Source organism: Vanessa cardui, chromosome 6 (assembly GCF_905220365.1).
Source record: "Vanessa cardui chromosome 6, ilVanCard2.1, whole genome shotgun sequence".
Classification (NCBI taxonomy): Eukaryota; Metazoa; Arthropoda; class Insecta; order Lepidoptera; family Nymphalidae; genus Vanessa; species Vanessa cardui.
The window spans coordinates 4546890-4691068 of record NC_061128.1 but is presented as its reverse complement, the minus strand read 5'-3'; the positions used below and the strand labels follow the sequence as shown (position 1 = coordinate 4691068).

Sequence of the window (144179 nt, the reverse complement as noted above, 5' to 3'; positions counted from 1 at the left end):
CAACACAGAAGTGGACACTGGAAGGTGACAAAATGTCAAGGAATAGTATTAAGGCTTATTTTTACAGAGTCACAAACCGCTCTGAGTCGTAAGGCTTATTTTTACAGAGTTACAATCCGCTCTGAGTCGTAAGGCTTATTTTTACAGAGTTACAATCCGCTCTGAGTATTAAGGCTTATTTAAGGAGTTACCAACCGCTCCATAAGGATTTTAGGGTGAGGAAAAGGATTAAAACGATGCCAAACAGATACAACACCATCATAAAGTTGATACTGGACGGTCACCAAACGTGAAGGAATAGTTTTAAGGCTTATTTTTACAGAGTTACAATCCGCTCTGAGTCGTAAGGCTTATTTTTACAGAGTTACAATCCGCTCTGAGTCGTAAGGCTTATTTTGACAGAGTTACAATCCGCTCTGAGTATTTAGGCTTATTTAAGGAGTTACCAACCGCTCCATAAGGATTTTAGGGTGAGGAAAAGGAATAAAGGATGCCAAACAGTTACAACACCATCATAAAGTTGATACTGGACGGTCACCAAACGTGAAGGAATAGTTTTAAGGCTTATTTTTACAGAGTCACAAACCGCTCTGAGTCGTGAGGCTTATTTTGACAGAGTTACAATCCGCTCTGAGTATTTAGGCTTATTTTAGGAGTTACCAACCGCTCCATAAGGATAATAGGGTGAGGAAAAGGGATAAAAGTATGCCTAACAAACACAAACGAAACCTAAAGACACTGTTATCCATACCATAATAAACCAACTGTCAGGACTGATGTTTCACACTAATAAACTCAGCTGTCCGGACGTTCACACTTTGCAATACCTAACGACACTATCATACCCTAATAAACCAACTGTCAGGACTGATGTTTCACTCCTCTCTTCTCTCGGCTGTCCGGACGTTCACACTTTGCAATACCTAACGACACTATCATACCTTAATAAACCAACTGTCAGGACTGATGTTTCATACCAATAAACTCAGCTGTCCGGACGTTCACACTTTGCAATACCTAACGACACTATCATACCTTAATAAACCAACTGTCAGGACTGATGTTTCAAACCAATAAACTCAGCTGTCCGGACGTTCTGAAGACAAGCAATATTAACGTTGCTTAATGGGTGCCGTATCACCCGTATCGATCGAATGTGTTATAACATCCGTTCGACCTAAGCCCTTCCTTTCGAAGGAAACCTCCTCAAACTTCCCAAACACCTCCTTCGCAATTACGCTTTGCGAAGAAGATAAATCCTCAAGGGGATGTAAGAACTTCACTCCCGAAACTACATTCGTTTCGGATGAATCAAAGCTTACATCAAAAAATAAGTTTGGTGCTAAACCAAACCTACACCAAAAATTAACCCCAAAAATTAAGGGTGTTGTCACACTAGGGACAACATAAAATTTGATTACTTTAGTTCTAGACTTCAGCGTAATCGGTAAAAATAAATAACCTGACACACGGGATCGTGCATCATTAGCCGTAGCTATATAAGAAATATCAGATGTGTCATACATCTGGACACCCTGACCAACAAAATATTGACCTAAATTAGACCCTAAGATAAGATATAGATGAACCGGAATCCAATAAAACACAAAACTGTTCATCAAAAATAGAAACCGACAAATAAGGACGAATGTCATCCGGAGGACGCTGCATAGCCGCTACACTATGAGTAAAGAAAAGTGAGATTCGTTTTAAATACTTCCGCCAATCGTCAGGATCAAAGTTAGCGGAACGACTTGACGGAAGGCTTATCCGTTTTATGGATCAGCTGATTTACAATTAAGACAGGACTTAACGGTGACGCCCCTAGTACCACAACGAAAACAGACAATATCCTTAGACTTACAAGTACCCAAATCATGTCCATCAACCCTACAACGAAAACAAAACAAACCAGGTTTACTCTTGCCGCGAATCATCTCGACTTTAAAAGATTTACTATATTTGAAACCTAAATCAGGAGCTAAAGTATCAGCATCAATCTTTGGTGGATCCCTAAATTCTTTTACTTGTTTAAAAGTAAATTCTAAAATTTTACATTAAATTCTTCCTTTTTATAAAATAAATTAACAACCACTTCAATCCTACTAAATCGATGGAAAAGGTGATGTGCTATAGCTCTTAACCGGTTAAAACTTATAAATTGAGGCTTAGATGAAAAGGTGAGTAAGACTTCATCCAGTTTAGAATCAATAATTTCAAACTCGCTGGCTGGATCCAAAGATGTTTCTAAAATCTCATCAGCAGGAATTGAATTCACTAAGTCCCGAATCTGAATCCTCAACTCTTCAACTGAACCTTTAGGTTTAGCATCCCTTATCTCAACTTCATAAATAAGTTCATCCTTCCTAAGTAAGTGATAAGCTATAGGCCTTTCCATGATGTAAAAAAAAAAATATTTCCCAAAAAAAAAAATATTCTAAGTGTAAGCTATGAATGTGAAAACTGGTTTTATATAGATATAAAACAAAATTAAAAAACTATTTAAAAAAAAGTTCAGTAAAAAAAAATTGTATTGAACCAGTATAAAAATTTGCAGAACCCTAAAAGTTGTAATACTAAAGAACCACACAAACAATATGAATAAGGTTCAAAAACAAATAACTTTGAATCAAAGTTCAGATAAAACTAAATGTGCAAAAGTCCAAAGTGCAAGTAAAATTAATTGTCATATTAAATGCTGATAATAAAAAGTTTAGTCGAGCTGGCTTCACAATATAATAATTTGTAAGTCACTTAATACTAAACCTGTTTAAATTATAATTTCATCAATAATTTAAATTAATCCTCTTAAAGTAATAATTATTATATAATTAAAGTAATATCAAAGTATGATAATTTACTTAAAATTTACTACCAATGCAACATGAAATGTTGTAAAGTTAATTTGAAACACATAATAAAGGACATAATTATTAAAATAGTACTTGTAAAATCTTTATAATAGTTTTTATACAATAACAATATTAAACATTGATTTTCAAATGCCTTATTTCAATATAGCAAATACAGACATACTGACTATCCCAAGTCACGCCCCTAACGTTGTGGTGCCACTGTTACCTTTCAGGTGGTGTGGGTGTAAAGAAACAATATTAGGTTATAAAATTTTTAATGCACAGTAACATAATATTATAAACAACCAATTACTTAATTTACTAGTTACTTATGTTACTTCTTATAATGACTATTATATAAAATTATGCCAGCTAGACTCAGCGTGGGTCACTTGGGATAAAAGGCAAGCTTGAAAATTCAATGTAATTCAATGTAATTCAATGCAATTTATTATAAGGTTGAAAATTAGGCGCCACTGACGATTAAATTAGTTGATGTGGTTTGAAAGAATACACCGTTCGCCAGACCGGTGTAAACAAAATTTATAATATAATTAAAAGGGGGTACATCACCAAAGTTTCCAGCCACATGTGGATACCGACAACGGCTTAGGGAACAGGCCTGCCGTCCTTGGAGTTGCACCAGCCGCTATCTGGGCACACTCAACCAGGAACCTGCAGCCGTTCACTCTTAATATTTCCATTCAAGAAGTCCACGTGGTGGGTAAATCCGATTAAAAAAAAAAACCTCCTGTAATACGAAATATACAGGTTCAATAAGATAAGCAAATAAGCAAATGATAAATACCTTTAACAAGAGATGTAAGCACGAATTTACCTTCTGGAGGTTCAAAGTCCTGCTTACTCAAATTGACGAACTCAACTCCGGAGAACCACTTCAAAGGGTCACTGGAAACCACAATTTACACATGACTACGACTTTTTGAATTGTAAACCAATGCATTTAATCAAAAACAAGAATTAAAGACTTACAATTTCTTACGAGTCGGTAAACATGATATAAAGTTCTGTCAAACTTCAAAACTTCATTGTTAATATAAATTCTGAAAAGATAACTGCTATTAAAGCACTGAATACTAAACAACCACAAATTAAGAAACTCAATTATTAAGACAACTCACCGATATATTCAGTATATCGAATTAGAAGTTCGGATTCGGTGTGAAGCCGATATTTGCAAAATTCAAAAAGAACGAAATCGAAAGTTCACGAACCTTTGAAAGGTTAGCGAGTGTGACCAGTATCACTACCAAAATACCCTTAATGAAAAAGGAATTATATCCATAATAAAATTAAGGAAATAATTATGGAATAATTATTAAAATTAAGAAAAGCCAAATATGAGGCAAAGTAAATTTATCATAACTAGACTCCGACACCTACATCGAAGAACTACCCTTTAAACTGGAAGACAGCTATTAAATTAATCTGAAACGATGTGAAATGACCTCTAATAAAATTCAACAAACGAATTAGATGATTAAAATCTTATTTTAATAATTGTTTTAATGCACCTTTAAAATAAATGTAATTTATTTTATTAATTAAAATTTTAGAAAATGCCAAGTCGAAACGTTATACTAGCAACACCGACATAAATTAAGTGGGAAATGGGTCAATGGCACGGAATTTAGCGAATTGACACTTTTTTGACGTTTTATATAATTATAAAAAAAAGTTAAAATTATGAAAATAATTTTTAATGTAACAAACCTTGGGAACTAAGATTTTATGTCCATTGTGCCTGTAGTTACACTGGCTCACTCACCCTTCAAACCGGAACACAACAATACTGAGTACTGTTATTTGGCGGTAGAATAACATATGTGTGTTTGGTACCTACCCAGACGGGCTTGCACAAAGCCCTACCACCAAGTAAACTTCTAATAAATATATGTATATAGAATAGACTATAGGAGGGATATGACTAACTTCTGATACATTAATTTAATAATATTACTTTAATATTTTGTCTTGATGACAGCATCGCCCGGAGTGAAAATGTATTAGTAGGAGAAGAACGAGGTATTCACAGTCTCATTAACACTTATGCTATTTAATCTACGAAATAACAGATATTATATTTAGAAAATGAAAAACTCCGTAACGTTCTTTGCTGGCTATACTATAAGAATCAAAATACTTTATTTATATTATTTTGGGACTTTTCGTCAAATCACCACGTTACTTCGAACTGTTATTAAAAAAAAAAAAAAAAAAAACCTGTCAAAAATTAAATTTTTTTATCAAATTAGTAGCGAGTAGAGAAAGCGACAGCATTGCTCTGAGTCAGTAGGATATTCAATTCCTTACCGACTTACAATGAAGGTATCGTGTTTGAACTCATTAGAATGCCCTCAATAAATACGACCTTATTTGGGTCGCGGATCTTTTAAATTCTTTATGAGCGAAATTCCACAGTTCCGTTGAAAATTTCCTTTACGAGTTACGTTAATAATATACATTATGTAGAGATTTCGCGTAAGTGCAAATCAAACGGTTAGGTCATCCATCGAATTACGACTATTATACATTTTATATCTTCTATGAAAGATATACGTTTTTAATGTGAAATGAAATCATTTTAATAAGTTTAAAAATTATCAATAATTGCAAGCAGGTAGCCTGCAATTTACAAAACGCTTGATAAATTAAAAGAACATATACAGTAAACATCACGACATTACGAAATTGTACTTAAATCACAAGATGATATAAAAAAGTAAAACACCCTGTAAATTTCCCACTGCTGAGATAAGGCCTCCTCTTCCATTAAGGAGAGAGTTTGGAACATATTCCACCAAGCTGTTCCAATGCGGGTTGATGCAATGCACATGGGGCAAAGTTTCGATGAAATTAGACACATGCAGGTTTCCTCACGATGTTTTCCTTCACCGCCGAGCACGAGATGAATTGATATCATGATATAATACGATATAATAAAAACATTATTCTAAGCTATTACATTAAGAAAAAAAAAGAAAACTACATTGTAACACGAACTAATTCCTGTTAAAAACGGAAATCATCTTCTAACCTGTTTGATATTACTATTTATTTAGATATAAACATAAAAAAGTACAATAGAAATCAGGGATTATCGACCGGGCTATATCGATCAAAATATTATTATCTTATAATATTAGCCGAAGTAAGACGAAGTTCCTCATTTATTTCGTCCTTGCGTGTATTGGAAAAATTATATGGACAGTAAAGTTTTCATACCCTATTATATTTGGTAGATTACAACATGAGCAGTTTACGAGGGCCGATGTTTATAGAAATCTTCGCTTTCCGGGTAACGTGTGCGAACCTTTTCTTATTATTAATATTTTCCCTCCATGAAAACACTTAGGTTTAAGTGAATACAATAAATGTACGTATTATGTGAACTTAATTTAATCTAGGTGTATGTTATCTTTAATCGTAATCACTACATAGTATAAAACAAAGTCGATATATCTGTCCATATGACCTTTTGTTTGCTTAAATCTTTACTACGCAACAAATTTTGATATAGTTTTTTTTTTATAGATAAAGTGATTCGAGATGAAGTTTTTGTATATAATACATGGACAATATAGGAAAGAAACACTGATTTTTTTTTAAGTTTGTAATGTGATGTCATAAATAAACAAATTCTGTAGTATATTTAGCATCAGTATTGTACCCGTGCAAAGCCGGGGCCGAGTTGCTGGTTATACATAAATTAATAAGTTAAATTAACACTTAAAAGTAGATACTATATAATTATAGCCATATACATCGATGTCAGGGTAACTAAAATGGTAGAAATTATTAATCAATAATTAGGATCTTGAATTGATAAAACATATTTGGTCGTAAAATATAGCTTTATATTCGACAGCCATGTTGTGAATGAATGGCGAAGTTTTTATCGCAAGTACAAATATTGTGAATATTACTTATACTTTGGAAGTATAAATATTGTTCATATTAACACTTAAGTCGAGCAAAGTTGTATCATAAATAAAGTTATAATAATCGGCAACTGTTTATAGAGCAGACCTTTTAGCATATCGGATATGTAAATTTAACCCAACCTGGGTTATCTCCTTCTGTCATTGAAATAGATTTGAAGGCGGGCCCAGTGATTAGAACGCGTGTATTTTAACCGATGATTGCAGATTCAAGGCAAGCCCCACCGAATATTCATGTGCTTAATTTGTAGTTATAATTCATCTCGTGCTCGGCGGTGAAGGAAAACATCGTGAGGAAACTTACATGTGTCTAATTTCATAGAAATTTTGCCGCATGTGTATTACACCAACCCGCAATGGAACAGCGTGGTGGAATATATTCCAAACCTTCTCCTCAAAGGGAGAGGTGGCCTTTGCCTAGAAGTGTTGCTGGGGCAGTGGGGCTGTTGATGGTGTTGTTGTTGTTGTTGTTGAATAAAACATTACAGGTCTAAACCTGCACATGTCGTGCAAGGACCAGTGAGTTTTTGTATTACTTATTTCACTAGCAAATTATTATTTCATTTACAAACTATAACTTTAGTATTTACATGAATACTAGTATTAAATTTATTCACGCTGTTTACAAAATCTAACTTAATTAACACAGAATATCAAACTACCCTACCCTTCCCAATAAAAAAAATTATGCAGTTCGGATTTTAAATTTCCTCGTATTTCGTGTCTGCTGATTTATCACATCTGCTGTGTTTATTCCTTTAATAAGTATGTAAATAACAATAATAATTTGTTTACATCTATTTATTATAAAATAAAATGATAATATACCATTGAATAATTTCTAACTTACGTTCCTTTAGAAATATTATACGAAGCAATATTATGTATTTAATAACAAATTAAGTTAGAATTTCTTCGCTGTCAAGTAGTTTATATAAATATGAAATTTTTATTTTTAAATTATTGTATACAATTATGAATAATTTGATAGTGATACAATAGCACATTTTGTAATTTTAGAGATGATCGGTTTTATCTGGGTAAGGTATACAACAACAACAGCCTGTAATTTTCGCACTGCTGGGCTAAGGTCTCCATTCCCTTAGAGAAAAAGGTTTGGAACATATTCCACCACCCTGTTCCAATGCGAGTTAGTGGAATACAGATGTGGTAGAATATCTATGAAATTAGACACATGCATGTTTCCTGACAATGTTTCCTTCACCGCCAAGCGCGAGATGAAATATAAGCACAAATAGTAAGATATACATTCCGAAATAATAAAATTAAGTTAAATTTATTTGATATATTTTGATGCTGTTGTCTTAACGAACGTTTGCTAACCTCAACTCTACCTCAGTCGTCTGCGCCGTCCGCGGTATCCATTAGCAACTATCAACACAACTTTTTGTTAGCATTTAACTCGGAGTTTGCTCGCACGACTTTCCTATGATTAAGCCTATGTTTGTTTAACACGAGTGATGAGTACAAACTATAATACTTATAATTAATACAATTAGACATTCGTATGGTAAAAACAAAATTGTTAATTTAAACAACATTGTTTAAATTAACCATTGCGACACAAAACATAATACGTGCGTTTAGACCATAAAAGGCAGGTAAGACTCCATAAATTTAACAAGTCTGCGTAGCGAATTTTATTAAGAACATAAAGCGAGCTAATTTTCCTGAATTTCTAATATTACCCAAATGACTTTTTTTATCGTTATAACAAACCTCAACCACAAAATCTTGTACACTAAAGAACACGCCTTCCAAAAATACCTTCTATCTTACAAGCAGTAATAACAAAATTTATGATCACTAAAATTTGTATACCTCTTTATATTTGGTAAGATATTTATGGGGAAATGACACGGACAGTTTACGAAAGAAAGGCTGATGTTTATAAAACATCAGACATCTTGGGATATGCGATATCGGAACCGTAATAAAATCTCTATTTTTATAAAATAAATTACTTTTATCTTTTAACATTTACGAAGGATATTTTAAAAAAAAATTAATATAATTATTTAGAACACTAATATGTTTCTAATATATCTAGAATCATAATAAATATGTGAATATATTATAGCTTTAAAAAACGTCGTATTTTATTTTATTTAACTATATAATAGTTAATCGGACAAGCAAAATATGGATCACCTTACATATAGAATTGATGCTGCTATATAAGCTCAAAACATTCTCCTCAAAAAAAAGAAGAAAAGGCCTTAGCCCAGCAGTGGGAAATTTACAGTCTGTTAATGATGGTGAAAAAAAAATTTATTTTACAGCATCGATCAGAAACATAATCCAGAAACCCACCGAATTATCTATAGTACTAGAGTTTTATGATAAAGACCGATTATCATATTTTGTTTTAATAGCCGAAACGACTGCATTTTACACAAAAACAGATGCCAAAAGACCGATTTCCATAATTTAAACAATGGGAAAAGGTGAACTGCTATAAAAAAATTTATACTTATCTTACCCTCTTAATTTTCAAAACAAGTAAAACTCCATACAAATTTGCATCCTAAGTTTCAACGTTATTATTATTTGGTGAATTATCAAAAAAAAAATGAGAACCTCTTTTTATGATATCTTCACACCAAAATTATCAAAGCAATTTATTTCAAAAATAGAATAGGGACAAAAATAACAAAAAAAAATTATTAATAAAAAAGGTCGTTTCATTTTAATAACTGTTTCTCGATTACCACGACGACCTCTTTTAATGTTATTATCCGCCTCTCTTTCACCTAAAACTCGTCGCTACAATCACAGGTATTATTGTTTATTTACCATATAACAGGAATCTAAAAAATGTTATTCGAAAACCTACTAAAATAAAACCAGCCATCCAATCGACTAATTAAATTTCCTGATAATTTACTGCTTCGTAGTATGAATCTTCTGAAGGTATACAAACGGAATACCTGGGCAGGTGCCAGTCACTTTAAATTTTACATCCAAGCAATAATACCATGTACTGTGAAACCTAGGCAAGTGAGCCAAAGTAATTACAGTCACAAGCGCATTAAGTGTGCCAGGTTTCAGTGGATGTGACACAGATTGTGTTTAACCGTACGTGATTATTTACCCACGTAAATTTACTGCTTACGTCATTTTCATTGTTAATAATTACGGAATCGTGTGGATATTATTATCGGCAGAATTAACACTATAATCATTTAGTCAATAAAATTATTTGTCACAAACTGTAATCAAAGTGAATTTATTAGTGCATTGCCTGCCTATTACAAATAGTACAATTGCATTGTTCACCTGCAGATATCGAAAATATATACATTTAGAGTAAAACTAAATATATTATCATTCAAAAACAGTAAAGTAATAAATCTTAATATTAAAAATTATGTCACTGTGAATTAAATTTTACGATGAAGTCTTTGTCAATCATTAGTTTACAATATAAATGTGTGTCGAAATAAGTAACATTGAAATCAATATAACATTTTTAATTATATTTATTAAGGGTTATTATTCGATGTCACTACACTTATACAAAAGCAAAAAAAGCACCAGCCTATAAATTTCCCACTGCTGGGATAAGGCCTCCTCTTCCATTAAGGAGAGGGTTTGGAACATATTCCACCACGCTGTTCCAATGCGGGTTGGTGAAATGCACATGTGGCAGAATTTCGATGAAATTAGACACATGTAGGTTTCCTCACGATGTTTTCCTTCACCGACGAGCACGAGATGAATTATAAACACAAATTAAGCACATATATATAGTGGTGCTTGCCTGGGTTTGAACCCGCAATCATCGGTTAAGATGCACGCGGCCTCCGGGCCATCTCAGCTCAAGGTTTATTTATATTACAATATGTATATAATGAAATAATTTACATAAATGACAAGGTATACCTAATGAAACGAACACAAATAACATGAAAAGGGAAAATAATAAAAATTAAATTTCCGAAACTTATCGTTCACGATCGACCGCTGATACGAAAAGGGAAAATATATTCAGAAATCTTATGTAAGGTACATGTAACATTAAGTATAAACATTGAAATTACAAAATGCAATTTTCTTAAGCAAATAGTAATAAGCTTATGAGCGGGCAAACTTCTGCAAAGTTTAAGCGTTGCGCCGAATATTAGGAACTAGGAGACACCAACTTAGATAGTTTATGTCAGACATTCGTCTAGAGTACATTTATCTAGCTGCAGCGTACGGAAGTGCTTACTATATGAATGTTAAACTGTATTGCAAACTTGCTAAGCTCGTCTTGCTGATTAAATAAACCCTCCTTAAGATTTTTTACACAATGCTTGTAACTACTTGATATATCTTTTTGTAATACTATTTTATTTATTAGTAATTACTTTTTTTGCAATTGTTAATTATCATATACATACATATACATGGTATATTTATATATACCATGTTTTTTATTATTATTTGCTCCACGCTCAATATTTGGACATTATCTACGAGTGTCTTGTTCGCGAGTCTTTTCAACTTCAGCCTTATGTCGAAATATCGAGCTCCACCAGATAAATAAAAATATATATATCGTATATATGTTAGTAAGTTATATTAGGAGGTAGGGTTTTGTGCAAGCCATCTGGGGTTGCTACCCACTCAGATATTCTGCCGTCAAACGGCAATACTAAGTAGATATTCTTGTGTTCCGGTTTTTAGGACGAGTGACTCGGTGTAATTATATAAACAAGAGATATAACATCTTAGCTGCCAAGAATAGTGGCTCATTAGCGATATAAGGTATTACTTACTGCAGCTAAAGCGTTAATGCATAGACATTATAAGTCTATACATATGGTAAGTGGTCACAATAAAAATGTAGCAGCCCTTAAGTGTTCCAGACTTGGACAATAGCGTATTATTACGTTGAAGGAGAGGATTCCGCTCCATTTCTCGGCTCATTCCGCCACACTACTCTGCGCGTGAATCCGACATGAAGATTCCTTGCATTGTTTTCCTTTACTGGTGAATCGCCCTTTCCTCTGAATACCATCGGATTTGAACCAAAATCTTCCATTAATATCCAAGTGTTCTATTTGATGTTAAAAAAATTTGGAAATAGTATTATTCAATAAACAAGTTAAATAGAATATCATTGATTTGAACATATATTTTTGTTACCGAATTGTATCTACGGAATGGTTTAATTAAAATTCACTCTTTATCTAAACTCTGTTGAAAGTAGAATTACATCTTATTTAATCTATTTTTTACAGACTAACAGAACAAACGTATTCCATTTGTTACTCAACACCGCAAGGCTACGTGTTTTTATGCCAATTAGCTAATAGTGCTAAGGCGGAAATAAAATGTGCAAGTAAAACTTTCGTAATAAATATATTTGAATGTCTTTTTAGTATTGCCTTAAAACAGATCAAATATACTGCAAATGTTATTATTAACGTACATTATAGATCTATACATATTAATATATTTTAAAATTGGCTAATATTTTTATTAGAAAGACAAATAATGAATGGAGAAATAAATTAAAATCATCACAAAACACCCGATAATGTCACTATGTGATATGCAAAATTGGCTGTAAGAAGTATTCTATTTATATTACATACGTATCAAAATGGCGTATCACGATAAGCTGTCAACATTTGTGACGTACTAAATTCTTCCATAATCGCACAGCTACATCTATGAAGTGTAAACCATTCCTTATACTGCAAAAACGCCGCAAACCACCGCACTTAAGATGTGCACTGAGCTCAATTACAGATAATTAGCGCTGTGTAAACTGACTCACTCGACTTTCAAACTGCAATGCAATATTGATACTGACCGAGAAGATGTGAATATACTGAAAAAAGACTACTGAATCAATATACATAAAACTTATACTAGAGATTACAACTCTGAAAACATTTAGATATTTAATATAACATATAATAATAATTGACTTGGTGGTAGGACTTTGTGCAAACCTGGGTATGTATGTACCACCCACTCATCAGATATCCTACTGCTAAACTGCTGTACTCAGTATTGTTGTGTTCGAGTTTGTGGTCTTTTTTATGTTATAAATAACAAAAAAGCAGTGAACTCACCTGATGGAAAGTGATTATCACCGCCCATGGACATCTGCAACACCTGGGATCTTGCAGTTGCTTTGCCGACCTTTAAGAAATGTAAAGGGTGATTGAACCAGTGGAACTTGTAACAGGGGACATAACATGTTAGTTTCCAAAGGTTAGTGGCACATTGACGATGTAAAGACTAAAGAATGGTTTATATTTCCGACAACGCCATCGTCTATAGGCGGTAATGGCCATACCGTAAAAAATACAACATTAGTATTTTTATAAATAGCAGCACTTTCAACTGAAGCTATTGGATGCGATAAGCATGAAATTATTTTTCCTTGTAAATAATATTTGAAAAGAGTAATAATTATTCACACAAACCGACATGGTCGATTAATTACACCGCAAAGCAACGATGCAACCGAACAAAAATGTATCTGTTCAACTGAAACTTGCTAATCACTTCGTTACTATTCGACATTCCAACTAACGAATGCCAGTGAAAAACTAAACAAGGAACTTTTAGTCTGAAATTCTCTCGAAATCAGAGCCGCATTTCTAATGGTCGTTAACAACCTTTGCAATACTGGTTACCTTTTCGTTACGTGTGCGGCCAACTTCACCAGCATGTCGCTATATTTTTTTATGTCACAGTGCATTTTGTAAATACGCTTTGTAAAATTTATGACTTTTATTGTTTAAAAGAACATTGGTAAATATATCTAGCGATGTGAATGTCGAAAGTACAATTATCTTTCAAATAATAACAACAGCCTGCAAATTTCCCACTGTTGGGCAAAGGCCTCCTTTCCCTTTGAGGAAAAGATGTGGAACATATTCTACCCGCTATTCCAATGCAGGTTGGTGGAATACGCATGTTCCAGAATTTCTATGAAATTAGACACATGCAGGTTTCCTTACGTTTTCCTTCACTGCCGAGCACGAGTTAAATTATAAACACATATTAAACACATAAACATTCAGTTGTGCCTGGGTTTGAACCCGCAACTATCGGCTAAAATGCACGCCTACTAACCACTGGTCCATCTCGGCTCTTATAATGTTTCATGATGCTATTAAATTATAAAATCTAACTCTTTATCTTCTCTTGAAACAATATGTGACCGTTTGGACTGTCATTCTTACGCTCTCCAATCATCAAAATGTAGAGACGTCATCACAATTAAATACATTGAAATACATAATAATAAAATAAACAACATGTATTGAAATTGAATAAGATTAGATCAATGTAACAAAATGTCAACCATTGTGACCAGGTTTTCGTATATTCGGCCGAATGTTCGCATATGTTAAACCTCAATTTGATCCAATAAAGCTGCTCATAATATCGTTGACATTATTTATTATCCGCTTTTTAAAGTGTCATTCTTTGAATATAATCGATGGCAATTTTGACATCCCTAAACTGCTTCCTTACCTCTTCCTTACTGTGCATTACCTTATTCAATAAAAAAACCTATAAAACAATTTAATTGAATTCCGAAATATCTTTACTTCCAGTTGCCTCACGTTCGGTCCTTTAAAGACAAACCTTTTGTACATCCCTTCACATGTAACTGAACGGATATGCAATACTAATACTATCTCCATTATTGTATCTATTTAGTAAAGATTACTATTTTGTAACAGTCGTGTCATATTAGCAATGACATCAGCCTGAAATAGGGCGTACCGAGTTTAAAACCATTTATATTTATTAATAGCAAAAACAAATTGATTGCAGCTGATTCTGATGAATTTGTGGTGGTCCTAGAACATCATTTCTTATATTATATAGTCCTCTGATTCTGCCACGGGTTCAAGGACATACCGATGTCTTGTAAAGTCCTCCTTTCTGCCTTGTCTAGACGCAGTAATCTTGTGTGACCAAGACTTAAACACATGAAACAGGGAACGTCCAAATAACGACCGATCACGGACTTCTCCTCGATAAACGATTACTTTACAAGTAATAGACTAAAAAAGCAGTACGTATAAATTTCATTACTATTACCGCTGAACGCTTTGTAATTGCTACGGGTATTATGTGAAAATGCGTAATCCTAATAGAAACTCATATAAAAGCCGTGACGAAAGTTAGTAGGTACCGTTGGACGGTGCGGCCGACCGAGGCACAGCTTGCGAGTTGCAAGCGTTTATTGAGCGGAAAGTCGGACCAGTTCCACGTTCCACGTCCAACTTTACTATTTGCAATTTCGGCTTTATTTCTGCGGTGACAGGTAATAATGTTATTTATTGAATATGCGTTAATTAAAATTATAATTCGAAATTTGAAATAATAACTTACTTATCCATTTACATAAAAAATCATAAATAATAAATACGAAAAATTCCATTTGTAACGTTACATGTCAAAATATATCACACGATAGATCAACTTGATATTACCGAGATATTCAATCGCATATTCAGAGCAAAAGTTACCAAATCGTAAAATGGTCGATTTGGGTATCGTGGCGTGACTTACTGTGCACGCTGATTCATCCGCTCAATAAACTCTAATGTAATTTTCACACATTTCAACATGACAGTATTAAAAACAATTTTTTGAACTTTCATTGCAAAAAAGATTAAAAAATGTCGCGTTGAAAAATTCTGTCTTCGTATTCAGAAAGTATTCGTACAAAAAGCTGTCCAGTTGAAGTGAAGCTGCCAAAAAGTTGTGAAGGAAAGTTGTTAGGTAGCAGCCGAGATGGAACTCTCGAATTACAAACGTTTATTGGGCGAAAGGCTGCAGCCAAACGAGTTCGTCTGTCCAACTTTCTTGTTCCCAGTGTCGACTTTATTCTCGATGACAGATAATGAATTTTATTACATCATACTATATATTAAAAACGCTTTTAGATTTAATTTTTCATAAAAATATATACCATACTGGCTGTGCCCTCGACCTTGTACGCTTTCGAATTCGACAAAAAAAAATATTGTAGCCTAAGTTAACTGCCAGTGAAAGTCCCGTCAAAATCAGTCCAGCCGTTCCAGAGGTTAAATATTTATTGCACAAAAAATCTATACTAATATTATAAATGCAAAAGTAACTTTGTCTGTCTGTTAGTCTGTTACTCTTCAACCACCAAACCAATGAACCGAATGTCCTAAAAGGCTCTGATAAGATTTCCAGAAAATAACTTAGTTTGTCCAAAATGATATGAACTGATAGTGTCATTATTGTTGTGATAAATTGTCATTAATTGCGGAAATCTTACAGCTACTATGATTTTTACAACTAACCAAACCAACAGGATTTGTGTAAATCGCCTCACGAAATTCAACTACGCACAGTAAACCAAATTTTAGAACTTATACTATTTATTCCAGGTATGTTACTTACTTGTATATGTTATTTATATATGACAAACTATATTTACAGCTGTGATATTTAGATTATTACCTCACGTGCGTTTCAAAAGTATTAATATCTTGTAGGAATGAAAATTCCATAAGGAGCAAATTTGAATAAATTACAAGTATATCACAAATTACTTAAATTATATTTAACTTTTAAATAAACCATTCATTACTTTTAAAATCGGTTGTTTTTTTATAAAAGGCAGTAATTATTCAAATGGTATTATGAGCTTTACTATAATTGAACGTTTCGGGTAAAATAACCGTCGCTTCGAAAGACAATGGGTGGGTAATCAAACATTTTGTTCATCAAAGTAAAATACATACGTGATATATTTCGTAAAATATAATTAAACATAGGAAGTCGCGTCAAAGAAAATAGCATGTGTTTCAAAGCTTAAAGTAAGATTTATGTTTGCCATAAATCAATGGGGATCCTATCTTTACCCAATGTTTGTATAATGAATAAATGTTTAAGACTGAAATGTGTTATAAGGTGCTCCGTACACTTTAAATATATTACAGACGAGATAATAAATTCGCAAACTAAAATTGTTGATATCGCGCATCGCTCTGAAGAAAACGACGACATTTATAAACATAGGGACATTTCCGTAAACTACTCGTGTCATAGCCCGGTAAACATTTCATAAATATACACTCATAAGAATTTTAGGGTCCATATATTTTTGGCATAAGTTGCGGCCGATTCGAAGGATTTTTTATTCATATATTGTTGTTGTTATTGTTTACTTTTGAAACTTTTACGTAAAAGATGATTTAGGCTTACGTCCTGCTATTTCTAAATGTGTTTTAATCATTGAGGTAAGTCTTTTACAATTAGTTTGTAACTTAAGGAATTGGTTCTGCTTTTTCGTAAATTATTATTATTATTCATCAATTTTCATCAAAGAAATTACGTAGGGCTGCCGTTGAGGATGCAGAATGAAACCGAACGAATTTAACTTATACGTTTATTTAAGTAATTCAATTTAACAATTAATTATTTCTAATTTATAATACGTGACAGTCTGTTCGATGTCAGAACAAAAAGTGAAGTTCTGTAGTCTGAATTACATATTTATAACGAAATCGGTAAATCACTGAATGGTCCCCACGGTATGATGATTCTTGGTAGCGCTCGATGTTCGGGAGGTCTTGCGAAACAAAGCAGCGACGCTGGCAACAGGTGGTAGCTTCAAGGAATGCATGGTGTGATTCTTTCTCACGGTATGGTAATTCTTGGTAGCGCTCGATGTTCGGGAGGTCTTGCGATTATTTCTTAACAAAGATGTAAATATTTAAAGAAAAATTCAAATGTCGATGGATATTTTTTTTATGGTATAGGTTGGCGGACGAGCATATGGGCCACCTGATGGTAAGTGGTCACCATGGCCTATAGACAATGACGCTGTAAGAAATATTAACTATTCCTTACATCGTTAATATGCCACCAACCTTGTGAACTAAGATATTATGTCCCTTGTGCCTGTAGTTACACTGGCTCACCTTCAGACCGGAACACAACAATACTGAGTACTGTTATTTGGCGGTAGAATAACTAATGAGTGGGTGGTACCTACCAAGTAATATAGAGGAAGGAGACGACCAATGAAACAATGGATGGAATGTGTGAAAGATGTTAAGGCTGGAAAGAATGTTACTTATTAGATGACGTCAGATAAGGAAGTATGGAAGAAGACATGGTGCGCAAACCCTAAGTAAATTGAGGATGATGATAAACGTTGTCATATCTGATACACACTGGGAACTAAACTATTTATTACACCATTATATATATACGTTTCACATTCAAAATTAGCAAACAACAACAGCCTGTAAATTCCCACTGTTGGGCTAAAGGCCTCCTCTCCCTTTAAGGAGAAGGTTGGAACATATTTCACCACGCTGTTCCAATGCCGGTTGGTGGAATACACATGTGGCAGAATTTCTATGAAATTTGTCACATGCAGGTTTCCTCACGATGTTTTCCTTCACCGCTGAGCACGAGATGAATTAAAAAGACAAATTAAGCACATGAATCAGCGGTGCTTGCCTGGGTTTGGACCCGCAATCATCGGTTAAGATGCACGCGTTCTAACCACTGGGCCATCTCTGCTCACAAAATTAGCAAAGTATTAAGTATTATTGATTGTTGAATAACTTTTAAATGGGTATTTCACATACAGGCGGGCTTTACAAAGCCCTCACCATTATCCAAGTACTATGTACAGCTAACTATTAATGGAGAGGACGATACCGCTGTCTATCAAAGGAACGCAGCCAGTCCCAACAAGTGAGATAAGAAATCCATCAAATAATTGTATTAAATGCTTGCATTGTATATTCATTCGGTTTTAATTAAATAAATATGTATCATAAAAAAATATATTTTATCCATATATGTATGTACAATATATTAATATATTAAAAAAATAGGTTACAAAATACCAATAGAAGCTATATTATGTATACAGATTTCTTAGTTATTTATATATAATTTTATTGAATCTCCTTTAAATAGTACTAACTGGTGCAGAATATTTGTTCTACAAACGCTTTGACGAACTAGTAACTAGTGAATGAAACTATTCCCAGTATTAATGATCTAGATTACAATATCCGGACAGCATCGATGCATATACTTTATAAAAGAATCAATATTCAATTGTTTAATTCGATCTTAAATCTAATTAACTTTCCCCAGACCAACAACTATTTTATTTTTAAAGAATTAAAACACAGCACAACATATCTAGGTAGACGCTTTTTTTTTAAATACACGGAGTTTTAACCTCCTTACATTTGCCCTTATAGCGGACTAGTTGACAAAAAAGTTATTTTTGTAGCCTAAATAATTCCTTATTACCTTAGCTACCTACCAGTGAAAGTCTCGTCAAAATCAGTCCAGCCGATCCAGAAATTGGTTAAAACAAACACAGGCGGACAAAAAATATAAAAAAATGCTCTTTTGATATATGAAGCGTGTATACATATATATTTAGTAAAAAGCAGTTATTATGATATTACAAACAGACGTTCCAATTTTATTATTATTAAATGTATAGATGTACGTATGTATCAAAATAGTTGATATCTGTATTAATTTTTGTTTCTATCTTTTGAAGCAATACTTATATGATAATTACTTCTGGCCAATCTTATTTTGATTGATTAATTAACCAATCTCATTGATGACTAACGTGTTTGCTTAAACACAGGTGCAATATCTATTCCATCAAATGATCCTATAAACACTTTGTATTATGACTGAGAATTATTATGACAGAAAGTCTTAATAACATTTTATAGGCCACTAAGCCACAAGACACTAGACCAACTAGGCTGACGATATATGTATACAATCTATAAACACATCGATATATACATGAATGCTAATCACTCGGTCACTTCAGTGTACACTCAATTCAAAGGCATATAATTCAAGTCTTTGTAACACAAATAGTAATAAGCTTAAGGAGTTGCTCAATCGCAAACGACTTGGTTTTAGAGCTGCACTGAATATCACAACAAAGCGACTCCGACTTCAATGTTGTTTTGTTGGACATCCGATTGCGCCGCAAGGTGTTCGAAAATTAATGACAGGAACCTGATTGTATCTCTGCTCTCTGTTCAGGGATTTATCAAAGTAAGATATGATTTGAGAAAATTAAATTTGAAATTTTATCTTTAATTCTTATTATTGATCCCAATGTAGCTAATGCACTTGTGTTATATACAGCACTTGTGTTATTGAAAATCAAAAGTAACGACGATACCACAAACACCTAGACCCAAGACAACAATGAAAACTAATGATGAGCTACATCGACTCAGCCGATATTCGAATCATGAAAACCGGTGTACACACCACTCGACCACGGAGGTAGTCACTAACATAACACAATGTTTGTTTAATCAATAAGCTTGTTCCGAATTTTAAGATTCTAATTTATATTTTTGTTGTATTATTTTCTCACTATTTATTTTAATTTTGTTTAATAATATTTTTGATATGCAAGCTATGGTCTCCTATAATTGAAGGAGCACATAACTTGTGTAACCCTTATACTGTTTTATGTCAATAATGTGTATTGAGTGTGTTGAAGACTCATAAATAGAATAAATTAATAACAAAAACAAAATTATCTTTCAAACTTATTTATTTCTATAGATTTTCTCTTATTAATTATTTTTCTCACGCTCTTTAACTGGCAACTTGGGAAGACATATATTTTATTTCCAAAATAATATACACATTAAAACTCACTTTCAGATTGAACGATTATTGACGATAACTGCAAATTCACACTGACTGCCGAACAGCTCATCAAAATCACGTTACCGTTTCTGAACTAAGAAGTCAGAGGCGGTAGAGATTACGCTTCAACGTTTGGCAAATCTATCAATTTCTCGGATCACTTTGGTCTTAATTCAAAGATGGAAGCCACATTTTGCTATTAAGGTTGTCAACAAATTTTATACGAAGCAGAACGATAAGATCTTCATTTGTTTTTAGTAGCCGATAGTATAATCTGTTTATAAATTATACAATGTATATTTATCCTTCGTGAATCACGTGAAAACTACTGAACTCATACTGATACGTTTAGTAGTTTTGATGAGAATATAAACATTCAACACGGAACGCTGTACGTATATGGTTGTAGGTTGTTTTTAATTTTGATTCCTGTGTTTCTTCCTCTTTTTTAGTTTTAAAGATTAATTAATGCCCAGTGAAGTTAAGATTATCGGCTACTTCAATATTATTCGTGTTTATTAACAGACTATTTACCTAAATTTCAAGCAGTCGTTTCACTACATAACTAGCATCAAGATGTCTTCACTTTTTCACAATTTTTATATATAAGCAAACTATTTTATAACATTTTTTCTTTACATCACATAACAATATCTACAACCATATTGCCAAGAGGTGTAACCTTTGATCGGGAATTCATTTTTATCGGCCGTAACAAATTAAAGTAACTTGTCATCTTTCGCTGATTATACTTACATTTCAATCATCATCATCATCATCATCATCGTCAACAGCCTTTATTCGTCTACTGCTGGACATAGGCCTCTCCAATAGCACGTCACTGTGATCGAACTTCGGCTACTCGCATCAGCCCTTCAAATCATCAAAAGCATGAGTCTCATTTCTCATTCTCAAACTACTTTGTTGACGTCTATAAAAGTAAAGACATTTAATATATATTATAAGGATATTTAAGTTATATCAAATTCTTGATAGCCGCTGATAATAATTTGACGTTTATCCTCGTATATTCAAATTTCCTCGGCAATAAATCATAAAAGAGATAAATTATCATAATAAAATACGCGTACTGTAAATTATTAAATTAAGTTGTAGCCAAGAAAATGTTGAAACGGTTTACATTTCTTATTATTTAAAAAAAAAACAATATGAAATTGTATCTCATCTTTTTAATTTTCCTATTTTATGAAAGTAAATAAAGATCTCAAAAAATTATTATGATGTTCTTTCATCTTATTTCAAACCGAGTACATGCATTACTTAATGACTAGCTGATGCTTGTTCCTTTGTTCGCAAAGACTGATCTTTATAGTCAATAATATTAACAAGAAGCTATAAATATATCTTTATTTTCTTAATATAAATTTATATAGATAAATTTCAGTAGGGCTTTATGTCTGATAAACAACAATATAACAAAGTATTGTTGTGTTCCGATTGGAAGGTTAAGTGAGCTAGAGTTACACTGGCAGGAACAAGGGCCATCCTGCTCCCAAAATTGGTAGCGGATGGATGTTGTGAGGAGTGCTTAATATTTCATACATACCGATGTCTTTGAGTATGTCCTATTTACCAGAGTGCCAAGCAATGAAATAAAAAATTAGAAAGAGTTTGTCCCAAAATTAGTTAAAGGTTTTTTGATTTCGTTCATTTAACCAAAATTGAAATCCTATTTCCATTTACCATAGAAAGTATAAATAAGGCTATTCTCCCGAGGCAGGTCCCTCCATATGACTAGACACACTAGTTACAACCGCCAAACATACTCTACTTCGATGTTAAGCAAACCAGTGTAATTTAAGGTACAGGGAACAAATAGTATATAGAAGCAAAGATTGTATTTCTCAAAACAATGTGCAAAGTTGATTATCATAAGTCACCATGTTTTCGAGTCAGCATAGTACTGGTAATAGAAATAGCCTGTAATTTTCCCACTGCTAGGCTTGAGGAGAACGTTATATGCATATTCCACCACGCTGCTCCAATGCGGTTTGGTGGACTCACATGGTGGAGATTTTCTTCTAAACAAGACACATGCAGGTTTCCTTGCGATGTTTTCCTTCACCGCTGAGCACGTGCTGAAGTATAAATACATATTAATGTGAAAATTCAGTGGTGCTTGCTTGGGTTTTAACCCGCAATCATCGGTTAAAATGCTCGATCCACATCTCGGCTCAATGTTAGCATACCTAAAACATAATAATATTTATAGTTTGAATAAACTGAAACTAAGTGACATAAATTTACCCAGCAATTCATATTAATTCACCAATTCGGAAGCTAACGCGTGTAAACGCCACTTTTAGCCAATACAACTCATGAATGTAACAAGAGCCTCATGAATTTTATTGCGGCTGAAAGTGGAGAAGGGGATGAGATTTCACTAGTCACCATTCATGTTTGTTTTCGATTACCTGACATAAACTCTGAATTCATTTTACAAAATAAAAAACTCATTTTTTATCATGTATGTACGAGTACATTACATATGTATATAAATTATTTGAAAAACAAATACATAGATCAATTCCATTACTTACGAAAAGCTTCTCTTAATAAACAATCATTATGAAATAATTTATGCTTATGAATGTGGGATTATTTTTCTGTTTAGCTTGAAACTACTACACAAGTTTGTATATAGGCATAAAACTTATACCAGATAATAACTATTATAATAATAAGCAGCGTTTCGTAGTTTTAACAACTTTAAATTCAGACTTCATTTGTTTTTCAGTTTCGGGAAAAGTGAGCCAGGGGACTACAGGTACCAGGGAACTAGCATCTTAGGTTGGTAGCGAATTGACGATATAAGTTTTGGTTAATATTCCAAATAACATTAGTATCTATACAAGTAGTTGTTGGTTGTGTTAGTCAGTTAGCCCATTTGCCTTTCAGTCAACTACTCGTATATAGAAATGAGTATTGACGTGACTTGCCTAAATTTCAAGTTTCAAGTTATTTTAATTTTCAAGTTATTTTAATATGTATACTACAACTAGCGTTAGATAGATAGAGAATTTAAAAATCAAATTAAACACCTGATCTGGTATAAGCCAGTTTATAAAACATTTATAGTAGGTCACAAGACTATTTAATTGGTAAAGCTGTCTGAACTGAGAGCCGTCTGAGATTGCAGGATTGAAACATGGCGTCGCTTTGTAATAACAGACGCTTATTGGACTGTGCAATGTCAGTTTTGTCCATTTATCCCGTACCTTCAAGACGGTATGGTGTAAGTGTTATTAACTTCAGAGGCTTATAAATTTACTACAACGCGGACGCTATGAAATATTTGTACGTCTCGTGGTTACTTCTTTAAATGACAGGATTATAAATTTCGTTTGATATACCTTTTTTAAATGCGCCTAATTCTATATTAAGCTTCTATTTTTACTTCATATTATGAGAACCTTGTAATATTAGGGTGTGGATGTGTCGTAAATTTTACTTACGTTACTAATCATGTAAAGGTCAAATATGTTATGAACTCGTTTAATAGTAAGCAGCGAGATTTCAGTTACTTTGGCATCCAATTATTATTACAGGTACAGTTTTATTAAAACAAAATTCTACCGCTGTCTTTTTTTTATGGTATAGGTTGGTGGACGAGCATATGGGCCAACTGATGGTAAGTGGTCACCATCGCCCATAGACAATGACGCTGGAAGAAATATTAACTATTCCTTACATCGCCAATGTGCCACCAACCTTGGGAACTAAGATGTTATGTCCCTTGTGCCTGTAGTTACACTGGCTCACTCACCTTTCAAACCGGAACACAACAATACTGAGTACTGTTATTTGGCGGTAGAATAACTACGTCTACGAAATACTACTTTTTTAATTTCACTCATTTCCAACGCCCTTAAAAATACGAGAGGTTGTAATATTCAAAGCAAACCGCAAATTACAATACAGATCTGCCTTATAAATCTAACGTTTTCATGTTAATAAAAATGATTTAAGTACACATTAAAGCGATCTTTATTCCAAAACGAGCGTATAATTTATAACGCTCATAATTTGATATAATTCTGTCCTGTACTTTGAATCTAGATTCGTAAATTTAAGACCGTGTTTTGTGCATACATATTAAAACTGTTATATTTAACGAATTGAATTTATATTTAATCGAGTTACTCGTAGCTCAAGAGACACACCATATAATAAAGGGATAACACGTAATCTTAACTGATGTCAGAAGTAAGTTCAGATGAAAGTAAGCAAGCACCAAATATTTCTAAGGCCTTAACTAGTGTTTCTAATTGACCTCATCCTGAGTAGTAAGTTATAACATAATAAAAATGTTATTTTAAGTTACTGTCTACTGTCACGGCTTCTGTTAAAAGATGAGAAGATAAGGTCAGTTTAAGAAATGTTAGTTTTGTCTGTAACATACTGGTTTCCTTCAATAAAAATTATAGTCTGTTTAAATTTACAAACTATGAAATTTTTATTTTTCTCAGGAAAATTTATTGGAAAAACGTGAATTATTTTTGATGGCTTTATTTATCTTAAAAATATTTGTTTTTACATCAAAAAACTTATATCAATTATGTTATAACTTATATTTTTTTATTATTAATACAAATACTGTTGTCATTTATCATCTTCAATCTCTATGTAGATAACATATTATAATTTAAGATTTTTTATCATATAATTTACGCAAGTAATTAATTTCGTCGACAGCGTTCCGTCTATTAATTAGATGGAGCGAACCTCCACAAGTGATATAAGTGAAATTCTTCAAAGTTAATTGGTAAGCGCCTTCTCGAGGACCTTAATAACATTAGTTAATGAAACTGTTACGAGGAGGAAAAATTCATTTAAACGATATTATTTTATCACTTAAATTATAGCGGAACCTTATTGCTTCCATTTTCTTTCTTCTTCCTTACATTTATATTATTTTTTTATAGAATTCACTTGAACGTATTGAATAAGAAAATTTCATTACAATTTGATTTTTTTTATACCGATCTTTAATATTACAAACACGTATACTTTATTTTTTTTATAATATAATTCAATTTCAAACACATGTGTGTGTATATCACACTTATTAATGTTTTTGATATTAAGAAAAAAAAATGTATAAAGTTCATTCAAAAATAGAACGTCCGCATATTTTCATGCCAACTTTTATCTATAAAATATTACGTTATATTTATTTACAAACCGTTTTGACCTAAAGTTAAATTTATAAACATTGAACTTAAAAGTAATGTAGTTGTTGTAAAATACTTTAAAAGAAAAAAATAAGTGAATTGTTCGTAGACAACATTCTGAATCTCATTACGAATGCAAAGAAAACTCGTTGCTGTCAAAGTAAAGCGTTGTTAAAGTTCCTAGAAATTAATTTAATCGTTATAAAACCATGAATAAATGAGAGATCAAGATGATATTAAGATTATTATTATAGCAATAAATCGAATACAGTTCCGATTTTTGTAGTCGTTACTCTTGATTTGGTAATCGTCGCCGAGGGACTTCAGTCGATTAAACCGGTACGTTACATAAAATGAAGTAAAATAAAAAATAAAAAAGTGTAGTGGTGTACTTAATTTTATACTATAATTGACTAAAAATTGCTTAAGAGCGTAGGTATATAAAAAAATACTTAATGTTAATTGGATGAAACAATGCATTTATGAGTCAAATAATACGTAATACAACATTTTGTAATACATATCATTAACAACTATAAAATCTTTTTAAAAATCCAAGGTGCGGTAAAACGTAGGAAAGAGTCCAAATACAAAGAAGTTATATTTGAACGTGACTTGTCGTGTGGCCACTCTATGGCACCATATTATTGCATTGTCACCAAAGTTACAAACATATTCCGAATTTCAGCTTAATCCGTACGAACTGGTATAAAATTAAATTGCAAGATTTAACCACATACTAACAATTATGTAACAAGTGAAGTTAAATAAGAGATACAAGCATTTATTAAAATGGTATCCAATTTAATTATAAATAATGCGAGCACCGACCAATGCTTCAAAATTTACGTTGTTTTGGAAAATGCTTCCATTATTGTAATTGTTAGTTTAGTGAAGCGTTATTTGCTAATACCGGTAATTTGATTTTATCAGTAAAGAGAATAATTTAATACATTTAATTTAACTTCGCGTTGTGGTTTGTATTTACATATGAGGTTGTAATGTATTGTTTGATCTTTAAATTCTAAAAATGCTCCTAAAGATTATTTCTCATATATATTCCGAAATAAAAAGATTGAGATTCGAAATTAGAAAATACGCACACTTCATAAAACTCGTATCAGTGTTGGATCAATTTTTAGTCCAAAATTCGCCTCTTTGATCTTCCCATCAGCTCGTGATAGAGACCTTATATCCGTTCCGTTTTATTAATGAAAGTCCAAGGCAAAGGATATTATCCGACATTTTACAAATACAGCAATTTTCACATGTTTAAAATGAGATTTAAATACACTATTTTTTTTCTTTATAATGTTTAATTATTTCTCTATTAAGTTTTGTGAGGTTCTTTAAAATTTCCGAATATATGGAATATCAAAAGTTGTACATATATGTAATACGATTTTATCAAATTTCGTCGACTTAGGCCTTAATGGGTACTAACACTTTGAGGTAATTATATTGCTTTCTCTTATTCTGATCACATTACTTCTAATTGATATCAATTATCCAGTCTGTAGAGCAGCATACTTATTTTATTTGTAGATAAAGAAGACATTTGCAATGTGGAGTAGATTTTTCTACAGATACGCATTCGCGCCATAAGAAATCTTAACATTTAATTACATAACATTAACAGCCTGCAAATTTCCCACTGCAGGGCTAAGGCCTCCTCTTCCTTTGAAGAGAAGGTTTGGAGTATAGGTAGTGGAGATTTCAATAGTGGGTAGATTATATAAAATGAATGCTAGGTCCTAGCCCCACCTAGATTGATTGGTGCTTTTCTTTAATTATTTTAATATAAGAATTAAGCTCTTATATTTTCTTTGTTTCTATAAAGTTGGCACATTTTTGCAACTTGTTTTTATAAAAGCATTGTAATAAACATAAGTAAATTTTAAAAATGTATCCGTCAGAACATGTAATCACTGTCACTCAAATGACTTACAGCAAATAATAAAAATATCTTATCTTTCGATTGATTATGTCGATCGATTGATTCGGTGAATTGAAATTTAATTAAATTATAAAAACTCAGACCTATGACATATATTGAACTATCAAAATTGTATATTATGTTTTATCGTTGATAAAACGTTCACGGAGTTTACAAATTTATGGCGGTATATATGTACTAACTGCAAAAGTTACTCCTGGACGTATTCCGGATGGCAATTGATTTTGATAGCCAATCAAGTATATCAATTCCCTGTCCGTCCTCTGTGACGTCACTCGACACTCAGTTGTCAAACATGCACATGTAACGTATGCTCTAACATCAATTCATTTGTCAAATGAAAACTAGACTAAGAGTTTTTCTAAAAAGTAAAAAGCTGGATGGATTGGAATATAGTTTGAATAAAACCCTCCCCTTTTTAAATATAATTGCAACGCTATGAGGTATGCTATTTATAACTTAATATTCTCCAGGGTGTATATATTCGAAAACCATCACACAACAAAAAATTAAAATTATAAATTATTTTTTACATCACATTTTTCATCCCCATTCGATTTAACGTCAAAAATTCAGGATGTAGTCTAAATACTTTTTTTATTGTACACCATTAGGCATAAAATATAGACTTTTTTTACATAAGTAGGTTATCACCAACGCAGCAAAAATGTACAATATTTCCAAAAATCCCCGTCGATCGAGACTGCTAGCGTAGAAGTCGCGTAGAGGGCGAGAGCCGGAAGCGAGTTCGCCGTGTCCTAGGAGCTTGTGTATACTTGATTCATACAACGCCATTTTTATCTTAAGAGCTTGGACGCAGGTCTAGGAAGCTTACTTTATAATGGCCCTTGCTGTGTTCTACAAGAAAATAATATTTTTCTCATATTAGTAGTTTGAATATGACAAAAATCGCCCCTCAATACATAATTTATATGTATGTTTACTTTTTAATAAGCTTACTGTATGTTGCATCCATTGAAATAGAGTCAATACTGATAGAAGATACTAGCGACCTTTAAACAATAATATGATTTTTATTCTACTAACCTCCTTTAAATTTTTTAAATCATTATTTTATGAAACTGATGTACTAACAAATTTATTTAATGTACTTTATTCGCCACTTCCCGATATAGACAAATAAAATAATAAAAATGGCGAAATAGCTAGAATATAATATAATAATTTAACAATTATTATTAGCGTTTGTCAAAATTATCCCATAATTATATGTTGTGTCTTGCTGACTTTAATAATATTGAGGTTTTCTTTATTCATCATGTTTCATTTATATACTGCAAATTTGATGTTCCTACTAATAACAATGAATTTAATAACACTGAAATTATCCTGACAACGGCTATTATAGCAACATTAGACTTCAATGTCGACGTATCAAATACGTTACACGAGTAGCTTCTCATAACATTGTTAATAGGCGTAGGAAAGTAGCTGACGTGTCAAATGCAATCAGGAAGCTCAAAGTGCTTCTTTAATTAGTTTACGTAGACAGCCGGTGGCGCAAATACCGCACGACTTTAAAGCCATTATACTCATAGCGCCTGCAACTCTTGCTTAAAATATCTTCACGAAATCTCTCATTTGCAGGCACAAACTATGCGAAAATTTTATTAAATTGTCCTCAAAATGCCCTCGTCCTCGTTCCCATGATCCTGTCGCGGCGCAATGTATTGCAATAAATGCGAATATATCAAAGAAAACTTATGATGTATAGAGAAAGACATTTTATTGCTTTCTGTATCGAAGTGGCACGCGCAATTCTTCCTATACAATTCCGTAGAATACGAGATATTTTTTATAAAATATGAATTTATTTTATAACGAGTGGCACGTTTGATATTTATGGGTACAATTTTTGTTATTGTCAAGCGATCATTAAAGGTGACACGGATAATGTGGCCCGTGAGCTGTTCCTCGTATCGTGGCATGAGCTCAAATGGCCTCGAGCAAAGCTTATTATATTAGCAACTAATTTACCGGTTCTGAGGCTTTCATCGTAAACTAATTCAATCGAGCCACATTGATATGTTCTTCCTTAATTAATTATGAAATGCTCCAATTTTGTAAGTCAACCGCTATAATTGTATTACCCTTTGACGAGCTCGGTTAGTATTTCGAAATAAAAAATTTTGTTCATATTTATTAATAAGCGACTTTAGTGCAAATAAAAATGGCGTGGTCGAACTTATAACCTTCATCTTTAAATCAACAGGTTTGATTTAAAGATGAAGGTCAACAGGGCAACAGGGCGCAAACCCAACCCAAATATTTGGGCGTGTGTAATATACAAAAAATATATATATATTATAATTACATTACACTTTTAATCGTTATGGTACAATTTTGAATTAAATGTTAACCACCAGTTTTGAAAGTAGATTCTACCAAGAATTCAATATCGAATACTATGCAATGTCGAACCGCAACCAAGGAAATTCTTCAAAAATAAAAAATCAAATACTAAAACAATGTAACAGTTCTTGGCCAAAACATTTCCTTGTGTTGGATTTAATACATTCATACTAAATTATTAAAAGGAATAATTGTTACTAAAATGAAGTGATAATATTGAATAGATTGTATATTTTTCCTATTAAAGCGACCTCATATGAAATGTTAACATAATATTTTTAAGGAAGGCAGTTAAAGCAAACGATGGAAGCTCAATGTTTTGTTTAATCCGGGATAAAACCTTAATTGGACGGTAGTCGAGATTTACGCGTTTGACCGACCGATAAAATTCTATTAAAGTAAATAAAATAAGCCTCGACCGTGCCTACCTTTTTCAAATGATGTTTCGTTGTAATCCCCCTTTTAACTAAATAATTCTCTATTTTTGTATGAGCTTAACCGTATAAGTAAATAAACAAGTAATTGTCCTTATATGCCACATTATTGCCATACTAGCATCTATTTCTCGCCAACCTGAGAATAATGGTTTGGATCCTATTCCACCACGCAACACTCTCGTATAGTACGACACAACTTAGATGTAGCATCGGCAAAATTCGTAAAACCGATCACACCGAAATAAGAACGCCAACCCAAATTATCAATGTTGATTCTGGCCAGTGAGAGTCATGTTAGAAAAACAAGAAATGTGAGCTGGCAGAAAAAGAAGGATGACGGATGGTGTCATGGCTTATAAAAAAGATTGTAACAAACCAATATACGAAACCAGCTATAGTTTTGTTGTATTATTCCCTGAATGTGTATGTCGAAGAGGATGACCCTTTACCAAACAATCTTGCCGGCTCTCTGTTATATATATAGCGACGAATAGCGTCGAATGGCGCGATAGAGGGCTATTTCTATTGGTTATATAAATCGGTAGTAATCGGTTTTATTGAATTTGCCGATGCTACATCTAAGTTGTTTCGTACTATACATTGATATTCACCATTAAATGTTGCAGAATATGATCCAAAAAATGCAAATCGCTATACATGAAATAAATTATAAATGAAAATTAAGTACCACACAACCCATAATCTCCATATACTCGTATTATATTAATATCACATAGAATTTATTCTCAAGATTTTAAACAGTTTTACGTAAAATTTGATCTGAAGCAACAAGATAAAACTTTTCCAGCGTAAAAAAAGTAATACGTGACTGGATATCATACAGCTAATAAAAACTAAACTCGTGACTTGCACAGCACTCAGAACGTCTTTAAAATTCTTCAATATATTTTATATTTCCTAGAAAGGATGATAGATTTTAATACTTTATAAGCACCCGTTCATTTATGTTGAAAATCCTTTTAAGTTGCACACAAACAAAATAGGAGTGTATTTTAGTTGTTTTGCACCAACTTAATATATTTATTTAAGATTATTTATTTAAATACTTAAATATAAAAAAAATCATTAAAATCGAAGCCAACTGAAAAATTATTTAAGTTTTTAATATTACTATATACATTTATAATTACAACACTTATTTGAACTGCTGTAGTATTTTATAGTTCTGACAATCAATAAGCATTTGTAATGCTTCTACAAATAATATATAGAGCCGAGATGACCCTGTGGTTAGAAGGCGAGCATCTTAACCGATGATCGCGGATTCAAACCCAGGCAAGCACCACTGATTATTCATGTGCTTAATTTGTGTTTATGATTCATCCCGTGCTTGACAGGGATAGAAAACATCGTGAGGAAACCTGCATGAGTCTAATTTCAAAAAAAAATCTGTCACTTTTGTATTCCAACCCGCATTGGAACAGCTTGGTGGAATATGTTCCAAACCTTCTCCTCAAAGCGAGAAGAGACTTTAACTCAGCAGTGGGAAAAAATACAGGCTGTTGCTTTTGTTGTTGTTGTGGTTTGTTGTTGTTACTTCTGTAAAAAGACAATTTAGGTTTTTTGAGTCTACGCTGTAAGACACGTCATTATACTCTAGGTATTTAATGTTTTAAATCTTCTATCCGATCTAACTACGCCTCGAAAGCTTTTAAGCTTACAACAAATTATATTTTCTCAATATTAATTCGGCTTTTCACAAACCACTAGAAAACGGGAACTTTGTTGCGAAAACTGCTCACAACCGCCTTGCTTCGGCTTATTTAAACTTCAACGCTTTGAGATTTTTGTTTTCAAGATACTAAAGTACGTTAATAATAGAGATGTTAACTTTATAATAATTAAAATAGTTATTTAATACCATTAAATAACACCAACACCATACATTCTTAGTTGTATCTATATGGTGACACTTATTTATTTAAAATTTATCATTTTCTTTATCAATCAACTGCACTTATGCTAAGGTCCCTAGTATGAGAAATAAAGTACCAACTCAGTTTTTGGCCTGTTTACCTACCATTACCATTCATTTTAATCCCGTACGTTGACGAGCTTACTTAAGTTAGTAACATTTGAATGTTGTAGAGAATTAATTTTGTTTTCAGAGTCTAATTAATGATTAAATAAAACACCTCTATGTTTCTTAAAATCTACGTATTACACTGTTTTACGACTTCCCAAAATAGTTATTAATAAATAATTAATTAAACGATCGTGTAATATATTTAGACTAAGTACATAAGTCGTTAACGTGCAAGAAAAGCGCTAACATTTTCACGTCAACAGCGATCAAAGCAATCACATAGCTTCGTTAATTAGTTTATGCAGACAGAGGCATTACGTTAACTGAACGTTCAATATCATACGACTTTTCGCATTTGTATATATGTTTACATAACTATAATGATAATAACAATAGGGGTTAGCTCATTAAGCTGTTAATACCAAGATTCAGGGTTCAAATCACAAATTCAAATTAGTGTTATAATTATTACAATTTGTGTTATTCATAATCACGCACGTAAGTATTTTATATCGTAATTTCCAAGTTATCTAATTATATTTACAGGTTTCAATAAAATAAAAGAAGCATATTTAAGAAGTAAAATAAGGAGCTTTAGGTTGATACAATTTTAACGGATGCCAATATCACAATGAGTTTAATTTCGAAAATCATTTATATTATTGTATTATTTTGTAAAAAAACAATACAAATTATCTTTTCACGACCTCCCAAAAAAGTAGGTTCATGTCCGGATGTAAGTTTTTTAATTTACCATTATGTTTAAATGCCAAAAAAAATTTGGATTTGTATTAAGGATCCTGTAGTGACGTTAGAGTTAGCTAAAATTCTATGTATTCTTTCAATAGTGGCGATCGTATTTTTTTATTAAAGTTTATTGTTATAAATTTGATTGTATGTAGATATTTTGTATTGTAATTGTGTTGAATTTTCATTTCATTCATTGGATAAATATGACAGGAAAAGATTAATGTTATAAAAACACAGCAATGAAATTAAACCATAAATGTTTGAGCGTTGCACTAAACGTATTTCTTTGTTTTAATAAGGAAATTACAATAAAATAACATAGTCACTGACGAATACGAAATCCGGCTACGTTTCTTATAAATTCATAGAAATACTTAAAATTTGATATTTTGAATTAAACGATATTTATGTAACGTATAATTTAATGTAAGAGCGCGTGTTGGCAGGAGTGAAGTGGATCAGTTACTCCCGTTGTGCGCATGTGTGAAGACATATATAATAATTTCCATACATTATATTTCTAATGATTCATTTTATTGCTAAAAATAAATAAATGACCACTTTTATTATAACGTATGTTGAGTATTATATTGAATGTTCGCTTTTTTGTTCGCTTTGTATGTAAATGGAACAATTGAAGTGACGAAATGTTCTCCTTTTTCTGATTTTAAATGATAAAAACTAGTCAACATACTGAACAAATTATAGCAAATAAATGTGTGCGTAAACTCACATGGACTCTTTAACTCTTTCCTCTTACTCTCATAATCCGATGGAATAAGATCGACAAATTAGAAATTTTCAAGAATAAAAAAAGCAGTAGGCTTTACGTTATTTCCAAAGAGTCGGGGCTGTTATTGAGAATCTTTTGGCAGAAAAACCTAGTAAAATTATAATTACTCGACCCGTGGTTTGAACCTCAGAACCTCAGAGTTTACTGGCTTAAACATTCAAACAAAATGGTCCTGTTTAATATATAATAAATACGAATAAGTCATTACTCACTGGTTTGCCATTAGCATACCACAGCAGTCCTTAGGCCTCCTCTTTTGTTTAGGGATGCAAGCTAGGAGAAGTACTTGAATAATATTCTACGACACTGAACTGAGAGTTGTTGTATATAAGTGTGGCAAAACTTTTTCCGACACTTACAGTTATCTCACAATGTTTTTCTTCACAGACAAAAAATAAGTTTTTGTTTTTTTTTTTAAATAAAGTATAACATGGATATTTTGTAATGCTTACTCAAATTTTAAATCTTGATCTTTGATTAAGATTATTAAGTGTTATATTTATTGACAGATTTTTACATTTATTTATTTACATAAGAACTATTTACATCAAGCCCTTAATAGTATATACTTTTATTAACATAAGAATTAACAACATTAAATGCTTAAATATATATATACAAATATGAACTAAAACTAGTTACTGTATAAATCTTGACCGCGTGGAATGGTGGCAAGAATGCTAGCAGCATTTCCCCGTTGAATCGCAATTCCGATCCTCTGGGCAAAAAACGAACCAGCCCTCCTGTCACCAGTGGAGGCAATGAGGCGAGGTGTTATACTTTTGATGAAGCTTTTTGCACCACTACTCCAAGGGCCAAGCGTTTCGACAGCAAAAGTTTTCAACTAGCAATAATCGCACCTCGGATTAACCTCATTGGTTACGATATTGCCTCTGCGCAAAGTTAAAATTATATACTTGAAATATACTATACATATCTACGACTACTGTACATAACGTGACCGCTTGAATGGTTACAAGAATGCTAGCAGCATTACCTACCCTATTACCCCGTTGAATCCTATGGGCGAAAAATGAAACAGCGCTTCTAACACAAGTGAGAAATGTCATACTTTTAATGGATGTTTTAAAAATATATATGACAGGATACTTATATTTATAGACTGCTTGTTACGTTATATTTTAAGTTATTTCATCAACATCAAATCTTTATTAGTTCGTAACGTAACATAATACGCTCCGCATCTTCCTATGCACTATAATGAACTCCTTGCGTCGAAGTTCCGCCTACTTATATTTCCCTCACGTCAACCCTCATTTGCAGGCAACATGCCTTGTGAAGTTTTATTAGGTATCTCAGGTCATAAAGCTTCACCGCTATATGATCGATGTATGTCACATATTTATAGAAATAGAATATTGAATGTATTTTCTTACAGTATCCTTATTTCATTGATACCTAAGTTTATCTAAGAAATTATATAAAAGGTTAATTATTTATTTTTCATCACGCTACTTCTAGCTTTAGCTTCGAATTCTGTAACTTTAAATAAATATAACACATAGAATTAAAACAGTGTGTTGTTTTATATTTAAAAATACTATTTCGAAAGCGTTTCAAACAAAGATTGCTTCATTTGTTTAACGCGATAAAATGAAAACGCTTGGAAATTAAGTGAAAAAAACTGAATTAATTACGAGCCCTTTTTCCACTTTTCGCAAGTGGTGCACACAATGTCTAACGAAAAATTCTGCGCTTAAAAAAAAAGAGAACATTTTAATCACTTCCTTTTTCAAAATAGAATTTAAATTGACCATTTAATATATAATATATGATTATGTTGTTTTGTAATATTAAAAAGTTAAATAATAACATTCTAAATTGATGTACCTACTTATATTTATAACTTGAATATTTATATTGATAACAAACATGACCAAATCGTTTATATTATCTATTTTGTTAACAATTTCACAAATACACAATCTACACTTACTGAAGAAACAAATGACAGTTCTCGTGTATGTGTGGGTAAAGGCATGATGTGTGTGCGTATGTTGGTGTGTTTTTGTATACCAATCTGCGTCCATAACACTTTCACTTCTTATACTTAAGAACTCCATGAATCACCAAAAATAATAATGTATTAACATAAAAGAAAATTGTTTAATTGTTTTATTTAATTGAACAGTAGGAAAAAATAATAATTTTGTCTTCGATCTTATTTCCAGACCATTCCAAAGCTAATATGTAATAATTGCATAGATTGAATATACATTTCAATTTTAATGCATAGACATAGTAATGTTTAGGGGATAGACATGATCATATACCACCTTGTAATTATTTAAAGTAACGCCACAAGCGGAGTATCAAGATGCTTCTAACAATGCCTCATATGCAAATTATATGTAGCTTAGAAATCATGTGGGAACCGATACACATACATACATTCATACATGAAATCATATACCTTCCATAATTGAGTAAAACCCGTATTACTCCATTATGGATTATCATGATTGATAAAGCGATCAATCATTACGATAATCGCAAAATGTATGGCTGTCTGTGAAAGTAAAATCATCCATAATAAGAGGGAAAAGTCGCGAATAATATGTAAAAGTTAGTTTTGCTATTTAGCATATATATTAAATCGCTTATGCATGGTTTCAATTATTTAAACGGAAGGAAAGTAGGAATTGGTATGTATTAATGAAACTACCGAGTTTGTGTTTTAAAACAGACAAATGCTTTTATTGAGGCATAGACCACTTACAATCATGTAACAAACGATAGAATACTAGTCACTAATTTATATTAAAAACAACTTATTTTGATATATAATGCAGTAATATGAGTTATAATTATATAAATATCTGAAAAAAAATGTGTAAAATATTTGCCTCGAAATGTCTTGAGCTAAATTTGGAAATATCTAAACATAATAATCTAAACTATTCAATAAATTTTTCGCCATATAAATAGAATTTCACAAAAAAAAAATCTTTGTAAAAGTAACGACACTTAAAATATTTTTTATAAAACCTTACACTAAAATAATACAAATTCTAAAATTCATTGCATAAATTTACATAAAGATTTCGTCGTATGATTGCTTTGATTCGTTACCTACAAACAAGATATCCGTGATCGCACAAAGAGAGTCAAAGCTATAAACTTATATCAATACGCTTATGACGTCGTTTCACTTTGTTTCATCTAAATGGCCTGCCAGCTGAAAGGCAAACAGGACACAAAGGGCATCGCAGATAAACTATGTAAATCCTCTGCAATACAAACACAAGCCGATGATCTCTTTCCTGAAAAGCGGACATTCCATTCGTCTATCCGACGGTTATACTAATAGTTGAGTGCAGCTACATCATCAATCTTAAGTTAGGTTCTCGTTTCGAGGTATTTTTCAATTTTAAACCCGCTGTAATGTTTAAAGATTAAATTTAATAAACGTAATTTTATGTGTTTCCTTTTAAGTATATAACCTTTTATCATTAATTATTGAAATTCTTGATCACACAGTCAAATTATTTCATAATTAGTGACCCGACCCGGCTTCGCTAAATATACTACGGAATTTCTTTATTTACGGCGTCACATTAGAAACTTTAAAAATTATCAGTGTTTATTATATTGTCCACGTATTATATACAAAACCCTTCCTCTCGAATCGTTTCATCTATCTAATAAAAAAAACGCATCAAAATCCGTTGCCTAATCTTAAAGATTATTACAGACAGCAGTGAGCGATTTTCTTTTAAACTATGTAGTGATGATAATGATATTGTACCTCTTACAGGACTCGGCTTAGATGCTATCGTATTATTTAAGTATACGTTTCTATATTTAATTACTTGCATACCTTGACTTTAACTAACAAATACTAAGATATTTATTTACAAGGTAAAATATAATTTAATATTATAATACAACTGTAGTGTTAAGCGCTTCCCTGTCCCCAGTCACCCGATGTCGCCACCCAATGCTAATACATCTTTCCGCTGTTCATTCTTATTTATTACTTTTAAAACTGTTTAAAAAATCATTTCTATTCATAACTAAATCGAGCAAAAGTTTTGATTAAACCCATTTCTAAAACATAAGATTATACAAATTACTGTTTCTCCTTACAGATAATATTTGCCATTACATATACTGATTCTTTGTGTACGTGTTACGATTATGTAGCGACATTACCACATACATTCATAAAATAAACGACCTGCACGACGATATACTCTTAAGCTGGCTATATCAGTATACCTCATAAAGAAAAAAAAACAATATAAATCGAGCGTTTGTCATTTGTTCGATGAATATCCGTTGTCACTTTTTCATGAAAATAAAAATCTATTTGAAAATATAATTTCGTATGAAGTGACATGGCCAAGTGGTTAGAACGCTTGCATCTTAACCGATGATTGCGGGTTCAAACCCAGGCAAGCACCACTATATATATGTGCTTAATTTGTGTTTATAATTCATCTCGTGCTCGGCGGTGAAGGAAAACATCGTGAGGAAACCTGCATCTGTCTAATTTCATCGAAATTCTGCCACATGTGCATTCCACCAACCCGCATTGGAACAGCGTGGTGGAATATGTTCCAAACCCTCACCTTAATGGAAGAGGAGGCCTTATCTCAGCAGTGGGAAATGTACAGGCTGTAACTTTACTATAAAGTGACATTCTTATTTAACGTCAATAATGTCGTCAACACGCGAGCAGTGATAGCTTACCCCTGTAATTGGATTACATGTCATAGTGATTGCATATGCATTATCCCAAAGTCTATATTCCGATATCCAGTCGCAAATTCCTGAGGCCATCGATCATTTAACTCTTGGCAGAGCATCGATGCCTCGAGGCGCTTTGGCACGCCTCCAGACCCGCGCATCTCTTCAACATAATCTCGTGTAACTTTCGCATAAAAAATATTAACTGTTCGATACTAAAGAGTTAAGGTATGTTTTATTGTGTCCTTATATGTAAAATACACTGATAGGGCATTGTAGTTATTTATTTACTTAGTATTTATAACATATACATAGATAACACTATGAAACAAAAGACCAGGTAAACTATACTAATGCAAAGTCGGCCTTATGACTCATAGTGATTTCCAAGCAAACTCTAACAGGGTAAAGATCATGTTGGCAAACATCACCTGTTTATATATTCTAGATATTGTTTTAATTTTGTTTGTTTGTCCCCAACAAAGAATAAATCACACTCCATTATATCGGATATTAGGAAGAAACGCAAAAATTACAAAAGTAGGTAGCTATCATTATTAAAAGAAAATAAGCTTTAAAGTTAAAATGTGATTTAAATTAAAATATTTAAATCACAGTTTTCAAAAGTACAATTTCGGCGTTTAAGCTTTTCTTTCTCTACGCTGTTGATGTCATCATAATCCTGTTGTAGGTATCGCGTTGTTGTTATATGAAGCTATTTTTCCGAGTTAGTCAGGTGGATCGTATATTTACATGCATTTCTATTATAAATAAGAATATAATTAAAAGAGCTTTGTTGTAGCTTTGTTCCTAATTGTTACTTTTATTATAATAATTTTCGAATGGTCTTGGAGCTTATTTTATGTTTAGTTATATAAAATATAAAATTGAATACTTTTTACACTACAATAAAACTATTTATTTATGTAATTATATTTGTAAATGTATGGATTATAGTACACGTTAATACATATAAGAAACAAGCATTATTTATATTTATGCTTGTATCACCATAATGCCTGTAATAATGGAAGAATGTTCTCTTGTCGGGTGTTCTTGAAAATATACTTATCCGTCTTTATTGTCCTGAATAAAGACACGCTGCGAAGAAATAGCAGTTTGCTTTCAATTTGATTAAAGTCAAGTTTGACCTGATTTTATGAACTGGTAGCTTTTATAAAATATTTTCTTACAACTTTTATATATATTGTGATGAATTTAGTTTCGCTTCGTAGTATTAAGAGTATATTTTGAGTAAACACAACGACATTCGACGTAGCTGGGCTAAAGTATGCTTTCTAATTAAGCACGTAAGATGTTACCTATAACTTAAGCAAATAAGTTACGAAGTTGGTCCTCACGATGTTTTGCCAGTAGCAGTTTTCATTACATTTCTGAGAAAAAACTTTTGTACGAAGATTCAACTATATAAAATTTTTGAATAAATTTTGGAATGAAATAGAGACAAAAGGCTTTGTTGACATTACAAATAAAATAACCACGAAGAAGATAATTAGATTTCATATAAGATAAACTCATAACAATTCATTATACATATATCTATGTGCTACGAGCGATCTGGCCCAACGCGTTTGTATTGTATAAATTATGACCAAATTACATAAAATCATTATAAATTGTGGTCTTTATGTTATTCTGATGTTTGACCTATATTACTGTAAAATTTAATCCAAATCCGTTCTGTAGTTTTTTTCCTAAAGGGTACCCAACATACATACATCCATCCTCACAAACATTATCATTTATATTATTAGTAGGATGAAGTTAAATTTACTAAAAAGTATTTAAAACATGAAAAATATAATGATACGAGTAAATATGTAATAATATCCGTAGGGATATAGGACACAGACTTGAATAGGGCAATATTAGCTGCATTGTAGAGGTCTCCGTAGCACTCGCTATAACTTGCACAGACGCACGCGCGATTTTACATTGAAATTCCTGTTACGTGCCTTGCATCGTAGCGCGGCGAGCTAGCTTTTTTGTTATTTATTAACCCATTCTAGGTCACTGCGATATAAAGAAATTGATTGATATCATTATTTATGAGTCTTGTTGTCTTGACTAGTGCCCGGAACTGGTACATATTTTTTCTAGGTAATTCAAAGTCACAATGCTTTATTTTTGTCTTGTCTTGCCAGGCAGTAATGATTTTCCACGTCATTATTTAGAATGTTGATGTCATATACTTAAATCAATAATTAAGTAAGGATTTTATAAGTTTAACCCAAAATAATAAATCATAAAAAGTAGCAAAATAAAGCGCAGAACACAATATTGTAAGGTATAGAATTGGAATTTGGACGTAGCTGTCGGAATTGTATACATGCGCGCTCGCTTTTAGTTTTTTATGATATGTAGGTTTGCTAGAAATTGAAACATATCCTATATTTGAGATAGCGAATCGAGTGAGCCAATCTATTAAATACCGATTCATTTCAGGAACTCTATCGCTAGCTATGATCGAAAACTATATGTATACACATGTTTCCAGTCCAAAGTACAAACGAAAGTACCTTTGTAACAGCACATAATGTGTCCAGCAAGATCTGTCTCACCTGTGTAGCTACTGACTTGTTTTTTCATCATTTTCAAATCTCAATTTCCTGTTCTCGCTAAACGTGCCTTTTATTTATATATTTATATTATTATGCTTATGTTTTCTATAATATATAATATTTTGTGTGCTGCGGATGCCGCCCAACGTTTTTTCGTCAAGACAAAATAAATGTATTACAAAAAGTTCTTAAATTTCACACAATACTGGCATTAAAATTATTATTTACATACTAATTAACAAAAAATATAATTATGAACGTCAAATTCGAGTTCAGTAAAAAATATTTTCACAAATTCAATTACGAAGTTACAAAAAAAATATACAGACAAGAAACGAATTTTATTAAAAATGAAAATAAATTATCTTAATATGAAAATGATATATTATATAGTTAATGTTAATATAATGTAAGTAATAAACATTTGAGACAACCATTCGAAAATAAAATACGGGTCATCTGAAAATATTGCTTTAAATAAATGTTATTAATTTATTATGAATTATATACATGTTTTATTTTATTTCCCAATCAGCTTTTATTTCGATAATAAACAGTTACAGTATTATAATATTGCAAAATTGTAGCTCTCGTTAAAGAAGTGTTCATTTAAATATTATTAAATACTTGTTACAATTACTTGATCAGATTCAAGTCTCAACTCCGTACTTATACGTATTTGTACCGGAAATACAGTACAAAATCGATATTTATTTAATTATTGTAGGTACGTTGTATACGAAACAAGTAGGTACTGTTCAAGCTCTTCCCGGAAATCGGATGGAAAAGATGAAAATTCAATAACACTCAGACTTGAATGAGGAAAAAACTGGGACGAATTGCCGCCGGTATTCTAATACTTCGATATCTCTATTGAGCATATTTCTCGATTTGTTCTCGCGTCGGTCGCATCTCTGTGATTTATGAATAAACGATATTCTCATATGTAAATCAGGGTAACCAGGTGACCAGTATTCGCTAGGAGTGCTTAGTTTTTAAGGTTCCGTCACAACGAAACTACGAAAATTAAAAAAAAAAAACAATTTATGCTACATTCTAATAATAGGTTATTAAGGTTGAAAATCGATTCAAATAACTCGACAAATTTGATTGATAATAAAACTTATTCAATATTACGTTTAATAAAATAATCAAATATTTATACGTAAAAAGTTAAAGCTTTTATAAATAGGCGATGTATTACTTGTAACAACACTTCTTCCCTCGTCAGTTTTCTGTCACTTCTGTCATGACCTGTTTTTTATTTGGAGTGGTAGCCCTGTGTATGTATGCAGATGTACCGCATAAATCGTGTCACACAGCCCTAATTCATCAGTGCCTTTTTGTAAGTCCCGAAACATTTATGTTGTTGAACAAGATATTTGATTTTGGTGGCTTTAAAATAATAACAAAATACGTTCTCCCTTTTTGTGTCAAATGTAATAGGATGACTGATGATCAAAAGCTATGGCATGAATTGGTACAGAACATGGTGTTTCATAAATCATGGTTTTTCATATGTTTTACCCATAGTCCGTATTTGTAGGAGAAATATTTTTGAATGAATAATGCTCATATCAAAGTAGCTCTCAATAAAATTTGAACTTAGAACTGCAACTGTATATTTACTAATTGAGTTTTACATTTTATTTGAGTGACAAAAATATACTTAAGAACCAGAATGTTTTTAGTGATCTGAAAATTAGTTCAATAAAAAAGCTTGTTTTAAAATTAACTCTCGATTTCAATTGCTAATCTGCAGTGTATTGTTGGAACTCACTTCGTATATCAGTCATATGCTATTACACAGCGAGTATCTTTCAAATGTTATGTGAGATTTCAAGCTCTATCGTTTTCTGCGGTAAGTTTTTTAATTTATTCTTACGGAATAGACATAATCATACTAGGAAGGAGATATTTTTTGACATTAGGTTGGGCCGGCAATTCGATGATGTTTGGCTCTTATTATTTACGCATTTATATTTAATGGATGGCACAGTAAATATACAATATACAAGTACTTATTAAATATCAATACATCCGAAGCGACATTGATGATACGATTTCTTTTGACCCGACTTTATCTGAATTACCTTTTCGACACCCAAATACAGGTACACACAGTATTTGGCAATATTTGGCTCTTTATCTAAAAGATTTATCTATCTAATTGTAAAAGTTTCACGTATGTAGATGTATTAATTTCTTTCTTCGGTTATCCTTAAGGTTTTATACAAGCTTAGATTTTATGTAAGTGTTAATATAACTCCTTACGAGTTCTTAACTAGTTTCGTAATGTTATTCTGAAAAGTTTTCATAAGAGATAATAAAAGTTTAACGTTCATGCAAACCCGGACAAAGTCGTGATGTAGGTAATACGTTCCAGTTTATAATAAAGGAGGTTATATGGAAGGTCACAGGCAAAACCGCCAGCGATTAACGATTTTCCACTCACAAAGGTTATAAGGTAAAAGTGTACTTATAAGTTATAAAATTATTCATTTTCTATAAAAGACTGTCTGGCTTAACATCCAGTAAACAAAATATGTAATATATTCTTTTATTTTTTTCAATATAAATCGAGGTCAGGTATGTAAAGGCTTATAAAATAGATGTCGAAATTCATATACCTACTAGATAAAAAAATTGCCGTCTGTAAAAGCCGGGCATATATAAAACATGGAGATTGATGGGGAGAGATTGAACCAATAGAAACTTATAATAATACAAAAAAACCCAAAATATTAATATGAAGTTAAATTAATGAAAACATAGTTACATTAATGACATGAAAATACTTTTCTTATTCCTATAATTTAATATATAGCACCGAAGTATATGCGACACGCACACAAAAAGAAGACTCTCACGCCACACACACACACACACATACACAAAGAAGAAGACACTCTCATGCCATCGTACGCCTCCTCAGCGATGCTGCCGTCCGCCATCAAGGTGTACGGTATTACCGCAAAGCGCCGATAGATTCACATTAATACACACATAAAAGAAACTACTCACATCTACTTACGTTATATACGACACCGCTCTCAGTGATCACAAAAACGCCATTCTTCAGCTAAACTTTGTAAGCACTCGATGCGATCTTCTATTTGTGTTATATGCTCAGTACGTGAACTGAATCCAAGTAAGAAAAAAGCGCGTAAAATATATTTTTAGTATGGAAATATTCTGTTATAAAGATGTTTTATATAATCGCAAATAATCGACCTGAAAACACTAAACTTGATAAGATTCAATAATTACTGAGATACACTTATCCAAGGATGTCGAGGATTTCTTGATAAATAATGTAAATGAATCCGTAATATTTATTGGATTAGTTTTTATTTTACCGGACGAAAATATTAATACAATTCAAAGGGTGCTGTGAAATAGATTTACATAGCAAAATAGTGAAGAGTTTTTATGATACTGATATTTATTAAATTCTAGTGTTATATTAAAGTTAGGTATATTTATGTCAAGTAAGGATTAGTAAGCTGAAGTGGCAGTGGGCTGGCCGTTGGGGGAAACGTGTTCTAGAGTGGAGACCGCGTCTCGGCAAACGTAGTGTATGTAGGACGTTCTCGGGCACGGTGGTGTGACGATTTACGCAAGACGGCTGGCAGGAGCTGGATGCGAGTAGCCCAAGAACGATCTCAGTGGTAATTTGGTAAAGAAAAATTTCGCAACCTCAAGCATTGCGCAACGTAACAACAACGTAACGTAAGCAAATATCCCACTGCTGGTCTTAAGTCGAGGAGACACCGAGGAGTCCGTTCGAGGAGAAGGATTGCATCCTATTCGAGCATACTACTATTGCCCTTTACCACTGACTACGAGGTAAATTATAAACACAAAATTAGCACATGTGCAGTGATGATCGCCTAGGATTAAACAGCAAAATCATCTGTTTAGATGTACACGTCCTTCACTAGTCGGATAAAATTATAACATTATCTTTTACCCGCATATCCACCGTAAGGGGTATACACATAAATCTCCCTCAATGAAGCTAGCAAAACAAGCGCTGTGGAATCTTCTTCATAACAGAAAATCAGGTCTTTGACCAGATATTTATAACTGTCTTATTTACTTCCATTTTTGAAAACTTCACTTTGCATTTGGGATAATTTGTGTGTTGGTAAACATATGTACACTTTCAATTTCCATAGAAAACATGACACGTAGAAAATATGCCTGTTTTTAGGTTTTTGAAGCAATTGAGTGAAATATAATAACACTAGTTATTCCAGGACGCTAAAAATATTTGACGGAATACACAATACGTCTTTATTACTCTAACTGTCTCAATTGTAACTCAAGATCTAAGGACTTCCAGCTATACAAGTGTATTACTGGCTTAACGTTTCACTGACTATGAAAACTTTATCACAAAGCCTGTTGGTGATACACGATTCAAAAGGCAGAACCTATTTCATTTCATTAACATGTACGGTAAAGGTTTATAACATTTTGTATGGTCTATATGCTAATCGTAAATAACTGTTTCCATCTATCACTTGGTACTTTTGGCAACGCCACGTTTTTGCTTCGATGTATTTTGGCGGCAATCCAGAATTGTATATCCTGGCTTCACTTTTTTGGTTATCCGGCAATTATATTTCTCAAAAAAAACGTAATAGGTAAAATAAAACTGAAATAGCGCTGTAAAGCTTAAGATAAAACTATGAATAGTTAAACTTAAATATTTGTTGTAAGAGGTATAGTCAGAGATCCCAGAGCCCCCTGACCTACGTCATTAAGCTATAATAAAGCTGATATTGAGGACAGAGGATTTCTAGACTACTATACAGTTAAGACAGTATACGTACCTAATAGCTCTAGTTAAAAGTGTATAAAATCCTTATTCCCACTGCCGTTCTGGTGATCCCATTCCCCTTCCGGCTACGTAGGTATATCGTAAAAATATACAACTTCAGAAAATATAAAGTTACCGTCTTATTAAATTATCATGTTATCACTACACTTCACTTGCTCTCCTATTACCCGGACCTAAATCTATTCGGAAATATATAGGGTACAACAAAAAAATACGTTACCATTTTATATTTTTTTATTAAAAATTATAAGTTTTAAATTTTCATCAAATAATAAGTGAAGTTTAAGCTAAAACACGTCAGCACGTTGATAAAATTCTAATTCTTCTTCACACTTATTCTATTTGAAATACGTTGATTTAAGTTTTAACGTAAATGGTGATTCTTCGGGCGACTTAAATATTTCTGAATAAAGAGACTATTTTGAATTATTTTATGTAGTACATATATTTCTCTTGATACATGCTTAATAATATTTTAAACTTTCGTTAGAGAACAGACTTATGAATAATCTTAACATCATCACAAAAACTGCCCCTAGGTTCAGTAAGAGCAGGCAGTCGAAGTCAAATTTATACACATGTACAATGAATTTACTTTTATGTTTTTTTTAATAATTATTTTATTTTAATAAAATTATGTTTTTACTTTCGTTATTTATTTTTTATCCTACCGCTAAACAAAGAGAGTGCAACCTTTACTAGATCGTAATAAATTTATAGGAAACTGAGATATTATTTATGTTTAAAAAAACAGCATATATTATTATGATATTAAATTAAAAAATCGGTAAAATTACAAACCACTTGCAAGACTAAACTGTACACATTAAATAATTTTGAATCTCAATGATAATTATAAACAACATACTAAAATAAAACTGACTATTAAATTTACGAACTTTGTATTTTTATAAATCAATTGTTCCGAATCAATCAAATCCATTAAAAGAAATATTAAAAGGGTTTATGTTATAAGCTAGCGGCTGCGTAGAACAAACAACTTCCAAGTTTTGTATCTTTAATCGCCTACGCTACCAAAGCAATCCCAAGAGCCGTCCCAAATCGACCAAGTTCGAAAAGCATTAATGTTTCGTTTCTGAACAAACATTTAAATTGAAATGTACTTTTTCGAATAAACGTAGGAAATTTTATGTGTTTGAAACTGAACACTTTGAAAGGAATGTTTAAATTAAACCTGTTTGATGAAACATGTAGATAAAGTTGTAAAATCGCAAATAAGTTACAAAGTTGGTTCATTTCGCCCGAGTAGCCGCAGGCAGGTTTTCGCAATATTCTATTCGCAGTTGCATTCCTTAAAAGCCAATATCCCATACCGACTTCCGATATGACAAGCACTGCAATTGCATTACAGGCAATTTATTATGTTGAATATAAAACTAAATCCTACCAATTAATCTCTCTGTACACTTAAATTCAGACGATTTATACGGACCTTTCGTAGATTGGACTTTATTAGAACAAATTTGTAAAAGAACATTGCATTAGCACCTTATAATCGCTTCCGAACCCAATATTAAACTGAAAATATTTACATATACAACCTTCTTTATGACATTTTTTTAAAACCTATTGCTTGTGTTTACAGAAATTACACATACGCAAATAAGTCTTATTATTTCATACGGTGTTCGTACTAGATATAACCAAGGACACCGATTTACAATACAAAAGCAATGTGTGAGACCCGAAAAAAAACGAAATAACATATCCCTTTGAAATGCAAACAAGGTCGGGTTCTCAAAAAATCAAAAACATCCAAGTGTCACGGCACAGCCGGACGTTTTGCTGCGACCAGAGAACCCTCTATCAATCAACCGCAAACATATTTCACGTAAAATCCTATCTTTATCCATTTCACGAATAATGTCACTGAGTATTCATCATCCAAAATTTATTAGCAAAAACACCTTGATTATCGAAAATATAAACAAAAATATATTATGAGATAGGTCATAATATATATTATGAAATAGGTCGACTTATATGAGCCACCTGATAAGAGGTAGTTATAGTTACTCTGTTACTCATCCTTCTAACCAGAACGCAACTTTTATTGTTGTGTTCCGGTTTAACGGACGTTAGCTGCTTGACGGTAGTTTAATAAAATAATCATCAATGTTTATAACAGAATGGGCAGCGTTCTTAATATCATTTTTAAATAATACGTGAATATTAAAATATTTTAATAAACGATATATTCTTATATCTATTTCACTTGTGTTAGATTGAATTGATCGTGTAGCAGAAATATATACTAGCTGGCGTATAAGACAATATATTACAGACATTCAGCTCACGTACATGCAAACCGCGTGGACAAAGTCTTGAGGCAAAGAATCCGTACCCGTAACACAATTTATAGCGATTCAAAGTTTCTTAAACTATAGCGAAGAGGAAACGAAATTAACTATATTCTGCATTCTAATTTCAAATACCTCTTTAGTGATTTAATTATGGAATAAATTATATATATCATCATTACATAGTATAAACAAAGTCGCTTACCGCTGTCTGTCTCTACTTATGAATTTTGATGCAGTTTTTTTTAATAGATTGAGTGGTTCGAGGTTTTGTATGTAATACATGGACAATGTAGTAAAGAAAAAAAATGTGTTGTATATTCATTATCGGCATTGCACCCATGCGAAGCCAGGGCAGGTCGTTAGTAGTTTCATAAATAACGTCTTTCGGTGCGAGTCCTGGGTGTAATAATCATAATATTTAATATCATTTTGTTATTAATATTTTCTGGGCAAAACGGAATATTTTCAATATATCACGTTTAATAAGATAGAAAATTGTAATCCAAGTTCATCTACAGCGGAATTGTTTGAAGAGGATTCATTGAAATATTGTAGGTATTGTATAAACAGATATTTTTCGATATCCTTTTAGGCTCAGAAATTGGCGTCTGCATTTTGGATAATAATGTTTACTTCGGGTCTGTATACTTATTGGTAGCAGTTGTGCCCTCGTTTCTGTCCAAGTTAATTCTATTAGGAGTCTTGAAGTTTCTCGTCTAAATGTAAAAGTTGTGTTCTCTTTTATACAGTGACAATATTATATAAACGCGATAAATAGATACGAAATTATAACATCGAGTTTCCGTTAAACACTTTTGTAGTCAAAGTATTCGAAACTCTAATAAAAACACGCTAACATATTTTCCTTTTTACACTTAATTATTACACAGAGAAAAGACTCATAAAACAACTTTGTTTATTAAGACAATTCTATAACGGTATGGTTGTTATAAGGTACGATTATTATGTTAAATTTAATTGAAATTTAAGATAAAAGTTCCGTCAAAACTTGCTAATTGACAAGAGTCTTGTCTCTACAATCAAATAGGAAGTGTATTCAACAATAGTGATCATTATTTTTTAAAATAGTGCACTCTTACCGCCTGGCCACGGGAAATTCACAAGACGCTTGTTTCATTCACAAGACGCTTCGCCGTTCGCACCGCGCGAAATTTCGCGTCGGCGAATTTCCCGTGGCCAGGCGGTTAGTCATTCATATCATAGTACTACTTAAAAGTCAATTTACGATTATATAATGTAGTTATAATTATTGCTATATCTGGAGTCGGTGTCAGCCAACCCTATACTATATTTATCAAAAAACAATACGAAAATACTTTAAGAAATATGTTTCTTACAAATTACCTTTTATACGATATTATACTGGGTCAATCAAGAGGCTCGTATCGCTTCTTTCTTTTGATTGCTGAAGCGTGTGCCCGTGGCTGACACCGGCCCCAAATATAACAATAACTATAACTACGTTATATAATCGTCAATTGATTTTAAGTAGTCTAATATTTTTCATTTCATTTTACCTAGGAGGACTCTCAAAAATATATTAAATATGCAATTATTTTTATTACTTTTTTAGTACATTTTTATTTGTTTTAAATAGTGTTTTGTTTGAAGTCGGTTTTTCTTTTTGTTAAAATTTTATTTATATTGATTGTATTTCATTTCATATAAAACATAAATCCTTCTTGACCAAATTTCAAGAAATTATGTTCATTTACTAACACAAGTAAGTTAAGCACATACGCTAAACTCTCTCTCCTATCTCTCTCACACACATTTCTAAGAAAAGACAGTAAAAAAATGATGGGATTTTAAGAAAGTTTTTGATACAACTGTTTCAATTTCGTTGCTGATGGGGTAAAATAAAATTGTTCTTCAACTTCCCAACTTTCAACCACTGTGTTTCGCTATGTTGTAAACTGCAAGTTCCGTCGTGTCACTTAATGTGGTATATGACCTTTGCACGGAAAATAGGAAATGAAATGAGTAATTAACGTCAACCTTTTTGTTTATGTTGAAGTTACTTACCTTTTCAATTCCTTTTATTATTGGCTACATTTCCTATTGTCGTGAGTTTCTTAGAACTTTCTTTAATAAAGAGGTTGTCTGAGGCAAAGAACGTTCTCAAATGAGTCTTATATGTTGTAATTCATGAGATAAGCGCGTTCAAACATGGAAAATTCATTAACTATAAATTATATCAACATAATTATTAAAAATTTAAAAAACATTAATTCACAATATTATTGTCTACCATATCACTAAACACCATATTGAATTTGTAATAGCTCCAATTTGTTTGTACCTATCTGTGGCATAAAAAAAAAACTATTTAACTTTCCATTAATTGATGGCTACACGTGTAGGCGTATACTATCAATTTGAAATAGAACTATAATTACACGATACAATTATTGAATTGTAATAAATTAATTCAAATAATTACTCTACAGTCGGTCTAGAATTGGCAGGTAATAGGAATGCAAGGAACTTAACTAATACAACTAATATACAATTATCATGTTTAATGATGATTACTCTAACCACCACTTAGTCTACTTCTTTGTAGACTGAGTTTCGTGACTATGTCTAGCGTTATTAATATACACTACAAAAAAGTAGACAGACAAAGAAGGCCGACTCTAGTATGAGTAGATGGCGTTAGCTGTCACTAAAAAATCAATATCAAAATATTATTTCTTCAAGTAGGCTTCTACAAGCACTTTTCAATCATTTAACAAACTATATTAAGTGAAGCTGCCACCGGTTCGAATGTAAATTCTACCGAGAAAAACCGGCAAGAAACTCAAAAGTTACTCTTTTTAATACAAATTCATGTTAGTTAAGTACAATTATATACATATACATCCTGCCTGGAAGTCAACTGAATAACTCTTCTTTAAAAACACATATGAAAACTTTATCAACCTTTCAAACCGTATTTGTACAGAAACTTCGTATTTATTTTTCAATTCTGTTTTATAATACCAAACACACAAAAATCATTATTATATTTCAGGTGTTACCACAGTTTTGTGAATTAAAATGAAAGCACTAAATCTAAAATACAACGTTAAATCTTAAACATTTTGCTTCAGTAAGTCCTTACCCTGAGTAGTTGGTTCTGAAATGGACAAAAAACAGTGGCTTTACGCTTTCGCTTCTATAGTTTTTATTCCGTAGACTAATCCTGCTACAAATTTTCATATATAAAATGTACATCTTTTGCAGTAGTAGTAATACTGACAAAATAAAATAGTCAAGTGTAAATATTATAACGTTAAAGCCATGCCTGAGAAACATTAAATATTTTGAACTTAACTTTAAGGTAAGATTATTGTAAAATAACCAAATTATAAGAAAAAGAAATTCATAAAAATAAAATTGTGTTACATGACTTAGAGCTGATTTGAGCTAACAAACGACAGCTTAATTTTATTCTAATAACCTTCCCTTTTTAACCCTGAGCTTGCCAACATCAAATCTTATTTACGTGGTTTTTTGATATAACTTTGATAATGACAAAAATCTAATGGACTAAGATTGAGTTCCCTGAGTACAAACAGGAGTTCCTAGTTCCAGAGTCACCTTTCTTCCATTTGCCGTTGAAACATTTTGAACTTGGAGTAATAGTGCATTTTTTTATTAAAAGCATAAATATATACAGCGTGTGCAATACTGTGTATTTAATTTATATATGTAAGTATATATAAAGCATGGATGAAAAAGTAATTAAAGAATAAAATAAAAATTAAAAAGACCAAGTTGGTCGCCTATTTAGTCCTAATTAGTAAAATCCCCTTAAATTACATAAAGACCGTTTCATGCATTATTTTTCCAATGATTTCCTATTTTTTTCAATTTATAGTATATATTTTCGAACGAAACATGAGTATATTATTTTATACATTAAAAACATTGAATTAATTAATCAAAAGTTTAATTAAAAAAGCGAATTGATTATATACATTAACGAGATATGCAATGGTTGCGGACAATTTGAGTTGAGTGCCTCGCTTTGAGCTTCCCACGATACCTCATATTCATTTTATTCCACTATCATTGTACACAGTTTTTCAAATTATCGAAACATTAAAATCATTATATAACGGAGCAGCATGTCCGAGCCCGTTTTTTAAAATATGACGTTTTAAGTGTGTGAGTGTCAGGGTTTCGATCTTTAACCATCTTCGGTGGTATGTAATAAAACTCAGGAAATAATCCTCTCTGATTTATTCCAACATGAGGCGGCTCGACCAAGTCCGTCGATACCGGCGGGCGCTTGATCTTTTATAACAAAAATAGGTGGGTAGACTTATTCACTCAACATAACAGCTGTTTACAAACACTAAAATATTTCAGACTAATTTAACATTTCAAAATTCACTAAAATTATTAATTTAACAATCAAACAGTTTTAAATTATTAAAATAATCCTAACCAATATTACGATGCGATGCTATGATGATGTACTGTGGACTGATAAACCGACTACGTGCGGAATATAGTGTATGCGCGCAGGTGGAGTGTAGAATCTAGTGGATGTAGACCCTCTCTCATAATTCGATCGGACAGCAATCCGACACCACAGGAAGGAGGTGCAGGAACAACGGCTTTACGTACTTTCTGAGCCACGGGAATTTATACACTTCAACTTCGAAACTCAAAGCTACTAAGAATTTATAGACATAATAACTATGAAAGTTACATTGGGATTTGACCCCAGGTTCTCAGCAACTGTAGCTACACAACTATCAACTTTACTTTTACTTACAAAACAGTTAATATATAAGATATTAATAACGATTAAGTATAACTAACTACGTATAAATGCCTTCGGTAGATATAGATTTCTTAAAAGAATACAAATTGTAATATCAATTTCCTTTCAAATTACATTTTAATTTCTACTTACACGTTATTACGATTTATTTAATTACTATGTAACAAAGATAATTTCAAAAGCCGTCCTTTTTATAAAAGCATCTCAATCCCTTTCTGAGAAAACTTGTTAGTATCATAATTGTATTGTTCCGTAGCTTTTAAAATTATGTTCCAAGAAATTTATATATATATATATATCAGTATTTTTACGATGTCTCGTGAGCTTTTAATGAGTTTATTTTAACTTTCTGAAAAACTTGTTCAACAATTTATACTCCACATTATTTTATAAACTTCAGAATCCCAAATTTACATTTTTAATACGCATACTGCTTATATTCATAAATTAATTTAAAGTAGAAAACAAAACCCTCTATGGCATTTTACTGGAATATACTTGAAGCGCTTCTAAAGAAATCGGCCACGTTGGATAAATTTACCTATTTGGAGAAGATCTCACTGCCAATCATGGGATTTTTGGGTTTCTGCAAAAATGTCAAGGAACGAAGTAATGCAGCAGGTAATACGAAGAGAATAACTCCACTGACCAGCACCGAAGGGGAAGTAGAAGGAGAAGGTGTAGTCATACGTATCTCTACGAATGGAGGCCCATGTAGGTGGGTCAAAAGTCAATATAGCACGGTAGCATGCGCAAGCAATATCCTGACACTCCCCGAGAAGAAGGACAAGGTAATCCAACCAAATAAAATCAACGAACTTATGCAGTTACGAACGGGAATCATTTTCTGAAACCTAAATCGATATCGAGTATAGATAAGGATTGGAAAACATTGGCAACTTCTTTACTTCAGATTACTGCTGAGAATTGCTTAACAAAACTTGGCATCATGGCTATTGGGTTTTTAAACTAGGTTCTACTTTACAGTCGAAAAAAAATATTATATTTAAAACCATATTAATAATGTATTGATCCCTCCTTTAATTATGATGTTGGCATGTCGAATGTTGGCAACGTTCGTAATATATACATTTAACATTTGAATTCATCAACGAGTTACTTTGTCCTCGTGTGCAGAATTGCTTTGCTGATTGCAGATTCACGGAACGCGTAAAATTTTCGTTCAAAAGACCTTTACCAAAATAAATTAAACCGATATTGGTTTTTTTCATAATTATCAGAAGTGTGTTATTACTAAATCATATGTTTTTTATTTAACAAATATAAATATATTTGGAGTTCGATAATAATAAAAGACTGCCTTTAATTAGTGGCAGGTTCATGAGGCTGCACTGCTGAGGGTCAAATGTCAAATCAAAATAAATACGCAATTAGACTTTCTTCAATGATGCTCTTTCAATAAATCCACACTTGAAGCTATAAAAGTAGACGCCATTAGGAAACACACTCCCGTATCTCACAAAGCAGATAAAATCTTTGGTCTTGTGCCTGATTTCTCTCCTATGCAATCGTTACCATCAAACAATAAAGTAATGAATTAGTAAAGAAAGACTACACTCTCCTTACGAATATAGCTTTGCACTTTAGGACAATATTTAAACGAGGCGATAAAGCAATCTCATTATAACACGGTAACATAAGGTTATAATTGTAGTATGTAATACGTTTTAATATTATATTGTAAAGATTAAGTTTCAGTAGGAAATCAAAGTCTGATTTAGTCGTAACCTTAAAAGTTATGCTCACAGGCTTTATTCAAAAGTTACTACAACTTCTCGGTTGCATTAACCTTTGGTATATTATAATAATAATTATATATAGCAAATAATAATAATAATTACTTAATACAAGACAAGACTCGTGAACAAGACATTCGTAGACAATGTCGAAATATCGAGCTCCACCGAACAAAAATAAAAAACATGGTAAATATCCCGAAATTAATAACTTTAATAATAAAAATAACCATGTTAGTTTAAAATCCTATATTGTTTTAGAAGTAACAAACAGTGTCATTATCATAATATGAGCAACGAAAAATCTGGTCAGTCGTCAAATTACTTAATAACAATCAATGCTAAATATATATATTCAAAATACAACAAACGTATATTATTTAATCTAATTAAAAATTTTAAATCGACACATTCAATCTTTTTCGACGCTTATATTCACAAAACAGCTAAAATTAAATAATTAGTTGAAGTAATTAGCGATAATAATTATTATGCATAATCAGCTATTCATATAATTAATTTAACGCTAATTTCAATTTCGACAATTAACATTATGATTAGGTAAGATATTCAAATACAAAATCTATGTGTGGCCTATTTTCTATTCTATTTATGTATCCCGTCCGGGATGAGGATTAATAAGGATTCTACCTCGTGCTATTTTTGAACTATGAAATATACTCGTAAATATTTGCAAACCGATTTATTTCCAAACCGTGCTAAAGCATCGTAGATACTTACATTGCTTTTATATATTTATTTTTTAATACGTTTGTTTAAATAACTTGTACCTATCTTTACTAAAAATACTAGCTGATGTAAAAATCGATATTAAACTACATATTTCTAATAATATGTAAATTAAAAGTAAAGTAAAGTAACAGCCTGTAAATTTCCCAATACTGAGATAAGGCCTCCTCTTCCATTAAGGAGAGGGTTTGAAACATATTCCACAGTGGCAGAATATCGATGAAATTAGACATATGTTTCCTCACGATGTTTTCCTTCACCGCCGAGCACGAGATGAATTATAAACACAAATTAAGCACATATATGTAGTGGTGCTTGCATGGATTGAACCCGCAATCATCGGTTAAGATGCACGCGTTCTAACCACTGGGCCATCTCAGCTCTTAACAATAATAATATGTTATTTAATAATAATGTACTAACATTATCTGGTCATGGTGGTCATCTCTTTCCATTCACGGCACTGCAGTGAACCTCATTAAGCTGTTCATCTTGTGTTGTTTTATATACTTAGTGACAACTAAACTAAATCACAGTTATTGTTACTTTTATTCTTATTTTGCGTAATAAAAATGAATGTATAATAATTGTTCATACAAAGTTATTATAAAGATAATGGATAGGTATAGATATATTTTTGGTATGTTTCGTTTGAACCCTAAATGTCGAAAAATGCGTACCCACAATTTTAAATGTCAAAAAATAAACATGACAGTTTATGTTTACCTAAAACTTTAACTACAATAATCTAAAGTTTTATAGGTATCAATTGGATCCGAATCTTTTTTCCTAGAACTCTAAGCCATTTTGACTATCATCATATCATCATCATAAATTATCACAAATATTGTTAATTCGGTTTGCCCACCAAACAACTATTAGTGCAATTTTTTATATGAATGCTTCCAATAAAGACTAGTTCTCCAACAGTACGATTGCATTTATTTACTTAATAATATCGACCCCTGCTTTTACGCTATGCTCATTATAGCTTATAAGTAAATAATTAATATCGATTGAATAGAAAATACCTGACCTCAATTCAGGACGATCGTTACGTCTGTCTAATTGTGCTTATATGCCATAATTAACTGGCTTCAAGACAATTAAATTTCGCATTTATAAAATAACTCTTCTTTAAACTATACAAATATGTAGCCAAAAAACGTAACTTAATTTATGTCATATTAATAGACATGTTTACTCTACCAGAAACATTTGTAAAAGAAATACTTTCAAAATGAAAAAGTATTGTATAAAAATGTTATCTGCAAAACTATTATGTTATCTCATATAATTGGATATTGCTCTAGTCAAAACTGCCTGTGTACGTATCATAAAATATTTTGGCTCTCTTTTGTAATTAATCAACTTTTAATTGAAATTATTAATATAAGCAAAGTATAAAGCCAAAAAGTCTAATTGGTAAGCTTGATGGCTACGCTAGACAGATTGATAATATTCATAAAGAACGTGATCAGTGTTTTTTAAATCACTTTGAGATAAGTTATTCTCAAAGTAAAATCAAAATTAATTTGATATAATTCAAATACACTTATGTTTTTTGGATTTTTCAAGTCTAATAATATTGATAAATTTTATTTAATCCAAAAGTAGCACATAAGGTACAATGTTTTCTACAGTAGAACATATTTAAAAAATAGAAACGAAAAACCGAAAAGCCAACTGTTTCAATTCAGAGGCAAAAGAAAGCAAGGAAACCACAACGTTGTTTGTATAAGTTAATTTTCATGCATTGCCACTAGCATCTGTTTCCGAAATATTTAAGGTACAATTCTTGTCTTCTTGGATTTTTAAATTATGCATATTTATGTAATTATATGCATAATTTAATATCCGAGATGGTAATCTTTTAAATGAGAAATTTTGAACATTACCCTACTGAAAAGACAAACAGATAAAATATTGATGTTGTGTTTCTGGTAACATATTTTTATGTCACAGACAAGCACTTAACAGTACAACAACAATCTGTGATTCCTGCGAAACTTTTATTCATATTCATCTAGTGATCTTAAATAAATAAACGAAGCAAGCAAGCAAGTATTTTCATATACAAAAACATTTGATTTTTTAAGATGATCTCGCCTCTTTTACATATTTAATTATTTTATTATGACTACTAATACTATACTATGCATGCAAATTTTAATTTTTATCTTTAGGTGTGAAATTTTTATGCTGTTACTTTAAAATCGCTTTTTATTATAACTTTGAATATTTTTATTAAATATTTAATTTTGAATTGAGGTAAATACGTACCTATAGCTTTTAAGATTTTAAAGGCGCTTAAAGTTCCAAGAAAGATTTTCCTCAACACGCTGTATTTACTTTGTGGCTTGAGGTTTGTCTCAAAACGAGAGAAATTCTAACGTAAAAGGACGCCCGCATCGCATACGAAAAATGTAATTATCTGTATATACTTTTAAGCAAAAAATCGATACTCACGTCATCCATATGATAACATTGGTTAACAATTAGCCAGTTTTATCGCTTTCATTGATATTTACATCTATTTGGTAAACAGTTGAGTAAATGGCCAATATCGTACTGGTCAAATTCAAGGGCTGTAAACATTGCCAGTTAAGAAACTTGCTTATCTTCGAAGATACTGTCGCTTCAATGCTCGATATATCTTACTCCATACCCTTCTTCTGTCCGTTTTTAAAGTGGTCATATTTCTTAGAAATAATGTAGGAGCCCTTTTATCCAATTATAAATATTTGGAAATACGTATTCATGAATCGGTGAAGCAAAAACTATACGAACATTGACAATACACAACAACAGATGCGAATATTTATAGCTATGTATATTTAATGATTTTCGTATGGATTCCAATTTGAATATAATGTACATGCATTATGTAATGATAAATAAACAACCAATTACCAAAAGACAGGTTGTAAATATACTTATGGTTACAAGTTATAAAGTACGGTAGCAAGCAAAATCTATACACAAGGCGCCCACTAATAATAACTTAGCAGGTACACCCTGTTGGAAATGCCTGGCCCCGTTTCAAAGAGAACGCTTTGACCTAAGATATTAAACTACTAAACGCTAAAACAATGTTTTGTCGTACCTACATTGCTGCAAAGCCTGAAACGTTTCATTGCATTGCAAAATGTCTCGGAGACACATTCCAAGGCTTTTCTTAAGATTTCTCCTAGAATCTTCAAAGTAAATGCATTTCAACAAAAACTGTTTAAAGAAATCTGCCTCTTTTCCTATTCACAATTTCATTCATAATAATTTATACCGAAATTTATATATCCAATTAAACGAACAATGTACATATTTTAGTATTTCTGCTAATTGTAATTGCGATAACAAAAATGATTCATAAATTGATTCTTTTCGAAAATACTAGAAGTAAATAGAAATAATTTCACCTCAAAAACATCTCTTAGGCACAAATAAAAGTTTCATAATATTAAAACTTCATATAGAAATATTGAGTAAATAAGCACGATGCTTGACAGAGCTGATTCATAATAGAGTCATAAAGCGAGCTGGCAGGTAGCCAAGATACGAAAGACGAGCCAACGACGTTGTAAGTTATAAGCATGTATTATTGTTATTAAGAAATTAAAACATATGTCAACTTTGTAACTGAGAAGGTGTTTCAACACACTCGTTATCACTCAAAAGGAGAACGTTAGAACTATGAAAAGACATCTATACTAATATAATAATAATTAGATGAAATTTGGTATGACGAAAATTTTACAGGCTACTTTTTTGCCTAACGCATGAGCATATACAAACCCTAAAACGCGAGCAGAGCCGCGAACGACAACTAGTATAACTATAACGAGTAAAGCAATTCGATTTGTACTATTGAAATAATAAGAATAAAATCTATAATTTGTACAGGCAGCTACAAGCAATTCTAAATGGCCTCTTGATAAATTTATCCCATCAATCAAAAGCTATAAAATACCATTGAGTAATTCAAGAGGAATAAAGTAATAAACTGTATAATAAATGCAACAAATAGTTATTCACAAATCATCGTATCTATTCTGTCGTAGTAAGCCCGTACACGGTTTTTAGATGTTTTTCCTTATGCCCGTAGAGCCCTGTCTCATTCATCGTTCAAACCGTAACACAGCAATACTAAATATTACTGCTTGGAGGTGGAATATCTAATTATTTAATTATACGTAGCCACAGAAAACCCTACCACAAAACGTTAAGGTACCATATATAAAATATGATGTGTGATAATACACGCCTGTGTACATTACTGTTTATATATAACTAGCTGAACCTGCCAATTTACCTGCGTTAAATTTATAAAACAAAATATTCCACTTTTTTCTGTTTTAAACCCCAAGGGGTTGAGTTTCATAAAATTCTTAGCGGATGTCTAAACTAGAAGGAACAAAAATTTCAAGTTTGTTGGTGTTATAGTTTCTAAAAATTAGTTACTAATCAGTGAGATGCATTTCGCTAACATATATGTGTAGAAAAGAAAGAACATCCTCATTTACCTTTATGGTTAAATTTATGTAAAAATTGCATCCCTAAATTCTTATTTATATTGATGCTGTACGAACTTGACCTTTGATACAATGGAAAACAAGTCAACTTAAAAAAAAATACATTTAAATATTACATACAAATAATACCTTTGTATTAGATAAATATTAAAACGTCTACAATATTCCTATATAACTTAAGCAAAATTATAACAAAAAAATCCAGTTAGGAAAAGAAATAAAAATTTAAAAATTATGTAAGATTTGAAAAGGAGAATCCCTGTATTCAACGGTAGAATAAATATTATAAGCAAAACATAATTGCATCCACTACAAATAATGTTGAGTACATTTCTCTTACGAATTTACTCTCAATACACTAGCATTGCCAAGTTGGATATGAAATATTTTTTCTTTAATTTAGAAGAACTTACCACGCTCATATGTAGACGAATAAAATTGAAAGTAAAAGACCGTATATTTTCATTATTACGTTAATATTCCTTTGTTTTATTTTAGTTAAGGTTGGTAAATAATTAATACGTCAGACAGTTATATAATTTTGTGACCCATTATTTAAAAAAACAACTAAATTAGATATATCGAATTTAAGATATTTGTATTCCTCACGGGGACTGGATGAATTTCAAGGATTTCACCTCAATAAAAAAAGAATCATATGAGCAATAAAATTTATGAATGATAAAATAACGAGTTACTTAATTATAAATAAGTAACAAAAATAATGAGAAACTATGAGAGTATGTACCTACCAGGTAAAAATTTAACTTTAGGCATAAAAAAAATCAAAATCAAAATAAACTTTAGTCAAGTAGGCTTTTACAAGCACTTTTGAATCGTCATTTTACAATTACCTAAGTGAAGCTACCACAGTCTCGGAAAGTAGATTCTACCGAGAAGTACTGGTAAGAAACACAGTAGTTACTCATTTTCAACATTTAAAATATACAGAGTCATGTTAGTTAAATACAATTATTTAAATTAATGTATCCTGCTATCAACAGGTATTAACTCCATACTTTTTTATCACCTAAACATTATTGCAATGAACCTTACTGGGACTTATATTGCTTCTATAAAATTGTGAAAACATTATATACATTTATTCATCATAATAGTTTAAAAAGGTAGGTAACAGTAAGAAATGTATATAACACAATTTATGATGTTAAATCTTTTATCCCAATTTTCATCGGTAATTGCGAAGCGTAGACGAGCCAATAGTCCGCGTTAGGGTTAAGTGGGTCCGCACTTAAAAAGACATCAAGGGTACAGAAATGGCATTATATCTTCCTGATGACCCTCAGAAATTACCCCAACGATGTTAGTCCGTTTCATTTCAGCTCGTAGTTCTGAATCCCTTCAAACAATCGATAACAATGTTAAGGGCACATGTGTCACCAATAATGATACTTATCTAGATATTTCGTAGCTTTTTATACATAGTTTTAAAATATTTAATTCGGAGAGATGTTCAAACACAAAATAGGTTCAACAAATATAACACAAAGAATATCACAAGAAGTTATCTCAGTCGTGCGTCTACTCGCGAACTCTCCTGCTCCGCAAGAGTTAAGTAATTAAAACATGTCTGCTTTACTAAGTATTTTATGAAATGACTTTGGAAAGCGCTGGTAAAAATTTGTCTTTGTACTGAAAACTGAAGTTTTTTCCTCGGACAAAAGCGACGTAGATAACAATACGTGAAGCTTGGGATCAACCGGTCCTTTGAACAAAACTCACCGCAGATTTTATTCCGACCAGAATGTTACCTGCTATATTAGTAAAATTAAAAATGAAATATGAATACGGTCCATATTCAAGCCGAGTTGTGAGCTCGTTCTCGTAGATTTTACTTATTTTCTATAAGTAAAATAGTTTTTTGTATCAGCCTGTAATCCGATTATTTTCCATTTATAAATTGGACTGAGCATATCAATTATAGGAGGCGAGTTGGTCTAGATTTTAAGCCCGAGAAAAACATTTTTTAGAGCTTTCATTTGTATCTGTTATTATATCCGTCAGTATAGGAAAACATTATGAGGACACCTAAATATTGTTTCGAATAGCTCTGAAGCAGCGTGGTTAAATAAGCTTAAAATCTTCTCCTTGTAAGGGCAGGAAGCTATTACCTGGCGTTATTTTTACAGTCCTTTATTTTTAATTTTATATTATTACTCTACTTGTTTTCTCATTTTACTTTTTATCAATTCATATTATAATCTTCAAATGCCCACTATGTCTATGTTACTGTGTATAATAAACTTAATTATTATCGAATGGACTTTAATATTATTCAGGTATATATTAAGGTTTGAAGTAAATAACCTGAAAGCAATAAGGGGATGGCGCGTATTAATGATGATGATGATGTCCTGACCGATTTCCGACACGGCAACCAATCTCACGGGATACTAGTAGCTAAACTATAGTGTGTGTGTAAATATAGGTGATGTATCTATGTACTCTATTTCCTCACTTTTATAGACCGATGGAACAGCAAATTTGGAATAGAAACCTAAATAGCGATTTAAAATTTTACCACATTATTAAAAAATGCATCAAAATCGTGAAATAGAGGATGAAAGTTTTTTTATTTGAATTGAAGTTCGTCTTTAAATGTTTGAAAATGAAAAATTTTCACAGAACTTTACTTTTTCTCAATGTTTGAATGATAAAAAACACTCTTTAGGCATCTTTTTATGAGTAAAGATCAGTAGTTTCACCATTTTTAAAAATCCATCTCAAAAGTAAATTAAATAGGCAATATAAATTTGGATGTAGGTTAGTCATTTTTAAAATTTTATTATGGGGTATGGCTTTGTAGTAGATATGTTTCCAATTGGATATCTATTCAGATACAAAGGTAGTACACACTTATACTACGACACAATATAATAGGTGGGGGAAAAAGTTTCTTCGTATTTTATATGAAAATTCAAAAAGTTTTTTTATAGTTTATTTACATTTGACTAAAGTATGTAGGTGCCATTTTGTTCCATAACTTTTTGCCATCTTGTTGGTAGTGACATGATCCCATTGCTGTAAAAATTTTGGGGCTTCTGATCGAAAAACTGCGACAAGTGGTTTTGGCAGTCCTCTCGTGATGTTAACTTGACACTGCCTAAGGAATTCTGCAGAGACCGAAACAGATGAAAATCTGAAGGTGCAAGGTCAGGACTATACGGCGGATGCATTAATACCTCCCAGCCAAACTCTCGTATTTTTTGTTGAGTGGCTAAATATGTGTGAGGTCTAGCGTTGTCATGGTGAAAAACCACACCCCTTCTGTTGATCAATTCTGGCCGCTTTCTCTCAATTTCTTGCTTCAATCTCATCAATTGTTCGCAATACAGTTCTGAATCGATGGTCCTGCCGGGCGATAACAGCTCATAATGAATGATGCCCTTCCAATCCCATCATACACACAGCATTACCTTGTTGCGAGTTAATCCGGGTTTTGCCACAGTCTGTGAAGCTTGACCGGCCTTTGACCACGATCTTTTTCGCACGTTCTTGTCGTATGTGATCCACTTTTCATCACCAGTTATCAGCTTCTTCAAAAATGGTTCGGTTTCATTACGTCGTAATAAAGAATCACAAATGAGTACACGGTTCATTAGGTTTCTTTCAGTGAGTTCATTAGGCACCCATATATCGAGCTTTTTTGTGTACCCAGCTTTATTCAAATGAGTCAAAACCGTTTTGTGGTCAATTGCCAGTTCTTCAGCTACATCATAACTACTAATTTGCCGATCTTGCTCCACTTTTTCAAAAATGGCATCAATTTTGTCCGTAACAGGGCGACCAGAGCGAGATGCATCTTTGATATCAAAATTTCCGGCTTGAAAACGCTTAAACCAAACTTGCGCTACTCTCACAGATACTGCATTAGGTCCATAAACATCACAAATTTTTTTCGCGACTTGAGTTGCATTTTTACCTTTTTTATAGTAAAATTTTAAAATGTATCGAATTTCTTCTTTAGATTCACTCATTTTAACAACAACAAAAACAAATGAAAATCACACAAATTCCTAATTTGAATTTTAAAATTGAGCCAATGAGATTTTATTACAAGTTCATACATACTATATGCGAAAAGACTTTTTCCCCAACCTAATATACTACGTAAAATGTATCTTTATCGCAGTTTAGTGAACTTTTTTAGTACTATAACAATACTAAAATTATATTTTTTTAATGAATATAAAGAAATATTTTACTGTTAATCCTCATTATTTACTGTTCAAACAGTTTTGTAAATTTAATAATATAACTATTGATATATAGTTTCGATCATATGTATATTTTCCTTATTTGCAGATGTAAGTGTAACTTTTCGCAATTCACAAAGTAAACATGTATGTACCTATCGCTTATATCTATTGATCACATACTTAAGATCGGACCATAAAAGTCGATGTCGACGGTACATGCTCTATAAAAAATTTGTCAAGTCAAGTCTCGGACTGGGGCTAAACCTAGTCCATTTCAACTCCAAAAAGACACAAGTCTGCACGTTAACCGTTAAAAAAATCACCATTTGTCGCATATCCCCGATATGGGAATATCCCCATTACATCAGTTTCGGAATACGCGGTAAAGTAAAGCCAAATTGGTATCAAAAAAGTTCGGTATATCCACGAAGACAAGACTATTCATGTCGGCTCCTCGCCTAAAACTATACTATTAGGCCTCACATGGAGTACTGCCCTTACTTCTGAACGGTTACTCCCTAGTACAACCTTCTTCCCTTTAACCATATCCAAGGCATAGCGTTAATCCTATAACGTTGTTACAGATGTTGGGTTATTTTGCATCTTTTACTGCATTTTTAAAGGAGAATGTCTAGGGGATATTCCTAAGAATTGATTGGATTAATCCCGGCTGCAGAATTTCACCTTTTGGCATCTCGTCAAAATTCGAAATTATATCTACTCCATCTGAATGCAAGCAAAAAGACAAAAATATAATATTATAATAGATTATTCCAAGTCATGACCAATAATATTAAGTCAAATCATTTTGTTTTTATTTTAACTTTCTAACTTTTAAAGTGTTTAAGAAAATTTAACAAATCAAAAGCTCTAAACTTGCATGTAAATGAATAAATTCCTCAAAAGATACTTCGAAAACTGAAACTTAAGACAAATTAAGAATTTTTTTTTCTTATTTATTAGTCTACATGTACTTTCCCTATTTTATAATATTGTATCTATTAGACTATGTTGAACCCCCAAAACTCTCTATGCTTACGGCTATCTATCAGTTAAAACATCCTGTTGATAGTGCATAAGTACCTTGAAAAGTCATTACTACTGAATGTTTTTTTTATCAAATATTTCCAATTATTTTTAAATAATACCTTATTATTAATTTTTATTTAACATTAGCTATAAATAATTGTAAGATGCCATTAAAATCTAAAAAAAAAAAGTTGTCTTAGTCTATGATTTTGAGACGGAAATCGGCAATGTTGCCATCATTAAGCACGCGTCGGTTTTGAATTGACAGTTCGCGGCGTCTCAACAGCTGTTCGACCATTATCTCAACCTCAAAGCACGGTTTTGAAAAGTTAATGTATTACACGTGTTTGCGTAACTTATTGGGAATTACAAATATAATTTTTTAACATTTATTTCAAAGATGGAGGCAGATGGAGGTGTCAAAGGTTTGTAGATATTTCTTAATAAAATTTCAAAAAGCGGTTCGATAAAACTACGCATTATCATTGATAATTTGTCCGGTACACCTCATGTGTTCAAATTTATTTCGGATAACTGTGTTTATATAAAGAAATGTTTATATTTTATATTGTTCCTTTAAAACCTCTTTTATTAAAGCATATAATAAAGCGGTTTGACCGTTATTCTTAAAGTATTTTTAGTAAAAAATATTAACAAACATTTTTCAGCTCCTGTAACTCGTTTACGGAGAAGAATGTCCGTAGAACAGTCTGAAGAGAGCAAGTCGCCTGCAGTTAACACACCGACCAAGAAGAGAGGAGGAAGAAGAGCTGCTAAACCTGACTTAGACCTCATTGATGAAAATAGTAATGAATTATATTAGTAATTAACCAATTATATTTTATTTAAAGAGTGTTCTAGTCTCTTTGTAATGCATATCTAACTATTTGCATAATTTAATTATTTTTTATGCAATAGCAAAACAGAATAACATTATAGTGTTTTTATCTAAAAAATAAATATGATAATTCAACAGACCCAGACAACACTACAAAAACGACCACTAAGAAAGCACCAGTAAAAGAAATTATTGACTCTATCGATGAAAAACCTGTCACTCCATCAAGACGAAGCACAAGAATTAAATCAAACACAAGTATTGTATCAGACATTGCTTTAGCGGTTGATTCTCCAAGAGCCAAAAGAGCCATTAGAAGAACTTCTCAAATTGGTTTGTAAATTTTGTAAATCCATTACTCATTGTTCAAACACTTAACAAACAAACAATAAAATATTTAAACTCCAAATTACAGACTCAAACTATTTCAATTGTTATTCATAATTAATAAAAATGTTATCAAAAATTTACAGGAAGTGACACTGAAGCACCACCCACACCGGTTCGACAAACTCGAAGAACTAGAAAAGACTCTACGTCCAGCATAGAAAAAGGTAAAATTATAAATTAAATTCTGAAATAGTTTGCCATTTGTATATAAATAAAACACATCATTATAATAAGTAAAACAATTTACACATACAAATTTATATTTTCAGTTGAAATTCAACCCAGTACTAAACCAACAATACAAATTAATGAAATTATTCCAGAAGAACCAGATAGTAATGTTAGGAAATCTAGAAATAGTACTGATACAAATGAAAAAAATATCTCTACGGGCAATGTGCGTAAAAGTCCACGCCTTAGAGAGAAAATTAAGCAAAACACCTCTGTTAATGAAAAAGAGAGTAGCCAAGTTAGCCATGTTGAACCAACTGATGAAATCAAAAACTCTTCATTAAATAAATCTTTAGAAACTTCAATTTCTAAAGAATCTGAAAGTAAAGATGAAGAGACTACAAGAGAGAACAAAGTGTCACAAAAAAATAGGCATTCCATACTCACTTCTAATTTACTGGAAAATTTAAACACAGAGACCAAGACTAATAATGTTCACCTTAATAAAAGCACATCTGCTTTGGAAGCCAAACGCAACAGTAATAAAAAAAGAAACAGAACTAAGTCATGGACTATTGCAAGTGCTGAAAATGAAAACAACTTTTACAGTGATAATGAAGGATTAAGAAAAAAAAAGATTGATGGAACTAAAATTCCCATAGTCCAAATAAATAAATTTAATTCAGGTGATGGTCTAAATACAAGCATGGATAAAGACAAAGTTAACAAATCTAAGATTAAGGAAAATGGTAACAGCTTTATGGAAGGGGATATTGACACATCCATGACAAAGGTGATGAATAAAAGTATTGATAAAAATAATGATAAAAATAAATCATTATTAAACCAAAGCAGCAATGAAAAAAATAATCAAATTGTAACAAACAAAATTTTTGAAACAGAACCAAGTAATGACATACAAACTATTGTATATATTGAGGAAGATTCAGATACTAATTCTGTTAAAGTTGGTATCCAAAAAAGGCATGAACATGAAGATCAATGTGTACCTGTAATTCAACATTCCGATCAATTAGAAAAAGATATTTCTCAATTCTCTATGATGTCTCAAAAAAATGATTCAATTAAAGCAAATGTATCCAATAATGCTAATCTAATAAATGATAGCTGTGAACCAATGGATGTGGATGAAACAATACCTGATAGTTCATTGATACCTGAAATAAAACCTAACAACATTTATTCAAGTTCACCTTCTGTGCTATTAGACAAAAGTGAATCTAAAGAAAAACAACTTAACAAATCTAAAAGAAAATCATCCATATTATTAAATCTTAATAAAAGTGAAAATGAAAACAAAAGTACTTTAATATTGTCACAACTCAAAGACAGTTCTTCCGGTGATATTAATAATGTTACAAAATCTCCTCAAATTAAACAAAGTTTACTATCAAGAACAGCAGATGATTTAAATGCTACCCAAGAAAATGATAGTAATAAAAGAAATCTTTCACTTAATTATGTAACAACAAGCACACCTTTACAACAGAAAAATTTGCTAAAATTAGGTAATATTAACACCTCCATCATTGCTTCGAATAATGATACAAATAATAATAAAAATAAAATAAATTTATCGAAAAATGACAAGACATCTGATAATGTGGACAACGAAATTTCATCTGAAGAAGAAACTAGCCAAAAGAATAACAACGAAATTTCTAAGAATAAATCAAATTTAAATATTTCATTGAATAAAACAGGGAATAATAAAGAGAACTTAAGGAGTAAAAATGAAGAAGTAAAAATTACCGGCACTGATTCAATTGATTCAGCAGAAGACAGTAAATTGATAAACAATAAAAGTAAAAAAAGAGAAAGCAATATTTCAAACTCTTCTAAAAAATCTGTTAATAAATCTTTTCCATCAACTGACTCTGATGATGAAATGGCATCAAATGATGAATCACAAGATTCTGATAATCTTATGGATGATGAAGCTGAAGATGCTGGTGACTCCTATGAATCAGGTGATAGCCAAGATGAAAATGAGCGCCAATATCTAAGAGAGAATGAGATATTAGAAAAAGGAGAAACTCTAACATCCGATGATGACTTATCAGATGATTCTGACTATGAGAAAGACTCTTTTGTAGTTAGTTCAGCTGAAGAAGATAATGAATTATTAGATGGTACGGAAGATGACCTATCTATGAGTGACAATGAACTGAAAATGACAAAAGATTCGAAGAAAAAATATGATGAACGAAAAAAGAAGGAACAAAAAATGGCCTCCAGGGAAATGTATGAGTTCCGGCACAAATTAAATATTTCAAACAAAAGCTCCAGTTCTGAAGTAGAAAAATCCAAAAGACGTAAGAAACAACAACTAAGTTCTTCAGAATCTGAAGGTGAAACAGAAATAAAATCAAAGAAAAAGAATCACCGAATGAGATTGGATTCCAGTCATGAAGTGAGTCTACAGGATAATGAAACTGGGAATAAAAATTCGGATAAAAAAAGAAAACGCCTATCTGAAAGTTATTGTGAAGATAATGCTATAAATGAAAAGGAAATAACTATATGCAATGAGAGCTTAAAAGATATTGATCCATTAACTACTCACATAAAACAGGAACAAAAAACGCCAAAGAAAGCCGATTCTTCTATTGCATTTATTAATACTGAAAATGATCCTAATATGGAAAATGAATTGACAAAAACTCAAACAGAATTTGTAGATCCATTAGAAGATTCTATGGCTGATGAAGTTTCTCTTAGTAGTGACAATGAGAATATAATGCAAAATTATGATTCAATTCTTGAAGGCTTAAATAAAACCAATAAAGTAAAATCTAAGAAATGTGATATTTCACTAAACGTCGATAAGAAAAAAGATAAGAAAAAAAATACTACCATAATTGATGAACTAAATCTGACTCAAATAAAATCTGCTAAAAAAGTAAAAAATAATAAGCAGAAGCAGAGAGAAAGTAATATTTCTACAGAAAATAAAATTACAAAACCAGATACAGACCGCAACTCATCCCCTGATTCAATTGATTTACATTTGCTATTTTCTGAAGATAGTAATACCAGTGAGAACATACAGAATAAAAACAGTACTTCAAACACAGAGGAATTCATTCCCTTGAAGCGAATTGAAGGTAAAACTGACATAAGGGAAAATACAGGTAATTATCAAAAAAATGTTTACTTAACCAATAAATGGTATACTATACATAAAAAGCTGAACATAATACATTCAAATTTCAGATATGAGCAGCCAAGCAGATAAGTTATGTAATCTTGATGCTAGTTACAATAAAAAAAATAAGAAACGTAAATCAGAAACTGCTCCTACTTCAGGTAAGACTTTTACGAAGTATTAAATTGAATTATTTACAATTCTGAGAAATGTAGTAAAATGAAAATACTTAAGATTTTAATTGTAAGATTAAGGTAATTATGCAATGCAGCTAGATTTAGGTATAATTAAATAAAAATAAATATTCCATTAATATGTTCTAAACCTTCTCTTTGATGGGAGAGGCCTTAGCCCAACAGTGGCAAATTTACAGGCTGTTGTTGTTGTTGTAAATAAAAATGTGTAATCCACAAAATTAAAATTTATGAATGTTTCCAATGTATCTGATTTGTATGAGCTTAATTCGTGTATTGATTGATTAATTGATTTTAAAGGAAAACAAGTCAAGTGTATTTGTAGTATTTGTTTATTCTGTCATTAAATTCCCAAAAAAAGCTAAAAATAATATTTCATACTATAAATTCTTTACAGATAACGCAAATGAAAACAATGAAAGCTTTTTTATTGATACAGAGGGCGCAATTGCACAAACCAACAATTCTTTAAATAAGTCCAGCTCAAAAAAGAATAAGAAGAAATTATCTCTTGTAAATAATGGTAAGATTTATTAAATGAGTCTAATTTAAAATTAAATTAAAATTGCTTTTTTTAAATGAGATATGTACTTGTTAAACAGATATATAATTTATATTATATTTAATTTCAGATAATCTGGATGAAGACACTGATGAAATAATAGACAAAAAAGATGTATGCATGGCTGTAAATGAATCAGGTATGTAAAAGAGAAATTATTAATTTATTTTTAAAATTTCAATATATAAAATTTATTTACTGTGTATGTTTTAGAAACTAATGAAAATTCTGACTCTGATGCACCAATGGATGTGCCATTTAAAAAAGAAAATCGAAACTCAAAAATACAAAAAAACCTTGATGAGGATGGAAAAGATGAGACAGGTTTTGTATTATTTTTTTGTAACTTACATGCTCAATTTAATTAATTGCTTGGAATCATTTTATTTATCAATATCATTATTATTATTTTAGATTTTGCTAGTAACAAATCAGTTACGAAAACTCCAAACAGTGAAAAGAAAAAGAAAAAGAAGATGACTGAATCACTAAACCTAGACTCAACAGGTATTTAATATACACTTGAGTTACTATAATTATTGCAAGTTTATCTTTTTTTATTAATATTTAAATAAGTCAGTATATAGCTACTTTGATTTCTATAAAATACTATACAATGTTCTGATGTTAATTTTTAACATTATAACCTTGTTCTTCTCATGCATAGTTTTTTACATTTTTTTTTCTCATGAATATTTGTATTTTACCACATTTGAGTAAGACTAAAGGTACATATTGTTTTATTTTTTTAAGAAAATGAAAATGACTTGAATGTTTCATTGAGCAAGAATAAAAAGAAGAAGGATAATGATGTTATAAATGAAGAAACAACTCAAAAAGGTAACCAACAGTAATATTTAGAGATAATCATAATATAAATATTATAATATAGTTGTCGTAGTTCATCTTATATTTATAATATGAGATGAACTTGTCGTATTTTCATTTGTACTTCTGAAATTTATGTAATAAAATTTATTTAACATAGTTTACCGGAAACGTCTTTAAATTAAATAGTGTATATATACAAAATTAAATTTTGATGCTTTCAAAGTTACAACTTATACAAAATTCTTCTTACTTTTGTCTTCGACAACTTTGGTTTGAAAATAAGCATTATGTTAATAAAAGAATTAAATTAATTTAACTTTACTATTTTCAGATTTGCCTGAACAAGTTGTTGATGAATCTATGACTAAAACTCCTGGCAGTAAGAAGAAAAAACGTATGTCACAATCCAAAATTCAAGAACAAGGTCAGTCAATAACAGAAAAAAATGCATGCCAAAAATTTCATACTTACTAAATTTAGTCAAAATTGTATTAGACATTCACTGTTATATTTTAAAATGTATGTCTTAAATTGAATAATTATAAAAAATGTATTTCATATTAATTATACTGTATAAAAAGTATATTACATATGTACAAACAAATAACAATTAAATTTTAATCAGTTTTAAATTAAAAAAAAAAAAAATTAAAACTGATTAAAAGGAATTAGCTATTATGGTCACAATAAAAGAAGTTTTTAGTTATTTAAAGTAATATTTACTTGTATATATTTCCAGATGAGGAAGATGCTCCTGCTGACAAGTCCTTTAGTACAACACCAAACATTTTAAAGAAAAAGAAGCAGCTCGTATACTCTCCTGAAAATGTTCAAATAGGTAATATTCATTTCATTAATAACCTGTCATTTGTTATGCAAAAAAGGAGCCCGTATCCTTCCTTGGAGTTTAAGCTTGCTTTATACCGAATTTCATTAAATTTGGTCCAATAATGCGGTAGTGTTACTCTCACATTTTTAATATTAGTATATATTATTATTTTTTGTTAATTATTTATTATATTCTTAACTTACTAAAATAACTAAGTAATTCCAAAAAAGGCTCTATATTAAATACTATTAATATATATATTTATTATTTTTTACTTAATCCTTTGTCTTCAGAGCCAAAAGAGGAATTGTCCTTGGATGAATCTAAAATAAAAACACCGGGCAGCCAGAAGAAGAAAAAATTGTCACTAAAATCTCAGGATTGTGAACAATCAGGTATATAAGAATTATTATTCATTTCGTAAGTAATATTGAGCCTTTTATTGTAATTTAACTGCAATTATTCACTGAAATGTTTCAAATTACGAATATTTTCAGTAACGAAAATTCCACTTACTGGTGATAAAGTAACATGTATCATCTATTTTAAAAATAAATGGATGAAAATGGTAATCTAAATTTGTAGTTCCAGGAGATCTACACGAGACAAAACTCGATATTTCAAACATAAAAACACCAGGCAGTCAAAAGAAGAAGAATGTGTCAGGTTTGTAGAAAATGGCATATCATAATTATTATCATAACATGGTATGAATCAAAGTCACTTACCTCTGTCTGTCCCTAAGTATGCACAGATCTTTAAAATTACGCAAAGAATTTTATTGCGGTTTTTTTTAATATATAGTGATTCGAGAGGAAGGTTTTTGTATATATAACACATACAACAACATAAAGAAACAAAAAAAAAATGTAGTATATATTAAGTATTATCAATTGCACCCGTACGACCCGAGGCGGCTCGCCAGTATTTTAAGATTATTAAGTACATTTGGAATTTATACATTGAAAATTATTACACTCCAAAGAAAATCAAAGTATTGTAAAATCGTCTATTATTTTTGGTGGCATATATTTACCACGCATATAATTATGGTCTATTATAACAAATGAATATATAAATATGTTTGAGCCATAAAAAAATATTTGCTTGAATCAAACTAATTAGCATTATGTATATTTTTTCTACTTTATGTATGTATTTATATAACTTATACAAAGATTCTTTTATTTTTTAGTATCAGAAAATGAAAAACAAGACCTTATAAGTATGACTCCGGACAATTCAGAGTCCAAAAAAAACAAAAGACACTCTTCAACTGGAGAAAGTAGCTTATTGACAACAAATGGTAAACTTAAAAAAAAATTTTTTTTTTTTTTTTAAGTTTTTACTTAAAAATGCGTTTGAATAATATATATATGAATACAATTTATATCTATTATTTCTTTCAGTGGAACTTAATGAAAGTAAGAATACAAAGAAACGTAAACGGAAATCATCTCAAACTACACCTGAAGATACTGTTCTTGAAGGTATAACATTATATACATACATGCTTAGTAGAATATGGCCATACTGTTTGTGACAATAAAATAAGATTTTGCCAATCAGAAAAAATATTTTGGATATTACAATAAATTAAATTATTTCAAATGCTGTTAAAATAGGATTGATAACACATGATGTCAGACTCTTATTTAGCAGTGTATCAAAAAGTGAATTAATAAATTGAGTATCAAAGACATGTTGTTTTCAGATAAACTTAGTACTCCAAAGAAATTGAATGAATCCTTAGATGGCAGTCAAAAGAAAAAGAGGAAGGTTTCACAAAATGAGGAAACAAATACAAGTGAGTCATTTGGTACTAAATTAGTTCTATAATTTATCATTTCTGTTTTGATAACTTACTCAATTTTCATAATCACAGATAAGGAGCTAATACCTGAAGAAAACCTAGGACAATCTAATGTTGGTAAAAAGAATAAATTGAAAAAAGAGACTCAACCAAATGTTCAAAATACCACTACAGGTACAATTTTTCTGATAGATAATTTAGTCTGGACCACTATTTATTTTGATTGCTTTCTTCAAAATAAGAAGCATTTGAGCAGGATTGATATTTTGGGTGCTGTTGATAATCCCGCTAAATATTGTTCTTTTGTTACAGCAGTTAAAACAAATAAACGTAAGGTGAGAGATGATGATGAAGGAAATATGGTTTCTAAGGTATATATTGAATTTATAATTAATTTAAAATATTTAATTAAAACACAATATAAATTTTATATTATGTTTTAATTATATTTGAAAAATCATTATACATAAGACAGTGAGCAATGTTTCACAATTAAAAAAGATTTAACACTTATTTTATCACTTTGCTCATTCAGAATGAAACTAATGCATGATGAAATATACACTAGATGGCTTAAAATCATAATTTATTATTTTTGTAATGTGTAACTTTTAAAGGCTTTAAATATTTTAGGTTGTCAAAGAAAATTCATTTGATACAGTACATGTTCCACGCTTGCCTACTAGCATCTTAAAGCAATTGGATGATAAACCTAAACAAATGTCGGCTGCTGAAAAGCTTAAATTAGTTTCAACAACTCAATTCTCAGTAGTCGAAGCCAGAAGACGGAGAAACAAGCCTTCTAACTATTTAGAAGAAAGTGTTTACCTTAATGACGACGAATCGGAAAACAAAAAACAAAAGAAAGTCCTTCAAAAACCAAAAGTTCTACCTTTTGTACCTACCGTTTTGACGTCAGCAAGTGGTTACACAACAAACTTTAAAGTCAATGTAATACCTACTGAAATGAAATTTGTTGCCCAATCAAATACAATCAGTAACTTTAAAGAAGACTTTATGTTTAATAAAAACATTAGAAGGCATGGTACATATGAATTATATAAAAGGAAAAGAAACATTAAAATATCTAAATTCTAATAAAAATGTAAATTTAGAGGAACACAAGCCTTATTCCACGTGACTTGTGAGCTTGACAAATAAACTCAGTGCCTAAACAAGAAAGACTGCTTAATAGTAAATCGTTTAGAAAAGGTGATACTCTCAATACTAATTCATTCTATTTTATTATTACTCTTACTTTTAGTTTTATGTCTTTTCTTCAACTATGTCGTCTGTAATAAACTTATAAATTTCCTGCTTTTGTTGTTAATGTGTGGATGTTATGATCTTTTAGATTATAAAAATTAGGTTACATACATTACATTATTTGAATATTTTTGTAGTCTTAGTTTTTTTTTTACTTGTTACTATTATTATTATGTTTATGTTTACTGACATTTCATTGTTTCACATTGTATTAAGACTTTATTAATTTTAGATATAAATGATCATTTATAATTCCCGCCATAACTTGTTTTGTTGTATTTCATGTTATTCTAGATGGCGCTGGACACTGTATTAAAATTGGTATCGCCCATGTGCCGTGTTTTCGATTAAATATTAATTTTAAATTGCGAAACTTATTATTTCTCTCAATAAAAAAATATTTAGACAAAAAATAATTATTTCTAACATGCCACAATTAGAATCTCAGACAGACCAACCATGAAAATACTTCCCGCCTTATCATGCCGGTGTAAACAAACCGCCATGTTGTCGAAAATACACGAGTCATGATAAATGGTAAGTATTAAAGTAGCGCGTGTTTGGTGAACTTAAATATCAAATAAATTCAAAAAATATTTTACTATTTTCTATCAAGGTAGAATTGCTTATGAAAATCACAAAAAAACTATTATTAATTAAAAAAGAAGCTAAACAAATGTGACGTCAATCTTTAACTTATTTTCAACCAATCGCGTCATTTGTTAGAGTGTCACGTGGGTCAAGTCCACCAATAGAAAACGAAACCATTCTTTGTGTACCTTTTCACATAATAGCAAAACAGAATACATAGTCTATGGAGTGAGTGGTGTTATATTTGTCAATTTCATGACGCTAAAAACGTAAATGTGTGAAATTCAGGATTATTCTATTGAGCATAAGGATATTTATTGGAATAAATATTCGGTAAGTAAGATTTTATTCGTAGAAGTTTATTTTTACATGTTTTTATGTTGATATGAGCAATGAGAAAGTAACAGACCTGTGTCCCGCTCTTTTTAATGTCATTCATTCATAAAACATCTTTGATATTTTATAAGTTATAAATAATATGTTATGTATTTGATGAAATGCCATTACTGGAAGATTATATGTAACTATTTATCGTGTAATTATGTGTGTCAAAGTGGCGGGAAATCGTCCCATTTTGTTACGTAGTCTCTTTCTCGTTAAAATCATTACGTGTTATGACTGTCATAATTTGTTGTAAAAGCTAAATAGTTTTTAAACCACACTCAGTAAATAATACAACAAATAATCCAATATTTAATGTTAAATTAACACATTTATAAACACGCGGTGTATAAATATTTGTAACGGACGAAATTGTTTCGTGTTTTGTCTCTTTCGCGCACATTCAATAATATGGCGTGTGATAAGGATGGCATATTATTATTATTTATCGAGTTATTTTAGTAATTACTAGTGTGTTTTGTTTTCCTAAAACTTATTCATGATTAACGGAAAAGTTTTTATTTTATTGAAAACTCGATAATAAATATTCGTAATAGTATGTGGTAAAACGGCGCCAATTCGCCGTCAATGAACTTAACGTAAGTTGTGACTATACGTGTGATATTGTATCTCTACTTATAAATATGCAAGTTTATGTTTAAAACATAGATAATCATTTGACTTTGATATCATATTTTACTCGTAACATCAATGATATATTTTTTAAATGCTTAGACTATGTCTACGAAGTAGTAATGTGGTTCCCACGGCCGGTTCCGAGCGAGAATTTCAAAACGTTTAACAATGAGTGCACCTTGTCAATGTAGTTGTGTGTTATCGAACGAGTAGGCTTGTGTGTCGCATGCCACAGTGTACAGAATTAAGTTAATCAATTTTGAAATTAAATATAAATAAATTTAATAAAATAAAATTTGAAATTTTGGTTCTCGATACCTAATCCACTTTATTTGTTTGTTTGATGTTAAGTTAATATATTTTTTTTAAATATATATAAACCACATATTTAGTATGCTTATACTTTATAAACAATTTGAATTACATTTTATAAAAAAATACATATATTGTTGTTATTATTATTATTATTTTTAATTTATATGTGAATAAACAAGCTGATTGAAATAGTCTATGGAAAGTGCACTCAACGAAAAAGGGACTGGCTGCAACCTGTTGTTGTGTGCGTATATGTGAATGTAGTAGTAGTTTTTGTACGTGGGTACCAGACGCACACGCCTGTGGTTATTCTGTCAGCCGTTACACTCTCCCCTAATGTTAACGGTTGGTGTTCCGAGCAAGCGAAAACAAAAAGTTCCTTCCTATTTTATTAATTTTCACTTAAGGTTTACCCTGCCTCATATTACACGTTCCTCCTGACCTAGAATGGTTTATGTCCTTGTATTAGCCAAAGCACTTACCAAATTTATAAAATCAGATAAGTTCATTAATAAGTACCATAAATATATTAAATTACCGAGTCATTACGAACTGTTTCCTAATGTACAATCTTATTCAAATCATCTTATATTTCCTCCAATAAATAGTATAAAATGACAGTTTATGCACTAACGATTATGAGAAAAAAAATTCGAACAAAAATATACGTAGGTGTAATGTTTCTTACATCCAGTCTTAAGTGACGAATTTTATGGACTGAACTTTTATAAAAAATATAAAATATTACCTTAAATTTTTTTCCCAATTAACTTTATAATATATATAGATAACTTTAAATTATACAACACTTTATTTGTTGTTATGAATAAAACTAATCAAGTGCATAAAATTAAGAAAAATCACTTCCAATAAATGAAATATAGTAATAATAAGGCACGATAGTAATCACATCTCATGATATTTGTTGTTGAGTTTTTTAAAATAACTTATTAAAAATACCTATAAAATATAAATGAATGATGTGTCTTATCACACAAGGCTGAGTAATACTTAAAACGAAAGGGCGTTGACCTGGCAGGTGTCATCATTTTACTAATCACGAATAATTTGATCATTCGAAATATGATTAAAGTAAGAAATATATAGTAAAACTGATAATGATTAATTACTACTCAATATATGAATGTTTTTAATACATAAAAATTTTAAATATGTCATCATAAAGTCCTCATACGTTTAAAGGAATATTTCAAGTTAATACTTCAAGTCAAATTAATACTTCGTTCCAATTAATCTAAAGTTTACATTACATCTCCATAATCTCGACATAGCAAAATATATAAAAGTTTACGCAAGGAATATTTCAGTTTCCCTCCCTTTTAACAGGGAAGTAGACGGAGGGGAGTGACTGAGCCGTACATCCAATCAATACAGAACCCCTCCTCGTCCCATCCAATACTGCGCGCGCAGAATGAAAACTCGCCGGAATTATTTTCGCGCCAAGCAACTTTCTATCGGTTTTCAGTTATCTCATATTTATATAGAAACTTCAAAACTAATCACTCGTCTAGACAAAAATATCTTACTTGTCTACTTGGCTATGTTCAACGGCGAATATTTTAATGATTAATTAAATAATGCTATCGTGTTTAAATAGAACAAGGTCGTTTTAGAAAGAACCAACAAATTTAATTTAGAAATGTATTTTATATACGTTTACTATACATAGATCAAGGTCACGTTTTGTTTAATCTGTATACTGTTATTGGTTTATGGGATTGCAATATAAGTATCTATTACGACGTTATACATAAGTATTTAAGGAATATGACACTAGGTTTAATTTATACGTAAAAAAAAATACTACAAAAGATGATGGTACGTAATGCGGATGCAGGCATTAACGTTTAGGCGTAATTCAGACGCGCTATCATTACGAGATCAAATCTACTACATTTAATTAGCATTTCTTCTTGCAATACATTTTTCGCGGTAATGCAGACTTCCATCGTAGACATAAGGTAATTTGTACAAGCAGACTACGACGAGTTCAAGGCGATCGAGCGCGGTCAGGTTCGAGGACACGAGGCGGCCCCTCACAGCGCCTCTCTGGCCCCCCACTATCATTTTCACGAGTAAAGCTGAAATCATTCCTCGAATGACACTAAGTTACTCTGGAAACCAAAATGATTTCCTGGGAAATTTTGAAAGCCTGAAATGAGATAAAGCATCGTTACGTTCGTATTTTAAAAGTTACTTTAAATATATACATGGTTGACTTTTATTGACTTGTGAATAATGAAAAGGCGTGCTCTAAAAAAACCAAACGGACGGATTTTGCCGTTCACAACTACCTGCTTCTTAACAAAACATTTGTTAAGTTACAAACAGGGTAAAAACACAATGATATTTTTTTTCGTGAATGTGTGAGAAACGGTTTACTTACAAATAGTTTCAACTTTAAATAATATATTAATCTGTAAAATATTCTTCAAAAGTTTGATGTAGTTGTGTTGTTTGATATAAGTCATTCATGCTTTAGCAGGAACAAGTTTTAATTGAAGCCGTTGAGGCAAATGTGTATCAAATGAACAATCTCGTTGATTTTTTGTTATATTTAAACATTAATTAGCGGATATTGTGTAAGCATTATTACTTAGTTGTTACATTGATTATACATGCTTTTGGGTAAATTACTCATTTAGCTAATACATTTTTATGCTTCAATTTATTCCTGTTTTTGAAATGCTTTTAAATCGAATAAAAAGTCGCATCGGTTATCTAACTACTTAAGAAACATTTCAAAAATATCTTTTAATAGTTCGTATTTCATATCGCACGTAAGCGAGATGAACTCTAAGTAATAAAGAGCGAGTTCATGGCCCTCTGCGGCATGGCTGTACTCCGGCACTCGCGAGACGGATGTACAGACGTTTTCGGCCTGTGAAACATTTTAACATAAAAACAGAGAATAATAAAACGCTCATGACACGTTTTTCGTACCCTATTCATTTAAATTGAAAAGAAAAATGCTTTTGTCAAACATGCGCATAAATATTCAAATTAAGTATTTTAATTCGAAAAAAATATTCGCAAAATTTCACTATAATACACTATAAATATAACGCAAATGACTATGAAAATCTTTTTTAAAGTTATGCTATTAAATTTGGTATTATTCAAAAATTCATCATAGACTACTAGAGAGGGTCGGTGAGCCAGTGTAATACTATATAGGCACAACATAACATTTATGGTTCTAAAGATTGTCACAAAATTGAGGCAATCTTTGTGTATGTGAAGAGAAACAAAAGTTAACGACGAATTCAGAGCATGACAATGAAATTAAAGAAAATCCTGTTATGCGAAACGTTTTTTCCTGTTACATTGCAATTGAAAATACAAAAAGTCATCTAAAATTATGGTCGACACAGTCATATTTATAGATTACTAGTTTTTCCCGCGTTTTAAGGATGTCGTAGGTTTTAGGGTATAAAAGGCTTCGTTGTCAATGTCCTTCATTGGTGTGCAAGCTTGATTGTCTCAGTAGTTTAACGGTAAACACGTAACAAACAGACAGTTACTTCCGCATTTATAGTGCTAGCACAGATTAGTATAGATAGTAATCAAATTCAATTCATCATCAACAACCTACATCCATTTATAACAAGCGAAATGCTTGAAATAGTTCATCAAATCAAACAATAGAACAAATAAAATAAACATTTTCATTATTATTTTTATATTACTGATACATTTAATTCTAAAATATTGCTTTATTAATATTTCATAAAAAAGAGAAATGTTTGTAGCCAGCCTAAAGTAGCTCAAAGGGCGCGGAATGGCGGCTGCGATGTCATTAGGAGTCGATTCACCCTCCTTCGATCTTATATTGCTGTCTCTCTCTGCCACCCCAATTTTAAAGTTTCTCGCAGAATTATTCGTTAAAACATATTCACATAATAATATAATATAAAAACAATAATAATCACCGAATTTTTTGACATCGTAGAACTAACAGCCAATGTTTGTTTGACTTGTTGTCATTTAAAAACTTATATGATAAAGATTAGTGAAAGGTAAATTATTAAAAAAAATACGGTAAACTTTGTCTGTGATTGGCTAAAGATATGGTACTCACGTTTCCCCTTATCTGTCAGTGCACTCGTTTCGCATTCAGAATAATATTTTGTATGTGTATATTATACAACATAGATAAACAATCATGACATATTCTTATACAAAATAAATTGTTTGGTATTTTGAACATAAATAAATAAGTAAATATTACAGTCTTTAAAAACTATCATAAATCTAAAACCATCATAAATTGTCATGGAAGATGTAATATTTAGCATTGGCAGAATTATGTTCTTAAATTCGTAATGACTGCCTCGGACAAACAAAAAAATAGTTGCCCATTATATATTTACAAAGACATGCAACAAAATAATTGCATCGTAAAATTATGAATAATATACACAAAAAGGAACATAACACTTACACTGAATCGTCAGACATCTTAAATAGCGAGAGTAATTTATTTTATAAGAAGTGTACAGCGTTCATTGGAGTTAATCTAATCATTGTGTGTAAACTCCGTACATTGAAACGATGAAACCAATATCTATCAACATCTGTCGGTCGTGAACTTCCCATGAATAACTTTATGCTCTGCTACCTTCATTCCTTGACTAGTCCCTTGTTTTTTGTCGCTGACTTCTTTGTAACGACACAAAAGATAATGACTGCGACGCCGAGAACGTGAAGATGCTTTCTCATTGTATTTCTTTACAAACCCCCTCTAATAAGTCTCAACAATATTGGGTTTAAACGCGCATTAAACTCGAATATTCGAAGTATTAAATTATACGTATATTATCATAATGTAACCGCTTCCGATCGGAAGATGAAAGTGGATTATTTTCGTATATAGTTCAAAGAGACCACGTGGTAACAGAACAAGTAATTTATTTATAGCTACGTTGATATTCCGACAAAAAATATCGTCCCGAAACATGGAAGCCTTTCCGATGTGCCTCTCTGTGTTAACGTTTTTTATGTATACCACTAGGTAGCACGACGAAACATCCAGTCCGGTCCCTCGCCAAGACAACTAATTATTTGTTGATGTAGGTCGATAAAAAAAGTAACTTACAAAAATAAATAATACCAGTACATAGTTCATACATACAATGGTACTTAAATCTATGAATGAAAATAAACATCTATAATATAATATCTGAATGAAAACATACTAGTATACCAGATAAATAAACATAACACGATATTTTAATGAACCAATGATCGAATTATATTAATTGAGTAAGTATAGATATATCTACGTCCTTGTAATGAACCCGCCTGAGATAGCATTATAAATATAGTCTCTCTCTTTCACTGCTAGGGCAACGCATACCAAAAGACAAGAACAGGTTTCACTACAGAGTTGTAGAACTCATTCCCGTCTTCCTTTCGTCACGAAAAATGCTCGCTATTTATGAAATAAAAAGGGCGCGAAAGTTTACTTCGAAACATTGTACTATGTGATAATATAATATTCATTATTAGAATGCTTAAATGCTATTTTTCTTTTAATAACAATTTTTTTTTATTTATAGGCGTGCTTAGACATGGATTTGTACATAACCGATTCACTCCAGGACATGCTGGACATGGACATCAAAAATGAAATAGCAACAGACTTAAGCAGCATAACCGATTTTTCGGTTAGTATCTGAAAATTTAAAAAATATAAAACGTTCTTTTTTTAAATTATGAAACGTAGCTCAATAACAAAATGATTTCAGGATTCGCTGGGATTGAATTTTTCAGAAATGCCGCCGTTATTAGACATGGATACAGATAACTCTGTAACGTGGCTAAACAACTCATCATCGAGTTTTGTACACAATCTCGATTTATACGGCTCAGAAGCGAATGCTGTTATGGTAAATCCAAATTCAGTTATGCCATCGACGTTCGCGGAAACACCAGTTAAGAGCGTCGTTAAAGAAGAAGCGTCGAATCTATTGCTAACTTCAGCTGTCAATAATGATCTTAATAATAGTACATCACTATCAAGTCCCAAAGAAGAAAAAAGTCATTTGACTTTCTCCCCGAATGCCATAAAAGTATCAAAAGTACAGGAATCCAACGAACCCATTTCCAAGAAACCGATAGAGGAAGCGACGCAGATGGTTATCTATTTAAGAAAACAAAACAATGGTGTAGTAAAAGATCTCTTAAAAGATTTAGATACGAGTAAAACAAAAATCAATAGCATACCTACAATAACACCTACAGTTCGAATTAAAACGAGCCAGTCCGAAGTACTGAAAATGAACAACAAGAATTGTTCCATTTTAAATAGTAGTCAAAAAATAACTCATTCATTAGGAACTAAAACTATTATATCTGGTAATATACACATATTGGACGCTCAACAATCTAGAACAATTTTAGCAAATGGTAACAAAAATCAGGCGACGATATTGATTGACAATTCATCACTAAATCATAGTAGACAAATAATTAAAACAGCAGTCAGCGGTGCATTCACCGTGGACACGAGCCAAGCTAAATATGTAAATAACACTAGTAAAACAGTAGCGGGAGAATTTCCAAAGCCGGCTTATTCGTATTCATGTTTAATTGCAATGGCGCTAAAGAATTCCAGAACAGGAAGTCTACCGGTTTCTGAAATATATAATTTTATGTGGTGAGTTTTTTTTTTTATATTTTCCGGCCAATATTCGATATTGATTAGTTTTATCTAGTGTGGCTCGTGAATTAATTATTTATTTTTATTTTAGTCAACATTTTCCCTACTTCAAAACGGCACCAAATGGATGGAAGAACTCTGTCCGGCATAATCTTAGTTTAAATAAGTGTTTCGAAAAAATAGAAAAACCATCAACAAATGGAAGTCAAAGAAAAGGTATGCTTTTGTAAAATACACACACACACACACACACACAAAACATCAAACACATACATACATACATGTGAAAGAGAGTATAATAATTCACTTAACCAAATGAATAACTATTTAATGTCATTTTTATGTTACAGGTTGTTTATGGGCAATGAATCCATCAAAAGTCGGTAAAATGGACGAGGAGGTACAAAAATGGTCAAGGAAAGACCCTCAAGCCATCAAGAAAGCGATGATCTATCCAGGTAAGTCGATTATTATTTTATATCGAATCAATTATATAAAACTAATAATCAATTAAATTATAAATTCTATCAGCCTATCTGAACAAGTTCATTCACGTCTGTGGTGGGATACAAAACCTGATTTAGTTCCTTAAGATCATATTTAATTACTGTTTAAGCGATTAAAAGATAAAAATTATAAAACACAATTTTAATACGAAATTTGATGATAACCCTTCTAACGAATTAGATATAAAAGATTAAATACATTTAACATATAAAAACCCTATAATTAATTCATAATTGATTTGTGTATCGTATATTTTAGATGAGCTAGCATTAATCCCTAAAACAATGATGTTCTAGTAAACAGATATGTCATTAACGCGCAAAAACTGAAGACTAGAAAACGTCCTAATTGGGACGTTTGCCTTTAGTCGATTTCATCATAATTATTCCAGTAATACGTTTATAATACATCATAATTATGTAGTAATACGTTTTGCGTAATTAAAACATCTAGTTATCCCTTTTACTTATTGTTTTTATCAAGCTATCCTTTTTACTTGTAACGAAATTTAAAATAAACGGTCCCCGGTGCGGCACACATTTTTCTGTTGTTTAGTATGGGTATAACATATCTGTTTATTAGAATATCATTGCCCTAAAAGTAAAGTAAAAGTAAGTAACAGCCTGTACATTTCCCACTGCTGAGATAAGGCCTCCTCTTCCATTAAGGAGAGGGTTTGGAACATATTCCACCACGCTGTTCCAATGCGGGTTGGTGGAATGCACATGTGGCAGAATTTCGATGAAATTAGACACGATGGTTTCCTCACGATATTTTCCTTCACCGCCGAGCACGAGATGAATTATAAACACAAATTAAGCACATATATATATAGTGGTGCTTGCCTGGGTTTGAACCCGCATTCATCGGTTAAGATGTATGCGTTCTGACCACTGGGCCATCTCAGCACAATTGCCCTAAAAACTGTAGAATAACAAAAGTTAAATATCCATCGTTTTAATTTCAGAGAGCCTAGAGGCACTAGAGCGAGGTGAAATGAAATACAGCGGCTTTGGGAGCGACAATGAAGTCGACGACGACGGTGATGCTGACGTGGATCCGGAACTGGATGACTTCGAGATCGACCCTGAGGTCAAAGAGGAACCAGAGGACGACGAGACCGTCATCGAACAGGTGCCTTAATCATATTGTCATAGACGACCTCCATGGTCCCGGGGTCACTCCGAGGTCCCGGGTTCGATTCCCGGCCGAGTCGATGTAGATTATGATTATAGATGGACGTATCGGACAAGTAGGGAACGCAAGATAATTTCAATCCAGGTATTCGCGTGACCGAACCATCTTAGACCATCTTAGTGAACATAAACCTAGAAATCAATTCTAATAAAGACCTAACAGATCTTGTTTTACTGGGTTTAATTATAAATATCTTAAGTGTTTTATTGATACTTTTAATGATAACTATTACAACATAAATTGACATAGAGTAAAGTACAACACAAACCGTAAACAAGCATATCAACATGAACATCAGCAATATCCAAGATAATTTTCGAGCGAACATGGTGTTCAAACGGTTATGTTGTATCTCCAATCGATTCAGTCGTTTCAAAGATTGAAGACCTCCATGGTCGAGTGGTGTGTACACCGGTTTTCATGGGTACACCACTTTGAGGTCCCGGGTTCGATTCCCGGAGTCGATGTAGATTACCATTAGTTTTCTATGTTGTCTTGGGTCTGAGTGTTTGTGGTACCGTCGTTACTTCTGATTTCCATAACACAAGTGCTCCTGCTACTTACATTGGGATCAGAGTAATGTATGTGATGTTGTCTCATATTTATTTATTCATAAAAAATTATATATACAATGTAAAGTCGGTAAAACTTGCACGGAAACAGGATTTGGTATTTTTTTATGGGCGCATAAGCAACACTCCTTGGGAATGATTTTCATAGACAATAAGTTTCCCGCCATCACAATGTTGCTTAAAGGGCTTACTTTAATAACATCACAACGATGAACCAAATTTTAATTACTTAATACAAGTGAACCACAAATGAACAGTAATGAGAAATTCTTTGGTAATTTGTTAATTTTATAAACATATTTTTTAAATATATTCTGAATATTTTTAAGTCATTCAAATTATTGTTGATCTTTTTTCATGCACGAACACCGATATTATTTCATGTGTCTACTTGTGCTAGTATAATTTGATACGAGTAAAGAAATACGGGAACATTGTTTTTGGTAGTGAAATTTAGCACAGAGATTGGCTCTAGACTTGAATACCATCTAGATTAATTTAAACTATGGATTAATGTACTTACATGTACACGCCTTCAAACACGTGCAGAGATGTGATCAAAGACTAGTATAAAATATTTTTAATATAATTCTTTTAATATTAATTTTAATGAAGTTCCACTATTTTAATGAATATTTTAATTTCAATTCCCTTAAACTAGGTTGCTAGGTAAACTAAGCAACCGTGAAGAATGTAAAAGTCATTTGTTTACATTTAGTTAATTATATAATCAATTATATACTTGTAGAACTATATTTAGCACTAATATTTTTAAATATTAACTGCACTCAATTCTTCTTTAATGTTTACAAAAAAAAAAAAACGTAAAGACTCGTTTTTGGTTTTAATGAATTGTGTGGGATAAGTAGTTGACATTGAACGGAAATAATCATTCGTATAGCTCACTTCAATAGTACTTGTGCAACGTAATCATTTATAATGAGGGTATTGTAAAAAATGAAATAATTTAATAAATTCTTTTTTCAAAGCTAAAGATTCATTAAATTTTAAATAATAAAATAAGGTTTTTTTTACTTGATTTTAATTAGTACGTAATATAATGGACTAATTATTACTTAATAGTTCAATTGTTATTTTTTTTTTATTTAAGTATTTACATATTTTATAAACTCTTGAAGTGAACTTTTATATCCTCTGTGAGTGACCTCTTGTTTATGCAAATACGCTGTGATGCGATAGTAAACATTCAATGTCAAGGCATAATGTCATCCAGGCTAATGTTTTTTTGTTTGGTTTTGGGGTTCCGTATAAATAAATTCTTTGATAATTTTGTGTAAATGATTTTTAAATAAAAGTTGCATTATTATTTATTTAAATAACTGAAATAAATATCACCTTAATATATTAAATTGGTTCGAATGTGTTTTTGTAAATAAAAAAGCTTCTATTTATTTACGTATTATTAATAGTCACTGCTGCTTCTAGTCTAGTCTAGTCTTCAGCAGTCAGGCATATAAAGTAGCCTAAGTGCTTCCTAGTACTTTAATCTTGCTTTATTCCAAATTTTATCAAATTAAATTCAGAGGTTAAGCTGTGAAAGTACAACATACATACATACACTTTCGCATTTATAACATTTGTATAGATTGACAAATTTTGCGTTTTTTATATAAATGGAAGAACCTAATTAAGATAGTATAAGTGACATTTGTAAATACATTTAATAATCATTCGTATCAATCACAACGATGGTTTACGAACTATGATATATAAATTTCCTTGAGTCTGATAGTGTTATATGCCCAGATGATTTAGCCACTAACATCGCGAATTATAAAACCAAATTTGACTATGACATGAGTGTCCGTATTGTCATATCTAAGCATAAAGTCCAATCATTTTAAATCACGAAGTCTTAGTAATTAAATATAAACAAACAATTAAAATCGACCAGTACAGTCTCCTCCATTCACGAGGAGAGGAAAGTCAAAACTGACATTGGATTGCCGCGATATTATTGGTCGAGAACTTAAATAACTAATGCCAACGATTTTGAGGTAGCCGTAAGATTTTAGTACTCATACCAAATTAGATTGACTCCAACAAACCTTTTTTCAACGTTATGAAGCAAGATAATCATTATCTCCAAGATATCTTTCTGTTTATAGGGAATATTATAAAGACTATTCGCAATTGTCTGTTTAGGTTTGCGTGCCTTAAGTCTTACGTTTAGAATAGACTATTGATTATGAAGTATTTCTATTACGATTCTTACACGCGCTGTCAAGTATGATGACGTATTTTAAACATATTATATTTTGGACACGAATAAAAAAAATACGTAGAGATTTAACCGGATATGTGTCCTGTTACCAGGAGGTGTCAGACCAGGAACTGGAGGTGGAGGAGGTTGTGGAAGGCACCGGCATGGTGGGCGGCACCTACCGGCTGCTGGCCGCCGGACCCTCGCTGGCCTCCTACGTCGCAGACGTGGACTCCGCAGAGGACGTCAGTGACATAGAGGTTATTATTCATTACCATATCACCCTCATTCGCCCGCCCTTCTCTCATTTCTTTTTTCTGACCGACACTCGTAACGCTTTTTATTTCATTTCATTCATACGAGATGAAATAGGTTGGATCTATTGCACTTTGCCGAGATCACACGACCAATTTCACTAAGCTTTACAATCAATCATTATTTTTCGCCTTGTATGTCCTTTGCTTACTTCCCGTTAAGACATGAAAAAACTCATTTGACTCGCTTAAACGATCGTCTCAGACTAGGTATATACGACGAATTTAGTTTTTTCAGTTGAGTCCATTTGTTACGTGTTACATTAGCGTAACTTTTAAATCGATATCTAAGAATAAAATATACTTTTAACGATCCGCAATAACAGCCATTAAATATCCCACTCCTGAGCTAAGTGTATCGCTTAAGTTTTAAGCTCGAATTTAATTCGACCTTGCTAATCCAATGCGGTTTTAAAAACAACTATAATTTATTTTATACCAAGTTCAAATATCTATATAGAATAATTTTTTTAGTTTTATTAAATGATCATATTTGTTATCAGGTATTGGACCAGTCCTACGAGGAGATCGATATCGATGTAACGAAACCTGTCAAACTAGATCTATCCGTTTCGGAAAATTATACAAGTAAGTATAATTAACAACTAATAACTCTCAACACTTATACTCAATTATTCGTATTAAAACTCCTGAGCTACTGATACACCCTAATTTTGATGATATTTATATATTTTGAATAGAAAATAACATTATTTAAATAATTTCGCCGATGCTTAATTGTGGGATGGTAAAACTTTTTATCGATTATTTCTCGCACATTCCATTGTGGTGGTGGGGTAAAGGATTATATGTTAAAAAATATAATTTAAATATGTGGTAAACTATGAGATATTGGCTTTCATATCACATTAGAATTTTACTCGATCTGTCTCATGCAACTTATAAACTTTGTAATTTATATACTTAATTATTTATCTGTATATATTTTTTGTTAATTGAAGTGCAAAAAGTATGCATAATTGTATATGACTACCCGAAAAAGAGCACAATATGTAGACAATATTTGAATGTTAAGGTGTAAATCTATTAAAACTTTGTATAAAAATCAATCGAAACTTACTCAAGGAGCATACTCCTAGTTTATACAAAATATATTTAATTTTTTTATAAGTTTAAAGAGACTCAAATTATTTTACGAATAAGTTTTGTAAATCTTCATTATAATTTCTCTTTAAAGTTAAGAAATTAGCAGAAAAATGCTTGCTTTTTATTTATATAAAATTCAAGTTGTGCATTAGATACATCTTTAAAGTAATATTACTTTAGAATAAAATTAAATTGTTAACATTAAAAACATTTCATCTAATTTGTTTTTTTCTATTCCAGTTCATACAGCGAAAAGGGCGAAGACCAGCTTCATATACCAACCAGTCACAACACAAACTCACACAAGCAGACGGAAGACGCCACTAGTGAATCGAGTAGCGCTAGTTTAAGAAAACCTTAAAAAAACACCCAAACTTATTAGTTTCGACGTACTTTGATTAATTAAAACAATGTGATTACGAAAACACAGGATAAAACGAGTGTTATCCATATATAGTTCCAATATAATTTTAAAACGAAATAAATTTAAGTGTAATATTAGTAGTGTGTATCCGTGTTTTGTCTGTGAACATTAATTCCTCGTGATAGTCTGTACCAGATAAGTGTATTTACGTTTTACGAAGATGGAACACTCGTTACATATCGTACACTGTAAAATATAATTTTAGTTGATAAGTTAAACGGATATGCGATGGTGTTAACCGCATTGTTTGTCTTTAATAAGTCTCGAAATCATTGAATAGATTCTATAAATAAGCTTATAATTAATAAGTGGTTTCTAGACCATACACTCTCAGTACAAAACATGTGTTTTGCTACTCTGGTGATACGTTTTGTATAGATGTTTAGATATAATGTTTTTGTATTCATAAATGTTTTTAAATATACCAAAACTATTACCATAGTAGCAAAAATCATAGCGGGTATATTAATAAAGCTCCCACCGCTTGTACATATTTATTTTATTGTGTGCATTTTATATGTTGACGCTGGCAGCTTGTTCTCTATTACGAATTAATTCTGAGCCCGTATGTTGTCGTTCTGTTGAATGTACTCATACTTTATTGTCAAAGCATGAGTAGATTCGCAGACCTTATGTATGTATCGAAAAAGGTTTGTCATATTGAAACAAGCTAAGAAATTACTTTAAGTATCTAATATCATAATATTAATTGTGTTACAGTTAAGTATATTCGATTCTTTATTTTTTGTAATGGCTCAGAATGAATTTGTTCAAACATCCTTATTTTTCGAATTAGAAATACTGTTTTTTTTTTTCAATGTGGATTTAAAATATTTACATTATTTGTTTGAGATTATGTAAATATTTGCTTAGAAACAGGGACGTGCAAACAGTTTTGTGTATACGGCAAACGAAAGCGAGAATTAGATTAAATAAAATTTTAAACAGATATTGTAACAGATTAGTAATTTGGACATTAAATCGAGCAAATTAACCGATAAATTGTAATCTTTTTAAACTCTTGACAATTCGTTTCAATTTAACTTTAACTATGATAACATATATACATATAAATAGTATAATTAATAAGTGATACCGAAACTTAAACATTACTTATCCATATATATATATATAGTATGCACGTCACTGTTTATGTTCTTGTATCAAAAAATATTACAATATATATTTGTTAATTTTGTTATTGAATTTATTTATCAGTACACAACAGTGACGAAAATTTCATAAATTCTATAATGATAATTTAACGATTAAGGAAACATTAAATGTAGAATTACTTTTTCTTTTTAAATAAGTAATAAAATTATCAAATAATATACCAAAACAAAATGTCTTATAAATTATGGTATATTTTTATTTTTAACTTTCTAGTATTTCGGTGAATAACTTTCGATTTCCTTTAAGTGTAATATTATATTTGTCTGCGAGTACGGCATTTTGTTGTTCACTGTATAATTGCGAATGTTAATACTTTACTATAAGGATTGTCAACTTCGATGTTTAGGATAAAAATGAGGTAATGTGAAGTAGATTTGGTTGTGACTTGTTTTGTCTAAAGTAAGATACTCGGTATGTAGAGACCATGAACGTAAATGTAAGTCAATGCACATTGTAGATTTATAGGAAGTAAAGTTGCCAATGGTTTCTTACAATAATGTGGTGCGATAGAAAATTTATAGTCGAAATGTCACTCTTTAATAAATCTACATGTGCACTGTCTATTGGAAATATTTATTATGTATTTTATGTAGGCACATGTTACGTCCTTTTCTATGAATGCACCGTAATTTCACTTGTATCGATTTCAACGACAAATCAATTCATATGTTTGTTTAAACAAATTTTATGGAGTATATAGTGTAGCAATCTCTTAAAATAATAATTCATTTAGATTAGTTAAAACTGTGATATGAGATTTGCTATTTTATCACACAGATTACATGACGAAATTATAGTACAGGGACCATGTATTGTCCCTTTTCCGGGTATGAACTTAAATAATGATGCAATTCGTATCTTTAAATTTCAATTATATCATGATAAAGTATGGGCCTCTAGTGTAATTACATTTTAAACAAATTTATAATACTAATTGTAAGGGTAGGACGTAATCGTGTGTGCTCATAATTAGATACAATCAGTCATCAGGTCCCGGAGTGATAGACTATTGTCTAGAGAAAAGTTTATAGCGATTGGTATGAATAGTAGTAATTGGAGCCTGATAGTGCAAGTAGTGCGATGTTCTCGCAAGCCTGTAGAACGAGTGGTTTATTGAAGTTGAGTGTAGGTTGAATTTATATAGACTTATATGTAAAAAATAAAAATTTGTACTTCATTTAAGTACAGAATTTTAACTTTTTACATATAGGAATAAAAGTAATCGATGTTGATTAACCCTAGTTAACTAAACCGTTTTCATTGTTTCATAATAACTACACCTTCGTCGAGCGGACTACGCAATGAAAAACTGAAATATAGACAAAGATATTTATTTAAGGTAGGAACTTGTTACATGGCACAAAATTAAAGTTTACAATTAACAAAATAAATGCAAAATAACTATAATTATATCAGTCTAAACAATGACTACACATGTCAACATTGTGCGGGCCACAAATAGCCTTTCCACATCTGGTGCAACGGTGTTTGGTCATTCTCCGGGCCTTTGACGGACACAGGTAACAAATTTTACGCGCATTAGACGTAGATGGAAGTGGAGCTTCTACCGTAAAAGATTCGCCAAGAATATCCTCAATCATGACCCTTATATTACGTCTTAAACCTACGGTCTGTAATCGTTGTCGCAGCCAGGGCTCCATGAGCTGATCTCCTAACTTCATTACAAAATCACGCCGACTCATTGGTTTTTTATGATTTCTCACATTGTTTGATACGTAAATAGCATAAGCATTTATTGCAGCTAGATTAAGCATGTTATAGAAGATACACATAGGCCATCTCATGGTTTTACGGTTTGTGCTCATATTTGAACACATTTGGTCAACAGTATCCACTGCCCCTTTTGTGCCATTATAAAAATGAATTATTTCTGGTTTTCCGGTTGTTTCGTTAATGGTAGGTTGATCATGAATGGTTGACAATAGAAAAACCATTTTGTTGGACTTGGCTTTGAACGAAACTAGTGTCTTGTCACCATCGTAGCAAAACATCGAAGTACCGATAGACCGAGATTTGGAATTTTTAATGTTTTTCGGAATTTCACGTTTATTGCTTCTCAATGTTCCCACTAAAGTCAAGTTATACGGTGAAACCAGCAACTCATCAGCCAGAGGTACAGACGTGAACCAGTTGTCCATGGTAATGTTACGATTTGAGCCATGAAGAGGGGCAGTTACTTCTTTTATAAAAAATGAAGCCAATGGTTGCTTCTGCGGATCAGTTCCTTTTCCTAGGTATGGAATGCAATTTATGATGTATTTACTATTAACGTCAGCAGCCATAACAAGTTTTATCCCATATTTGTTAGGTTTGTTTGGGATATACATTCTAAAAGGACACCTTCCGCGAAACCCAACAAGCTGTTCGTCCACGGTTATGTATGACCCCGGTGTGTACCACTTTTGAAAATTATCAATCAATTTTTGCCACAGTTCTCGTATATGTGTAAACTTGTCGACAAATTTTCTTTCATCTCTTGTTTGTTTGTCGTCAAAACGAAGACATTTTATTAGAAAATTGAATCTTTCAGCGCTCATACAGGCCTTGAAAATAGTTCCCGATCTCTGTGTATTGAAAAGCATACGAGTCGGCAAGTGATTGCTTTTCACAGCCGCTGAAATAAAAAGTAAACCAAGTAGAGCTCTCATTTCTTCAAAATCAGTCTGTGATATGGTGTACGAATCATTTTTATATTTATTTTTTCGAATAAGTATCTCTGCGTTAGTAAACGTAACAATCTGTTGCAGCATTTCATCAGTAATAAAGAGAGAAAATAAATTTATTGGGTCAACTGATTCCCTGGCTTCTGCTTTTGGTCCCGGTATGAAATGAACTATGTTTCGCCTCAAAGTACGTGTCGTAGCTGGCCTAGGTTGAGTAGACCATTTATGTTTATTTTTTCCATACACAAAACGAGAAGTCGGCTGAACAATACGGGGATCGGTATTTTGATTTGAGATACTTGGTCTAGGTACCGTAATATTTTCCGAAGAAGAATCATCGGAATCTATTATTTGGGTTCTTTGTCTCTTACTTGGCTGTACATTTATATCACTATCAGACTCCGAGGACTGAAGACTGCAAGAATCGGAACTTGTGTTTTCATGAACTTCTGTCTCTAAAATATCTTCCGTTTCTGAAGCCGAGATGTCAGATAGCTCTTCCTCTTGGTTTTCTGATTCTGCCTCTAACCAACGGGAAATTTGCTCTTCTTGATTCCTCAAATCCATCTATAATAGAAACACATCGAATAAATAAAGTATCATAAACAAACAAAGAAAAAACCCACAGTTTTGTAAAATTTCCTAGTTATCAACAAAAATAATAATACAAATAATAATTAGAAGTAACACTTTACTTATATATTAGTAAATAAAACAATAGAAAATAGATATGCAACCCACAAAACGAAAAAAAAATTGAATATGTTTACTACATACCTCGAAAATAAAAGTGTCGATATAACTAAACGTTCGTCGAGCGGGCGACGGGATGATCCTAGATCACAATCTATTATGCGTGTGGCCACAACCGCGTCACACGATGCACTGTTTGCGTAATTAGGAAGGTACACGAAGGGTCGAGGTCGCGGGGCGGGGCGGTGTAGGTGATTTTGAATTTCGCCGTATAGCGCGTAGTCGCCTCGACGAGCTATTAGTTATTTAGGGTTAAGATTTGTTTGATATTATAGTGTGCAATTTTGTAAATACTTTCCTCTATCTTAGGATCTACTTAGAAATCTTGCTTATAATTTACTAACACTTTAATATGAAATTAAGTTCTAAGATGTCATTTTTAAATAATAATAGTGAAATTGATCTTTATACATTTTGCAATAAACATTTGTAACAATTAATGGCCATAATGCTCACAATAGCCGAGTAGTTGTAATTGATGTGTATCATAAAACAAGAAATGTATTTTTCCACTGCCAGTATTTCAACATCCATATTAAACTTAAGATTTTAGAAGATAAGGGTAGAGGTAGTTTAGTTTAATAGCAATAGATTAAGCCAGCTAAGTTGAATGATTTTTAATAATTTTTTGGTAATAAAAATGAAATGAGTATTTGTGGAGTTTTATTTGTTTTAGAGTATATAGATATAGGAGATAATGTTTCATCATATTCTATTATTTTTTAAAATAATATAAAAAGGTTTCTTGTACAAGTGGAAGTCACAAATAATTTTCAAGAAAAATAATTGCTAACATATTCTTTACAAAGATAGAAAAACCGAAACATGGCAAAGACAAATAAACTTCAAGTTTTGTTTAACACTACTATTATAGAATAGAGAAATATACAGTTTGTTCTGCAATACCCAAATCATAATATGTATTTGATGTTTCAAGCAAGCTATAGGAGCACTGGAGTCGTCTTTTTATAAGAAGAAGACTGCATGGATACAATACTGATACTAAATATTCTACAGAATTTGTTTATTTACAACATTACATTATACTCTTCTAAAATTATCAGTATTTCTATACTACATTGTCCATGTATTAACTACAAAAACCTTCCTTTCGAATCAATCTATCTATTAAAAAATCCGTTTCCGTAATTTAAAATACCTGCTTCGGCATGCTTGTGCCTAAAGACAGACAGTGGCAAGCGACTGTTTTGTACTAAGTAATTACGATATTAATATTGTAAAATTATCACAGACAAAAAGTAGATTTTACCGTGCCGAAAAACGGAAAATTTTAGAAATATCATCAGCGAACAGTTAGACCGGGAGATGATAATGACAAAATATTTAGTCATTTCGAAATTGTCATCATTTTATTTTAAACGTCGCTATTATACATTTGTTTTCCTTTCGTACTTTAAACCTGGGAAAAGCATTTTTTATATTGCATATATATATTTCATCAACACTGAGTCTAAGATCCCGGATTCCCAGTGATCCAAGGTTAAAAAATGAAGTAGGAAACTGTTAAATTCGTTTATTTTTTTTATTATTGGACAAAATATATATATATATATATATTTTTTTTTTTTTTTTTTTTTTTTTTTTTTTTTTTTTTTTTTTTTTTTTTTTTTTTTTTTTTTTTGTGGCTTTTATTTGTGCCAAAGAGGCACAGATTATTTCGCCAATGTCACGTGCGATGGAGAAGACACGATGGAGATTGATCGGTTCGGTCGAGATTACATGCTCAAATTAATTTTGAAGGCATAATAGCACTAGACGAATTGGAGACCCATAACCTAAAACAACACAACAATAATAATTACATAAAAAGTAAATAAAATAAGGCAACTACTATTAAAATGCATAACAACAATCACAAAATAATTTACAACTTAATCTTATTACGTTCAATATATTTACATAGAAATTTACAAAATGGACTAAACACAAACATTAACAAACATTCAACGTTAATAGGGCGAGGGACTTTAGGAGGGAGAACGTCATATATAGGATGAATGAGATTGGGGCAGGAGAACAATATATGGGATAAGGAACCTTCGTCTAGACCACATTCACACAAAGAGTGATCTCTAACTTTAATTTTACGCAGATGTATGGGAGTACATGCATGACCAAGGCGAATACGAGAGATAGTTGTGGTGACCCAACGATTAGCTTGCCTGTGAAGAGAAAACCAAGGTCGCCTTGGAATGTCTGGTTGGAGAGAAGCATAAAATTTACCCTTCGATTTTGATGATGCTTTCCAAAGAGAGTTCCAGGATTTATCAAGGTGAGTTTTCGCTAGAGCACACAAGTCCTGAGTAGAATTATTAAAATGCTTAGTTAGACCAGATGATATAGCAGATCTAGCGAACGAGTCTGCAGTGTCATTGCCTGTTGCATACCAGAGTGGCTTGGAATCCAGACTAGTAATATTTCCAACCCTTTTTGATGGCAGGCAAGCAAAGCTTCCCTGATCTTAAGAATGATAAAAAATCTTCGCCTGCTACGAAACGGATTTTCCCTAATTGCGAGCAGGCAGCTCAAAGAGTCTGTCAGAATTACAGTCTGTCTTAAGTCATGTGAATGGGCAAATAGGATTGCTTCCAGAATAGCAATCGCTTCACCAGAAAAAATTGATGTTTCCGGAGGGGATTTAAATTGGAGGATAATTTTGAATTTAGGTATCCAACAGGCTGAACCGACACAGCTATCAGGGGATATTTTAGAGGAATCAGTAAATATCTGGAGGTGGTTTGACCAGTTTTGATGAAAAATTCTTTGAAACTTAACATTTGTATCAGGGGCTCCTTTGATTAGACCAAGGTCTGTGACAATTGGAGGATTATAGACAAGAGCTCTAAATGGGGTGGAAAAAAGAGGATTAAGATTGAATCTTAATATAGGATGAGGGAGTTTTGTAAATTTTAAAAAACTGTCTAATAGCAAGGATTTACTATTAGGGCGATCGCATAGTTGGGACAGTATGTTTAAACGGGACCAGAGAGGGTGAGAGGACAGCTGTAATGATTTTACCACAAAGCGGTCGCATAAAAATTGTCTTCTCAGTTGAAGTGGAGGATCAACACATTCAACTTGCAGGGCGTTAGTAGGAGAAGACTTCATAGCTCCTATAATTATTCTAAGGCATTTATGTTGGATTTTATTGAGTTTATCGGATGCAGATTTATTAAATGGGTCTAAAACAAATAGTCCATAGTCCAAATGACTACGAACTATTGCATTGTACAGTAGTTTGAGAGAATAGGGGTGAGCTCCCCACCAGACACCTGAGACTGCTCTGAGGACGTTAATGCCTTTTTCACACTTTTTGATAATATGCTCAGAGTGACAAATTCCGTTCAGCTTGTTATCGAGTATGATGCCTAAGAATTTCGCCTTATTGACAAAGTTGATACGCTGATCCCCACAAAACAGATCAAAGACGGGGATTAACCTTTTTCGTGTAAAAGCAACTGCCTGAGTCTTATCTACTGATAAAGATAAGCCATGGTCAGAGAGCCATAGGTCAAGATAATGCAAAGCAGAGTTTAATTGCAATGTTAAGTTTTGGACTGAAGGAGATCTAAGATATAATACAATGTCATCAGCATATTGAAGAATGTTACAAAAGTTATTAACAGACAGCTCGAGATCGTGAGTATAAATGCTATAAAGCAGAGGGCTGAGGACTGAGCCTTGCGGGAGACCTTTCCAGACTAATCGGGGGGGCAGAATACAATTTTGGTATTTAACAGAAATTGATCTGCAAAAAAGCAGATTACATATGAAATGAGTCATCCTCGGAGGGATACTCAGCTGTTGCAGTTTTTGCCTGAGTACCGGAAGAAGAACATTATCATATGCAGAAGTAATATCTAGAAAAACACCCACAAGGTACTCTCCGTTAGAAAAGGCTATTCGAATGTCTGTCGTAAGAATGCTGAGACTATCAAGAGTGCTCAAACCCTTTCGAAAGCCAAATTGAGAGGGCGAGAGAATATTCCTGCTTTCCATTATCCATTCCAAGCGGTTTTTCAGGAGATGTTCAGTTACTTTTACTAATGTAGATGATAAAGCAATGGGTCTATAAGAACTCGGGTCCAAAGGGCATTTTCCTGGTTTGAGGATGGGGATAATAATTTGGGACTTCCAAGATTCCGGGACGATTCCTGCTGAGAAAAAAGCATTAATTAAATTCAAATAGACGCATTTAGCTTTATCACTAAGGTTAATTATGAAAGAGTAGGGCACGCCATCTTCCCCTGGCGACGAGTCCTTAAGTCCCTTTAGGGCTGTATGGAGTTCTGCGAGAGTAAAGGGGCTATCCATATCTTCTAATGCGGATGTTGGTTGCAACATTAAAAAGCTATCCTTGTCTGGGACAAAGGGGGGTGCAAGCTTAGCAGCAAAATCATTAAGCCATATGGAGGGATTATTGGCATTTGGATTTTCTGAGTTGAGGGAACGACGAAATTTCTTAAGATTTGTCCAAACTGTTTGAGGTGGAGACCGGGGACTGAGGGATTCACAGAAGTTGGTCCAACCCTGCTTTTTCTTTTTTGAAAACAGTCTTTTAATTTTGGCATCAATACGCTGATATTTGATGAAATTTTGTGGAGTCATAGAGACTGTGTATGACTCTTCGGCTTCAGATCTCTGTTGGACCATGACCTTACATTCCTCATCCCACCAAGGAGGGGAAAGCAAAGTCTTTTTATTTGTATTTTTTATAGAAAAATGGGCATCAGCAGAGGACTTGATCGCATTAAGAAAAAGTTCGTAGCAGGCAACGACATTCTCATCATTCACAAAATCAGGGAGAAAGTCCAACATGGCATCAACCGAGTTAGCGAATGCTAACCAATTAGCGTTGTTGAGTCTATATTTTAAGAGTGGGCATGATTTGATGAGTGTGAAGGATCTGTTATTAAGTGAAAGAAGGATAGGGAAATGGTCACTTCCAAATGATGATGGGAGGATATTCCAAGAGATTTGTGAGGATAGGGAGGGAGATGATAGGGTTAGATCAACAGCGGAACGAGGATTCTGATTTGGGTAAACTCTACGAGTCGGCGAGGCATCGTTAAGAATGCATAAATTTACATCCTCAGCAATGTCCACCAACAAGGGAGCAAATCCATCACAGTAATAGGAGCCCCATAATGTATGGTGGGAGTTAAAATCTCCCATAACAAGAATGGGGCATGGAAGGGCAGAGAAAATGGAGAGTAATTCAGGAGCAAGAGAAGGATTAGGATGAGGAATGTAAAGTGATAAAAAAGAAATATTGAAGGCCTTTATAGCCACGGCATTGATATGCTGGCTAAAAGGAGGAAGAGGAATTTGGGAGAAGGGGACAGAGTGCCTGATCAGGATGGCACAACCTGCATACCCGTCATTTCTGTCATCCCTAAAACAGGAAAAACCCGGAATCCGAAAACGGGAACCGGGGATCAACCATGTCTCAGAGAGGGCAACAATGACAGGTTTATGAGAATTAATAAGAGAGAGGAGGTCAGGTTTCTTATGACGGACACTCTTACAGTTCCATTGAAGGAATCTGATTGGGGCCATTTTTAAATATATTAAAGAGTTGAGTTAAATCATTGGCAACGTTGGACGGTAGAGGAATTTCATTACATGTACTTAGGATGCTTAGGAGAGTTTTAATTAATAATTCTAGTAAGTTGGGATTGTTATTAGGAGGGGAGGGGTTACCAACATTCAGAGCACAACCATTTGGAGACGAGGAGGGGCAATTACCAACTATAGCTTGGTGGGCATGTTTATCATAACCCTTTCCTAGAGGAACTCTAGGGGGAGGAGAACGGAAGACGGTCTGTTTATATGATCTATTAGGAGGAGGGGTGGATTTAGACTGAAGGCTAGAGGGACAACTAGGGCTTGGCGGAGTGTACACAGGAGAGGAGAACATTTCTTTTGCAATCTCAGCGTAAGATCTGCGGACGTTTGGGAAGCGAGAGGCTGCCTCCATGTAAGAGATGTTATCCTGCGACATAACAATTTTTATTGATTGCTGCCGTGAGTACTCTGGACAATCTTTATCAGTGGCAAAGTGTTTACCAGAACAGTGAAGGCATGTAGAGTTTTCCTTATTAACCTCACACAAGTCACCTGTATGAGATTTTGAGCATTTAAAACATCTGGGTGTGGATCTACACTGTGTCTTGATGTGGCCATAACGACAACAGTTCAAGCAAATGATGGTAGGAAGATTGTAGGTTTCAACCGGGAGAGAGGTATGATAGGAATAAATTTTATTAGGCAGGATTTGGCCCTTAAAAGTTATAACTACAGACTGAGTTGGGATCCAGGTCACAACTCCTTCATTGACATTTTTTCGATTCAATCGTCTCAGTTTCATAATTTCACCACAGCCATGAGGAAGCTCGACAGACTCTAGAAGGTCCTCCATAGACCAATCAACTGGTACACCCTTCACAAGACCCATTCTGGTAACATTGTAAGTTGGTAATGTTGCTTTGTACTTACAAAGTTCCAAGATAGGGTTATTTAAAAAGTTATTCGCTGCTTGAGCTGAACAAAATTGTACCTCTATTCTGTTCCGGCCAACATTTTTTACCCCATCATTAACAATGGAGCCAATTTTATGTTTATGCAAGAATTGACCGAATTTGATTGCACGAATTGAGTTTCCTGCAGCTGGGTCAGCAACTTCACGTGAGACATGAACTATGAATGGGCCCTTATCGTCATTAGCGTAACTTTTAGGGCCATCAGTAAAGGCGGGATTGACATATACAGTCTGGATGGAAGGATTTGCGGTAGTGGGATGGGTGACTGTCTTCTTAGAGGAGGAATCGGGTGAAACAGAGGATTTATCCCCAGAACGTTTCCGAGCGGAAGATTTCGAACCGTCAATAACAGTTTCCAAACCCCCAGGATCGGGAGGTTCAGGAGGAGGGTCGACATCCATTTTTAAACTACTTACTTTAACTTACTAACTAATATATGTTAACTATAAAAGAAAATTAACACTTACCGAAACCGAATAATGTTAGTAAAACCCAGAAACCATATAAATTAACTATTTGCACTAAAAAATTATTGAAAGAACAACACAAAATGATTTTAATAACACAGATATCTCACTAACACGTGTGTCAACCAAAGCTAACGCAAGCGAAAAAAAAAAAAACAAAAAAAAAAACAAAATATATTTTAAGGATCACCTGACACTTGTAGAATTCGTTGACGCTTGACATTGACAATTGATATGCATTTGTAGTTTTGTTCGACATGAAAAGTTGAATTGAATTGAAGTTGAAAACAATGCTTTAAAGTTCAAATAGTACATATACATTCACCGTTGCATTTATAAATAATAAATATTTAACTATTATTATATAGATTTTATGTTTCTTTACTATGTCTACTCGTGAGATACTTACGTTGCAATTTGGTCAATATTCCAATTATGTAGGAGCACATTTTTGGAACATACAAGAACTAAGTTTTGACTACACGGGCACCTCAAAGACCGAATGCAATCATGATATTTTATATAGAGAAGGTCAAACTACTGCAGGAGAAGTTACTTATACTCCCCGTTTGCTCTTGGCTGATCTGAAAGGTTCTCTTAAAACGTTACCAGCAAGTGGGGGTTTAGAAGAATTAAATTTAGAAGAAAATCTACCATGGGATGCTATTGAAAAAATTGAACAACCAGGACCCAGTAAGAATGAGTTTTTAAAAGATATTGATTCTGAAAATGCATCGAAGGTGGAAAATAAACAGTACAAATTAGAGCAAGAAATTGATACATGGACTGACTACTTGTATCCCCGGTTTCACTCTCGCACTGTTAATATTATCAAAGAATATCAATCTGGAAATGCAAATGTATGTAAACATTAAAAAACAATAGACTTTATTAGTCCATTTTTTTACAAAATATAATTAATTGTCACTTTTGTTGAAACTATATAATAAATTCTATAGATATAAAAACTTCAAAATTCTTAAATGTCTCTATGTTAACTTGAGATTTTTTTTTTCATACTCTATCATTCTAACAGCATTAAGTTGTTTTAATAAATTTATATTATCTTGCTTTTATAAATCAGTAAAATTAATTTTGTTTTTGTTTTAGGAAAGTTTTGACACTTATTTTTCTGGTCGTCTTATATGGAAATCAGATTTTGGAGAAACATTTACTGATAAAATTCGAAAATATGTAGAGGAATGTGATAGCATGCAAGGTTTTCATGTTAATTTTGATTGCACGGATGGTTTCTCAGGCCTGGCTTTGGGTTGCATTGAACATCTTTCAGATGAATACACAAAGAGTATATTAGCATATCCCATTATAGCATCGCACTTCTCTGATAATAGCCCATCTACAGAAGAAGAAAGAGAGAAGTCAAATCTAAAAGATTCAGTAAGATTAGTTAACATTGCACTATCAATTGAAGAATTGTCACAACATGCTACCTTATTTGTGCCTTTATGTACCGGAGAGAAAGGATGGCGGAAACCTGGAAACCCAAGATTATTTGACTATGTTAACTATAAACCAGAATTATACTACCATTCTTCAGCTATACTGGCATCAGCTTTAGATACACTCAGTCAAAAATATAGACACAAAGGTAGTATTCACACTATGTCTGACATATGTGCTGATATGACAGGGTATGGAAGAAAAATGGCTGCGGCAACCATTGGAATACCATTTGCATTAAATGAATCTGAATATCTCATTGATCATTTGAATAAAACAACTAAACCACTTTACAAATCAATAACACCTAGCTGTAAAATTGCCACAGATAAACTTTTTCAACTTATTACTGTTAGAGGAATACCAGAATCCTATCTAAAGGCACCTATGAAAGAAGCTAAAGAACAATTGAATCTAGCAGCATACAGGTGTAATAATGTAAAAGAAATGTTTGAATTGTATTTCCAAGCTAACAATTTCCTTTCGGCAACCAATGTTACAGTATGTGAGAAAGCATTGGAGTTGAAAACTCCATATCCATCTATTTTCTCAGATAACTTGAATAAGTATGGGTTTGTTCGGGATAATAATCAGGTAGAGAAAACACTAAGTTGTCCAGTAATAGCAGGATACCATAATGGAAATTTTATGGCTGACATGATAGAGAAGCTTCATAGAGATGTAAACAGAGTTAAATTTGCTAAACTGCATAAATTCCAACAAGAGGGATTAGAATTTGCCGATTACACAGAAAGTTTAAACAGATTAGCAGAGTTTAAAGATAATTATGAAGATGATTTTGAGCTTTAAGCATTTTTATATTTTTATAATAAAATTAAGATGTTAAGTTATGCAAGTCTGTTTTTAATAAAATAAAATAAAATAAAATTCATATAACTTTATTTAAGATGATTTAGATAAAATAAATCAATCTCATCCACACAATCGCAATTATACACATTTACATCTAAGTGTCATTCATGGCGATCACGATGACCGCTCCAACGCTCTTTCTTTCATTCTTGTAATAAATGCTGCACCTTTGTTCTTTCTGAAGTTTTCATAAGGGTCATTTAAATTAACCCCAACACCTGTAAGCAAAGTATTACCTAAGTTATCTGAGCTTTGAAACAATTAAATAATAAATTATTCTCATCTGTTTTATTGGTTCAAAAAACTAGAAAACATTTTTGCCACACAATACCTTTGTATTGGTCCTGTCGGTCCCGCACAGCACCACCACTAATTGGCTCTGCGATACCTTGTCCCGCGGCGCCCAATCCACCCTGGCTCCAGCCCATCTTTTGCAGGAGCTGGTGTCCTTTGTTGCTCGAATCCAGCCCGCTAGACGTGCTGGGAAATGCCGCACCGCCTCTGTAGAAGACAAGTAATGTTGATTATAAACATAATATCGCGTAAAACGTACAAAAATGATGTATAACAAATTTATAGTACGACACAACTTAGATGTCGCATCGGCAAAATTCGTAAACCCGATCACATCCGAATTGAGTATAGTACGACACAACTTAGATGTCGCATCGGCAAAATTCGTAAACCCGATCACATCCGAATTAAGTACGCTAACCCAAATTATCAATATTTATTTCTCACGCGAATATGATCTTTACACAAACGTAATAATTTGTTATATCATATGACCTAATATATTCGTCAATTTGACACGTCGCTTTACACGCACTTGCTTCCTCTGACGCGTGAATATATAGCAACGAATAGCGTCGAATGACGCGGTAGGGAGCTATTTCTATTGGTTGTGTAAATTGGCAGTAATCGGTTTTATTTTCATTCCATTGCATTTTCCGATGCTACATCTAATTTGTGTCGTACTATACTGTATTTAAATTAGTTATGTTCAAAACATCGTGAGGAAACCTGCATGTGACAAATTTCATACAAATTCTGCCACATGTGTATTCCACCAACCCGCATTTGAACAGCGTGGTGGAATATGTTCCAAACCTTCTCCTTAAAGAGGAGAGGAGGCCTTTAGCCCAGCAGTGGGAATTTACAGGCTGTTACTTTACTTTACTTTTATTGAGATAAGTAGGCAATGAAAACGTCATGCAAAAGCAGTACTCACAGGAAGCTGGGCGGGGTGGGTGACCGGGAGCGCTCGACGCGACGCGCGCGCGGCGACTCCCGGTGGCGTTCGCGCTCCCGGGAGCGACTGCGCGACCGCGACCGGGACCGGGAACGTGACCTCCGGCGACCTGAGGAAAATGTTCATCATTCAGATCCATGTCATTATATATTTATTCGAATACATTATATTGAACATTGTATAATGCAGAATATCCATCTTAATAGTCTAAAACAAAATACAAATACTACTATGTACTTGACAAAGTTCAATTCAACACCACGAGTAAAATTAGTTTGATAAACTTCTTCCTTAAAAAGGAGCAATAATATTTTTATTATACCATCTTGATGGCAAACATTGTTTATTAACATTCATTCGTTTAGAAACAGTTATTCTACAGTATAATAAAATATTGAAACGAGTTGTATGTAATTAAACTTAATGCAATTATACACGTCGTTTAAACTATTAATTTATCTGTAATACACTTTTTGTTACTAAAGTATTGAAAATGGGTCATCCACCAGACGTTTTTATTTAAAACTTTTCTCTCATATAAAGCACTATCGTTTTACATGAGTAAGTACCCGCTATATCAAAGAACGAAACTATTTAGGCCCTCAACCAGATAAATTACCATGACAAAAAGCATTGCAATTCACATTGAATTGCAAACTTTTCCCATTTACCACGCAACACAAATGAAACAATAACATTTTTGAAGATTCAAAAGAAACTGTTTATTTATATAATTTGACATTTTTAAAGTAACATGAAAATTACACCTAAACAGAATCACATACAAAAATGTACTATAAAAATATAATCTCATAGAATCACTAAAGTTTTCTGAATAAATGCAAGACTCACTCTCCCTGTCTCTATCTCGCCTCCATGAAGTTTTTCGGCGCGGTGAAGGCGAACGCGATCGAGACTTTTTTGGTGACGATCTCTCTGGTGTCCTACTTAACGACCTAATTTACAAAATATCGTTATTTATTCACTCTCCAATATAGATTTTTTACTAACAAATACAAATCTACATACTGTCTAATAAATCATATATCGAAATTGTACTTAAAACAAAATTGCGTGCTTGATTTTCATGAATAAAATAGTATTAATTTATTAATAGATTTGTTAATTGTTGTTTTATAATCTGTGTAGTGCAGTACGAAGAAAATTTTAAATAGACCTAAATATTATTGGTAACATAGTTGATTATTAATTATTTTGTTCCATACCTGTATCTCCTTCCCGGTGGAGTTGGTTGTTTTTGTAAGTCTTTCGGGACAGGGCTTGGAGATTTCGACTTTTGCCTTAAACCTTGAGCAATTGCTTCTTCTTTATTTTTTCGAGCTGAATTCTTTGCTTTGTAGTATTCATACAGTCCTAATTTCTCCCATCCCTCGCTAAAAATAAAATATGAAAATCAAAAATAAAATTGGTCGATTTTATACTTTGCCTAAATGGGAAAACTGTTCAAAAATAAAGTGTTATGTAATATTCTAAATATAAGGAGATAATATATATAATAAATCATTGTCTTACTTGTCTCTGGGCCTTTCATGATTTGGTGAGGCATAGAAAGCATCTACGGCAGCTAGTAATCTTTCATTTGGCGGGGCCGGTGGCGGGAGACGGATTTTCGCAGGGTCTAGTGGTTTATACTTGTCGTCCTCCAGCTGACAAAGAATTTTTTTTTTTGAGAAAAGATTTATTATAATTTTCTTATCAATTAATTGTTTTTTTTTTATTTACTTAAAATTAACTTATATAGATAATAAAATCAATTGAGGTTATTGGTACTATCATGCATAAATCTGGAGTACACATGCAACCAGTGTAGCTTGTGTAGGCATGGATTCTTATTATGAACAAGTAATATTATAAAAACATTAACATCTCACCATAATTAGAGGTACCATTAAACCAGCTGGTAGCTCGAAATAAGGAACTGAAGGCATCAATTCCTCATTATTAATTTCAGGGAATGGTGGAAATCCAGGAGGAGGCTTGCTTAGATCTGGAAGACCATTCTGGAATGCTAATATTGGTGAACTTTCTAATGGTTTGAAGCCTGGTGGTGGTTGAGAAAAATTTACATTGGGAAGATTTGATAAGTCTGGCTCCTCTATAATTTCTGGTTTCTTTTGGCTTGTTATTTGATCAAATGTCTGACTGTCGTAACTATTTTCATTACCACTTATACTATTATTTGAGGGATAATTATCTCCACTTTCACTGCCATACTGTTGGTGACCCGAGTTAAAATTCTGATCATAACTTCCCATTTGTTGATATCCTTGATCACCAAAACTATTAGCTTGGAAAGGATTTTGAATGTTATTCTGTTGCTGTGTTTCTTTGTTATGATCGTGACTATTTTGTAATTCAATTGCATGTTTTTGCATTTCCAATTGTTGTATTTGTTGCATTGTGTGAGCAACAAATGCTTGATGCTGTGATTGATAGCTAAAAACAAAAAAAATAAAGATACCATCTATAGATACATAATGTTCTTATAAGATACAAATATACATACTTTTCACACGTAGCTTTTGTTTGTTGTGTTAAATGTGCAATGGCATTAGAGTGTTGGGCGATCAAGTTGTTTTGGTACTCCTGGTACGAGCTTGTAGGACTCTTCATTTTCTCTATAACAGTAGAGTCGAAGTAATTTGACTTAGATTCCCAGAGACGCAGCAGCTTGTTCAACTTGGCTTCCTGCTCTTCTGTGACAGCTGAAACAGCAGAACAATTAAAAAGTTGTCATAAAAGCTACGGTGAATCAAGCAAGTTACCTGACTGGTAAAACCACAGGTGATGATGTTCTAGATGCTTTAAATGCAGATGAATATGCACAATCAGACAAGAGACCTAAATCTTTGAAGACATTATTATAAATATGTTACCTATACTGGCATTGCAAAACATTGGAACCACCACATTTTCCAAATTTTTCTTGAGATCTTCAGCGTTTTTGCGTGCACTGTAATTAGGAATAATCGTATCATAGACACCGAATATGCAGTGATTGCATGGGTGATGACATAAAAATAATAAAATACAATCATTATATAAAGGCAAATCTAAACAATCCTAGCATGTTACCCAATAAGAAGTACACTGAAATCTAATTTGAAAATCTTTTATTTAAAAATAATATGTTAATACAAATATTGAAAAGAAAAGCTGCATGATTTTTTTTTACACATTGTGCGACACTCATTAATTTAACACTTATGTGAATCCCAGTCTATCACTATAAAGAAGAAGATAATGTCAACTAACCAGTGGTGGAGAACATCATTGACGAGATAAATGATGTGCAGCTTTTGAGTGAATGCAGCACCCGGCTGGGTCACTTTTCTGAGGAGATGCTGTGATATCACCTTGCCTGCATCATGACTTGTAGCATGTTGCAAAATCCATCCTTTTCCTACACAAAGTTGGAAATTTTTTAGAGTTGATTTTTAAATAATAACATTCAAAAAGTATTTAATCTAATTTTACCTGTAGAAATACTATCTTTAGTACAAGTATCGATGATTGGTTGCAAGATGTTGTCAAGCTCCGAGAGACTTATGTTATTTTCTTCTGCCATTATTTGTATGGTCTCCACTTGAGCCTTGCTCACCAGCTCATTGATTTTACCTTGCTGTTGTTGAATCAACACCTACAATACAAATAAATTAATTTATTCAATAATATGAAAAGTTAAAATTATATTAAATGACATGAAGACAGATCAAGTGCTTAATAAAATATTCTTAGCAATTCATAACAAAATATGATAAGTTATTGTACTTGTACTGTGAGTTTGTATCTATTTCTAATTTTAATTTACACAGGTCTAACATTGATCAAATAGCATGCAAATATAATTACATTGAAAAAAAAAAGGACATGCACTTTGTATAGTAAAGACTACCTGCCTGGTCTATGAAAATATACTGAAATTTGGTTATAGAAAACACTATGGTATTAAAATATATTGAAACACTTTTAATGATTTTGGTTATATATTTGTTATAATAAATTCAGCATTTGTAAGTTTTAGTAAGCTGTTTGAATGTAATTGATCTCACCGTATGTTGGGCATTGAGATTGTTTTCAGACTGAGTTATTTGTTCCTTAAGCATGTTGATCTGAGCAACGATGTTGTCGATGTCGACAGAGTGCTGCGCAGTGGGTGGCGCGGAGTTTGCTGCCAGCCACTGCTGCAGCGCTGGAGCCGCTGCCATCGACGCCACCAGCCCCAACTGCGCTGGCGTCGCGCTGGCCTGTTGGGGCATTACATATTGCCTGTTCTGTGCCATATAAGCCCCGGCGGGAGCAGGTGCCGCCTGGCCACCGGCCGATTGCTTTAGAACTATAAACAGCGGAGGGTCACTTGAAACGGTTATAACAAAACGCAAGCAGCGATCGGGCGCGACCGCGATTATCTATTTCCACCATCGTCAATATGCTTACTTGCTTGCTCTGTCGTCACTTTATACTGGTAATAGTTGAAGTATTCCCCGCCGTAGAGAAAACTGAACTTGGGGTTGTTTTTTTGCTTTGTCTTGGTCATCTTCTCGAATTCCGGGCCATTTCTTGCGACAAACTGCGCAAGTTTGTCTATTATATTGCGCAGATCTTGATCTACAAAACAAAATAAAGTTAATACAAATTGTCACAGTTCTCACGTTTTCGAATTTAAATAAAAAAGGAGAAATTTATAGTACCCTGCGGTGGTTGCGGAAGCTCCATTTTGTTTGAATTTTGAGGTTAGCATTAAATCATTTATGATGACAAAATGGACATTTAGTCTTCTGATTTTACTCCATTAATCACAAGAAGGGTTAAACTCATAACACTTTAATTTTATATTGATATTGAACTCTTAAAAATTCAATAACGCAACTTATATTCAGCCATTTGTAATTGTTGATTACAGATATACAAAAAAGTACGTTTCCTACAGATAATGCATTATACTTATTCCAACTTTTAGTTTATGATTTCAAGCTCACACAAATAAAATGCATAAAAGGTTCTATGTACTACTATAAAACACAACATATAAAATATTAGCTGTAACACAAAGTTTTAAATCACCTCTAGGTATCTAAGTCTACATATAAAATATGAACGAATCTTAAGCATGCAAGAAAATTGACTAACTTAACAAAAAGTACAACGATTTACTGAACTTTCTACTAACTTCTCCAATTTTTATAAATTGTTTTAATAAATTTTTCTTAACTCCTCTAGAAACTGTAGACGTGATTTCCTGAAAAGGGCTGGAAGTGTGGAACAAGAACAATGACCTCTCGCGTTAATGGAGTTTAGTGTCAATTATTGCAATCAGTATACATTATGAGTTTAAAATGGTTATTTATGAACGAAATTTTAAAATAATACTTAATTTATTCAAAAATGCATTTTTAAGCGTTTGTCACGTGACACAAAACGCTTGGCCGGTATTTGGCCTTATGATGAAGTCACTTGCTTAACCTTGCTTCCCTACTGTGTACCACATGTTAAAGTACAGGCAAGTGTCGTCACCGACCCCAAAACAACATTTACTGGGTTAACCTCTACTAAATAATATAAAATGGATTTTAAAAACCACTCAAATAGGTTATTATGTTAATTTTACTTATTACCAATGAAAACTTTACAAAGTAAAATAGCCGAAGTGAGATGTCGTATGTTACGCATCAAGTGGGCTTAAACAAGTTGTCTGAACTTGGCGGGGAATTATCAATTTAATATGCATTTTTTACACCAATCAACAGCAACAAAAAATATTAAACACACAACACTGACACAAATAAATTATTCTTGATACCATAAGATCTTTAGTCTGTTAACATTTTGTTAAAACTAAAAGCCAATAAATTAAAAAATTAATGGAAATGAAAAAAAAGTTAACTAATAGAAAATGTAATGCGTTGTCAAATTATTGTCAGTGTCAATTGGATTGACGTTTGTCACATTGACAGTCACCGTAGAGAGAGGTGGTGCGTTTGTATATTCAGAATATTTGTAATAAATAAACAAATACTACCGGTACGTTAATTAGTCAACAATAATGGACATAATATCATCTAATTTAAATTTGAAACCGTTTAAAACGTTGTCATTATTTCGTAGTTTTGTCTAAATTACATTATTTTTGTTTTAGGCATGGGTCGCCGTAAATCAAAAAGAAAGCCTCCGCCAAAAAGGAAAGCTATAGAGCCACTTGACCAACAGTTTAATTGTCCTTTCTGTAACCATGAAAAATCGTGCGAAGTGAAAATGTGCGTGAAAATCTTTTTCGAATTCAGCTTTTTCTCAAATCATTATGCGGTATAAAAGTTTCAAGTAGTAGCATTTTTAATTATTTAATTTTACAGGGATCGAGCGAGAAATACAGCTAGAATACAATGTCGAGTTTGCCTAGAAGATTTTCAAACAACAACTAATGTTTTATCAGAACCCATAGATGTTTACAATGACTGGGTTGATGCCTGTGAAACTGCTAATTAGTTTTAAGGTTATTTTAAGTTGCAAGATGTTATTCAAAAAGTGTGCTTGGTTTAAATATATGTATGTCTCATTTTTTCCATAGCCACCAAGTATTAATCTCACATACTTTTATTAAAATCATAAAAAAACAAATGACATCTATTATTTTGGCTATGTAGTCCCAAAAAATATGGTAACTAGACTGAAGTTGCTTTAGATCTAGTTTCCTAAATAGCTATGAGAAAGTCCACTTAGATCTATTAATATATTCTTTGTGGAAGGTGGAAAAATGTGTACAGCACAAATACTCAGATTGTGAAAATTTATTATAATCTATACAACTATTTCATGTCCAGCTCTTTAAACCTGCCTAGGTATGAATAGAAGGTATTTGTTGTGTTGCTTTTTGTTGAATCTGATCCATAAATGTGTTTTATTATTTTATGAGGTTGGGGCAATTTTCCTTAACATTTTATTATGTCAAAATAATTTAGGTTGTATTCATTATGTACCTCTCTTTAAAGTTGAGACTTGTAATTATAATAAACGAATAAAAATATATATATGTGATTTAAAATAATTTTATTTTTCTGCTTATTATTATGTTATGTCATGCTCTGTAAGATCACTACTTCGGTGATTATTTGGTAAATTTAAATAGTGAACCATTTTAATAGACCACCTCAGGTGTAGTTTTATTATGAAAATCAATTAATTGCATTTAAAATCATTCAGGGTATTGATAACAAAGTGCTATTTTTATCACTACAAAACTTCTCAAATATGTAATTTTTTTTTTAATAGTCCTAATTTCTTGCAAATTCTTTCCATATTTATTTCCATAAGGATATTTTAAGGGATGTTTGGTTTAAATCCAAAATGCCTAGTTTGTAAAAATCAAAAAAGATATAAAAAAAAGTAAAACAGTTAATCATTGTTTTATTATATTATTTTTTAACAATAAATAGTAAATTTTATCAGCAAATGCACCTTTATTTTACTTTGCAGTAATATACATCAGATATGATTATATTATATTCCATTATGTCAGAAAATTTACATCACTTTGGAAAACTAATGTTTTCATTATATTTTAATTTAATTTCTTTGAGTTTAAAATCATATTGAGCTTTATTGGAACTTTTTATATTATAATTATTACAATTTGATCGATCACTTTGGTATAATAATAATAATGTTGTATATTCAATGTTTATTCATATCAATTCCTTTACACAATACAAGTTGACATAAAACTGATTATAGAAGATTCCTTGCTGATATAATTTGAGTTAAAATTTTATAATACACTCACGAAAACATCTTAGTCACTATTATTTCATCATGCAAACTACGGTGTTCTAAAAGCATTCTTGAATTTGAATATTAGAGATTTTTAATAAACATCATACATAAAGTACTTCAATATTAAACACTACACAAACACTTTGCGATTGATAAATAGCTCAATGAATGCGAAATGGAATGTTCTATGCATATAATGCATGCAAATAGCAACAAACATGTGGTATGTAGTTATTGATCCTAAATATATTTATCTATTTTATCAACATGTATTAATAATATCTTCATATATGATATCACTTATTATATAATTCTTTGTAAACTAGTAAAACAACTGTTACTCAGTTTTTTTAATAATATTTAAATTTTTTGGCAACACATTATTTTGACTGCTTTTTAAAAGTTTGATCTTATAAGTGCCATTAACATTTTTGGTTGGATAAAGACTTGAACTACTAAGTACAACATCGATAGCTAAATATTTTATTAATAATTAATTGTACTTTTCATTGTAAACGTAGATTTTAAGTCATAAATTGCAAAGGTTCTACCTCTACCGTCAACGATGCTTGCAAAGTCTATAATACTAGAATAATAAATACTCCATATTGACATTTTCCCTTAAAAAGCTACGCCTATTAGTATTATTTTAATAACAATCAAATATACTTATTTATTAAATTAAACAGCATCAAGCTGTATCACATTTACGTAACAAAAAATAAATAATATTGCTTTCGAAACTATACATTACAGTATACAAAAAAATTGAGCTATTGCCTAGACTTACAACCCTGGGATGTCCGTAACCATGCCATTGTGTGAAGTTGCTAAGTGAATTATAATCCTTTATTACAACAGAAAAATATTTACAAAGTCTATTAAAGTTTCTACAAAGTAGTAATAGATATTGGGAGAGAACAACAACATGGTTACTGGAGTCGCATACCACTCGGCCCTTTGAGCATAAGCTGTGTTAAAAGGTTAATAGGGCGTAAATAGCTCAGAAAGGTACGTATGCCTTAAAAGCGTGCCTATAGATTTTAAAACAAGTGGAATGTATATCATACACATAACTAGCAGTAACAGAGGTCAAAATTATTTAAAGGCAACTTATCAAAAAACTGAAATAAAATCTCAATATTATAGTGTTATTAGTATAAATATAAAGCTTCAATAAAGCAATTGAGGAGTTAAAATTTACCAATATCAACAAACGAGTCATACTGCAGATCGTTACTTTCACATAAGGATTGTTCTTCTAAATTATAGACATCAGGCAAAGTAGTTACAAGTGTTACCACAGCATTGTCCCCATCGCATACAGCCGTACTGTCTGAGCTGTCGCTATTGCTGTCGACGTACTCATACAACCTTTTCTTATCTTTATCTTCCACGCTAACCTCAGACATCTCATACATACTCATGACCGTAGTTATATCGTCCACATTGACTGCATCGAATGAATGGGAGAGAACAGCGTCGTCGTACATTATAAAGGCCACTTCGACATGAGATGAGGAAGCTTCTTCAGTGAACCGACCCGAGTCCCCTAATTCCGATACATTCAGTGACAATGTATTTTCCTCGTAGACCAATGTTGTGGTTTCGTGATATTCGCGAGTGTCGTCTGTTAATTCGACATTTCGGTTACACTTCAAGGCGTCACCGACAGCGTTGTCCTTGGAAGAGAACGAGTTATCGTCAGATAAGTCTGCCTCCGCATTTAAGGTAACTGAATCGTCTCTCTCAGCTTGCAAGTGCTCCAAATCATCCACGCACTTGGTTGAGTCATCGCTGTCGGACACAACGAGCTCTATGCTACGGTCCAGTAGGCCAGTGTCGGTGTACGTGGACATTTCGTCCTCGAACACTATTTCGACACTGCGTATTCTCATGAGGGGCATCTTAACCGGAGATATCTCGTTGCCTTTCGCCGTCCTACCCACTCTGTGACTAGAATCGAAGGGTTCCGTGCACTCGCTGACGTCATCGTAGTCTATTTCGTAGCTTCTGAGGTCAGAGGCGCAGGGTGAACTCTCGGTGGCCTTGTAGCTGTGTGCTCTCGAAGTATACGTGTGTGCGTGTGTGTCGGGTGAGGGCGTGCGTGTGGTATGCGTATGTAATCCCTAAGGTTGCAATAATTCTTATTGTACAGATGTACCGAGGTCGAGACCTCCCTCCTCTTGCATCTTTGTCAGGAATTTAAATACTCTTGATTCTTCGTCGGTCTGTTTAACCATGTCCACCAGAGCTAACAGCTTCTTGATGCCAATGAAGATCCTGTAAGAGAGAAATTTACGGTTTATACTTTATTTTATCCTCAAATTATTATAATGAGGATGGGGAAAGCTTGGTTCCTAGATTTTAATTGGTTTGAAATAGTTGCAGATCACATTTATCCTTAATAATTAACAATATTCTTATCATAACCTTTAACCGAGTGTTATAATTCTGACGAACTCTTGGATTTTTGCTACACATAATGTATAACGATACCGCAATGGTTTGGTGTAACAAAAAGTGGAATTTGAATAAAAATAAATATCAACTATTTTAAGGCTGGATACAGGTTTGCTTTTCTTTTAATGAGAAGTTTAAGTACTCATTCCAACCTGCACCTGGTGTGTGTGTGTGTGTGTGTGTGTGTGTGTGTGTGTGTGTGTGCGTGCGTGTGCACTGACTTGGCGCCGCGCAGGTCGCGCTGTATGGCGGCGAGGTCGCGTCGCGAGAAGGCGCCGCTGTCCTCCAGCACGGCCATCACGTGCTCGGGCTGCGACAGGTTGTGCACGTGCAGCACGCCCGTGAACGCCGACAGCATCTCCATGTCTTCCAGCACCTGCCTGTGGGTCGATGGCCCGTTACTGACTAGTCTGGCGGCTGGATACGAGGCTAGTGTTTCCGAGGTACAAACCCCGGATCAGGCCTACTCAAAGTTATTGGGTTTTTCTATCGAAAATTTCTTAGTAATAGCCGAAGCCTAAAAGTCGGAAGTGTGGAACCTTCAGTTCCTCGAAAAGGACGCAAAGCCGTTGTGTCAGACTTGAGCGATTGATGGCGAATAGAGTGCACCTGTGTTTGGGCCCACACTTGGGCACACTATAATGTTCCACACATAGTCTAGACTAGTCTCTCTAGAGATTTACCGCTGTGAACGAAATAAGTCATACCGACATTATGACGTCATTATTGTTTAACTAATCTTAACATATTCTGAACTATTGGTAGACTTTTCAGTATCAAGAACAAATGCTCTTATGTTAGAAGTAGATTTTGACTTTAAATATTTGATTATACATAATACTCTATAGTCTGTTCGCGTTAAGAATGCAGTGAGTTGTCATTGTTTACCGGCCTCACTCCGCCCCCTGACCAATCAAATATTTTTAACAGAAGGGTAAAGGTTTTTGTATATTTGTGTTAAAATTCCAACAAATTATATTTGTTTTAAAGTGTAATAAATTTAAAAAGTTCACATTAACGTAAAAAATCGATATTGAGTCATTAATATTTTAATCACTATTACTAGTGTCGTCGTTAGTGTTTATAATAAAATAATTTTCTGCAGCGAGTTCCATAACGTGGTCGCAGCATTTCTCGCACTTTTATTTTTACAAATTGGTGAGGTATTCATTTTTTTAAATATCAGTTAATAATAATAAAAATTTAATTTACATTATAAAAATATCGGTTAATAATTAATTAAATCCACAACCGTCACGTTCGAACTTATGTCTTTATTTGTTCAATGTGAACTTGACTTTGTAATTTGAAAAGATTTGATTGGTCAAAGGGGGCGGTGAACAATGACAACTCACTGCATTCTTAACGCGAACAGACCATAGTTTAATTTTATATTTAAATCCTCTTGAGTATAGACTTAACACATCTGAGTTAACTTTTCATACGCATTTGACAATGAAAACTCTATAAGGGTAAAACAAAACTGTCAACTCACCTACGACTGCTGGTACACAAAATAAGCAGCTTCCTGCCTTTAGGCGGCTGTTTTTTCAGCAGCACGAGTAGAGCTTGCAGCGTGAGGTTGGAGTACCGCGGCCCGATGGGCCCGTAGTCCAGAAGCCGCTCGATATTATCCACAAGGATGCACGACAGCGTCGAGCGGTACGCGTCGTCGAAGTACTGAAAACATATTACTCATAATATATGGATCACGATGAACCTATATGAGTCGAGATGGCTCAGTGGTTAGAACACGTGCATCTTAACCGATGATTGCGGGTTCAAACCCAGGCAAGCACCGCTGTTTCATGTGCTTAATTTGTCTATGAAGGAAAACATCGTGAGGAAACCTGCATGTGACAAATTTAATAGAAATTCTGCCACATGTGTATTTCACCAACCCGCATTGGAACAGCGTGGTGGAATATATTCCAAACCTTCTCCTCAAAGGGAGAGGAGGCCTTTAGCCCAGCAGTGGGAATTTACAGGCTGTTGTTGTTGATGAACCTGCGGGGGGTTTCCGTTTACACTGTACTGTAAGTGTACTATGATAAATATTTAATCTGTACTGTGACCAGTCATATTGGAAGTCCGTTAACTAATCCCAACTGATGCTGTTGGGAATAACGGAATTATTGACACTATAATATAATGATTGTATATAATTGACGACCACCATGGTCGAGTGGTGTGTACAACGGTTTTAATGGGTACGCCACTCTGAGGTCCCGGGTTCGATTCCCGGTCGAGTCAATGTATTCCATGTTGTCTTGGGTCTGGGTGTATGTGGTACCGTCGTTACTTCTGATTTCCATAGCACAAGTGCTTCAGCTACTTACATTGGGATCAGAATAATGTATGTGATGTTGTCTCATTTATTTATTTATTATTTAATATACGAGTAGATAATTAGTATAGGTACTTATTTACTTACATAGGTATAGTACGACACAACTTAGATGTCACATCGGTAAAATTCGTAAAACCGATCACATCCGAATTGAGTACGCTATACCAAATTATCAATATTTATTTCTCAGGCGAATATGATCTTTGCACAAACGTAATAACTTGTAATATCATATGACCTAATGTATTCGTCAATTTGACACGTGGATTAACATGCACTTGCTTTCTCTGACGCGGGAATCTATAGCGACGAATAGCGTAGAATGGCGCGATAGGGGGCTATTTCTATTGGTTGTATAAATCGGCAGTAATCGGTTTTAATTTCATTCCATTGCATTTTCCGATGCTACATCTAATTTGTGTCCTACTATAGGTACAAATCTTCGAATAAGTGCATATGCGTAATTCAGACCGAGTCGATTAAAATAAGACGAATCATGATGTCATACATACCTTTCGAATCTGCAAGCATTTGGCGGTTTCAGTAAAACCGATCATGTCCTCAGGCGAGCACACCTTGACGAATGGGAAGTCGGAAAGCTTCGCCAGTTGGGCCGCCAAAGCCGTCTTGCCGCTGTTTGGCGGACCCTCCAGTAGCACTGATACCAGACCTGAGAAATGGTACCAACTTTAATATTAGTGTGCTCTGAGAATCGTAGAATGGAACCATTCCGTCTTAAGCCATATTTCGGAAAGACAATGATTCTCTCGTGACAATATGATTCTTAGTCAGCTCGCATATACAGGGTTATTGGTAATTCAACGTACATCCGCTAGGAGCTGATAGGGGAGACTATTTGCAATATTTTGAACAACCATATGCATGTTCCAAAAGTGAACCGGTTTTGAGTTATTACGTTTTTTTGCTTTTTTTGCAAAAATGTATTTAGAATAAAATATCAATAAGAACCAATTTTTTTCTTCTGACTTATAAAAACGAATAAACACTGGACATTTGTAAATATTTAAACAATCATTATCAGACCTATTAAAAATTGTGAGACTTAAGACTTAAAAAGTATTTTAATTTTTGTTTTATTTTATTTGCTCAAAAATGCCTTAAAAACAAAAAGAAAATCATTATAAAACTGGTTCTGCAGATTATTTTAAAAACATAGTCGTTTTCTTAGCTTTCCAAAAATGTATTGTAAAACTAAGAATTTATTTCAAATCAGCCGAAATAAAATGTCCAGAAAAGACGCTGGTGGGAATTCGTATTCGAACATGACATACATGTAAAATACATGAGATTAATTATTATCGAAATTCTCACCGCTAGCCTCAGTCGCCCTCGACTGCTGTATGTACAGCTGTCCATCTTCCAAAAGAGACGAGACCGGAGTTCCCCAGTTAACTATACCACGAGTCAGGAAATTCTCTAACGTCTCCGCAGCTGTACCGAAGGCCTAAGAAAAATGTTACGTAACAATTTATATAAGACTTTATTAAGTTCTTGGTAAAAAAGGTAGTATGATATATTTTTGATACATTAACAAATGTTGTGAAATAATAAGCCGGCATCTCCGCACATACTACGTGATGTTAACTATCGTTTACATTTTATCTGTTTTTCAAACAAACTATAAAAGGTAGGAAGACATGTTCCCTCAAGAAGGGACGTTAAACTTTATAACAAGGATAATCATAAACTCTCAACAACAACAACAGCTTGTAACACTGCTGGGCTAAAGGCCTTCTCTCCCTTTGAGAAGAAGGTTTTGGAACATATTCCACCACGCTGTTCCAATGCGTATTGGTGGAATGCACATGTGACAGAATTTCTATGAAATTTGTCACATTCAGGTTTCCCTAAATTGTTTTCCTTCACCGCTGAGCACGAGATGAATTATAAAGACAAATTAAGCACATGAATCAGCGGTGCTTGCCTGGGTTTGAACCCGCAATCATCGGTTAAGATGCACGCGTTCTAACCACTGGGCCATATCGATAATATACTCTAATTAGTGTTTATTTCTTCTGTATTATGTTAATCGCTAGCACGAGCGTCACGCAATGCTCTATGCATGCAATACAAGCCGATAATTTAACTATATTTCTAGCTTACCATCAGGCCAGGTCATCCACAAAATCTTAATTACATATTTTACGTACATCTTAGAACTAGCGCGCACTGGTAACTTTTGTCACGGTGATTGTTTCGTGACTCTTATCGAGTCCATGAATATGTATGGAGGTGCTCGCACATTACGACGTGACATTTGTGTCTGCATCTGTACATATTCACGGACTTGACAAGAGTGACGAAATAGTCACCGTGACAAAAGTTACCAGTGCGCGCTAGTTCTTATAGTTCTAGAAGCGTTTTGTCTACATTGATACAATAAACTATACTTCAAAGAATATGTGACATAAAAACATACTATATTGTTCTTCCTTCCTTCCAAATTATCCATTATCATTAAAATACTCTGATTATTCAAAATCAAAATCAAAATCAAAGTATACATTATTCAAGTGGGCTTTTACAAGCACTTTTGAATCGTCATTTAACAATTACGTGAAGCTACCACCGGTTCGGAAAGTAAATTCTACCGAGAAGAACCGGCAAGAAAATCAGTAGTTACTCTTTTTCAACATTTAAAAAAATACAGTCATGTTAGTTAATTTTTAAGTTAATACAATTATTAAATTAATCCTTTAAGAAATGCTTATTACATAAATTAATATTACCGGTTTGATATCATTCTCCAGTGCGTGTAGGAAGTCTCCTCTCTCCACCATAAGTTTTTCCATGGCTTCAGGGTCAACTTCCACCTTGCTGGAGGCCTTGATGAGGCGGTTCATGGCGGTGGACTGAGCGGCGCGCACGAGACCCTCGAGCTCAGCGCCCGAGAAGTTCTTCGTTAGCATGGCTAGTTCCTGTCGTGTTTAGTGTTATGGTTATGTTTCATATCATTATGGTAAATGGTATATATGGTAAATATGAGACAACATCACATACATTACTCTGATCCCAATGTAAGTAGCTGAAGCACTTGTGTTATGGAAATCAGAAGTAACGACGGTACCACAAACACACAGACCCAAGACAACATAGAAAACTAATGGTAATCTACATCGACTCGGCCGGGAATCGAACCCGGGACCTCAGAGTGGCGTACCCATGAAAACCGGTGTACACACCACTCGACCACGGAGGTCGTCATATATACCATATATAAATATGAGACAACATCACATACATTACTCTGATCCCAATGTAAGTAGCTGAAGTACTTGTGTTATTGATATTATAATAGCTTTTTTTAATTATTTAGTTAGACATAATACAATTTTTGGGGATATGTTCAAAATCAAACTCAAATAACTTTATTCAATATAGAAGCATTACACTACCACCGGTTCATAAAAGGAAATACCCTGACCTGAGAAGAACCGGCGAAAGAAACTCAGGGGGGTTTTTTTTTGTTTGTCTCATATATTATATAAAAAATTTAATATGAGATGAAATAGCCAGGAGGCGATCGTTCCATTCCCAAGGTGTGCTATCGATCATAAACTTATTAATTGTATAGTAACCTTTTGCACACAAGCATTCCTTAATATTTTTTTTTAAATTTGGCAACAGAGGCATTTCGAACGCTTTCTGGGATCCTGTTGTAAAACCGTATACCTCACAAAGGAGTTACTGACTCTATGTAATCGAGTAACAGGAGTAACAAGATTGTGTTTGTTCCTTGTACCAATGCTATGAGTATCACATTTTCTCATGAAACCATTAATATTTTTTCGTACATATATAACATTGCAGAATATATATCGAGTTCACTGACTAATATTCGTGATATAAATATTCTAATTAGCATAACTGACTTGGCTGACATAAGTCGTGTAAGATTTATGATCAATTCCGATATGTTGAGATTGAACGTTAAGTGTATTTTATCGTTTTAAAGCTGAACCTTTTAAAATATTCCTGAAAGTTATTTGAGAATGGTAACTATCTGTGGTGATGATTCTAACAATTGAAGACTATCTTGAGGAGAAATAAAAATAAATCTAATAAGACTATTGGTATGCACTTTTTTACTCTTAAAAGCTACGGTTAATACATTCTATTGGAAAAAAAAAACTATTTATATATTCGAGTGGTCACCAGCAGAGCCATCGTTTGTGGCTTAGGGCTTATTAATATTTATAATAAGTTTAATCGTAAATAATAAAACATAACTATTATGTTGCATGCTGTGTTCTTCTTTATGTAATTGTGACACTTAGAATATAATTTTAATTTTCTTATATTATATTATTATAATCATTGTACATTGTTGAAGAACCAAATAAAATAAATTGGGGTTTGAGTTTCTGTAACCACAAATAAATATTTATTTTGATGGAATTAGGTGACTTAAAAATCGACTATACTAGCGGCAAGGTACGATGGCCGTTTTGACACATTAAAAAAAGTGATGTGAAATGTAAATTTATTATCGATATAATATATTCAAATCTTTGTTTTTTTGCAAGTAATTTACTTCAAGTTTTTGTTGCAAGTAGTATCTGATTAAAAAGGTTTAATAAAAAAATATATAAAATAAGTTTGAGATATTCGAACAAAGTTAATTAAAATTAAAAATTGGAATTAGAATTAATAACTGAATTAATTAATAATTTTCTACAATAAACATATATAAATAAAATAAAATAAAAAAATTATAAAATACATAAAATATTTACTGTCAACACAAATATAATAACGACTACGAGGTCGAGTGTGAGAGTGTGACGTTTAGGTACCCTAATATTTGTAGTTTAGAAATCACATTCGATAAATTTTACGACTAACTGCACGTCACTATTGACAAGAAAGAACAACAATTTGCTCCTTTGATGTAAATATTTATTAAATACGAAACTTCATGAGCGGGCAAATGTCAAAACGGCCATCATAGCGTGCCGCTAGTATAGTCTAGAAAGTTCCAATTATTATATATGTGACCTCCTTTCATCATGAACGGCAAAGTCGACTGACCTTGGAGTCAACATCCTCGGCGATCTTCTTGTACTCCTTCATGCGCTTGGTGTGTATGTTCAGTATCTGCACGCGACCCTTCTCGTCGGGCAGGCCGATTTCCATCTGGACCTCGAGCCGGCCGGGCCGCAGGAGCGCCTCGTCAATCATGTCCCGTCTGTTCGTCATACCGATTACCAATATATTGTTCAGTTGGTCCACGCCTAGGGATACAATTATCAGCTGTTATAAAAATTCTTAAAAAAGTAAAGTAAAGTAACAGCCTGTAAATTTCCCACTGCTGAGATAAGGCCTCCTCTTCCATTAAGAAGAGTGATTGGAACATATTCCACCACGCTGTTCCAATGCGGGTTGGTGGAATGCACATGTGACAGAATTTCGATGAAATTTGACACATGCAGGTTTCCTCACGATGTTTTCCTTCACCGCCGAGCACGAGATGAATTATAAACACAATTAAGCACATATATATAGTGGTGCTTGCCTGGGTTTGAACCCGCAATCATCGGTTAAGATGCACGCGTTCTAACCACGGGGCCATCTCTTATATTTTGAAAATTTGTTAGTATCACACGAAATCCGAATATTCGTTAGTATAAGAATAGGCTATTTGACAATACGAAAAATAAATTGTGAATTATTGTAATCAGTGTATGAAAGTTGAAAATAATACTTAATTTATTCAAAAATCCATAAAAAAATAATGCAAAATTTCAAACGTTTGTCACGTGACACAAAACGCTCCTGATTGGCCGGGCTTATGATGAAGTCACTTTCTTGTAAACTTTGCTTTTCTACTATATGTACCACAGAATAAAATACAGGAAAGTGACGTCACTGACCCGCGTTTTTGCGCGCTATTTAAATATGGAATTTTTAATATTATATTTTTCGGCAAATATGTAAAAGAAATAAAAAAAAACAACTTTTACTAGGTTCCTTAACTTCTACTAAATAATATAAAATGGATTTTAAAAACCAGTCAAATAGCCTATTGATAAATTTTTAGCAAAGATTGAGTGGAATCTTCATTAAGATATCTATAACTAGCCACAATGGGTTCGCATGGGTGCAATACCGATATTACATATACCTACCATAACTGTTTTTTTAATATATTGTCCATGTATTTTATACAAAAACCTTTCTCTCGAATCACTCTCATGATTAGCAAAGACCGCATCAAAATCCGTCGCATAATTTTACAGATTTAAGCATACAGACATGGACAGACAGCGGTGAGCAACTTTGTTTTATACTATGTCATGATTATTGTAGGATAAATTATATTATACTTATTGTTTATTAAAACGTTCTAAATTTGAAAAACATCTAAAATCTAATCAGGATTTACAAAATAACGGTTCCAGGGAAATAAATATTACTGACCATCAATCTTGGAGAGCAATTGGTTGACCACAGTGTCGTGGACTCCGGTGTTCCCTCCGACGGAGCCTCTCGCTTTGCAGATGGCATCAATTTCGTCAAAGATTATAATGTGGAGGCCACTGTTTGGACCACACTGTAAAAAATAAATAGATCATGCAAAACATTTTTACTACCTTCTTTCCTTCATATCTTAATATTGAAGTTTATACAATAGAGAAGTTCTAAATGGTTTTATGTAACCATTGACACTAAGAAATATTAAATGATTGTGATTTTGTATTGAAATAATTTAAGACTAGATACCAACTTAGACGGGCTGGTACAAAACATAAGTAAAATATATAAAGGAAAAATATTCAATCTTGACTCCTATCGGCGTATAGGTCGGTTACGCCCTTATGATAATAAAATTAGAACAAAAAATTTTGTATGTAAATTAATAACATTTCTGAGCACAATTTGTTTGTAATGTTTAATTCATGTGTATGTATTAATGTTCTTATTACCCTTTTCTCCTCTTCCTCGGCGTCCGCAAACAATCTCCTGATGTTGGCCTCGCTCTCGCCAACGTATTTGTCCAATATTTGAGGACCATTTACGATTTTGGGCTCTCTCGCGTTTAACATTTTGCCAATCTGTCGAGCCATCAAAGTCTTACCGGTACCGGGCGGGCCGAACAATAAAATACCCTTTACGTGCTTGCAGCCTGAAACAAATTCAATTCAATTGAGTTTTATTGAATACTAGCTGAGATGGCCCAGTGGTTAGAACGCGTGCATCTTAGCCGATGATTGCGAGTTCAAACCCAGGCACCACTATATATATGTGCTTAATTTATGTATATAATTCTTCTCATGCTCGGCGGTGAAGGAAAACATCGTGAGGAAACTGCATGTGTCAAATTTCATCGAAATTCTGCCACATGTGCATTCCACCAACCCGCATTGGAACAGCGTGGTGGAAAATGTTCCAAACCCTCTCCTTAATGGAAGAGGAGGCCTTTTCTATTTGAGATATCATATGTACAGGCTGTTGCTTTTGCTAGTTGTTGTGTGGATTAGTTGTTTGGAAAAAAAAGTAGAATATGTCCTTGGAGTTCAAGTTTGCTTCACACCAAATTCATCCAATTCGGTTAATTAGTTTTGTCGTGATACAGCGACAGACTGACCGAGTTACATTTACATTAATAATATTAGTATATATTGAAAAACTAATGACGTTTTAACGTTATGTATGCATGCATATGCATTTTCTTGGTGGTAGGGCTTTGTGCACGTCTGGGTAGGTACCACCAACTCATCCGTTATTCTACCGCCAAATAACAGTACTCAGTATTGTTGTGTTCCGGTTTGGCACAGGGGACATAACATCTTAGTTCCCAAGGTTGGTGGCACATTGACGATGTAAGGAATAGTGAATATTTCATACAGCGTCATTGTCTATGGGTGATGGTGACCACTTACCATCAGGTGGCCCATGTGTTCGTCCGCCAACCAATAACATAAAAAAAAATGTTTGCTACTTGAATCGACCCCAAAAAATCGAGGACAAATTAGGACAATTTAATTTCGGTTGTTAATTTTATAATATTATATTATGAACTAACCCAGTTGCTCAACAACTTCGGGTGGGAAGACACGAGATGCGAACGCTCGCCGGAAGATAGCGTTGAATTCATTGTCCAGACCGCCGATTCCCATTTTGCCGAAATCCCAGTCTGGGTTGATGATCGACTGACGAGGCTGCTTACTGTACAAAATAGTTTATTACACTTCATATTTGAAACTATTATGTCAAAATTCATGTATGAAACTATTTTCACATAGCAACACGTGTTAGTAAAAAAAATGAGTCTGAGATGGATTCTACTAAAGTTTATGTTCAAATTCATCAATACAGTTTTAATTTAAGAAATTAATCAAAATTAATTACGCTGTGTTTTAGATTGGATTATTGTGAATAACAAATTTATTTTTATAAAAAATGACTAAAGCTTCTTTTTGAAGCTGTCCTTATACCTAACTTTACTAATACAGATTTTTTTTTTAAATATAGTACTTCACTGGGATAGTAAAGACTAAAAAAAAATCCCTAGTACATGTTACTAAAACACTGATTGGAAGTATGTGTTTCTTTACACTTAATTTTTTATATTTAATGACTCCATAAAGGCAAATATTTGCAGTTGAATAAGTATGGACAAACATGTTTTCTTCAAAAGTAGAACAAATTAACGTCATAAATGAAACAATTACTTACCCCTTAGCTTTACCAATGAGGTTCAGGGAGGAGTTTTCTGCTTTATCGAATTGGATACAGGCATCCGGAAGCAGCCTGCCCATTCTGACTCGACGAGGCACTGCGTTGGCACCAGCGGCCAAGGCTTGTACGTCCACAGCTACATAAAAACAATTTTTGTACATGTATCTTTGGACAGGGCATTTTGTTATAAGTTAAGTGGTCTTGTGTAATATATCCACGACATTTAACATGCAAAAAGCTACCTAGAAAATATGAAGATGGACGATTATTTTATATTAGTATTGTAAGAATATCTACTGTAATGGCGGAAAGTTAAATATACTATGTAACCCATATTTACCTGAAATTCCACATTGAACAAAACCATTCCAAATACAAAATTTATTAAGCTTAACATTTTTCATTCCAAAATGAAAATATATATGATGTTATATATGGTGGTTATATATACCATAATTTGATAGACAATTATAGAGGTTTGAAAACATTTAATAGCCTTGTTACAAAGCATTAATTATTTTATTTATATCCTATCGTAAAGGAAATATTCAAACTAATAATTATTCACAGTTCATACATAGGCATTTACAAAAAATAATTTTAAGTTTAATTTATTAATTTTTATATAATTATTAATCAAAAAAATATTACCTTCCAGATTTTTAACGATTAACGAGAGTACTTTTTTCTCCTGGAACGAGAAAGCGAGTTGCTGTCCAACCGTGAATATTTGATTCGAGAATTGAATGAGAAAATCACGAGCCATCTGTTCAGAATCGTAGGGCTCCATAGATGTTCTAAAAATGAAAAAAAAAAATATATTATTGTCTCAAGGTTTTATAAAGGATTCTCTGTTTGAAGAACTTACGTTTTCTTCAACATGAAATCAGCCTCCATGGTGACACTGCATAAGCAATCTGCGTTTGTTGGTTTGAAGGGTTTCACGTCAATTGTCTATAAAGAAGTTAATGATTTGATGAGAAAGTTTAGTCGTATAAAAATATTTCATGATGTTTCAATAAATTTTGTTTTAAAAACATATATGGAACAACGGTTTGGACAAGTCAATCTTAATTTCAATCAAGGAAAGCCTTGTGAGGAAAATTACATCCAACTCAGTGTTAAAAAGATTTCCTTTTTTAGTGGGGTGGTAATGGACAGATAAGGGTTCAAGTTGTGAATGCTATCAAACGCTGGCAACAACTACTACAATTAAGCCATGTGCATTATGAAATTCAAGGTTTTATTTCAGTATAGGTTAAGCTTGGAGATTGATCTTGAATTTGAATTTTCAACTCTACGACACTGACCTATTTCAATATAGTTACTGAAGTGTAAGACTGTGTGAGTAATTAAATTTTGAATATGCAGTATAATAAATTTGGCTAGTATTACATTTAAAATTTATTAATAATAATTAATAACATGATGTCGAAGGAGAAAGCTCAAATAATACATACATACATTTTTTATGCAAGTTCATTGTTCATGTGTTTTATTTTATCTATGAATCATATTTATCTATTTCTTTTAAACTGTTCAATCTAGACCGATTTAAAAAAAAATTAGGATAAAATTCTTGATCCTCTGAATATTTAAAAATTATTTGAATCAATGGAAATACCTGTCCAATGGACAATGTTGCCCATTTCCTCTGGGGTGCTGAGAAACCAACTGTTCCTCGGTCCACTCCACTGTAAAATCTGATGCTGAAGACAAAGTGCTGCGAAGGTCCAGTAGAGATCTCTACATGCCTGAGGAGTGATATTATTGTAAAAATTAAATGCAATCATTGTTTTACTTGAATATATCTCTTACACAAGATATTAAACTGCATTCAAAAATATATCTGACATATCTTCAGTATGGTTGATAGGTCAGAATAATACACAAAATGTTCTTTGTTAAAAATAATATTTTTGCTTTTGATTTCTCTTTATATAAGTAACTATCTTACACCTCTTCATACTTATGCAACTTAATTGATTTAGATGAAATTTGGTTTATAGATACTTTGAGTACAACAGAGTACATATAATAATTATTTATTCACATTTTGAGGATGTAAAATAAATGGTTTGCATCTTACTGGTAAAACTACAGTTTCAGTTAATTCTTATATAAAATAATAATAAAAAACATATCCTTATATTTCTAAAGGATAATCTAATTTACACACCTTAATGTATTTGTATTAAGAGAAACATACTAATATTACAAATTTAAATTATGTTAATTGTAAAACAATATTAATAAGTGGGTTATAAATATTGTATTTTATTATTAGATGATTACAAATAGTTTTACAATAGAGTTATACTCTATGCATCCAATGATTCAAAAATGCTAAAATGAATGTTTTGTTAAGGAGACAAAGTAAGTAATAAGAATACTCAATACTACTATGGAAATAAACAGTAAGATAAAAATAATGTTTAGGAAAAACTATTAAATTGTAGTAATTAAATTACTTACTTAACATCACTGGGAAAATCATCCGGGTTGATAAGAGCGCAGTTGGTAATCGCTAATTCGTCCGAAGGACATTTTGCTGCTTTCATGCGCTAAAATAAATCATTATTTTTAATAATTGTATCGTTACTTATATATACGTTACATAAAAATATAAGGTGTGTATCACAAACCATGATGTAATACTATTGAACTATACAATTTATTTTATACAATAATAAATACATTTTAAATTAGTTTTAAAATATATTGTACTATTTAATGAAATTACTAAATAATTAATTCTACGATAATGTTTTTGGTCAAGATATCAACGTAAGATTCACTTCGTCTTTTCTTTAAAGTACTTACCATTGAAGACATTTTAAATTATAAATTTTTTATTTTCTATTTAAACAGTAATGTTTTGACAATAATGATTCACGTTGATTGATGTGACGTCAACATGCAATCAATAGAGTGCTTCGGGTTTCCTACAACCCATTGAAGCAGCGAATGGCTACACAAGGGAATGCAGTAAAATATTTCAGCTAAAGCGATTGGTTCAACCGATCAATACAACGAATTTTAGTATTACCATTATCAAAAAATGTAGAAATTTTGCAGATTGCACATATAATATATATTTTTTAATGTATCTAATGAATTTCAAATTAACTACAAAGTACAAAATATTTATATAACATGGGGGCATGATCATCACGTATAGTTTAGTGAATTTAAATCCGTCAAGGATAACGAGTTTAAATTCGGACAAATGTTAGATATTAAAATAAGTTATAAATGATTTTGGTATTATACGGTATACCTCACTTCATTCAACACTATCAATAACACTGTTCAGACACGTATTTTCCAGTAATCTCGTTTAATCCTAACATTGAAACATAATTCAAACAATTAAGAAATAACTTAAACCAATTGACTTTAAAATATTATAAAATATCCTGTGCTAAAAATATAATATAATTTAATAAAATAAAATAAAAAAAAATAAAATATAATTTACGCTGTTGAAACGCTTGGCCCTTGGAGTAGTGGTGCAAAAAGCTTCATCAAAAGTATAACACCTCGCCTCATTGCCTCCACTGGTGACAAGAGGGCTGGTTCGTTTTTTGCCCAGAGGATCGGAATTGCGATTCAACGGGGAAATGCTGCTAGCATTCTTGCCACCATTCCACGCGGTCAAGATTTATACAGTAACTAGTTTTAGTTCATATTTGTATATATATATTTAAGCATTTAATGTTGTTAATTCTTATGTTAATAAAATGTGCTAAAAATATATTTATTCATATAAAAAATATATGTAAATGAATCTATTAATCGATGTATCAATTTTTATTGTTTATTTCATCAGTTTCAATTATATGTCGTAGAGTACTTAATTTTATATATCCAGAATCCATAGTTCTGTATAGTTAGCAGATAAATTTAACAATTATTATTTTTTATTGTTGTTATATTTTGGGAATTATGTACGCAATTTAATGCCAATGCCACACTCTCTCGGGTCAGAAAAAATTATCGACTTAATTAACGCATTTTTGTGATAAAATTTGCGAAATAACGCAAATTATTTTAACCTTGGACACGCCTTTCCCAAATGATTTCCCGTCAATTTGGGCGAAAAACACTAAATTTCCAATAATTTTCTGCTAACTATACATTGAAACTATTTCCATCTTTTTATTAACAGAATATAATGTCATAAATTATAATGATAGTTGTATTAAATTGCGTAAATAATTCCCTAAATATAACAACAATAAAAAATAATAATTGTTAAATTTATCTGCTAACTATACAGAACTATCATCTATGGGTTTATGTAGAGTCGCTATTGTTTGTCTATGATACAATACAACTACAACTTTGTCCGTCTGTCACTTTAATTGACGGTTTGAGTTACTGGTATTTTGATATTTAAGTTATTTTTTTAGATGTTTTAATAAATGTAATAACAAAGTATCATGGCCTCAATACCACATATACAAATGTTTATTTTATTATTTGTAGTTTCCTGCACAAGTAAGTCTTATTTATATATTAAAAAAAAAACGAGTTGGAAACGCCCAATTTAAAACATTTTGTTTTGCAGTATCTTCAATATCAGCTGAATGCTCTATTCCTGTAGTTTTAAGGAACACATGGTTTTCTTTTGAGAATGGAAAACAGACCATCACTGATATTAATGCAAGTGAGATGACAGGAAGGTAAACTTTTTGTATTAATTACATACTTTATATATTATACAGTAGTATGGTATAGGTCCATATTATTATTTCTAATTTAAATTCACCCAATCATACTATCTTCTATTTTGCTTGTGGAAAAAAACCGCCTAAAACATATTATAATTACTATCTTATTTGAGTAGTTTTTAATTTGATCACCAATTCAATTGATACAAATATTCCTATATGATTTTTCTTACTTCTTTTTAAATGTTTTCTTATTAGGAAGAATTTGACACATCATTTTTGAATATTTAATACTGTAATATTTAGAACTCAATCGTGTATGACAAAAATCATGTTTGTATTTTAGAGGTGTGTGTGTGAACATTAAGGCTGATTACCATGTTAACTATACAATGGTGTTCCGTTATACCAAGTGCTACTATTGTGTGAAACTCATAGTTCGAACAGTAAATGTATTGGAGAAAATTGAAACACCATGTGTGGATGTTGGACAAGACGAGGAACCAACGGTTGAAAGAGTGTGCAAAGGCCTTAATCCTGATCAGTCTTTAACTACATTATTCTCGGAGAATTCTGTTCCAGTAAGTTTATCTTTGTTTCATGTATATAAATATCATGTCATTATGCTTTCTATAGAAATTCTATTTTAAACGTAAATATACCATAAATTAAAAAAAAATATATTGTTTATTAATTTTATTAATATGTTATTTCAGGTCAATTGTAGATCATCACTTGAAGGTGTCTGGCAGTTTGCTTATCAAAACCGTTTCAGGTTCACTGGAGAATGCAAGCATCCAGACGCTCAGATCAAATCATGTCAAACAGCTGGAACACAGTTCTTAATTACTAATCAGAAGTTTAATATTACATATAGGAAGTGTCCTGGAATGTCTGGTACCTTTGATGGTGTCGTTGAATATAGCTGTTTAGGTAAAAAATAAATTTATTATTGACTATTAATGTATCTGTACATTTAAGTAATTGAATATATTTTTGAATACTATTTATATATATTATTATAAAAAAATGTACATAATTACATTTATAATTTGTATATTTTATTTAAGGTCATTGGTTTGTTGATAAAAATCATTTCTTTGCCGTTGCAAACACAAAGGAGTCTCGTAAAGATGAAAGATACCGTTGCTTCCTGAAGAACAGAGATGATGATTTATATATTGGTGCATCAATCACACCACAGTGCAATACATTAAAGACTGTTGAAAAATCTCCAGAGAGATACAGAATTACTCCTGTGAAGGTTGGTAAACTAGAAAGCAGTTTTTTATATTAAGTGTAGTATTTAGTAGTAGTTAGTATCTAGTCAATTTCACACTATAAATGATAATTAATAAAATAATTCCCGATTAATTTAAAACATTATGCACTTTACTTTGACTACTGACCCATTCATAAGGTACTTATTATAATGATAAGGAGTACTATATATTAATGTGTTTTTTAAATTTAACATAGAATAGTTTGTTATTCTTTACCATTACGGGTACATTTTAGGTAATATAATTTTATCAAAGGCTATGTGCACTTTAATTTGCAAGAAAAATTATTTAGGAAGTTGTAAAACAGATATTTTATTTACAGAAAATATTTAAAATTATGTTTACATATACTACACTAATAAAGGCTTATACTGTTTTATAAATAAAAAACATGTTTAATTTACAATAATATTAAAATAGTTTTTTCTTTTTTACAATTTAGGCAGAGGTAGTAGAACCAGGATGTCGTTTACCACAAAACTTTTCTGGCGATTGGATTAACACTGCTAATATTGATGCTGATGTTTTTATTAATGAGACACATATCATTGAAACTTATTATCCAGATGAGAGCAGATCTAGGCGTACTATTTATGTTTGCAGGTAAATATTTGCTATAAAACTTGATATAAAAGGTACATATAATCCCCTCTTTCCCTGCTGAGCTAAGGCCTTTTTTCCATTTTATAGAATACATGCACATTTTCTCGACACATGTTTATAGAATACGCGTAGATTTTCTCGCGATGTTTTCTTCACCGCCGAACACGATATAAATTATTAACACAAGTTAATGGGTAAACCAAGAATATTTGGTTAAGATGTAGGGTTGTAAATGTTCTAACCCCACAAATTGTTATAGTATTAGCGCATTAATTTAACGATCATAAATAACATTACAAATTTCTTCCAGGGAACAGCGTGATAGCCGTGTAATGATGGCTCGACTTACTGTTGATGGTTGTCAGAAGGATTATGTCTGTTTCGATTTTGTACCACAACATCACAACGTAATCAGGTTAGATTATTTTAGTTTTAAAATTCTAATATTAAATAATAATGTTTATTTTGGTGTAAATTGACGTACCTTTGTTTAAGTGATGAGTAATTGTAAATGTGCATATACATGTTTGTTTCAGATATCGTAAAGGTTTAGCTATGATACAAAGTAACTTCCACACAGTATGCTCATGGGTGCAATTTAAAAACACGCAGCAATGGCGGTATGATATTTTCCTAAAGAAAGTACCCACACCTATACGTTGCCCAGTAGCGGGTAAATTTAATTTTACACAAAGGGGTGACGTCAGGTTCGAAACAAGAATTTTAGGTGGTGTAACTCTGAGCCCTCGGCCAAACTTGTACTGCAAGCTGAATTTAAGTGACTTTTCAGTTTGCGATACAGAACAAAAGACTATTCAAATAAAGGAAAATTATTGTCTATCTGTAGACTATTTAGGTAGACCCGTGGATATTTACAGTGATCCTGATTATAAAATGAATTGTATAGGATATTGGAAAGAGAATTTGAAATCTTATCTCATCACATATGATGAGTTAGATCCTTTCTCAAAGTATAGGTGTTGGGTGTATCAGAGAGCTGATTTAAACCGGTAAGTGATTTTCATTTTGCATTATTATAAAAAAACATCAAAAATTTGGTTTTGACGTATTATGAAATCGAAGTAAAAATAAATTTATTGATTTTCTTAGTAAAAATTGTATGTGCATAGTTAATTAGAGACCAAAATCGGTAGTTATAATTAAACCATAAAATAAAAAAAAATTATCTAAAAAATTTTTTTAATTTTGTAGTAAATTTAAAAAAATATATACTGTCCATAAATTCTTCATCCTAGATTCAACTAGTGCAAGCCATGAACATATTTCTTATCGGAGAAACGTACTAAATTTCGGACCTTCCAATAAAATCCAACTTTTCGAAAAATACTCATACGCAAAATGGTCAAATACTAGTGCTAGTTTTTATAAAATGACGAAAATGTATATGTATTGTTCAATATTTTATGATAAAGTTCAATCTTATTATTTCACAGGGTTCTTATGTCTCAAGCTTTGGGTCCGTACTGTGATTTAAAACAGGATGTGACCTCGTGGAACTATACAGAAGGCGCTGCAGTCGCAATTGAAATGGAGGAGTATGAAAGAGAAAGGGATCAATGTCCTATGCGTTTTGATGATGGTAGTGACCCTTGGTCAAATAAGGAAAATCATGTCAAAATTTTCTCCTTCAGTTACTCATTTTGGAGGAATAATTCTGGGTCAACTTTAGAAATATTTGTCCCACTTCTAATAGCAGCTTTAATTTTCTTATTGAAATAGTCTTAATATTTGACATGTATTTATTGTAGTCAACACATTACACAATAATTATAATTTTCAATAATATATATATCAGACTGTTCAATTAATATCATGATTCCGACATAGAGTTTAACATAGTAAAGAAATTTGTTATTTTTTCTTTTTTTGAAGTTTAGATAATTACTAATTGTATTGATACGAAACTTCCTTATGATCATAGTTCAAAATTACGTGTTCTATATTGCATGTATTACGAGATAGTCGGAGATAATGACTACAGAAATTTAGAAAAGAGAAAATAAGGACTATTTCTGTTTAGTGTCATTATCATAAAGTATCAAAATTATTATTCTTATTAAAATGTTATGTGTGGATAAATATTGCTTACAATTTAGAAATATGCTAATGCTTGATGCATTGAATCTCATTGGTCAAAAAATATGTCAGAATTAAACCCCTTCGAAATTAGGACAGGCAAGCTATCTTTTTAAATATTTTAGCTACTGCATTTAACAATTTACTTAATTAGACATACTCACTTAACAAATTAAATGTAAGTACCAAATAAATAAAAAAGCAAGCTGATGATTATATATGTGTAACATAGATCCTGTTGATATCAAAATATTTTTATCAATCATAGTATGCAAGTAATCATTTAACTGATCAGTATTTATTTATGCATTACTGCATAATTTGGTGCACCTATATCATGGTTTTTAATATTATAATATGAGTCCACCTTAAGATTAGGGTATATTTCATTTGTCAAAGAAAAATATTGTGTAATGTGTAAAACAGCTGCATTTATATTTTATTATATTTACTTTAAGTCTGATTTAATTGTTTTGTCTGTAAAAAAATTGTAATAACATAATTCTCTACAACTTAAATATTATTCATAGTTTTATGAATTAAAAAAAAAAACTAACACATAGCTGAATTCTCACAAGAAGCAAATATCTTTATGATATTTACCACATTATATCTTACCTCAACATCATATGTACTTATGTATTCTGCTGTATATTTTTGCAATTAATAAAATATTTTCATAGTAGTAAGATAGTTATTAAGTAATTATTTCCAAATGGGAATCTCTTATTAGATTGTACTGCTAAATGTGCCTTATAACATATTACTTGTGAAGACAATTGATAGTTTTTAATTTTTGTGATCAATTTTAACGACCTGTGAATGTCAATCCGTCCAATAATTAAGTTCTTATTTTATACATATTTTTATTAGAAAATACAAATGAAATAAAGAAAAATCATAAATCTAATATATATTTTATTTTCTTTCCATACAGAGACAATATAATAATGATAAATATATATATATATATATATATATATAATATATATGATAAACAAACAACAATGCATGTTTTATTTGGTCCATGATACTTTTGGAATATCAAAGTGTTCTGTCAAACTGTCCAGATGTTGGTTAAACTTCTCTACTCTTTGCTTGTGTGTCATTTCTGCTTTTTGGAGAATTCTTTGCTTTTGCTAAAAAATAGTTAAAATAAGGTCTATAGTATATGAACTGAACTTCAAAAAGTTTAAACACTGTATTTTTATGTGCAAATTAAGTTTTAGTTTTGATAATTTACTATTATTTATGGCAGGTGACATAGTACATAAAAAGAATACAAGACCAAATCACATATTATGAAATGCAACAGTTGCATTAATTCAATAAATTTAAACATCAATTACATTTGCTTTGAAATATTTCATAACATATATTTCAATAACAAAACAAGGCATAAATATTTCATAACAAAATTTATTCTCACCATTTTTTCTTGCATTTTCTGGAATGCTAATTCTGCTTTGGTCCGAGTATCTGTATTCACATGTTGTTTAATTTGTTGTTTAACCTCATTTTCTATGGCTTTTTCGGTTTCTTTATTTGATTTTTTCTTCTTTTTCTTTTTTATTCCAGAAGTATCTTTAATACGTAGCTGAGCCTTGTTCACACAAGCGTATTCATCTTCATCAACCATTTTAAGTTAGTATTGTAACTCCGATACAATGCTAAATTGTTTTTAAATGATCTTCCTTTAGTATTTCGTAATATTCTACTTTTTAACGTTGCGCTTACGACATTTATTTGAATTGTATAGAAATAAGGAACGAAAATTGTAAAGTTGTTTGTTGTTTTTACTTGTCAGTTTTTCTCTTTCACCATTACAAAGTAACAGATAACTAATACTATAATAGCTTAAACAGCGTAGTTAGTACTACTACAGATAAAAAATAAACTGTATAATTACTTCTTAAACAATTTTACATTTTCTAAATAAATTGAAAAAGGAATTGAAAAATAAATTTCATTAATATTAAAAGTATGAAAAATAAGATGGCGGGTTTAAGCTATTTGATAATTTTTATTTGATTTAAGTTTTAAATCTTTAATGTTTACAGTATGACGTGTTATTACAAAGTCCCACAAAACCAGATGAATGATTTAACTGTGAAATTAATAATTAACTTAATTAATTTAATCTAATTAAAGTTGGATAATATGTTATTTTTTGTATTTACGTCTTTGTCTACATTTACCCCTTTAAATTTTATCACTACTACACTATTAAATTAAATACATAAAAAGTATATAAAATTATAATTTCTGATCGAACTTAATGATTGTAATTAAGCAATAAAATGAGAATACGATTAACATAATATGTTTCTATAGAAATTAATTGATAATTTTTTTTTTATTGTTAAATTTAGTAATTATTTTTATTAATGTGTATCTTTTCAAGATATTAGTAGATAGTACCCAGTAATGGTTACTTTATTGTGATAAGTTTTGGGAATAGTTCTCGACGGCCACTCGGTCACTGCTAATAGTAATAAATTTAATTATGAATGGGCACCTTACTTTTTACTATACTTTACTTTACAAAATAAAATAAGTTACACGTGATATAAACGTTATTTATGTTATTTCCTGCCACCATAATATTTTTATAATATATGTTTTTCTGTCTGTCTGTTTGTTCTGGCTAATCTTTGAAACGACTGAATCGATTGGAGATTCAACACAACCGTTTGAACACCATGTTCGCTCGAAAATAATCTTGGATATTGCTGATGTTCATGTTGATATGCTTGTTTACGGTTTGTGTTGTACTTTATTCTATGTCAATTTATGTTGTAATAGTTATCATTAAAAGTATCAATAAAACACTTAAGATATTTATGATTAAACCCAGTAAAACAAGGTCTGTTAGGTCTTTATTTCTAGGTTTAAGTTCACTAAGATGGTCTAAGATGGTTCGGTCCCGCGAATACCTGGATTGAAATTATCTTGCGTTCCCTACTTGTCCGATACGTCCATCTTACTAATTTATAAAAAAATAAATAATGCAAGCAGGGACGTCATCCATTTCACATTATTAGGTTTTTATAGTAAAGACTTTTTACCACGTTGCGTAATATTTAAATAACAATAAATTTCTGCACATTATATTATATTATTAGAATATTTTGCTCATCCGTTTATGTTGTTCGCGTTGTTGTTTTTTTTTTTTTATTTTAGATAACCCCACAAGTAATTTCTATCTAAATCTACTGATAGATATTTTGCCCTGATAATTATAATATTCTAAAAACTTTTTCAGACTTTGTATTAGATCAAAATATAGGAGTTTGAAGTGAGTAAAGTAATGCTTCAATTTAGACTTAGCTGATTTAATCTCTTATTAGACTAACAATCGACGGCGCTAACAATGGATTTGCTTGAGTAACCTAAGCGCGTTAACGCACTAGGGTGGCAGGTTACTTGTAGCAAATATCATAAATAAATATGTGATTGTTTGCGACAAAAGAACGTGAATGAATGGCATTTCTTGGCCTTATCGGAGCGGCGCACGCGCTCCGCCCGCCGCTGACGCGTACGGCTCCGAGATTAGTTCGATTTGCAGACACGTGGCGCCACGTGCGATCTCACTACCCGCCAAATAAGATTAACGGATTTGCACACTACAGATTGCACACGAATGGGCAGGAAGTGTAAAGTGAAACGCCGGTAATGAGATTCTTATGGAATCTTATATTTAATTTATATTTAAGTATAAAATTGTTAGTTTTTAGTATATGTAAAACAAAAAATAACTAACACTATGATACAGCACAGTTTGTCTGTTTTCCATTATAATAAATCTCCACTTTTAATATTTACGAAGCAAGTTAAAAGAAAAGTTCAAAAGTAATTTCAAATAAAACAACGTGTTTATAATATTCTTTTTGTAACTGGCATTTTAATTTCATATTAATATTAATTACATATGATTGTATTCGGGATATATTTTATTCGTAAAGTAACGATTATCTTAAAAACGCCTTGACTACATTTATACTTCTATTCAAGAAAAAAAAATCTACAGCTCAATCAATTGTATTACGTGGTTGTAGTTCTTCTAATTATATTATAATAGTATGCTTGAAAATAGTAAATAAAAAAAATTATAGATTCATATAATCGGTAGACGACCTAATTTAATTTTAGTGTTATTAAACCTTTAAACTTAGAAAATTTAAATAATTACCTTACCATACAAATTCTTTATGAATTGCATTGCGATAAGCGACTATTTATTTAATGTAATAGTCATACTTGACTTTGTTTGTACTAGCGTCTCTCGTGCGAAATCGGCTGGCTTAACACGTCGCATTAACTTAATAAATCTGAATAAATCGTCGACTCTAGTCCAGAACAATGCGTGGCTTCTAATAGACATTAATATGGCATTAGCTGTAAGGGTGGCGGCACACGCCAGTGACGCCTTGTTTGCTAAACTGGCCTAATCCGCTATTTGTAGCGCGCGTACCATGTTTTCGTTATAGTGTGGGACTGTTACTAGAGAATTATTTTTTAAGTTGTGTATAATATATTTTATAGTTTTTCTAAATCATGGATTTACTAAATATTTTATTATAGAACCAAATAGCTTCCCAAATAGTTTTCAACTTTGCACTTGTACGGATGGTACACTATTACGACGTGAGTGTTACGAGTTACTTTAGTTAATTTTCGTAGTCAAATTAACGTGAATAATATTCTAAGACAAAATGAACACAAAACAAAGACGGTTAATTACGGTCATCTAATGTAAAGGTCACGTACACAAAACATGCTCACCCTACTTAGTTGCAGAATGCTCGCTTTGACTTCTGAGAGGAAATCCTTTTCCCACGAGCTTTATTCAAACATATGTAAAGCGTATGATGGATGACGCCGACGCCTATAGTCGGGGGATAGCCGCTTAAATCAAAATCACGTGGCCCTAAATTTTTTCGCCGCTCGTAGAGCGACCACGTCTAAATTTATAATGTAATGGATACTGGTAGAGTTCATTCGATGAAAGAGTTGCAATGGCACACGTCGAAATGATTGCGCATTTTATAGTCGAAGGGAGAGTATTAAATTACAAGCTTTTTAGACCGAATTCACGTAACCATAAAAGAGCGTATGGTTATAAAACGATTGAAGTAACATTACCCGTTGCCTTTGACTAATGCGTCTTTAAACAATCTAAACTTATGATTTATATGTGTGTATTTTACGCAAAAATCCTCGTTGACTTCGAAGTGAGACGGGGCGGAGAGTTCGAAGTTTTCCCATTACGCAACTCGCAGACATTAGCGGCCCGCTTAGGTTCATTAAAATTTGTCAGCTTGTCGTATACGAGCAACTTCCAAATGGATGTAGAAACTCGTTTAAGTGAAACTCGGCTGACGTAAAAAGTTCGCCGGATTTCGTCTTGCCAGTTTTTTCGACACCATCAATTTCTCAGCCCGTCAAGAAGATTTTTTGCACTCGTAATGCGGAAAAAGAGTAATTTAAGTTTTCCAGAAGAGTCGTTGCCTGGGAATTATGATCTTTGTTCAAAAGTTTGATTGATTTATGAAATTTTCGCTTTCTAGCAAGGCGATTAAGGGATCAACGGAGTTCCGACGAGAGTACCGTCTAGGCATTCGTAATGCGTTATTATAATTTGTTTCAAACCTTTTAGCTACTTATACCTAAACTGACTTTATTATGCTAAAAATGTTAACATCAAATAAAAATCTGTTATTATAAATTTAGTATCATAAAGTATTTATTAATAACCATCTAAAATAAAAATCGATATGCAATCCCCACACTTTCGCCCCTAAAGTGGGGCTGTTAAACGGTTGCAATCAGATTCTTGGCCACCCCTGGACCAGTGCGCTATTGTTGCGTTTTATGATCAAGGGGGTTAAATGAGCCCTGGAACATCGGGGGGTGTCACCGAGAACCCAATAGTTTAGCTTTAAATAACAGATGTAATTGTGTTTGGATGATTAACTCGAAACTGAGCAATTGAAAGTATGTTAATAACATTAACAGTTGCCAATTTACTTACGTCATAAAGTATTTTAATTGCAAGATAATATATACTTTATTCAAACTTTAATTAAATGTTTACACACTAACGTAAACATCAACCAATATGTTTAATCATCTCAAGGCCTAATAGGCCTAATAGGAATAAGCCAAAATATTTTTTGTCTAATAATTAAAAATTGTATTGATGACTTTCTTCTATCAATAAACAGGAAATAGCTAATCCTAGTTGTAGTTCAAACTGATTCTTCATTAGAGTCAAAATTACAGTCAAGAAAATGACAAGGAAAAAGTAACGTTGTCTGTTGAATGATGGAGCACACACAGTTTTGGCCTTTTCAGCGAGGGAGTTCCTATAAATCCCCATCAAATATCAATCTCCAAATATTAGCTGACCATCTAGCAACTGACGTGTCTGATATTTTAACAGAACTTGAGATGTTACAGAGCTAGTAGTTTTGTTATAAAAGCAAGTGCTGAAAATCTTGGAATCACGGTCCACGGAGACATATTGTAGAAGGAGGAGTATAGGAGAAATAATTTTAGAAGAATTAAAATGATTTCTCCTGTGTAATACCAATGTACACTATTTAAAAAAAAATCCTTATAGTTTTTTATTTATAACAGTTTTTTTTATAAAGTATATAAGTAAAGTATATACTTCGATTAACTTTTTGCTTTAAAAATATTTTTTTGTCGGTATTTTTTTACAATATTTTTGCCTAATGTTGTAAAAACTTTTTTTTATGTATGTTGCATTAAAATTTTATCAAAGACAATTAAATATCACTGGCATTTGTTTGTTACCGCGGGAGTAATCAACGGTGGTAATGTAACCAGAGATGGTATCATAGCAGTAAATCAGATTTATTTGAGGGGTGAACTCTATCTATACGCAAATCGTTAGGTTATAGTAACGATCTTTTTATTTGTGGTTTTGTTATATTTTATTTATTGTTGTATTTTACTTTTTTATATTTGTAAGTATTTTATTACTTCTAGGTAACGTTAAGGGACAGTTAAGCTTGTATCTGCTGACCTTTCGAATGCGAGACCTTAATAGTTATTTTATAAGTGGTACATTGAATATATTAAAAATTTATTTTATTGCCTTGGGCCCGGCTGTATCGCGGTTTGGTAATAGACAATGAGCACGCGCCGCGGCGTGCGCGCTTCAATCCGCGCTAATTCACGCTTCCTGACTCACGGGTGTTCGGTGTCAAGGGAGAAGGGAAAATAATTGAATTGGTACAATCGAATATGATGTCACACAAAAAACATATGCTTTATGCCACTGTTACAAACTTGTTGGGAAAGAGAAATAGCGCCGTATTGACACTTTTTTTTTCACAATTTACACAAACTATTATTTAGACAAAGCAATAAAACATTTTTAGGTTTTTGTTTCTTAAGATATATTATGTTTAAAGAACACAATAGGGAGTAGAGGTAGCAGTAATAGGTACAGGCTAAGTCGCTCAGAGTTGAACCTGAAATTAATTTTTAAGTCAGTAAATAAACATAATATTTAATATACATATATTTTTATTGTAATAGGCAAATGAGTGACCTGAAACCTGAAGTAAAGTGGTCACCACCGGTCATAGATATTAGTACTGATAAACTTTTTACCATACCTTGCTTTATCAATGTGCCGCCAACCTTGAGAACTAAGATGTTATGTGTCTTGTGTTGTTCACACCCTTCAAACCGTAACATAAAAAATACCAATTATAGGCGGCAGAATATATGAGGTAACTACCCAGATAGACTTGCACAAAGTCCTATCATCGAGTAAATTTCACATTTTTGTAGGATATAAGTTATATTTATTTACCTTTACCTCTTCAAGATACTTAAAATAGCAAACAATATTTGAGTACAAAATGTACTTATTTATTAATAGAATAGCGTATAACAATGTTATATGTATCTACAATTCACATTTTAAACTTGTTTTTCGTCACCACAAAGCTATAGCGATGCGATGAAGCTAGCAGATGTTAGTCCCATACTTACCGCCATTACAACAAGAACAACGGTGTTGACACACATTACAGAAGTACTATATTGTGGTTATAGGATAAGTTGGGGTGAGTTACAACTCGCATTTGTTTTGCTTGTATACGAGAATGTTAGCGCAACGTTTTGCACAATTAAAGCTTTAATAAACTGTCTGGCGTTGTTTATATTCAATGTTATGTAATGTCGTATCTTTGTTATGTGATTCTATTGTTCATCTCGCAACACGATATTTTAATGAATGAGCCTCAATAGCTTAACGGTGTATGAGTCGAGTAGCGATATAAATGTCGCGGGTTCGATTATGTGA

General features: G+C 32.1%; 9 protein-coding genes and 1 pseudogene across 13 annotated transcripts; 5 read left to right on the top strand and 5 right to left on the bottom strand.

Annotated features, from left to right (window-relative positions):
* Positions 1-34849: 34849 nt before the first annotated feature.
* LOC124530770 lies at positions 34850-34975 on the bottom strand (annotated as a pseudogene).
* A 30900-nt stretch (positions 34976-65875) lies between these two features.
* LOC124530265 (uncharacterized protein MAL13P1.304-like) lies at positions 65876-76052 on the top strand. 3 transcript variants are annotated; one of them, XM_047104337.1, is made up of 21 exons: positions 65876-66049; positions 66293-66430; positions 66601-66795; positions 66936-67016; positions 67122-70178; positions 70261-70353; positions 70826-70909; positions 71019-71087; positions 71162-71272; positions 71363-71455; positions 71702-71788; positions 72111-72203; positions 72519-72617; positions 72902-73003; positions 73200-73274; positions 73804-73914; positions 74018-74098; positions 74323-74415; positions 74494-74595; positions 74734-74792; positions 75055-76052. In XM_047104337.1, exons 1-21 carry the CDS (start codon positions 66025-66027, stop codon positions 75517-75519), a joined length of 5313 nt encoding a protein of 1770 aa, XP_046960293.1. In that variant the 5' UTR covers positions 65876-66024; the 3' UTR covers positions 75520-76052. The 3 variants fall into 3 exon arrangements, with proteins under 3 accessions (XP_046960293.1, XP_046960292.1, XP_046960291.1); XM_047104336.1 differs by having other exon boundaries at positions 70784-70909; positions 74737-74792; XM_047104335.1 differs by having other exon boundaries at positions 70784-70909.
* Positions 76053-76158: 106 nt separating this feature from the next.
* On the top strand, positions 76159-93046 carry LOC124530269. Its single transcript, XM_047104342.1, has 9 exons — positions 76159-76611; positions 83193-83300; positions 83382-84292; positions 84387-84511; positions 84646-84753; positions 85770-85936; positions 88909-89055; positions 89613-89697; positions 90457-93046. Exons 1-9 carry the CDS (start codon positions 76552-76554, stop codon positions 90564-90566), a joined length of 1821 nt encoding a protein of 606 aa, XP_046960298.1. The 5' UTR covers positions 76159-76551; the 3' UTR covers positions 90567-93046.
* A 14-nt stretch (positions 93047-93060) lies between these two features.
* On the bottom strand, positions 93061-95495 carry LOC124530268 (piggyBac transposable element-derived protein 4-like). Its single transcript, XM_047104340.1, has 2 exons — positions 95278-95495; positions 93061-95067 (listed from the first exon to the last, which is right to left on the bottom strand). Exon 2 carries the CDS (start codon positions 95065-95067, stop codon positions 93229-93231), a length of 1839 nt encoding a protein of 612 aa, XP_046960296.1. The 5' UTR covers positions 95278-95495; the 3' UTR covers positions 93061-93228.
* A 7027-nt stretch (positions 95496-102522) lies between these two features.
* On the top strand, positions 102523-104895 carry LOC124530270 (protein misato). The gene is made up of 2 exons (XM_047104343.1): positions 102523-103143; positions 103394-104895. The coding sequence occupies exons 1-2, from the start codon at positions 102670-102672 to the stop codon at positions 104552-104554; spliced, it is 1635 nt and encodes a 544-aa protein (XP_046960299.1). The 5' UTR covers positions 102523-102669; the 3' UTR covers positions 104555-104895.
* LOC124530267 (calcium homeostasis endoplasmic reticulum protein) lies at positions 104616-110841 on the bottom strand. Of its 3 annotated transcripts, XM_047104338.1 has the most exons (14): positions 110582-110841; positions 110328-110498; positions 109943-110226; positions 109368-109530; positions 109146-109293; positions 108767-108843; positions 108397-108595; positions 107762-108326; positions 107403-107536; positions 107096-107263; positions 106722-106825; positions 105849-105978; positions 104949-105118; positions 104616-104835 (listed from the first exon to the last, which is right to left on the bottom strand). In XM_047104338.1, the coding sequence occupies exons 1-14, from the start codon at positions 110604-110606 to the stop codon at positions 104732-104734; spliced, it is 2442 nt and encodes an 813-aa protein (XP_046960294.1). In that variant the 5' UTR covers positions 110607-110841; the 3' UTR covers positions 104616-104731. The 3 variants fall into 3 exon arrangements, 2 of the variants coding, with proteins under 2 accessions (XP_046960294.1, XP_046960295.1); XR_006966465.1 differs by lacking the exon at positions 106722-106825 and having other exon boundaries at positions 110582-110840; XM_047104339.1 differs by lacking the exon at positions 110582-110841 and having other exon boundaries at positions 109943-110137.
* Positions 110842-111798: 957 nt separating this feature from the next.
* LOC124530271 (transcription elongation factor 1 homolog) lies at positions 111799-112922 on the top strand. Its single transcript, XM_047104344.1, has 3 exons — positions 111799-111911; positions 112027-112144; positions 112241-112922. The coding sequence occupies exons 2-3, from the start codon at positions 112029-112031 to the stop codon at positions 112371-112373; spliced, it is 249 nt and encodes an 82-aa protein (XP_046960300.1). The 5' UTR covers positions 111799-111911; positions 112027-112028; the 3' UTR covers positions 112374-112922.
* Positions 112923-113274: 352 nt separating this feature from the next.
* On the bottom strand, positions 113275-130173 carry LOC124530272 (vesicle-fusing ATPase 1-like). The gene is made up of 16 exons (XM_047104345.1): positions 129997-130173; positions 129649-129737; positions 128798-128927; positions 128042-128127; positions 127825-127970; positions 127171-127309; positions 126518-126660; positions 125418-125617; positions 124912-125044; positions 123523-123725; positions 121221-121409; positions 119803-119935; positions 118983-119140; positions 117616-117800; positions 116342-116500; positions 113275-115940 (listed from the first exon to the last, which is right to left on the bottom strand). The coding sequence occupies exons 1-16, from the start codon at positions 130006-130008 to the stop codon at positions 115805-115807; spliced, it is 2241 nt and encodes a 746-aa protein (XP_046960301.1). The 5' UTR covers positions 130009-130173; the 3' UTR covers positions 113275-115804.
* A 1326-nt stretch (positions 130174-131499) lies between these two features.
* Positions 131500-136009, top strand: LOC124530447. The gene is made up of 9 exons (XM_047104619.1): positions 131500-131676; positions 131747-131861; positions 132196-132430; positions 132566-132782; positions 132920-133113; positions 133575-133735; positions 134046-134150; positions 134272-134745; positions 135190-136009. Exons 1-9 carry the CDS (start codon positions 131619-131621, stop codon positions 135473-135475), a joined length of 1845 nt encoding a protein of 614 aa, XP_046960575.1. The 5' UTR covers positions 131500-131618; the 3' UTR covers positions 135476-136009.
* Positions 136010-136810: 801 nt separating this feature from the next.
* Positions 136811-137626, bottom strand: LOC124530353 (protein FAM32A). Its single transcript, XM_047104499.1, has 2 exons — positions 137262-137626; positions 136811-136971 (listed from the first exon to the last, which is right to left on the bottom strand). The coding sequence occupies exons 1-2, from the start codon at positions 137469-137471 to the stop codon at positions 136849-136851; spliced, it is 333 nt and encodes a 110-aa protein (XP_046960455.1). The 5' UTR covers positions 137472-137626; the 3' UTR covers positions 136811-136848.
* Between the last annotated feature and the right edge of the window lie 6553 nt (positions 137627-144179).

Bases quoted from the DNA above. Each gene is read 5' to 3' on its own strand.
- LOC124530269 (XM_047104342.1), top strand. From the start codon at position 76,552: ATGTGTGAAATTCAGGATTATTCTATTGAGCATAAGGATATTTATTGG. The intron at 83,301-83,381 runs GTTAGTATCTGA...AAATGATTTCAG, and splicing joins GCAGCATAACCGATTTTTCG to GATTCGCTGGGATTGAATTT. The intron at 85,937-88,908 runs GTGCCTTAATCA...TCCTGTTACCAG, and splicing joins ACGAGACCGTCATCGAACAG to GAGGTGTCAGACCAGGAACT.
- LOC124530271 (XM_047104344.1), top strand. From the start codon at position 112,029: ATGGGTCGCCGTAAATCAAAAAGAAAGCCTCCGCCAAAAAGGAAAGCT. The intron at 112,145-112,240 runs GTGCGTGAAAAT...TTAATTTTACAG, and splicing joins AAATCGTGCGAAGTGAAAAT to GGATCGAGCGAGAAATACAG.
- LOC124530353 (XM_047104499.1), bottom strand. From the start codon at position 137,471: ATGGTTGATGAAGATGAATACGCTTGTGTGAACAAGGCTCAGCTACGT. The intron at 136,972-137,261 runs GTGAGAATAAAT...ACTATTTTTTAG, and splicing joins AGAAAATGCAAGAAAAAATG to CAAAAGCAAAGAATTCTCCA.
- LOC124530267 (XM_047104338.1), bottom strand. From the start codon at position 110,606: ATGGAGCTTCCGCAACCACCGCAGG. The intron at 108,327-108,396 runs GTATGTATATTT...TTTTGTTTTTAG, and splicing joins ACAAAAGCTACGTGTGAAAA to CTATCAATCACAGCATCAAG. The intron at 105,979-106,721 runs GTGAGTCTTGCA...CATTTTCCTCAG, and splicing joins GCGAGATAGAGACAGGGAGA to GTCGCCGGAGGTCACGTTCC.
- LOC124530270 (XM_047104343.1), top strand. From the start codon at position 102,670: ATGTCTACTCGTGAGATACTTACGTTGCAATTTGGTCAATATTCCAAT. The intron at 103,144-103,393 runs GTATGTAAACAT...TTTTTGTTTTAG, and splicing joins ATCAATCTGGAAATGCAAAT to GAAAGTTTTGACACTTATTT.
- LOC124530272 (XM_047104345.1), bottom strand. The intron at 128,928-129,648 runs GTAAGTAATTTA...ATCACTCCTCAG, and splicing joins GATTTTCCCAGTGATGTTAA to GCATGTAGAGATCTCTACTG. The intron at 119,936-121,220 runs GTAATATTAATT...CATTTTTCTTAG, and splicing joins TGGAGAATGATATCAAACCG to GCCTTCGGTACAGCTGCGGA.
- LOC124530447 (XM_047104619.1), top strand. From the start codon at position 131,619: ATGGCCTCAATACCACATATACAAATGTTTATTTTATTATTTGTAGTT. The intron at 132,431-132,565 runs GTAAGTTTATCT...ATGTTATTTCAG, and splicing joins TCTCGGAGAATTCTGTTCCA to GTCAATTGTAGATCATCACT. The intron at 133,114-133,574 runs GTTGGTAAACTA...TTTACAATTTAG, and splicing joins ACAGAATTACTCCTGTGAAG to GCAGAGGTAGTAGAACCAGG.
- LOC124530268 (XM_047104340.1), bottom strand. From the start codon at position 95,067: ATGGATTTGAGGAATCAAGAAGAGCAAATTTCCCGTTGGTTAGAGGCA.
- LOC124530265 (XM_047104335.1), top strand. From the start codon at position 66,025: ATGGAGGCAGATGGAGGTGTCAAAG. The intron at 74,099-74,322 runs GTATAACATTAT...TGTTGTTTTCAG, and splicing joins TGAAGATACTGTTCTTGAAG to ATAAACTTAGTACTCCAAAG. The intron at 74,596-74,733 runs GTACAATTTTTC...CTTTTGTTACAG, and splicing joins TGTTCAAAATACCACTACAG to CAGTTAAAACAAATAAACGT.